Genomic DNA, 144,179 nt, shown 5'->3' with positions numbered 1-144,179 from the left:
TAAAAACTTCTCACTAATTGCAGTTTTATCTCCAGAATTAAAGTCTTCAGCATGTCTCCCCCAGGAATTAGCACATTCAGTTCCTGACTGTATGCATGTCACTGATATATTAGCAACTGTTCTCTTGCCCTTACAAAGAGACAAAAAGATGTCAACAGTAAATACCAGTCTTTCTCAAACTTAACTGCTTCTCATTCAAAAGAACTTGATACAGAGCATCATGACACAGTCCAGAAAAAGGAAAAATTGTGAGTTCATCCAAGAATGCATAAGCAAATAATAACTTTGTGCCCTTCTTCTAGGCAATATCAAAACCCAGAATTTTCCAGCTGACAGAAGAAAGGAGAAAATCTAAGAAAATTGAACTCTCTCTCAACTATGTCTCACAATATGAAGTTGTTATAACAAAATATCATCAAAACATAATTCAAGACTGATTGGATCTAATTTTTTGAATGTACGGCACTGAGCCAGGAAAAATCTGTCATTAAATGGTTGGCAGCCCACAGCATACACAATGAATTATACCAACGCTTCAGTGCATTTGCTAAGAGCTTCCACTGAAAAATCTTTTGGAACAATTTTACTCAAGAATATGAATTACAAGTTTAACCCACAAAATAACATCAAAAAATGGAAGCCAAAATCCTGTGACATTATGCAGACAAACTGGCAGGTCTCCAGGAAATGTGCAGACTGCTGCTGTCCATAAACACCTAGGCCTTCAGCTGTCATTGCAAGCTTTGGTGGTGAAGAAAAAGAGCAAAAGTCCTAATGAGTTACACTATGACTTTCAAGGCACAGATGCTAGACAGATATTTATGCATTATCAACTTGTCCAGTGCCACCTCCGGAAATAAAATACTGCATGAATTCAGAACAGTTTCTCTCGAAGTAGAAGGATGAAAAACTGCCATCTTTGTCATTTAGAAAACCTAATATCTACTCATATTCAGAAATGTTTGATATCTAGGATGTCTGAAGAAAGTCTCAGCTTATTAGTTATTGAACTGCAATCCTTCTAATTTGTTCAGCTAAATTCATTCATCAAATACAAGTTATAATCTGACATTAAAGCTACTGCAATAAACCTGGAAGTAATTTTGGGACTCTTTATCTCTTGAAACACAAGCATAACAGAAACCATTCAATAAATCTGTTGCTGTTATCACAATTTTCCACTGAAGATTGAACTGAATCTTGGACTACATTCAGGAATTCAACAGTGTGAAGACAAGCCCTATGACTCACAGAATGGCCAGGGTTGGAAGAGTCCTCAAGGATCACGAATCTCCACCCCTCTGCTACATGCAGGTCCACCAACCTTCCATTCATTACTAGACCAGGCTGCTCAGGGTCCCATCCAATCTGGCCTTGAGTACCTCTAGGGACAGGACATCCACAACCTCTCTAGGCAGCCTGTTCCAGCACCTCACCACTCTCTCTGTAAAGAACTTCCCCCTGACATCCAATCTAAATCTTCCCTGCCTCAACATAAAACCATTTCCCCTTTTCCTGAAGCAGTTATATTTCTCAATATCTGGAAAGGGAAAAGTAATGCAAGAACTTGCAAATAAATTTTCTTTTAACACCTGATCTCTTAATTTTTAAATGTATCATCATAAAAGGAAAGCCATTTTCCAGATCCTTTTGTGACCAATATCTTAAAGAAATAAATATCACTACAGCTTCGTATCTTATAGAAGTAGCCATTGTACATGGTCATTATTCATCAGAATTATGTTTTTCACCTTCTGAATGAACTGACAAATAATGTCCTACTACAGGAACTTCAACAAAGAGCCATTCACATTCAAAAGGACTACTACATTCCATCATTTTAAGCAAGTGTAGAAATAAGGTCCTTATTTTACCTCTTCTGGAAAGCTGTCTTTTACAGAATCTTTAGCCCATATTACATCTTCCCCTAAAGCAGGATGAACATGATTTTTGTAAACAGCGAAAAGGAGTTACTACTTTCAGAAGGTTAAACAATAACAGTAATACACAACTTTGTCTTTTTTAGCAGGAGGCAAGACACAGTAACCACTGGCAGCGGTTTGGTAATGTTGGAATCACTGAAGTTGGAAGGAACTTCAGCAGGGTTCTAGTCCAAGATGATGATCAAAGCAGGATCAAATTCTGGTCAAGTTGCTCAAAAAGGGAAATTTTGTAATGAAACAGTTTAATCTATTTGTGCACTATAAGTGCTATTATATAATTAGTACGCTTGATGATTATTTCAAAGAATCACTGCAATGTAAAATTCAGGTTAATTTTGAACTGCTCATTCCAGATCAAGACATATTGGAATTGCTCCTAAATTTAGTGTTAGATCTGAATTCCCAGGGCTCTTAATATTTACATCGTAAATGTTACTTATTCTCAAATCATTGTTACCTGATCTTATTCTTTTTATCTAAATCTAATAAATATTACTTATTTGTATGATTAGTATGTATTTATAATCACACACAATCTAGCATGACAGTTATAAATAATAACTAAATAAATAATAAAACTAAAAAAGATTAAGAGGAGCTTCATATTATAGTTGAACTATACGCCAGATTTATTCAGATAAATTGCACTGAAAACTCTGTGACAAATGTTTCCTATTGACTGGTCATCACCAACTGTTTAGAGACAGTCAAGAGGAGCCATTACGTAAAGTAACTTAAGAGGAATTTAGACCACATGACTCAGATTCTTCATGCCTCCTGAACTGTATAATGGTAAGAGCATTAAACAAGATCCATTTAAGTGAACAATATATTTTCTTTTTGTCATGTAAAAGTAACTATACCAGTCTGCTTTCATAGTTAAGCAGCAAGAAATCTGAAGCATACATTTAAAATTACTGAATACTTGGATAAAAGATAAGGGTACAAAGAAATTAGGAAATATCTTGAATTGCCCAAAAGCAAAATTTGCTTATCATCACTTCCATCTTGTCAAATAAGAGGCAAGACCAAATGATATTTTCAGAATGCCATTCTATCATTTGTTTAAATATATATATATATATATATATATATATATATATATATATATGCATTTACAGGCTATTTGTATAAAGATTCACAGTATTTTCAAAAGCACCCATAAAATGAACTCAAGCTAGCATTCAATTTAAATATGGCAGACATACCTTTTTTATTGCTATAATTGTGCTTTTTAACTTATGAATTTGATGAGGACAGTATGGATGTATTAATTATTTTATTTAGCTTTTTTTCTTTCACGGAAGAAATATGACTTACTGTGAATTTCTTGTTGCAGTTATTTAAGGTTGTCTTTCTTTGACATGAGTACTGCGATACTTTGCTTGCAGTAAATGATGACACTTCCGATTCAGGTCTTTTCAGAGTAGGATATTGCTCTGCTTGTTCCTAATACGAAAATAGACAAATAGCTTAAAATGACAAAATAAATACATTAAATGAGCCTGAAATATATAGCTGTTAATGCAGCTAGAGAATAATAATGCTATTACATCTTCCTAGGAAAAACTTCTAGTATCACATATGCTCCACTGATATTAAAAGTTTACGTGTTGACTGCCTGAATTCTTCATTTTCCGTAGTAAGTTCTTGCAGAGAGTTTTCCATGGCACTGCCATTTCTTGCAGTAAAATTTAAAAGCTACAAGAGTTTAAAAGTAGATAAGGTTGAAAGAAAAGGTGTATTTTTCCAGAAAACACTAGATTTGATACAAAATCAGGGAGGTTACTCAGAGAAGAAAAAGAATGTAGACAATTCACTTTTTGATCTGTATCTAAATTAAGTAGTTGCCAAAAAGATATATTGGCCCAACTCAGACATTATTTTCAGGTGTTCATCTGAACAAAGGAAAGGTGCCAGCTCTGAAATCTTCCTTGAGGGGGTTTTTAACCACGAGGCCGACATGTTCATTCTCTTTTCCCCTAATTTTGTTTCGTACAAAATGGACCAGTATCAACAAAAAGTCAACAATCCACCTCAGGAGACTCTGTAGTAAGGTGCAAAAGGAATTCCACTGAAACGCAGAATATTCAGAGTCACATCCCCACTGGCAAAAGAAAGTCCTCACTGTTCAAGAGTCCTGATCTGTTAGCAACTGGAAAAAGAAAACCTGGCAGCAGCTTTTCCAATACTTTACGTGACCAGTATTTTGATTGCTTTGCTATCAGAGGAAGTACTCAAATCTCAAATATTTTGAAAACTCCCAAAGTGTTCTCAGCACTTCTATGGGTTTTTTGTCATTTTGTCTAAAAAGATTTGGCAGATTGTCAGAAATATATTGTGCTTTATTATCCAAAAACCACAGGGAAATTGTTTAATGAAAAAAATTCACATAGATGCACTGAGAAAATTTTTGACCCAGCGACTGAATGATGACCCCTTTCTTCCCATTGTCAAAAGAAATGCAGGCATAAAGATAATATCTATGCTAGGCAAACCTTTAAATACGCGCATACACTCTCCACACACACACACAAATATTTTCATGCTAAATTGCCCTTGCATTTGATTCAGAGCAGTTAAATAATAATATTCACACACACACAAGAGGCACATGCTTGCGCAGTTGAAGGAATGCTGAATTACATGGCAGTTTTCTTAGTATACACTGAAAAGAAGGAAATTATATGTAAGACCAAGATGGGTTTCAGTCAGAATCAACAACTCTACTCATCCACTCCTGTACACCTTCATGAATTACACTTTACAATTGATTATAAGTCATATAAACTATGATTGATTATAGCCAATGTACTGTTTGAAATGACAGCGCCAGATGAAAAGACTGAACAGCATTTTACTGAATAGAATATATAATTAGCTGTTACTCTCATTAAGACCTAGACACACTAGCTAAGAAGAATAGGCCTACATGTAACATTACCTAGGTAATATTAATTGAGGATTGAAAAATGAATACAGTAACTAAGTATTTAAGAGGGTGGTAGACTGGCATGAATATTCTGCACCTGCCCTAGCAAAGATATCCAAGCATTTTTCTTGGATGTCATCCAGCAGTAGCTATGTTTCTAAACAGCAGGACATAGTTATATAGACAATAGAAGAAACTCAGGCTAGAAATCAGCAGAAAAAATGTCTAGCAAACTGTAATTACTATAATGTAATTCGTAAGAAATACTATGATGCCTGTATGATAACCACAGAGATGATCTCCTATCATCAGGAAACAAGAAGTATATTGCTTATTGGTGGGAAGAACAGATGGGAGAATACAATTTGTACAGATTATGGGACAGTCCTAAAATTTAGCCCAGGGGAAACTGTAGTGTAGTACAAGCAATCTTGGAAACTCACATTGCCTCAAAATAATTGGTAGTATCACGTGTATGAGAAAAATATAAGCATTAAAAAAACATTTTATTTTTTTCAAATATCTCCATTATACTAAAGAGAAAATTATGGTAAATTACAAAGGGACAGCTGCTGAAAAACGTCCAAACAGGTAGACAGCCTGCTTGCTAAAGGCAGTTATCATTTACATCCCATGTCCATGCTACTGTAACTGTGGACACAGTCACCCTGGCATACCCGCACAGTGACATTTCCCACATGGCAGAGGAAAGAAAGTCAGAATTAATTTTTACAGCAGAGAGGCTTAGGTGCAAAATGAATCTTATAGAGGATGTCTTGACAAAGAACAAAGCAAATTTAAAAACAAACAAACCACGAAACAATTGAAATATAATAGAAATAACAAAGAGGGAAAATGCAGCAGCAGTGAATAAGTTGTGCAGATATTACAAGCTGCATCAGGCCACATTATTCAAGAGCCAGCAACTTTGTGAAGTCCAGACAGCATTGATCAAATAATAAAGTCTGCTGATATCCCACATTTTATGAAGAGAAGGCAGCTAGTTGGTAAGTTTTTTTTATTTTCTGGGAAACTCAAACTTGTCAGTATGAAGAATTTCTTCTATTAGTTACAGCCTCTTCTCTTTCACAGGGCAATAGAGTGAGACACTCAGGAAAATGTTAAATGTGAGTTGCCTGACACATGATGCAGCAAAGGATGAAAATATGTGGTACCTTCTCCTAATATATGGGGAGATCCTTTGTTTAAGGAAATAAATCTGTTTGCCTTTCAAACAAAATGAAAGAAAAAAAAAAGAAAGAAAAGGAGGAAAAAAAGGATCTGAAGAGAGAAAAACAAACTTCCAGGTTCTTAATGCGGAAAAGGCAGAGACGGTCTAGCACAGAACAGATCCTGAGGTTGGTGTGGGTGCCCATCAGTGGGTTTGATTTTTTTTTGTTTTGTTTGATTTTTTAGCAGTCTGAAAGCTTCCCTCTAACTCTTCCTTTTCCATAACTCAGGAAGCATCAGTACTTTCTAATACTGGGATGTCCTCACAAAGCCTTTGTTTCTCCTCTCAGGTTATTGACCAGAATATCCACCTGCTTGCAATGGATGTTACACTTCAAAAAATGCAGCTCTTTGCTCAGTGGGAGAAAGACATTTCTCAACTGGAGAAATATTTTTATTTCTCTTTGAAGCAGATGGGCAGACACCACATCATGGGGCCTGAAAAATTACGTGGTGGCTATTGACTATAAAAGTCAACTGTTACTGAATGGACCACCAAAGATTCAGACCAGCCTACCTTTGGTCACCCAGCCTTTTATACTATATAAATCATTTTAACACCAGAGCATCACTCCAATCATTCACAATCAGAGAAAGGTGTACTGTAATGACAATTATAATTAATATATTACTTAATGATCTGTAACACTGATTTCATTCCCCCTGTTTTGCATAGAGGACATTTCTTCTCCGCAGTGCGTTAAAACAAGTGTCCTGAAGAAAAAAATACCTTCCAAATAGGCTGCTACAAAATCTGATAGATAAAATCTCATTGCAACTGATATTAACGGAAATTTTTACCTCCAACTTACCTGTAATGAAATTTCATCCCACACATTCATTTACCGCAATCCATTTCTTTTACTTAAAAACGCTCATGATAGTCTGAATTAAAGGTTTGTTAATTTACTTCCATTTCACATTGTACTAGGCTGACACAATGGACCAAATTTGTATTCAGTGAAAATCCAATTAAGTTAAATTATGCACAAGCTTAGCCTGGTACTTAAAAAGAAAATTAAACTTTACTTCAGTCCTTTCATCTTAAAGCAGAAAAACAGTATTGACAATATTTTTAAATTTGCTGAAATTCTAGAATCTTTTCAATTCCTTCCTTGATTGCTTTACAAAGTTATTTATTACTTGACAGCCACTGTATAATTAAGACTGGTTTTAAAGTTCACATTACAGCTGTCATTGGCTTGCTTACTGCACTGTACATTTATCAGCATTAAATCTTAAAGTTTTAATAAAAATAAAAGCTTGCACTCGCAGAGCCAAAATATAACCAATGGTCTGCTCTAGCAGTATTCCAAAAGGACATTTTTATATAAAAGAAAATCTCTCATTTATTTAAATTAAAAAAGAAGCAGTAGCAGCATTAGGATAATTTGAGACATTCTGGAGAAGGACAAAGGGAAAAGGTTGTTTGAAAAGAGAAAAGGATATTTTCTGAGAAACCTGAATCCATTGGTTTTTAAGAAGGCGTTTTAGATTACTTTTAAATCCAACAAAACATCAAAACAAAAACATCCAACAAAATTCACAATATTCTGCTTAGGATTTGTTTCTTGTTTTGAGACATTTTTCACATTCCCAGTATTTGTATTTTTATGAACTGTTTTTCTATGAAATTACATAGGGGTTTTTTTGTGGGTTTTCTCCTGCTTTGTGGTAATTACCTGAGTATATTCTCCCTTCAGCAGATTCACAGGAAATACTGCAAATATACTGCAAGAGTACTTAATTGGAAGTGCTGCAAATATAAACATGTATTCTGTCATGGAATTATGCTGCATCCGAGAGCGACAGCTCCATCTGATGTATTCTTCATTTTTGAAGTGTCATTAAACAGTAACTCTTAAGTGGAAGACCCTGAGGAATAGTTTCTGGCAATTAAAACTGACTGAAGAATTATTTAGAAGACACATTTTTTATTGGCGAAAGGTGATGTTTATAAATCATATTTCATATTTTAAAAATTAGGATGAGGAAGAAAAAAGTGGGATGTTGTTTCTTAATATTCAAGCATCCTATGCCTAACAAGATATACACCGCATGTGCTTCTGTGGTTGTAGCATTCACAAGCATTCCCATTATTATTTTGCAACAGGGTCATCATTCACATAGAGACAAATCGAGGCCCTCTAAAATCAGCAAGAATTCTTCACTTCAGAGAGGGTTAGATCAGACTTGTAACTCTTCTGATGCATAAATTAATTTCTTTGCCAGTCCACATCCATTGGTGTGCAGCTTAAGTTCTTGTTAAGACAGTGGAAGGCACACATTCTGGCATATCACAGGGCCTATTTCATAGCCCAGTGGCACCTGATATTGTCACACTGTGCAGAATTCATGGGCATCCCTGGACACAGTTGTTATTTACAGTCTGCACTAGGGATATTGTATATCACCACTTCATACTATTTTCCAGTTTGGAAAATTAGAGCACAGTCTTGTCAGAAATAGATCAGAGTAAAATGCATTGTCATTCAATGCTTCAAGGTCAAACACTACCAAATAATCAGCCTCAGATTTGCAATAACCTCCAAATTGCAGCTCAAATTGACAGATAACGCAAAATAATGATACCTTAATTTTTTAATCACGGTTTTACTCTATGGATCCAATAGTTTAATATGTATGCCTGCAAACTGCTGCAGCCCTCACAGGTCCCTAAATAATCACAGTTACCTGATAGTTTCAAAAAACAAAGGTTTTCATGTTTTTGTACCATTTTGAATATGCAAAGTGTTCTACCAGGAGGCCATTAAAATACATTCATCTCAGAGGGACATCTACTGTGATGTTAAAGTATTCGTGGAAATATCACAAGCACCACAACAAAGCACAAACTTTATTGAGGGATATTTCCCTTTTAATATCACCCTTATTGCAGGAACAACGGATATCATTTCAGTTCGTAATATGTGAGAGCAAGTAACTCAGCATTACCAGACACTGAGATTTGGTTGTTGAAAATGGTATGGCAGGTCTTCCTCTTAATTTGTTAAAGCAGTGTCATTGAAATAACTGTATGAAAAAATGTATTTAAATTCCAAAATTGCATTGCAATAGAATAGTGGATGTATATATGTTAAATAAATAAATCACAGTCATTCACTTTGAACAACACTGCATTCATATTACATTCACACCCATCTTACCACAAGGCGATACTTCATTTCCAAATCAACTGGTCTTCCCATTTCCATGCAGGCTGTGAGCCAGGAAACATCCAGTATTTCAAATCTGGAGCTGTCACCCACAGCCTGTCCCTTCAGCCAGTCCAGCACCTCTGGGTAAGAGTTATTCTCAGCCACAATATGAGTGACAGAGTCACTGTCAAGAAATACAGAAAAAATAGTTTTCTTCCTGAATCCAGCTACAGAAATGCTATTTCCATATTTACCTACCATGCATTTCCTGAAAATTGCTGTATACATTTTATGTTAGGATGTGGAAAGCAGATGCATTTTTATATCACAATATGTCTATTCCAGTTACTGAGTCTGCTTTGAGGAAAGACTTTATCCTGACAACTCATGTAAGTGCAGCATTTTCTTTCTTTAGGCATTTCTGTAAGATACCATCTTATTACACGTCTTTTTGCAACTCTGAAAATATTTGGCTTGCACAAGCATTATTATAATGAAAAAACTTTACAGTACCTGACAACCTCCCTCTCTAGATTTCCAAACAATGGAGGAAAGCTCTACACAGTATTGAAAAGGCTGTTAACAATTATTCTTTAAAGCTTTGCAGCTGGTAATATTTCTTTGAAAGTTATCTTTTATGTACTTGCATTAAGCTCTTTACACGTAACTGAGATAAATCTTACAAATTATGTGCTCACTCTTCTTTGTTACTAAGATGTCAGTTTTTTACAAATTTGATATCCTAGTTTTGTATGAAATTTTCAGTTTGAATTATTATTCAATAAATTACAAAGCAGTTATGTGAACACTGATTAAAAATACAGTGGCACAAAGGTTTTTACAATAAGTTTATTTTGATGGTTCAGAGTATCTTCAGAAAGAATGCCATCATATTTCATGATGAAGATGACACCTGCAGAACTCCGTATCTGCCTGCAAAGTCCATTCTATGGACAGCTGCATCCACATACAGGAGTATTCAAAGACACCTGGAGCCCAACTCTCATGGACCTGATGGATTGCTTTGCCGTCTTTCCATACCACCTGGAAGTTAAGCCACCAGCCACACCAAGAAGACAGAACACCACTGCAGAGATGGCTGTTGAGTATGGTCTTGCACTGCAGTTACATCACTTGTGCTAACTGCTAGAGACAGGTTGCCTGCAGAACTTTTCCAAACAAAATACATTCTGGAAACCAACAAAATATCCTAGTCTGTCCCAGTGACCCCAGGTCACACCAATAGTCACTAATTTGATTAAATCTCTAGCCACAGCTATAGAGCAAACCACAAAAGTGTTACCATGTAACTCTTCCAGTGTAAAGATAAAGAATTTGTTGACTATGCTATGCTTTAGAAATTAGAAAAGTGTCATGGTATAGCAAAATTACTCTCTTCTGCCCAATGTATTTTAATCTGAAAGACAGCAAATCTAGGTTATGTTACTCTCTATTAAATGATTTTTTTATTATTTAACCCTACTTAGTTCTACGTTACTTAAACTGTGATATCTTTACTTGAGAAAAAAAAAAAAAAAATCAGTTAGAGACATAAAACTTCTGCTTCCTGTGGTTTATTTCATTTTGTATAAAATATTCATATGTAATGTATTTGTACCAAGCTACAGATCTGGGAACTTTGCCATCACTATGCTTGCAGCAGCTGTTTAACTGAGGCACACCAGTTTCCTCTGGTACCTGTACAGCTATGCTTTCTTCTTGGCACAGAATGTAAAAAATTTAGCATTTCCTCTTGCATTTCTGAATACAAAAAATCAACAGTTAAATATTTGTCTTATCTATTAGCAGCTAAGTTGAAATTAAACACAGCACCTGAGTTGCATGCAATTTACAGGAAGTCTTAAACACTAGCAATATATAACTGTGTCAAAGCAGCCCAGATAAACCCTCTACTCAGGCTTCAGATTGTTAATGCGTGATTTAGAATAGACCAGTTCATTTTATTTCCAGAAAATTCAATTAATTTTCTATCAGAACTAATCACCTGTTTCTGATCAATACCAAATAGCAACTTGCTTTACAAATAATATCTTCCTTCCTCAGTCTTTCAAACTTGATGAGACTGAAAAATCTGTGGAAATGATTTTTTATAGGAAAGACCTAGGTGCATACTACATGCAAACAGATGCAGAGATATGATCAATACTTGGTTTTCATTTCAGCTTTTCAGAAAGACTACATAATTATGTAGGTTTAAGAAAACTACATAACAATTAGCTCGCATTCATGAAAAGCAGTATTTGGAGGAAGGCTTCCTTCAAAACGAGTAGGGCTTATTTAAGCCTCACCGTATAAATCTGCCACTGGATTATATCTTCACACTGGAATGCAACAGTGTGGAAACAACCTGCAGAGTTTCATTCCTAGGCCTTTCCTCCCAAACTGTACTAAAGCAACCAGTAACCACAAATCTCATAGGAAGGTTTTACTCAGAAGAAAATCGGATTATAGAATACTAGAGATGCTGTGGGGAAATGCCCCTACAAAACCTGCATTTTTCATCCCACGTATTTATTTTTCATTTCAGGAACTGGACATTGAATTTATAATAAAGATAACCTGACTTCAAGGGGCAAATAAATAGTGGCTTAGGTCAGGTAGAGACATTATTCATTATTTGCTTGAAATTATACAAATGCACAGAAACAAGTCTCATGAGAAACATTCACATGCTCAAACTTTACTTCTTTTTTTTTTTATTTTCCACATGAGAAACAGTAGACTGGTAAGGGCAAACATGTTAGGATTGGCAGCCCTGAGAAAATTCGGAAGCATTAATTTTTGAGGTAAAACCAAGAATTTTTGCTAGTGTTTGTGTCCTGCTAACTCTCTATCCATCAGATAGCAAAAATGAATCATGCTTTACTAACATATATTGAAAATTGAAGCATTATTAGAGTGGGAAGAGCAAAGTACATCTACAAAACATATAGGCAAAAACTTCAACTGCACTCATTTGAATTAATGCATTTACTGCACTGAAATGTTCCAAGCAGCATCACTAATGCTATCTCTAGGAATATAAACATTTTCCTACCTTAGCTCACTCGCTACTCTGAAACCTTTGCTTCTTGCCAGCTCCATCAAAAACGTCCTTCTGGTCATCCCCATCTTCCTCTGCACAATGAAAATGACAAGCTTATTGAATTTTATTTCATAATCACAGGAAAGTTTGGGGGAATACATTCCCCTCTGCCTCTTCCTCTGGGAAGCTATGGTTGGAGGTCTGATCCTCTCCATGGTGCAAGGTAGAAGTGTTTCACTTTGATAAAAGGAAACTAACAAGCTTTCTGCCAGGCAGCAGCTGTATCTAAGGTTGCCACCCATTGAAGTAATTTTACTTTGTTTCCCCTTTGAAATAAAAAACAAATGCTACATAAGCATAAACATTACCAACTACTATCTAAGACAACTTGCACAGAAGTGTTCCAGAGAGGTAGAAAATATAGTTTAATTCCTTCAAACAGACATTTTTTGGATGAAGCTTTCACAGACTAATATCAATCATGGTAAATGATGATTTAAAATAACCAGCAATATCTTCTGCTGGTTTAATTGCACAGTTTCATTAGTTCTTCTTTCAATGTTTTTCCAAGCCTTACTTTTCCAAAGTTCAGGGAACACTGGCTTTCAATATATTAATAAATTCTTCCTATCATTTCTTATGAGCCATGTCTTAGAAAAATACATCCTAATAACAGTATACAAATATGTTTTAGAATGCAAGTCTGTTCAGTTGTCATACCTATGCAATTAAGCCTTTGATTTAAAAAAAAAAAAAAAATAGTCTTCTAGGAGAGTAAACTAAACTTTTGAAGTGAAATAAAATAAATTGTTGCTTTAAAAATAAGATAATTGAAGAGAAAAAGAAAACATCAGAGGTAAGTTTAAATATAGCTTTGGCACACACTGCTGCCAATGCTTTCTACTACTGATCCGGAATGTATTGCTATCTGCATCAGGTACAGTAGAGGAAATTAATTCCTGCTTTTAAGCACCCAGTGACTCCCTAAGTACAGAGGAGATTATGGAGGCTATGTACCATCCTGTTCTGGAGCATACAGTACTGGTCATCAGAAAACTTCACTAAAATTTATTGCAGACATGCTTCATCAAGTTGGATCCATTTAGATACGACCCTGAATTTCCAACAGCACAAAGTGAGTGCGAACAACCAAGTTTACTATATGTGCATCTATTTCAGCACAAATACTGCTTCAGTGGTAAATAGCCCCATTTCTATGTCAAGTTAGATTTTTATTTTTAGTGTAGCAGAGAATTTAGTTTTTGCCAGTCCTTCAGAATTTGTCAGAAATGTTATATCTTGCAATTCTTATTGCTCATGTTCAGGAGAGGAAGCAAGGTGAAAAACCCTGCCTGAGTCAGATCTATCAACTTTATTTTCAGTCATTTTATCATGGATGGATATAAAACCTGAGTTGTGGAAAAATGACTCAAAACCTGTTTCCTGCAATTACGGTCACAAGTTTAAAATTAAAATATAAAAGGTATTACTGACATTTTCTCAGCCCTATAGTTCATACTGTTTCAACTGTATTATCACTGATATAAAGAAACTAACCATCAAAAATTAATACAGAGCTTTCATCTGAGGTCTTCCTGAGGCCATAAAAAAACATATACGTAGTTCTGTACATAGACTAGATTCCATTCATTTCTCTCATTGCCTAAGGATAACCCAGAAGCCAAAACATCTTTCCTCTTTCTGGTTCATAACATTAAGATAGTCAAAATAAATCATTTCAAGGTTATTTTTAAATTATGTGAGAATTCATATATAGGATATATATATATCATATATATATATTCCTATTCATAGGAACTAGAAAATGAACAAGATGACTTTAAGAGGCTTAAGCAAAAGAATAGTGGCAGGGAAATAAATTAGTATTGATGAATTTGGCATTAAGGTTTAGCAATCTGTTGTGATTGTTCCACGTGTGTTTTCTAGACAACTGATCAACCATTGAACACTGGTCATTTCCCATCTACATTAGTTAAATAGTTTATCTTGAGCCCTGCAAGGAATAACGTATTTGAGAACAGATTCTTTACATATGTTAAACAAAGTCTTACTTTATGTTATAATTAATTCAGTGCTCTCAAACATGCAAATCTAATTTTCCCCAGTGTAACATCAAGATGCTCATTGCCAGTAAAACCCTTCTGGCATGAAAAACATAAGTTATTATTCCTTTGTGTTATCCTTATAACTCTTGAGTTGGATTTTCAAGGATATTTAGGTGCAAAAAAGATGCAAATGGAGGCCTACTGAGATTTTCAAAATCAAAGTCAGTTAGGTATCTGGCTCCTTTGGAAATCAATTTCTGTCTTTGAACCTAATGCAAAAAGGTCTTCTTTGTCTAATAAGTACAGCATAATGTCATGGAAATGTCTCTGTCAGTGATGCAATTTTATTAAGCACACCTTCTAAAATTAACAGCATTTCCATATCCCAGCTGAGCAAATAATCTGCTCTTCTACAACCTTGCATTATAATATTTTTTAACACAGAAAGTAGAACAGACTTTTGGGAAAGAGCAAATACAGCAGAGAAAAAAAGTGAGTCTGTTGTTTATTATACAGCATTCTCCTGCCTGAATCAGGGCACCACACAGAACACTTCACATTTGGGATCAACAGCCTAAAGGCACAAGCAACACCTCACCCTCACTACACATGATCAGTGGCCTAAAACCACAGCACCTTTCTCTAGCTCACTGCAGCTCTTCCAAACTCCTGACCTTTAGGGTGGCTCAAGTCCCTGAAGGGAAATCTAGAGCATGTTTCTCCGTTCAGATGTTGTTGCTGCAGATCAGTGTTGTGAACTATCAAAGACACAGATTAAGAAAGAGATATTTCAGTATGAAGCAGCAGTCAGTCAAGCAGCCCACAGACAGTGACTGTTGCAGGGCTGGGCCTGAGCCTTCAGCGCTGATCCAACTCCAAAGGAAGTTCCTTGAGGGAAAAAAGCAGCTTCTGGGAAGCACAGTTCAGCTGCTCTCAGTGTATGTAATCATACAGGCTTTCACTGCACCTTCTGGATTTCTGTCAGATAATCTTTCAGTGCCCTACTTTCATATGAACTGCACTATAAATATTTTATAAAATGTTACCTACCTATTTTATATAGTTTTCCTGTGAAGAGTCAGAAGTGGTGGCAGGTGCTTTTAATGCAGCACTGCAGGACACCAACCTTTGGGAAAGCATCTCTTAAGTACCATCAATAAAAACTAGAGAAGTGATTACATACCTTTCTGGTTTTTGATTTAACGTTAGTTTAATACAGTCTCACACAGATTCTTGTTTCACAGATTCACTTCTCCTTAACTTTCTTTAGAATCATTGTTAATGATTCTAACACAGCAGTCTGACACAATGGTCTGACATGAAAGTGCATATGAAGTAAAGGTGTGTCACTTAATTCCTCTACATGGAAAAAAATTGCACGTGCTGACATATTTTGAAGTATATATGCTTGGGGGATTCACATCAAAAACTGCAAACACTGTAGTACGTCCAGGTGAGCAAGAAGTCTGGGAAACTAATGATAGGATGCTTTGAGTGTGATTACTTGGCTGTATCATAGTATTTGGCATGAAAAATAGAGCAGGCTTAAGGGAGGACATGAAATCTTGAAGTCACTGCCATCAAACATATAAAATTTCTGATACACATGGTCAGAATAGCTACTGATCTCTTCTTTTTCTCCCTGTACTGGGGATGAAAAACTGAATAAAAAGAATGAATTTAGTGAGATATCTCAGAAACTGCCCATGTAGAAATAATACTAAGAACTGACAGCTTTTTTTAACTGATTCTATGCACAGCTGTTTATAGGAAGGGTTTGCCCCTGTAAGCCCTTTCTGAGAAAAACAGGAAAAAGTGACATTAAGTGATAAACAATAAAGCACAGGAATAGGGTACCCCCTTGCAACATGGAAAAAGTAATTGGTGACAAACATTGGCATGAGTTACTTTCTACTCATGCCCCTAATTCCTGGAAGCATTTCCACTTTGCCTTCAGTTTCTCCCTTCAGCAGCAGACAATTGAAATCTTTGATTACTCTACTAATGGTAGCTGCTGCTCCTTGCTGCGATTGTTATTGGACTACCCTCTGATTTTTGTGCTGGTGCATCAGTAGTTTTCTTTATGTTGTGCTCTCATGAGAGCTTTGTGAACCTCTCAGCAATAAAGAGACATATCTGTGTAATCCCACTCACATACATGTTCAGGCAAGCCCTTAAACTGGTACACACCACTGTCAAACACAGTTTACAAGGGTAGAGGTTTTCTGGTTTGGATTGTGAGGTTTTTTGTTTTTGTTTTTTTAGCTCAGTCTTTTCTGAGAATTAACAGACATAAAAACTTTAGGAGATCAGGTGTCACACAAATGGTGTTGCATGGCCTGTACTTGAAATAAAAAGGTTATTTTTCTTTCTTGGTGATGACTAAATAATGCTCCTGGACATTTCATGAACTTTTTACATAAAAAGGTAATACTATAAATGCAAAAACTCTTATCTTATGAGCTCATTTCTTTCTCAGCTCCTTTAGCACCATGCTACTGAGGAGGCCATTTTGGCCATGCATCCTCCTTTAATTCATTGCTACAATAATTTCCAGTTTGTACAAGACATCTTGCAGTAACACGGCAAATAATGGCAGTGCTATTTACACTACAAAATATGTAAACAGCAGTATGAGTGAGATTTATAACTTCTACACTTACAGATAGTAAAGCATGATGTATCTAATAAAGAGAGATGTTCTTCAGCCAAAACAAAACTTATTTCCAGTATTATTTCTATTTCCAGTTTTCTACAATGCTTTTAACTATATACTCAATATTCAGGAGTATATAAAAGCTTATTTGGAATGCAGATCACACATCATTAAACTGAGGTGATAATCAGAACATGTAATACAGTAAGAGTAAATAACAGCAAGTACTGAAGATAATAATTGTTGCAGAGGGGAGACAATTTATGAAAGAAATTATGTGATAGGAAGAAAGACACAAATCACAATTTTATGCAAATCACACCAAGATAAGAAAACTCATCTCAGCTGCTAGCATACTAAACAAATGCAATGAGTAATGGTTAGCACAATGCTAGGTACGAACTGTGGTCTTTCTGCACACTATGCCCAAATATGCTGCAGAAAAATGTCAAACTAGCAACAGCTTGGGTCTGAAAGCTCTATCTTTCAATACAAAGAAAGCAATTTTTTCCTCAACCATGTAAAAATTTCTCAAATCTTTTTTTTTTTTTTTTTTCCCTTTTTTCTTCTTCTTCCTTCTCCTTCCTTCCCCCTCCAGGCTAATTGAAAACTGGCTTCATTTCATCTTGCAGAAAATTCAAGACTAGTAAGTCAAGTTTGTAGTTGCAGATAACCCCTACAAGCCCTGGCCCAGTGCAGGTTGGCATTCTGATTTAGCTGTGACTGTGCTGACCAATCCATATTAGAAAAAAACAACATCCCCTAGTTGTTTTTAAGGTCATAATCTTTAGCATGATCTTTCTGACTTCCTAAATCACAGATGCAACTCTCATGCCGTTATTTTATGATGCATATTTACTTATTATGAAATGTCATCACAAGTTTTGAAGCATTATTCAAAGAAACAGCATATTGCCATTCCTTTGAATTACTTTATCAATATAATTCCATCTTATAAGCTTCTCAGTTTTTCCCTGTTTATCACCACAGAGAATAATCAACTTTAAGAAATGAAGTCTTGTTTTCTGCTACATGAGAAGTCAGACTTAAAGTCATACGATGTACCTGTGAATTAAACTGATGAGTCAATAGTGACAAATCAGAAGATCACACTATACTGAAGAACTTTTCTTCAGCAAGTTTCAATCTTTCTTAGACTAAGAAAGAAAATCGTTTTCTACTCCAATAGTAAATTATCACATATAATGAAGCAGGAAGAATATAAAATTGTACATCTATTTGCAAAAGCTGTTCTTTTACAATTTACTAGTTAAATAAGTTTTACTAATTTTTTCTTACAATTTTTTACTAAAAATACATGCTGTTCACAATTTAAACATTTTGATTTAGTCACTTTGCATATTATTAAAGAAACAATTGGATTTCATAATTTTCTTCGTCTTTCGCCAGATCACTACACATTACAGTACAATGAAAATCAAGATGTTAATATAAGCATAACAGAGATAAGTTTTACCTTAATTTCATTTAACTGTGTTGAGATAACACGGAATTACGATGTTGTAAAGTCAATCACAACCAGTTAGAGGACAGTAAGGCCTAAATCCTGAGACAGTTTACAGGAAGCAGGTAACTGTGGATCCAGAAGCATTATATACACAAAAACAATATTACTATTTACTTTCTAAACACAGCTGGCTCATTCCAAGGTATTTCAGGCTGCTCTTCTACAAGCCTGATTCAAGCTGAACTGCCACCCAGCTTTCATCACCCAAAGCAAATGATTCAATAGGATGACTTAGAGAAATCTGTAGAATTCAGTAGTTAGGCCAGGCTACTGATTCATTTACAGGAGGCATTGAGAAAAATAGCGCTTCTTAAAATGCAGCGCTTCTATAAATACAGAGAGTATAATCTTACCCATCAGATTGCGCAATGCAGCCTTACTGCCTAGAGCCCCTGAATACCCCTACACAACATGCCCATCAATGGCACAGCAAGCTTCAGAGAATGCATGTTCTTATATCCTGGCTTCTTCACAGACTACAGCTTTGACAGCTGAAAGTGAATGCCTATCAAAATTGTGTCACAAAGAATAAGTCTGCGGAGGAAGATAATTCAACAGTATTGAACTACTAACATGAAAATAATGGTGTAGTCCTGCTTTTAGATGCATGGGAATGCAATCCAAGATACCTTCAGGTAATTACTAAGGATAATCTTACTTACATAAGTAAAATGGGACTCAATATAAAAACCAAAAATGCAAATTTGACTAAAAAAAAAGTTATACATTGCACATAAGTGTCATAATCCATACAGTTAACACCAGTAAAATTATAATTTGCTAAAACCTTATGGTTTTTTATCTATAGAAATTTGTCTGCCTCTCCATTATCTTGTGTAAGCATCCAATAAGGTGCACAATCTGCAGAGCACTACACTGTCATATATAATAAATCCAGAAAATTCTCTGTCAGAAGTAATTCTATCTTCCCCTTTGTGCAGACTCATTGGCTTCCTGGTTACTTTTTCCAATGTTATATAGGTTACATGAGGTAAAATATCTTCATCTTCTTCTCCCTGTTGTGCAGGTGTTGAAAAATCAAGTTGGAGGTAGAAAACAGAGAGCTATGGAGTCAGCTCAGAGGACCAGAAGAAAATATAAATACCAGCTATGCAGTAGCCTTTACTGCGCTGGTTGCATCTAACTTTATGAAAGGGAATAGAATCTAAGTATTTATTGATGAATGCTAGTAGAAGAAAGATAAAAGAACTACCCAAATCCTACCATAAAAGCATGTTTTTCTGAGAGGGAATTAAAGGTTCACATTTGAGGGAAGAAATATTAGAGAAAATAACATTCCTCACCAACACAGAGCCGGTGGAAAAAGACGGCTCTATTCAGGGAAAAAAGGGTTCTGACTAGGAAGGGTGACAAGGATACAGGGACAACGCAAGCACAGATGAAACAGGCCATTAACAAATATACTAAATAAATACACTCTAGTAGACACAGCTGAACAAAGTTGTAATGTGTCAAAAATATAATGTACAATTAAATGCAAATGTTATAAAGTTATGTGTATATAGAGAGAGATGTAGTATTTGCTGGGAGAAACACGAATAACCATTTATATGCATCCTCCTTACTACTCACCAGTCAAAACCAAAAGACAACAAAATACAGAACCCACAAGCCTTTGTGGTGAGATACAAGGCTGTGGGGCACTCTCCCTGCTGCTCCACAGCAAACCACCACCACATCACCTCACATTGCCTCCACAGCTGTGCTGCCCACAGATATACTATACAGCACCAACACCAGCATAAACAAAACATGCTACTGTCTAGAAGGGTGAAAGTGAGAACTAGAAATTGAGGATAAGTGGTTGTTTTAAAGGATTAACAAAGGAAGAAAAGTAACTGACAACTTCAGCCGTATTCATATCTATTCAAAGATTAAGTTGTTCTCAAGGTTGTGTTATACTGCTTGGCACAACTACTTAGAAGACTCATTGAGTAACAATGATTAGAAGAAAAGATAGAACATTACAGTCGAAAAATTAAACTACTCTAAATATACAGTGAGTGTATCAGGTGGATTTACAAACACTATGTCACTCTCAACTCAACTGTACAGTGGAAAGTCTGAACTTACAGCTCAGCCTTTGTATAAAATACCTAAGCCAAAAGAAGGCAGCCACCACACCTGACTTTGAACCAAAGTAGAACTTGAAAAACTTGAACATTCTGAGCAAGCAGACATAGGCATGCAGACCTCAAAGGTAATGGAGGTCAGGAGTACCAGATTATCTACCTGCATTGCTAAATGGGTTTAGGGTTAATCAATTTCTGTGCCAATTAAGAGTCTTTTCAGGTACTGTAAGAGTGTCAGATGTGAGGAGGTAACAGCTGTGTCTGAGCTAATAATGTTTGCCAGACTGAAATCAGACCTGACTCCAAAGAAGCCACCTGGTCTAGTCTTGCAGTCACATGAAGAAAAGTTCCCCTCCACAGAACTCTTAGCTGAGCTTTTTCACATCCCCTCTTTAATTTAACACCCTTTCTTTATCTTGTAAAATGACCCCGGTAGGCTGGAATGTAAAGTTCTCAAGCAAACTTCCGCATTCATTTTGGCAAGTAGTTTATACTGAATCCAGAAGAATACACATAGAGATAGAAACACAAGCAGCTAAACAAGATGTTTTCAGTTCATTTGCTGAGCAATTACTGATAGAAGTGTGTTTGTATACTGATTGGAAAAGGCAGAACTAAGTGAAAACAAAAGGCTTTTCTGTAACTGAAAGTGACTGTTCAACCAGAAATGAAACTCCTTTCATCATTTATCTAAAAATAATCACTTTCACTTTAACTTAAAGGATTTAGCACGAAGTAAAGCCAGGCAACCTGAAAATATTTTTGTATGTTTTGTTTCTCCTAATTCCTTGCTTTATAGAAAAATTTAGAGTTACACTCAAGACTATTGTTATTCCTAAATACATTTTTTTAAATAAAAAGCAAAGAATCACAAATCTTAAAACAAAGTTTTAAACATTGTAACACTACAACATGATGGGAAGCACACTGTGCTTAATAATAGCGGGGTAGCAAAGTCTGTTCATTGCAACAAATGAGATTATGCCCAAACACAGCAACCTTGCACAGGAGGAAAAACAAACAAACAAACCAAAGAAAATGCACTCACATTTGGAAGGCCTCAGGTAAGCAGCAATCTCCAGCAAGACACCCTCACCTCCACCGCCAACCCTTAAATGAAGTCTGGAAAGAGGTGAATCCTGGCTCCGCTCCTTCTGCTCACTCAGGGGCATTGCATGCACCTGAGCTCCCCTGGATTGGCCCTGCCTTCCTACCAGGTACTCAATCAGTGCTTCAAGCCATGACTCGGTATTTCCTCTAAAGCACGTTTTCATTTTTCTTCTTCCAGAGCTATTTTTCAGATTTTTCTGTAGTATAACACAGGTTTCAGACCCTCTACAAATGCTGGTGCTGTTAAATAGCTAGAATTCACTAAAAAGAAATGTCTCTATTCTCCAAAGGATCATTAAAAGACATAAGTCAGCAGAGATGCCCCTGCCTTAGCTAGACATCTCAGAGGAAATTCTGCTGAATTTAGCAAAACAGTGACACTGTTGGAGAAAAGTTATTGGGTACAGTGCCTGTAAGGACATGGTATCGCTGCTGTATTTCACCTCATTCTGCTGGTGATATTAACTGCTTTTACTAAGTTTCTGTAAAATCGGAGTCCTAAATGATCGTAAGTAACATGAACCTCAGAACAGGTAGTGAGTCAGAAGAAACACTGATAAGCTGGGAAAGCAACCCAAAACTCCACATGTAATAAATATTGGACCTCTGACTTTCGCTGGATTTTTGTAACAGCACTGAACTCCATGTTTAGAGTGGCAGCTGGGAGAATTGCTGTCTTTTCTTCTCTCTAACATAAGAAAGTTAAGGAAGGTGCAACAATTTCTTTAGATGTGATTTAAATTTTTTACCAATCATATTTAGTATATCAAGATAATTCATAATGGGATTTACTTGTACTCAGACGGATAGGGGATAACACGTACCAGTAATGGTAAACTTAAGCTTTCACAGAAGCACATGGCAGATATGATCCCTTTACCTCCAGCAATTTCTGTGCAGCTGGATTGTGGCACACTTGCTAACACTGGCAAATATTTGTAAAGACCGGATCATTTTATGAACTATATATTCTAGTTCAATCATAGTCATAGGGTATAAATCAGAAATTTATTTACAGAGATCATTTCTGTGATGTAAAAGGTCACGCTCTATAATGTCTGTAAGTTACTTGCAACCTAACATCTGTGAATCTATAAATCTTTATTTCAAGACTTTGGGAAAAAGGCAAATAAGATCAATATTCTGGTTTCCACAGTGAGTTGTTTCCATTTTCATTCCTGATTTAAGGCCAGCTTCTGGATTATTTCTGCTTCAGAAAATTTAACTCAAGAAGGAAAAAAATAACCTTTTGCATTAATGTGGGATTCATTTACATTTTTCGTAAGTCTAAATAAGTGAGAGCTCACCAAAAAAAAAAAAAAAACAAAAAAAAAACACAACCTAGATAACAGTGATGCAGAAAGAATGTGCTTTGTACCTGTGGACTTGTGCATGCACATGTGTATGTACATTTTATTTCTTCTGTGACTGCATGTTTAACAACAATTTGTGAGTTGATCAAATGCTTGAAGTTGCAAACTTTTATGATTTAATTGGCACTGCTTCATTGGAGACAGCAGCCCTATAAGTTCAGTTATTCAGGACAGAAACATTTTCCTGTAGGATTTGGTGGCTGAAGGCATACTAATCTGAGACATATTTTACTTTATATCCAACTATATGTTACCACAATATCTAGGCAAGAGTATTATACCAAGATTTCTATTGTATGGCTACACATGTCCCATGTTTATTTTTTTTTTAAGAAGTGACAGAAATTCCTGTCTGATGACTCATAAGACCCTTATACGCATCACAGAAATGTTGATACTAATCACATCTGTTTAATGTCTCTCTTGGGATTTGTTCTAAGTATAAATTCTTCTGGCACTAATCTCATACATTGTAACTGAACCTTATATGCCCATTCATTTTGTCCATAGAATGGAAATAAATTTAAGCAAAGGATCTGACACTCTTCAGTGTCAGATGTGGCACTATTTTACCCAGCAAATGTTTAAACAATAAACCAAAATAGAAGAGTTGTAAAGTGAATGATTGAATGATTGGGATCATGATTTCAGTGCAAAAATTTCACCTACAATCTAGGGAATATAAGAATTCTATCTAAGTTCAGCAACTATGACTTGCTTGATTAAATTTTGTTAATTTCAAATAAAACACGAAGTGTAAAATTTTTTTTAGAATGTGTGATATTATTCCAGCATGTTCCTCTACTGTTGTCTTCCACATAAAATTTCTTAGGATAAACTGGCAGTCAGCTGTCACATTAAGCCCTCTTGATATGAAGTGTCAGTTAGGAAAAAAAAAAAAAAAGTACTATCTTATATCTTGCTTTTAATCTGCACAGTTTGTTTTTTTTTTTTTTCTCCACAGATCTCAAAACAAATTGATGAACTGCCAACTACACTACAGCTGCAAATGTCTTCTGCATGAATGTGTACTGTGGCCTAGATTCCTATCTCAGTTACAGTGCTAACAAAGCTCTTTTAGAAAACAACATTAATATAAAAGAATCACATCAACTATCTGTGGTTAAGTTACAGACAGACCATATGTTTCATGTCTTGATATGGGAAAGAAAATGAATTTGTAAATTTCTATGTGTAGACATCCCCAAATTCACTCTTAATAAATTGACCATCCAGCCAAATAAAGAAGAAATATTCAGACATCTTTCCAAGCAACCAAAAAACATTCTGTTTATGTAAACACCATTCTGTTTGTGTAACTCTATCTATTCTGGTTCAGTAGGGCATTTACTGGTTGATTTTATATATACACAGAGCGACTTGATTGTTCTACGTCTAAAGATATGAAGTCTTCTCTTAGTAAATATATTGTCATAGCCAATAAGAATTGTAGGGTTTACCTACATTCAGCTCCTGCTTTCAGTCTTTCTATTCCCAATGTGTAACACCTCAACATAGTTGTTATGTACTCCCTTTCAAGGTCTGTTATAGCATGGCATTGAAATGCTTTATATTTCTCTTGATTAATCTCTAACTGTACTTACATCATCAGAGTTTAGTTAGGCTATACCATTACAACTCATTCTAGAAACAGTTACAACAAGTCATGTGATTGCAGATATTTGCACCTGCAAACTGTCTGCAATTGCAGATTATTATGTATTGTTTTGCCTTGAATTTTTTTCTTGAACACCACTGTTAAGCTTCAGAAATAAATATAATAAATAATCTCATTAAATCAGAGTTGGTTTACCAACATTCTCTTCTTGGGATTTATTTTGGACTATAATTACGTATCTGCAATGTTGATAGAACCTTTGCTATTGACATAAAGTATTTCAAATTGCATTTGTTAGTTCTCCGAGAAACAAATGTAGCAGAGTTAAATATCTTTGAAGTGGTATGCAACAAATGTTCCTAAAGTGTGAAGAGCCGTTTAACACATATATGCAGCCACAGCCACCTTTACCCTTTAGCTGAAAGAGTATCTTCACTGATAAGAAAAAAACCAATCTGAGTTCACTACTCTCCCTTCAAATCAATCATTCTATTTTAAAGACCAGTAGTTCCACAGCATATAGATTTTCAACATCACTGTACTACTTTTTTAGAATAAAGCTTTAGTACGATCACAGCTGAACTAGGTTAAAAGCCTTCCAACATAAAATGATTTCGCTATTCAGAAAATCTTCCTATGTTCCTATCTTTCTCACAGCACTGACTTAAAACACAGGGTATTTCACCTGCTGTAACCAACTATATCTTATTCCTTAGTGTAGTTTGTGTTACATCATAGAACAGGGAATGTATTGAAATACACATTCAAAATTAGTCCAGGGAACACACTTTCCATGTTGTACAACATTCCCATCATGTTTCAAGAGGAGGAAAAAGTATATGTGGATATCCTTATCTGAAATGTTATTCAACAAGTGAAATCTGTATTTACCATCAATCCATTTATCCTCCCTGTTTGCTCCAACTCTTAATCTCAATGTGTGCTGAAAAGCATTCATTAACAATGATGTGTACCTTTGTGCTCTTGGCCCAGCAAAACACACTGCTCTCTTGCAATGTCTTCAGAATTCAGCCGGCAACTTCAAAGAAAGGCAATCACTGGCTCCGCCTGTAATGTTAAGCAAAGCACATAAATTTCAGTTCATTTAATTTCTGCTGCCTGATGTTTAACTGGGTAGTTTTGGGGTTATTTTGATAAAACGGTTTGTTAAAGGCATCCTTTCTGATAAGGCTTCTATCTTTGTTTATTCAGTTTATAAGAAGAAGGGGGTTTGTCCATGGGTGGATTTGCAATTTAGATCTCTAAACAAAATAATCAGATTAATAATTGCCTGCAGTATGTTTTATGAGAGAGAATGTAGAATATACAAATATATATATTTAGAACATATATCAGAACACTCCAAGTGTGCAAAAAATCACAGATACTATCCACTGGGGAATTAGGCAAAAAACCTCCTAAGATCCCTTCACAAAATTTAAGCCTCAATAGCAATATTCCCATAGGTCATTTGATAAATAATTTCTAATGCAAATTTTTTTCTAATACATTTTTAATCTCCTTTGGGAGCTTAAGAGAGAATCTAAAAAACTGTTGTCTACACGTGCATTTAAGGATGCAGAAGAATCTAACAGTGCTTCAGAGGGTAAACTCAATTCATGTAGTTGACTTGATTTTGCTTTCCAAGTTTTCAAAGACAGTCCTGCAAAACAAATTATTTTATTAGGTGTATATTTTATGAATAGGTCTTTAAAAATCTGGCAATTTTCTGAAGTAGCGAGGCTTATTCCTGCCAAGTTTTCTCCTGCTAGAATGTTCTGAACATCCATGAAATACACTCTTCACCTTTAAATTCTTCTACTGCTAAGAAACTACCTAATAACGCTGAGAAATTTTATATCAAATGTCAAACTATTTGGTTGTTATCTCTAACATGTTATTGAGCTTTCTTTAAAAATAGAAACAAAAATGTGCCTCTAGAAACTGATGTAAGCCCCTTGCAAATTGTTGAAAGAAATACAAAAGCTCACAGTTTAAGTAACACTGATGGTATCAACTCACTGCTGTGATAAGGAGCACCAGTACTTGCATTCAGTGCTCGCTGTACATGATAAAATTACTCCTATGCCTCTAAATCAAACTAAACTAAGGTCAGGCATCCCTGTCAACAGATAAGAGTAGAGATAAGCTACAGTTAAGAGTGACCATTTTACAAAAACATTAAATTATCTGTCATCACTGATAAATGATGGGCCATTCCATTTCACGTTGCTGGAACAGGTATATAGGGCTGATGTATGTCCCAAGAGCTGTTCTTTCATTTATGCCAGTCACACCTATAAGCACATTAAATGTTTTGGTAATGAACTGAAGCATAGCTAAATAAAAGGTGAGAATTGCCAGAGAATTCAATTGTTTACTGTAGTCTGCCAATAATGGAGAGGTACAGAATCACGGACGGAAATAATAGACGATGCACAGGACAGTGGAAAAGACATGGCAAATGAGGTATGCGTTGTTGTGCAGAATGCACAAACTGTTGAGGATTAAATGCATTAGTTTCATCTGATTTGTAACTTCTGACCTCAGAAGATAATCACATTATTGTCAAATCTCACTGCTCTGAAGGTCAATGTTGAAGTTTTAATCAACCTGACATTTATTGTGGGGGAAAAAAAATTAATGTTTAAGTTCTCATTTCATTTCTTTTTAATAACAAAGGAATGAGCTCATGAAGGTTATGCATAAGCAACTCCCACTGACTTTTCACTGAATCGAAATAGTCAAACATCAATTTATCAGGAATGTAGGTAACATTATCAAAATCCCATTCACATCATGCATCCAATCTACTTTGAAAATAGGCACAGATTTCTGAGGTAGGGCTGCTTTTGAGGTACTTTCAAAAACGTAAAACTATTATATAAAAAATTGCACTAGTGGGCAAAACATATATACATTTCTCCTCTCTTCGTATGTTTTAGATCACAGAGAATTAAGTCACTCACCACTTAAGGAAAACAGAAAGTGTCTATTCCCACTGGTATGCAGTTTAATATCTTGTAAAGCTCAGCAGTGCAGTCCTATATGCAGAGGGAATAAAAAACAAAGGAAATACTAGCTAATAATCAGAATTGAGATACTAGTCTGAATCCACCTGAATATTAGCTCATCTTTTCATTAAGACTGGTGAAACAGTAATATTTTTAAATACACTGATATCACCTAAAATCATTCTTATAATATATACTTTTACATATACATGTAAATTTACATATACATATATATCTTAATTAAATATATATATATCTCCCAATTTATTGAAATTTTATCATATCCTCTCTCTGCCCAAAGTCTCTTGACTGCCCAATAATCTCCACACTTACAACTTCTATCTGTGTAAAGAGGTTAAGGACACAAGATGTGACACTCTATTTATGAATCTAGGAAACTTGAGAAAAATTCTTAACTTGTAACAGCTTGTCTTCCCATCACCTCCAGTCGCATTTTATTAATCATTTGCACAATACCATTTGTTCACACCTTGCCTTTGTCCATTCCCTTCAATTTGTCTGTCCATCTTGTGAAAATCCCTTCACCTTTTGAAGTCCTCTTTTTCTGTATTTACTTAATCTCAAAAGATCATTTTTCCTATTTAATTCTCAGGACTCTGTTGACTGGAAGTAGGGAGGAGTTCTGCCCAGCTTCGGTCCAAACAGCATCTAGGTGCTGGCCAGCTGACACACACACTCCTCTCAATTTCTTTTTCATCACAGTAACATGCTTCCCAGAAAACTCATCTCCACAAAACCACAATTTTCTGTTTCCTTCCTTTCAAACACTCCGTTACAGCAAGCAATAAACATCTTGCCCAAATAACTCTGTATCACAGTTTCTGTTTCAAGATCTTCCCTCTTTCATACAATTGAATTCAGTTTCCTTCAGACATTCTGCTGTCCTGCAGAAAGGTCCTGTAGTGTTCCGTTCCCAAAATCCAGTTATTTTTTCTGCCTAGTTCTGTCTCAATTGTTCCAGGTACAAAGGAGAAATAAAGTCATGACTTGAATGAATTCAGTGAAGCACATACGGTACATTTATTTTTTAATGAAATCTGCATATTGACAGCACAGAAGTACTGTATCGTAATATTACATTGTAGCACAATGCTATACAGTATATTATACAATATATATACTATACACAATGTATATAGTGCTCTATGGTGATACTATTACAGTGCTACATTCTAGAGCTTCAGTATTGCATTAATGCTTCCAACTAAGATCCCCAGCATGGAAGGAATGCAATCCTTCCTCTCTGAAGTTGCACGCTGAATGGAAGATCCCATTCACAACAGAAGCAATTCTATTTTCCATGATGTAACTTAAATTTCTTCTTACTACAGTGTCCCAAAAATAAATGACAGTTGTGACTCCAGAGTCTGCTGTCCATGAAATTTTTCAGTTTTCTGCTTCTAACAGCTCAGTGACCTCAATACTAATTCACTGCAGAAATCACTGTAACTGCTATTTGTTGCCTGGGTGTAAGAAAATACCAAAAGCTGTTCCAAAGACTACCACACATAGAAGGTGTAAAATGCAAGTGTGTGCAAGTGCCTGCACCTGGGAAGCAGATACAGCATAAAATAAAAACACTGACTATTATACTAACTTCATGGCAGATCTTCAGTGCATACAGGATCAACCTTTTGTTGAGATCTTCCACTGTAAAAGACCATGCAATAATGCATTAGTATGCTCACTGAGAGTTTAAATATTAACATTTTTTTCCATCTATGTGCTATTAAATGTCATGTGCATGGTGAAAGATCTTCTATACATATCAAGGTACAAACCTCAAATAAATCAATAGTGTTTAAGAATTCTGTATACTAACAAAATTCATTAAAAAAAAAATTAAGCATCAGCTGCAGATTTTCAAATCTATGCTGCCTAGGAATATTATTTAAATAATAAGACAAGACACTAAAATAATATTTTATTTCTGTTTTGAAAGTTACTCACTAGATTTTAATGTATTCAAATGTTGCCTGATGGAAATATGTTTGTACTTAATTTCCTATATTTTATCTGAATAGTCAGCACACAGAGAACTTTCCAAGTAGGAGATGTTCTACAATGAAATGCTATGAAATGTAAAGGCAAACAGTACAGGCCAGAGTATGATGCTAGAGGAGTAGACATGAATCTGCCAATGTGTTCAAACAAATGCAATTATAAAAAGTGTCTCAGCTGAACAGCTGAGAACACTGCATACTTGGGAAGAGTTTCACAACCAAACACTATGGCATCAATAGCAGCCTTCAGAAAAAATCAAAGGGAATTTCTAGTGAACAATGTCGCTTTTGTAGCAGGTTGTTTTTGTTTTTTTATTGAGCTAGTTAAAAACATGAATTTCCAAAAAGATTAAAAACAAACAAACAAACAAAAAACCTAGGTGTAATATTCTGGTTACAAATAAATAGTTACAGGAATAGGTGCAATCTGTCTAGAATAATGGCTGAATCTATTGCTAAATTCAAAGAGAGGGTCAAACCAACAATCATGGTTTTAGAAGTATAAGCAATAATACAAAGTGCAACTGTCCTTAAGACAATGATTTTATGTTGTATATCCACATGAGCTACAAAGGAAGCAAACAAAAGAAAAATAAGCATTTGGCAATAATTATTATTCAGATGAAATGACAGGGAATACATACTAGGAACAGGTTGAAAAGGAAGTGAAATTTTAAAAATAATAAAATAAATTTAGAAGGCGTTTTTGTAGCAAACAGCATACAGCAGAAGTATTTTAAAGGTAGCAGGTTTCAAATCATTGTACAACCACAGCCTCCTTGATATTGCAGTGGCGTTAATCAGTCTTAGGAAAGTCTGAGGGATATGGTTTTCTTGGATGTCATCAAGCTTCAAGATAGGCTGCACCACTGCATCTGGAAACCTCTTCTAAACATGGTATTTCAAGCAGGATCCCACAGGAATTTGTTCCATCTTTAAACTGTACTTAGCATTTTGTCAATTGCATGGATGTTTTAGTAATGAGGACACTTCTAAACTAAGCTGAGACAGAAGCAGTTACAACATGATTAAGAACAGTATACTGGGAGCAGTAAATCCACCCTAATTTTCAATTGAGATGGAGCCAAACTGAAAAAATGCTGAGAATCAAAAGGCTAAACAAGTTTATAAACTAAAGTACCACTTAAGAAGAAATATTGAAGAAATTGGGTTTGTTTCCTCAAGAAAGAGAGGAGGTCCAAGTTCAGACCCGTCTGATTCTTAGACAGAAAGTATTCCTACTGATGGGCTTTTTTCTTAAAGTTTCTAGTCCAGCACAGAATATAAATACTTCCTCCTTCTCTGCCACCTAAAAATGTGATGAACCTGGTCCTACCTTATGACCTCACGACTAGAAAAAAGGAGATTATCCAACTGATTTCTAAGACTGAGTCAATAAGCCCTAATTATAACACTTGATTCTGCCTCTCAGCTGAAGCCCTGCATGGATCTCCTAAGGTCTTTTCCAGACCCTGTGATTTCTGTTGATTCTGTTATTTTATCAGACAAAACTGATTAGCAACATTTTATCAAGCTTCTAGGCAGATAGCTGTCAGTAAACCTTTATATTCCAGCTGTGAACTTGCTCAGTCTATGATACTTTTTTATTTTACGAATATATTCCTCCCACCCACCACAAATGCCAAGCCTGTCCATCACATTAATAACAACAAAAAACATATGGGAGCATTTAAGGGAGAAGATCAGGCATGAGAAACTGCTTCTTCAACTTATTTAGAATCAACTCCAACATGTGTTCCTGACAGAAGAAAAATACGGAGTGTATTGTAAGTCATATTCTTTTCATTATTCTTGTATTAAATGTGTATAAAATATATCAGTTATAATGCTTTCTATTTTACATGAATTACTATGCCATTGAGCTAAGACTTTTCTCAAGTATATATTTCTGAGAGTAGTTTTCCAGTAAAATAAGTTGCGTGCAGAAGCTACAAGCTGTTTCCAAAGCATATATTCACTTTGAAAGTTCTAAACTAAATCTAATATGTTTAATGTTTATGTTCTTGAAAATACATAACTGTATTTAGCAAGAAGCACTGGTGATACGATCTAAGAAACAGTTTCTATACTGCTTATTAACAATTTCTATAAAATTGCAAATTGAGAACTCATTTTATGAAACTCCAAGGAGCTGTAGCCTATAAAAACATGCCTCTTCTGTGGCTAGCACATTCCATACGAAAGGAAAAAGAAAGCTTTCAGCTTACAAAAAAATGTATACTGTAACATTGTATGAATTCTTCCTTTTTGTAGGAGTTATATATGAGAATGATTTCCTATTGAATGGTCAAATTATGTGGTGTCTAAAATGTGTTCGTTAACTAAGATTCCTCTAAAATGTTATGCTTCCCAAGGGATAGCAAGATAAAGATCTGAATCAGATGTCATTTTCACTGTGGGCTCCAGAAAAAGATAAAATTTCTTAATGTAGAAAAATCAAAGTATTGACAGAAAGTTTTAGTGTCTCCAATTAGATACAAGCAGACTATGCTTCAAAGTCAGACTATCAAAGGAGTACTCAGCATTGAGTAAGTTTGCTCTGCCCATGGTTGGTCTTAGTTCTCAATCAAGTTTCTACAGTTTGCTTGGAAGTTGTGTGTAGGGCTCTGGCAATTTTGAAAGAAACACCATGGCCATCCTTTAGCTGGTGAAATCTGAAAGCTAAGATATCCCCATCACAGCCTTCACAGACAGTATGTGTTCATATGCATATATTTACTTAGATGGCTATGAAAATTGGTTTGCTGCGTAAGGTAACATGAGAGCACTAAAGAAAATGAGTAAAAAGATATAGAGTCCTCCAAATTCTTGAAATAATCCCCTTGGAGCTAACGGAAAGTAAGTGGAAGCAAGTGATAACATTCTCCATCTCCATTGTATACACTTGAGGAAAGAAAACTACTGATCAAACTAACGCTAAGTGTCATCATCAGAGATTAGCTACAGATTCTCAGATGAGCATCTCCTTATCCCTGCTTCTTTTAAGTTTGTATTGTTGACATTGTTTTTAATTCAACTGAAACACAAATGGCAAAATATTTCTGACAAACTGTAGTCTTAGTGTTCCATCCAGTTCTGCTACAGCTCCTATGGGACCCCAAAGCTGTATATGACTCTCCCAAAATAGATGTCCCTCTCACCCAGGGAGAGGAGAACTGCAGAAATACTGGCCTCAGGCGAGTACTATCCCAACAGCCCAGAATATGTAGTCCTGGCAGTATCAATAAAAGCAATGGCAGGAGAATTAGCCAAATGTCACTGTTTCAGGGATCAGAGCAATAAGCAAGAAGCAGGATGGGAGAAGAGCTGGATGTGGCAGGGTGTGCGAGCTGACAGGACAGGGCTTCAGCTCACACTGCAGACTGGGATATAGCATATGAACACAGCATTGGATGATCACAGGAGGTAATTAACATCTACTCACATGCCAAGACTTCTGAAAATGCTACTGGCATACTGGACCATAATAAAGATAAGAGCAGGTACTGTTAGCAGCATGAATTGAATTGCAACATCCTCTTTACTCTCAAAATCCATGTTTAGCCTGTCTCTAATATATTCTCAACTAGAACTGCATACACTTACTCAGTAACCAAACTGTAATGTGGAAATAACAGCATTGCTGCACTTCACTTTATTCATGTTTTGTACCTGATACCATCTTATTTTGTAGTTTCTTCCAAACAATAATTAAACTTTTAATTCACAAGACTCCCCCCCCGCGGGGGCCCCCCCCCCCCCCCTCCACTGAACATGAAGGTCCTTCTACTGACACAGTCACCCCTGCACTGAAATTCAGCAGACAAAATCTCTGAAGGGGAGATTTTCTCTTTCTCCTGGGCCTGCACACAGTGGAAGAAAGCATCACTGTCTCCCATCTGCCAGGGCAATGTCACCACCTTGGAACAACTCACAAGCAAAACACTATAAAATTCAATTTAACTTTTCTTACAGTGTGCACACTTAGGCACTTATATTTTCTATTCTCTGGAAGCAAAGTTTAAGATGCAATGGTGATCTATCTTAATTCTGCATTTCTGAAATTCCAGCTGCTGAGTTTTTGCCAAATTCAATGTTCTGCAAAGAAACAAGACAGAAAAGTGTTTAGAGCATTCAGTGGTAACTAATGACCCACTGAAATCCATTTTAACCTTTGAACACGTGCCCAAAATCCATTTTGCAGAGGGAAATAAAACAGTAATAATAACTGGAAAGAAGAAAATAATATTCCTTGGTCTCCAGTCTTTTACAAAAACTTTGTTATTTCTCCTCTTGAGGTGACTCATATCTGCTGAGAAAAATCATCTGAGTTTGTTTCAGCAGCTGCATCTTTGCAATTGTATTGCCCAACCTATAAAGCAATGTCTCTCAAATTTTCCCATCGTTCCCGTTTTAGATTATGAACCCTGCCCCTCCTCTTTGAGAGCTGCTTGTGCTGCTGCTCTGCAACTGGAAGTGCAGCTGGTGTCAGAGGTAAGGAGGCAGAGGATTGTTGCCAGTTGGGCAGGAATTCAGCTCCTGTAGGTGGCTGGGCTGGGACAGTTTCAGACCACTATTGCATATTGATACAAATTTATGGTGCCCAGGCTTGAGACAAAGAATCAAATTACATAATGTAACAGTATGGATGTAAACTTTGAGTAACTAAGATCTATTTTTTCCCATGTAAACAATGCAGCACAATATGTCAAAATACACAAGTAAGCCAAATGCAATCTGAAGGCACATTCAGGCTATTGTACTAAGGAGTCCAAGGTAGGCAAGGCATAGCTATCATTAATACTTTCTGCAACAGATACAAAAAAATGTTTCCATATTTAGATCTACAAACATGCAGATGACTCAGAAGTATTTTACATGCTGAATCTCAGCAGAATTTGCTTACCCAATTTCAGTAATAACTGATATTTGCATAAGCTGATATTATGCAACAAAGCTTTCTTATACTGAAAAGTCACTCTTTTTTTTTAGGAAGTTGATACTTCCTAAACTGCTCTTTAAAGGCGTTCACTTTAAGTGAGCAAACAGGAAAAAAAAAATACAGAAAGGACTTCCTCTTAGGATTTCTACAGCAGCTCAAAGACCAGTGAAGCAACTCAGTGTTATTCGCACAGATCAAGTCTCCCTCTCTGGATAGCAACATGGCCACAAAACTGCCATCTCAAGAGGAATGTGAGAGCTGGACAGCTTTTCAAGTCGCAGACCTCCTAAGACAGGTACAGAATGTCAATGTAACACTTTAGACAGTTCAGTCTATATTCAGCTAGCAGAAAGTCTTAACAGATACTGTGTACAGACATCTTACCATAAAAGTAAACTTGTCAGCAATTGCCACCCATGAGAACACACTGCAATTTTCTTGGTGTTCTCCTTTTTTTAATAGAAACCAAATTTGTGGCAGAAGTTGCTAATTACAATCTCCTACATGGCCAGTCATAATAATATGCTTGATCACAGCAATATCTCTCAGGGTACAAGAGGTATTTCATGCCCTCGATTATACATATATATTATATATATATTTACATTTATATATTTATATATATATAAATTTGCAATCGTATTGCCCAACCTATAAAGCAATGTCTCCCAAATTTTCCCATCGTTCCCATTTTAGATTATACATATTATATATTATATATATATTGTATATATATATTATATATATATATATGAGAATAAATATCCATTTTAGCGAATATGAGCATAGATCTTAGATTTCAATTTTGCTTTAAAATTTGCAGCCTGTGAGTAAGAATCCAACTCTTTGACTTTTCTTCTCAGTGCATACATACCCACTGTAGCTGCTAGATGTTTCCTTAAGGTAGTTTGGTCTTTTTCTTCAGTCGTTCCTTTGTCTGCTTGGAACTTTTCTACCTATACAGTGTCCGTTCCAATGTATGCAAAACAACCTGAGTTGCACTAAGTATTTCAAGATTGTCTCTTTCTATTTAATACTATGACTCAGCTTTTAGATTTCTACATATAACTGTACGATCAGTCCACTCACTGCATTTTGATAAATATAATCTCTCTCTCTTTTTTTTTTTTTTTTTTTTTTTTTTTTTTTTTAAGAAAATTTCTCTATATAGCTGGAGTTTATCCTACTTCTAACTGCAAAAGTACCAATCTTTGCAATGCTTGCTTCATTCAGTTAGGATGTAACATTACTAGGCTCTCATCTTTCTCAATTGAAGGAGCATGCAACATCTTAACATCTTTTGAGGGGAAAACTGTGTTATCAGGTGTTTCTATACTTGGTTCCACTTGTAACCACAAAAGAAAATTGGCCAAAGTTTAAAACGTTCATGTATTTATTTATCTTTCCATGTTTGCCTTGGGCATAAATACATACTTTTATGCATTTAAAAACTTAAAAAATAAAAAGTTGCCTGATCCTGACAGACCACAAGTGGGTCGCAGTCTGAGAAAGCTGACTTGTTAGGAGGAATTAATTCATACCATATGATAGTGTGACAACTAAACTCTTGAGCTTATTACTGCGAACAGTTAGTTGGAGAATTAGCTCAAAGCTTTGTAGCTTAAAGGAAATCAGACTAATTAATAGATGATACAGTGATTCTAATTACCAAGACAGAAAATTAATAACAATTGTTTTATAGCTCAGAGCCTTACAAGGAAATATCAGCATGCACAGTGTAACTGCTGACTTGCTAGGTGGAAGACTTAAAACCTCTCTCTTCTACCCTTGTAAAAAGCTATTAATGCTTATATTCACATCACAAATTAAGGCAGACAAGTGATCCTATCACTGCAGCATAGCCAACAGCAGGTTCTTGGCTGTTCTGTGTAGCAAGGACCAGTGCTAGGAGCTAGGAGCCTCCAGTACCTGTCCTGAAGAGATGCAGTACCACTGCCCCCACAGCCAGTGCCAGAGGGCTGCCAGAGACTTCCCCAGAGACCAGCTATACGTGCACATGAGCCCTAAAATCTTGCTGCTCAGATTGCAGGACCAAACATTCAGAATCGAAAAATACCATAAATGGGATTACCTCTACAACCTGAGCTTGCTCCATTTTATATATTCTTGATAACTTGCAACTGCTTCTATGTGTGCTATCTTTTCCATTGAGGAAAAAATCTGCTTCTTTCAGTGCAGAAAAACCTGTATGTTTTGTGCACTACCCTGGGCTGTAATTCATATGTAAAGCTTGCAAGGCCAGGGCTTGCTGAAAAAGAGGGAACAAAGTCATGGTGACGTGAAGTTACCTTGAAATATCAGATTCTGCCAGGACTCCAGCACAGTATTTTTACCTGAATCCATGCAAGCCACTTGTGGAGGGAATGAAACACATTTCCTGAGTGTTTGAGTTGAAATTTCAGGCTCTAATTTGCAGCAGTGGTGATAGTGGGAGCTCCGCTCAGAAGCTAAAAATTCCGAGTTATTGAATACATACATATATACCTTACATCCTGCCTAGCTTTAATTAGGTGTCCTAAACCAATGGATTCTATGAGAGCTGCTCCAAAATTAATGCCTCCTATTTCATTTGGTTCACCCATAACAGATGCTAGCAGGTGTTGGTGGTATAGCAGCACATTTTGACCTTTCCTTCCAATATTCTATTACATTTTATTGCTGTAGGACAGATGGTAGCAGAGGGGCTGTCTGACAAAATGGCATCAGACATGGAAGAGTGTATGAAGCAAATTCCTCCATGTAGGAAAAATATCATCCATTGACACTCATTGACCATTATGAACGTTTATGGAGACCAAACAGTGGATGTTAGAACAGTGAGGCTGTGGGCTGTGCATTTCAGCAGTGCATAGCAATAGTGGACCTCCTTTTTTGTGTAAATTTTTATGAATGTGTCACTCAGGTTCATCACTGATGAAAATGCAGTTTATGGTGATGGGTATGGTGATTGTCTTGCATCTACTCTGTAACTGCAACTACACAGATATTTGATGTTATGCACAGACTGTATCTATTTGGTGACCATTTGCTATGTGGCCTAATCGTTCTCTGTACTGACGAATTACTTTAGAAAATCGACATAAGTATTTCTATGAGTATAACCTATTTTCATTAATGTTCTCTGTTAGTGTCTGAGTTGGCCATTACTACCACGAAGTTTAATTATAATATAGAAAACAGTCACCAAGAACTAATACATATGTGACAATTATGACAGTTTTTCCCCATGATTTATAATCCACGATGAACAGATTTCCAGTTTAAATACCATATTTACCCAATTACAACAAACAAGTATTTAAAACATTACAGGCCCAATCCTCCAAAAACCTGGATGCTGTCTTCGAGCTTCTCCAAAAAATTGCAGGGTAGCCAATACCTGTCTTCCTTTTGATCATCATGATCAGATATTTAACAGCTTTCTGGAGCTCAGTTGTTGAAATCAGGTTGGATATTAGAAAAAACACTTTCTCAGAGTGGCTATGCATTGGCACAGGCTGCTCAGAGAGATGGTGGAATCACTGTCTCTGGAGGTGTTCAAGAACTGTGGAGATATGGTACAGAGGGACATGGCTAGTGGGTTTGGTGGTGATGGATTGGTAGTTAAACTGTCTGATCTTAGTGGTTCTTTCCAACCTTAATCTCTCTATTAAAAAAATCAGAACTAATTAAAGAATGTATAGAATTTGTCTTGAAATTCATCAATAATGGAACTAAAATACAGACTGAATTATTTGACTAAGCATTGCAAACACAAACTCATTTCAAGAATGGCACTTCCTTAACAAAAAAAAACAATTTTTACCCACTTTCCACATACACCTGCCATTTCTTTGCAAAACCAACCTAAAACACAATATAGCAACAAGTGAGAATTTTAAGGCATTTCAGTAAAGTATAATCAATCTGTCCAATTTATTTATTTTTCCCAAATTACTATTTAGGTACTGTCATAAAGAAATACTACTATTGACTATCCCTGTTTCATCTGTATTATAAACAACATCAGTTTTCCTTGGGGGGTAGGGGAAGAAAAAATGACCACGTTACAGAAGAAAGATCCTGTTTCTGAGCCTAAATTTTTTCCTGGCAGTGCTCATCTGTCATGGGAACTGCAAGACACATCTTGCCCAGTCTCCTTCTCCTGGTGCATACACAGTTGGTTTACAGGCATGTAACAGGAGAGCTCCCTTTCTTGAACAGCCTCAGTTTCCAGCAGTCAGGGTATAATCATTTCCTGAGATTACAATTACTTTTGGGCTAAATCATAACCAATCTTTTTCACCTGTGTCTAATTTTGGCCTTTTCTCATTCTACAGCAATTAAATCTCTATTGCTTATTTTTGTTGGGCTCTTTGTTCTATTTGTTACATTTTCTGCTTCTTAATTTTGTCTCCTCTTTACATTCATTATTTCATCAGTCCTCATCCCTTCTTTGCAAAGACAGAGAGAATAGAATGGTCAGGTTTGGAAGGGACCTCAAGGATCATGAATTTCCAATCCCTCTGCCACATGCAGGGCCACCAACCTCCACATTTAATACAAGACCAGGCTGTGCAGGGCCCCATCCAACCCGGCCTTGAACACCTTCAGGGACAGGGCATCCACAACCTCTCTGGGCAGCCTGTTCCAGCACTTCACCACTCTCTCTGTAAAGAATTTCCCCCTGACATCCAACCTAAATCTTCCCTCCCTAATAATACAATGCCTTATCTCTTCTTATGTGGAAGTCACTACCTATTCCTAAGCATTGCTATTATTCTTCCCAGTATTCTTAATTATCCATACTAAATATTTCTACAGCCATAAGTATTTGAGCATGGAAATATTAACCAGCTTCTTCATAAATTTCAAGTTCCACACTCAATTCTACTTTTTCTTACACCTCAGTTTGGAATGCCTGAATCTGCTGTGCTCGTAGAAAAACTGGGTATGGATGGATCTCATTTTTTGGTAAGCAAACCTTTTACAAGAGGTACCAGTCAAATGCATTTCATTTGTCTTGTATTCCTTACAGTGTCAGGAATTACTGACATTTTCATTCTACATATGCACTTCTTTGTCTATTGCTCTAGCTTCCCATTTTGGTGTGTTGATTTACTTCCCTGACTGAAGCACTGTAAATCCCAGCCACCCCTTCCTTCCCTTCAGACAGAGCACAGATATGTAGCACATTTTCTCTCTGTATTTACCCATGTTCTACTGTAGCCAGGAATGTCTCTTATGAAATATAACTTCCACGATTGCTGGGTTTTGTTGTTTGGTTATTTCTTGGTATTTTTAAGAAAAATATATTTTAAAGCCATTGCTTATGTACAAGCTTTTCCTAAAACCTGCATGATTACTAGTACACAATTCCACAAATTTTGCATGAAAAGTATAGAGAATTCTGGGAATATCTGAAAAATTCTGACAGCCTCTTCTGTTGTGCTCTGTTATCATGTGGGGTTCTCTCTTTGTTTATTTTTGTATGATTGTGGTTCTATTGATTTCAACTAATACATAGAGAGAGGAATAGAGCAAATCCTTGACCTTGGGCAATTCCTTTGCACTAACTGGATTTGTGTAGCTTTCGAAGTAAAATAACCTTAAGACCTATTTTAAGGAAAAAATAATTGCTACAATAATAAGAGAAATAATTGTTACTTGGCACTTTGTTTCTTAACAAAGCTGTTTGCTGGAAGCACCAGAAGGTTTTAAATTGTTTTTGTTAACAGAGGATCCTGTCCTGTAAATCCTGTCCTTACCACAGATACTCAGGTACATGCAGGTATACTTTAATACTTCATGGCCACAATGTAAAATAGAGTTTTCTAACAATTCATGCTAGGCTGACAAAGCTGTCCAATATAGGCTGAATTCTGTGCCTTTCACATGTTATAAATCAAACTACGAAAGATGCCGTAGTCACAGAAATTCTATTGCTGGAGAAGGACTGAGGTTAAAACTGAATGGATTGTCTCTTCTTACCTGCTCCAAGAAGCAACGTGCAGCAGCAGTGAAAAAGGATGTGAGAAGTATTTTCAAACATTAGTGGTAAACTAATAAAGCACAAGTGAAAAAAGCAAGAGGAACCATAGGTGGTCTGTGGTGATGATGAGTGAAAGAGAACTTTTTAAAAAGCAATATGACTAAAATGAAAGTATTTTCTAGTATGCTTTTCTAACTGTGTATTCTCTAACACATTTTTAAGCACTATTTTGCATTGCAGAAACGGTATCAATGTGTGTGATACAATGAGAACATCCGTTTTCAAAGGCATTGTGCAAAAAATGAGTCAGGACGCAACTGTAGTAACACTCCTACGGCTTTCATGTTCTTTCATTGAATTATTCAGTAGCTATGTCAACATGATAAATCTGTAATAAGTTAAGCTTGAAATAATTAAATACAACAATACTAAAAAAAAGATTCAAGAACTTATGTTTTGGTATCAATTATAGCAATATATGAGTAATTGCAAGGTGTAGTTCACCAATTCACAAGCTAATATGTAAATTAACTGTTAAATAATTTTTAAAATGTCCCACTTTCATTTCAAGCTCCTAGCATAATTTACAAGAAAATTAAAATATTCCAGGAATGAGAAGTTCCTCCTCTATTGTATGGTGTCTGATTTAGAATGTACCCCCTTGGCTAATCGCCTTTGATAATTTCCTCTGTGATGGAAAAAGCTATTAATATTTAAGATTTGAAAGATCTGGTTAAGGAGCTGTTCCTAAGAAAAGGAACATTTCTTTAGACCAAAAGCAACGATCTAATTGTATCCAGCCCCTACTTTTCACAGAATCACACAGAATCACAGAATCACCCGGGTTGGAAGGGACCTCAAGGATCATGTAGTTCCAACCCCCCTGCCTGGCAGGGCCACCAAACATACACATTTAGATCAGGTTGCCCAGGACCCTGTCCAACCTGGCCTTGAACACGTCCAAGGACGGGGCATCCACAACCTCCCTGGGCAGCCCGTTCCAGGGCCTAACCACTCTCCTTGTAAAGAACTTCCCCCTAACATCCAACCTAAATCTTCCCTCCTTCAACTCCTTCCCTCCTTCACTTTTGTGGTAAAATAATCTTGGATGTGCCATTCTAGAGGCGTCACAGCATTAATTGTGGCAATTCACAAGATACTCCAGTCCATCCCTCCAAGGCATGGACACTGGGTCTTACTAACATATAAATGAGCGTCTGGAGTAGAGCTTCCCAAGAATTCACGCTCCGCTTTGTTAACATTAGAATGATGTTCCTAACACTTTCAGAGAAATGAAAGAGGTTTGTTAGTGGGGGCAGATGCTGCCCACAAGTTCTCTCATTATGATCACAGTTCAGTTTCTCTCTGACCTGGCTTAAATTGTGCTTGTGTTATAATCCAAATACACATAATTCCGATATTCTCTGACAAAACATGGAATACCACAACCAGATTGGTATGGTACATACTATAATTACATACATTAAAAATCTGTGTTTCTACTCTGTACCACCTAAAATGTGATTCCTCAACTTTATCTACTGGTTTGTCAACAGAAGGATGGAAATCCAAAATACTGAAGTCCTGCATATGTTATTTTATCCATATTTTCTTTTACCTTTGGCAAGTGCCTTAGGTTATGCATCTCACTTTATCATTCAGTTCCAAGTGCCATATAGTTTACTTCACTCCACTCCACAGAGTCTTAATAGATGTCCAGTATTACCTTTGGACACTGAGCTAAAAGTCAGTGGTGGAAACTAGATAGAAATGTACGCACACAAAAAAGAAGAAAAAACTTCAACAAGCCCGATACCATCTGCAGGAGTTACAGGTTTACCTACACAAACTCATAATTTATAATAAACAAATACAAGCTTGCCACTGTATATGTGCATAGAAACTCTGTGAAGATAGGTGGATCTCTTATAATGCATGTACAACACTGCTGCATCTATATAACTTTAGATGGATGTTTAGATGTAGCCTGGTTTTATTATAAGCTCTATTAGGTATTACTGAAAATTCCTTCTGGACTATCAGATGAAGAAAGAAACTCTGTAGTACTTCCCATGTGAGCTGAGTGAACTTTTCCCCACTTTAGAGAGGGACAATTTTCTGCTTTACCTTTGCATGGTCTGAAAAAGTCCTTCTGCCTCGTGTTCTGCTGCAGAAAGCAAATCAGAGAGCCTTGCACAGGCTGGAGACAGTTTGACAGGAGCCAATCAAATGCCTACCAGCAGCTCTTCACAAGCCTTAGACAAGTCCTTGTTCCCTCACCTGCCCCCCTGCCATGGCACCAATAATTGAAGCCTGTGCAGATGAAGTTTTTGCTCTCATGAGGGATGCTCAAATCAAAGCTGCAATGCTCCCCTCCAGTGAAAGCCCCTTGACAGCCGTTGTTGAAACCACCAGCACATCAGATGTGTCTGTTTCCTGTGTGGTTTCAGCATGGACATCTATCATTTAAAATTTTGTCCAAAGAAAGGATATTATCAAAAGTTTAAGAAATGCTGCAGGAAGTAATTACCATAGAATCAGAATGGTTTATGTTGGAAGGGACCTTCAAGATCATCTCATTCCAAGCCCCCTGCTATATCCAGGAACACTTCCCTCTAGACCGGGTTGCTCAAAGCCCCATCCAGCCCGGCCTTGCACGCTTCTGAGGAGGGACCATTCACAGTCTCACTGGGCAACCTGTTTGTGTCTTGCCACCTTAAGTTTACCATACAACCGTATAACTAACATAAAAACTCTGAGGGGGGAGGGTTCTTGCACAACACATACTTCATGTCAAATACAAATAGCAGTTCATTCAATGGTGAATTAAATGGGTTTATCAACACTAATGTCTTTTTGAAGTTGAAGACATTCAAAGCCAAGACATGCAGGCACTGTAGCCACACAGAATTTAGCAAGTTGGCCACAATACCTTAAATCCATTTTTTCTGGTTTCAGAACGGAAATAACCTACACTCATATGATCAAGGTTGTAGGGAGGGAGTGTTTTGGAGTATTCCTTTGAGTGGTTAAAACAATTGCTCCATAGCAATATTACATTCTGTTTTATAAACATATTGGGTATCAGGAAGATCTTCCACATAAAAAAAACTGCACATGCTTTATAAAAATTTAGAAGTAGTAACTCATCCTTTTCTCATCTGTAAAATCTAAAAATGCGGAACAATAGTATATTAGCTCTGAAGCATACTGTACAGTTTCATTTTCCTTTTTTATCTACAGGACTCTGCTTGTGATGGCTATTCAATATGCAAGTCACATCTGAATGATGCTAATCTTGTCCCAGTGTGCAAATCAGCATTTAGCCACAGCTGCATTGCACAGAGCATATTATATTCTCTCTTGCTTTTTTAATATCTGAATTTGCTACACTGTACTCTGATTTTCTTTTCTAAGAGTAGGTTTGTTTCAAGTTTTTTAATTCAGGTCTGAATTTCCAGTGACAGACTGAGAAGGATATAAAAAACAGTGAATTTTGAGTTGGACTTCAGGACACAAACAGGTCAGTTTTATTACATAGATTGCATACAGAAATCTGCTAGGAATTCTCATAGAATCAATCTGACCATTTTTCTAAGCAATTTTAATGTATTTCTCCTCTATTTTTTTTTCAAAATTCAGATCACATGATTGGAACACAAGTACCTTGGAGAAAACCAGTCCTATTTCCATCACCAATACACTAGCAGTTTTATTGAGTAATGCTTGAAGAAGGAAACTTGCATTTTCCTGTGGGAGATTTCTGCCTCTCTGCCAGTGCAAAACACTGCCAGATCTTGCCAGGTTCAGCTCACTGAGGCTGTACTTTGACATTCATTTATGTCAGATATTACTGAGAAAAGGCAAGAATTGTCTCACTCGGATGCTCTCCCATCCCCACAGTGCAGCAGCAGCAGACAGGAAAGGGCAGGTCTGCAGCTCCTCTGTTGGTGCATGAACCCTGCATGTCCCTTAAGACCTGAACTACTCCAGATACATCTAAGAGGGTGTTTCCCAGTACTGGGAGTGGTATTTCAGCAGCATAAGGTGGGGGCAACTGAAAGCTGAGGTTTGGTTTATTAGCTGTCAGGAAAGGTGCAAGTTGCATCCAGTTTAGTTCAACTGGATCTGACACACAGTCCTGTATACTCAGTTTTAGAAATAAAGTTTGGACCACAAATATCCCGAGGAAAACAGCGTCTTCTCAGGTCCTACTGTAAACAAGAAACTTGCTAATTTATTACTAAGGCTGCTGCAAAAGACCAAGAAACACTTTATGTGTTTTCCCCACATGTCAGTCAAGAATAGAAAGTCTCCTGTGGGTGAGGTCCAGAGAAACATGATGACAGAAGTTGCAGCTACTGGTCAGAAGTGCTCTCATGACAGCTAAATGCTGCAATTCTATTGCCAGCATAACATAATATAATGGTAAACTGCTCATCTCAGAAAGCCAGAAAAAGCTTTCACATAGTCACACAAAACTTCAGTACTGATATTTTGGGGGTCCCAATTTTTGTGCATGCGCACACACACACATAGAAGCAATCTTAGCAATCTTGTCCTGCCTCAGCAAGTGTACAAGCTTCCCCCTGACAAAAGTCAGCAATCGTTCTCAATATGGAAGTGATAGTACAAAAATGAGTATTTCCAGCTGCAAAACATACATAGGCCATACAATTGCATTAAATTCCTTGTCACTGTGCACAATTTCTAGCCTGCTAACGTTTATTTCTCCTATTCACATTCACTTACGTTTGACACTGTTTTCTTCTCCTTCCCCCAACACACTTTGCTAGGGTGAGTTCCTATATCCTCCACTTATCACAGACTTCTTTTGGATGCTTTCTACCCATCCCATGTTTTCCTTCCTGTCAGCTTCAAGTCAGCCTCTTCTTTTCATTTTCTCCACAATTCCTGTTTATGAAAGGACATTGCTCTTGGCTGACGGATTTGCAGTCCTCAAAGATTTCCTCATTGCCATCCCCCTAGCTGTAGAGGTTCCCCATCAGATGCAGTGAGCCAGCTTGAATATGAAAAGTATACTTTCAGAAACAACTTCATTTCAATTATTCCTGCAGGCTCTAGACTCATGGAGACAATGAAGAGCCTAGAAGCTGGTCAGAGCCAGGCACCTTCAGAGCTTGAACTCTTCTGCACTAAGACAAGCAATCTTGGCATCTCTCCCTATATCAAGTGCCTTGTGGATTTGGAAAACACTTAAAGCTGTTTGAAATTAAAGTTTCTCAGGGTAGATGGAAACTGAAAATAGTTTCTCCTCCAGGGAGATGGATGGAAAGCATTAAAACTGAGGGCAAAGAGCGTAACAGAGAGCAGAGGAGCATTGTCTTTGCCCCTCAGCCATTCTTGCAGACAGCTGCAGTGGGGCTACCTATAAGAGCAGGATGCATAGCAGCAGCTTTCTGGGTCACTCTGAGCATCCTCTACTCCAAGCAAGGGGAGAGGTATGGGGTCAGCTTTTAGCTGCTTCTAACCAAATAGGAAACTGTCTAAAAGCAGAGTCACAAGTTCTTACATCATTTCAAGCTGAGGAAAATAATAGGAGCAAAGCACAGACAGGGGCTAAATGTAAAAATAAATAAAATAAATAAGTAAATTAGAGACTAAGAGTGACCTTAAAGAGATCTTAAGATAAGGGCCAAAAAGGGAGATATTTTACAGTCCATCACTTCTGCTGCCTATCAGTCATCCCATTAGGTAATAGTGTACAAGGACAATATTTATTCATATTCCTTCATGTCAAAAAAGACATAAGAACACACAAGTTAATTTAAGTTAATAAGAATATGAGCTATCAATTCTTTAATTTGAGAGTACATTAAGGGAGCGTTAGTAAAGAAAACAAGTGAATAAAACTGTCTAATGCCATGACCTATCAATGCAATCCTGTAGTAAAAATCCTGAGTCAGTGTGAACATATTCAATTCAGGGCAGGCTCCCTACTTTTTCCTTTGACAGAACCATATTTCTATTCATATTCCAAATACTGCTGCCAAAAGTGATTTGAGCATAAATTTGTTTGTTTTATGCAGTGGCTGGAAATGATGAGAAGTGCTTCTCTGCTTTCTAGTTTTTATGCTCTGGCACACAACAACCCAATCAAATTCTAAATGTCAGATTATTCATAATTATATTAAATATGGATTAAAGGAATATATTTTGATACAGAACTCTTTGTTCTTAAGGTTAACTGATAATTTTAAACATTATTAAAAATATCCTTCAAGTCTTGCGGACCTTTCAAATTCAAGGAACATAAAGAATGTGAGAAGTTATGGAAATTTTAAGCTATTGTGTCACAATGTTTCCAATACTGACTTCATAAGCTCTGAACTAGACAACTGAAAAACTCCAAACAGTCTCAGTATTTCCAGTTCTGAACTTCCCATTTCTATTTTATTCAGATATCCCAGTTATAAAAAAAAAAATGCACCTCTTCAGACAATAGAACATCTTAGGAAATTGCCTTTAGAGATCATTCGTGATTTGAAGAACCTTCATTTTGGGTGTTTTTGTGCTGCTTCCTTCCTGCATATCGGGAGGGTTTGTTTTTGTTTGTTTGTTGTTTTTACAATGCTTGCATGTTGGAACTTAATACTAATGCCTGAAATCATTAGTCATTTTTAAAAATCTGTCCAGAAACTATAATCACTCATCTTGTCAAATACCAGCTGCTAATGATTTCAGTACTTCTACTTTCTATTAGCAGTTCCCTGTAGAGGGCTATAAATTCCTAATTCTCTTCTCTCTATTTTATGCTTGAAGAAACAGATGAATGTGGGAAACAGACACTAAAATGACAGGTTCCATTTTTCTTTACTTCTGTTCGAGACTCTGATCTTGCAAAACATGCATCAGTTGGCAGAGGCACATTGTAAGTAACAGAAAGATTATTAAACGAATTAATTATAGGTTTCAGTGAGTAAGTCCCACAAGAGGTCAGCAAAGTCACTTAAGCAGAGAAGACAGCAGATCTCAATACTTTTCTTATTGACAGCATTTAAACCTTTATACAGACTTGTCATTACCTACTGATAGATGAGCCCTTAGCACTGCTCAACTACTGAACAATTTTATATAGTTTCATGTCCGCTTGACTGAATGTCACTCAGGTCACACAGCAGCTGGAAAGTATTGGCTGACTGCAGCTTGCTAGAATGCTAGAGGAAGTAGCATTTTGTTTCTCTAACAAGGAACTAAGGTGAAACAGTTGGTAAGAGTTTCCCAAAGATACAGATTTAGATAAGGCCAAGGTTATAAAATGGTTACTCCACATTTCTTGCCAAGAGTGGAAGAAAAAGCTCAACAACTGAAGTTTTGCAGGAGAACTTGGCATTTAAAAGGTAAAAAGATGGGTTTTACAGAAGTGTGAGAGACCTGAACTAATTGAAGGGAAGAGTATCCATCAACTTGCAGTAGCGTTTCCTTCAGTAAATAGTGCTTCCTATCAACCCCAAATGACAGAAAGATTACAGATTTTCAGAAAATTCTCTTTTGCTCATATCTACAGCAATTTTATCAACACTGCCTGTGCCAGCTCTATGAAAGGGTGTTATATCAAAAACTGTAGGAGCAAGAGCACTGAAGACAAAGCTGAAAATATGGGTCACTGAGGTATCTGCAGAAAGGGAAAGCTTTAGACCAGATGATTTTATTGTTCTTACATCTATATTAAAGATATATGTGAGATTTCATACAGTTAGAGAAACTGCAAGGAACTTGTGTTCATTTCTGGGTCCAATTTCTTTTTCAAAGATTTTTTTATTAGACATCATAATAAATTGGAAAAATTAAACTTTCAACTGGACAGTTTCCCTAGAAAGAACTTTAAGAATAAAAAATGCTGAGTATTTAGTAATCCTGTAATGGAAGAGCCGCAGAGAGAACAGTGGATCTCACAGAGGTGGCTAAACTTGTAACCCTAGTTTCTTGGCATCGTGAAAATGAAAAGAAATTGAGCAGCAATCAAAGTAGAAGCGACATCAACCCAGCTGAACCAGGAGTTCATTAGGTATTACTGGGATTGTGGGTCTGTAGTACTCAGCCTGGAAGATATTTCTGGAGGTTTCTGCAGCTAGGACTAATCCCAACTGAGTTTTTGGTGGGTTTTTTTTTTTTTTTTTTACTCCTTTGAGGAAGCATTAACACGGTTTAAAATAATAATAATAATGTTGTGAAGGAGTTTTTCTAAGACTGAGCCACTCTTATGGCTCTTTTCTGGTTTGAAAAGCCCAATATATATGATTCAACCAAAAACCAAGATATCCTGAGAGAAGCAGAGAGAATGGGAATCCTTGGGGTCAGAGTAGGAAGACTCTGAAGATGTAAATTATTAATTTCCATTGGATTCAGAAAGAGGACTTTTCTGCATGCATCACATATAGCAATCGGTATAGAAGATTTCTATGCTACACTATTTAGTTTACACAGAAGCTTTAACATGAGTTGCTGTTCCAAACAGGGCAGATGCAAAGGCCCCAAACATTGCCATGCAACTTGGGCTGGTAAGTGATACTAGCCCCAAAACAACAAAGTTTTTCCAGGGAGTTACATTGAGCTCATATTCCTACGGAATCAAAGGAGAAAAAAATTGGAGTCTCAGCTGCAGAAATATGTCAATAAAGAAACAATAATAATAAAAGACACAAATTTAATTTCCCAGAAGAGCAAAGAAATGCATTTTTGTTGAAGCACCATCCAAACCTGTCTGGATGCTATCTACTGCTACAAAGTTACGAACTCAACATAAGCACAGTTGTTACCAACAAGATATCCAGAGGATGTGATAGAAGGATAGTTACACCAGCATCTTTCTGCAGGTAGTTTTCACGCAGATATGCTCATAGCCTAGGAGGAGGATGTAACCCACAATAATCTGAACATATTTCACTAATGCCATCTGAAATTTTATGTCTCTTTTAAAAGGGTATAACACAGCTAAAATGAAATCCATGCAGTCTTCAGTGCAAGTTTAGAAACAAGAAAAATAAAGACCAATTTGCAAAGCTTTGTAAAAGTTCTCATTTGTAAAATGGAACTACCCCATTTTCTTGTGCATTATACCCTTTGCTCTGAATAAGAATGATGCTAGGAAAAAGAGAGAAAATACAGTGACTGATAATTTTCAATGTGATGCTGTCATTATTTAAAATCATCAGGAAGAAAAGGCTTACATAGCCTGTCAGTTACTGACATAATATTCCAAGCAACAAAAGCTTGCAACCATTCCTAGGATGGTTCATTGGACACTTAAGATATTTATCTCTCTTCTCATATCTAAGAACTCACAGAATTTTCCCACTTTATAAAAAGCATACAAATACAATTGCAGAGATCTCTTTCACTAGTGACTATTCCCAGTGTCAACTCAGGGTCAAATCACAGACTTCAATAGTAGGGAATCTGGCTCTAAGTTCCGGCTGCACTGCTGAAAAGCCTCATCACACACTGGTGCTCAGGAAGAGCTGTGCTGGAAATAAATTAGAACTCCCTGAGTACCCACAGATCTGGTACTTAGAAGAATTCCAGTTGTTTTTATGCATTTTAGGCATCCAGAATACTGAAGAGTAAAATCTTTGCAAAATTCACATTACTGTGGCAAATGCATAACTTCTGACAAGCTAGGGTATCTTGATTTCCTGTAGGTACTACTGAATTCAGTATTTCAATTTGCCTTCAAAGAAACTTTTAAAATTGGCACAGAAATTCTCACCATTTAGGGAGATACTGTTAGTAACCATGAGGCATACTGTAGAACACTCATTTTGTTTCTGTGCTTTCCTTTTAACTTTCTTCCCAGTTCCTGTGTGACTAGGCTTTTTGGCTTAACATTTTGACCCTTGCTACTTGGATACAATCTACATTTTTTAAAACATGTCATTGCCTGCTTCCCTTGTGACATTGTCATTGAAATGCATAAGATTAATTGCTATTAAAAGTACTAACAGCCTTCATATGCCCTGAGTTTGTCATAGCATGGCTCTGAATAATGCATAAACACTTGATTTTGCATTAAACTTACTTAAAAGTCTTGATGTACTAAAACATCCACTGTGTTTAACCACTTGAATGTGATTGTATTTTTTGAAACTAATAAAAAGCAGACAGTAGTTTACAAGTGTGTATTTGATATTCTTAGCTGACAAACTCTGCTACCCTTTCAGTGCTATGCAAGGAATAGTGCTTGCCCCAAGCCCCTAGTCTCCTATGAAGAAGGAAAAAAACAACACTTCATTTAAGCATTACATTTTCTGGCTAGCATATAAAAAGCAGATTAGAGAACATCTGTATGTACCAGCACTATGTTGCAAGAGAGCGAGGCTCTTCACTGCTCTTAAAAAATAAAAAATAAAATAAATAAAAAACCTAGCTGCTTATTTCAGCCTGGGTGGTACATAGAGTATCTGAAAAATATCTGTGGAAGCATAACACTGAATTCCAAGGAGGCAACAGGAAGAAAAGTAAAGATCTGTTAGCATAAATGTATAACTCAAAAACCATCAGTTATAAATGGTCACAACACATGCATTTCCTAAATGAAAGCCCTCTACCAACAAACTTTTAATCTTTGTTAAACCTGTGCCACGCATTATTTATGGTGTTATCACTCCTTTTTCCCTGTCCAGTTAGGTGTTCTTAAACATTATAGCATGGAGTTACATTTTCTGTTCGGTCTTCAAGTTTATTCATGATTATACACTGAAGATGTTCAGGAATGCAAGGAATTGGAAACCTCAATCAGGTCATTGAAGGCTCTTGTTAATTTTGGCAGCACAGATAAAATGGATATAGACTGGCATTTACAGACAATAGCTGTATTTTCATAAATCAGTACAAAATATAGTTCTGAGGGTAAGAATTTCTCGAACATGGTTTTGTATCAGTTGAGTTTTTTTTATATAACACTTAAATTTTTTTTAGTAGAAAAATAATACTGCTGTTCAGCTTTAGGTGGAAGGGTCACCACTGTTGATTTTAATACTTTATAAGGAGTCATTTGTAAATGGATTTTGATTAAGCCTACCTGCCTGAAGTTTAAAACAAGTTTGTTCCCCATCAACAATACTGAGAAAAAAAAGCGAACGTAAAATACAGATATAACAACAGTCATTCTGTGATCGGTTTATTTTCTTATTAGAAAAAAAACCAGCTTTTCAACAGCATCATCGCTAGTCTTTATAGATACCAAATTTAATGTGAAAAGTCATGCTGATCGTTGGTGTTTGTAATATTTATTGAAGCATGAAGAAAACTCATGTAATCAAGATCAACCATTTTTATCCAATTAGGTGGTATTTTGTTTTTTCTTTTTTTTTTTTCCTTGTGTACCTTGGATTCACATTGCTACAAGACTTAATAGCAAGTCTTTTAATACTACACTGTATTATTTTCTAACATCTAATAACTAATACATAATACATAATCACTGTCCATTAGTGCCTCTGGAGATCATTCAGTACACAGCATGATTTTTTTGTGCTAGAGCCCAATGTTCATACAATTTCTAGTTTGCTTTTGCATGTTCACAATACCATATGACAGTTACTCTGCACTATAAGTTGTCCTAAAATCCCAATTAAAATTTTTAAGTGGCGCACAAGTAAAAATTCTAAGTTAAATTTCAATATTAGTCAGCAGTAGAGGGGTGAGAAAGGGATAGCAGTGTCAACCAGTGACAACTTTTTCCTACAAAGCAGTCTCTCATATATAGAATACCCCTGGGAGACTAATTTAAGATGTGCTTATAACCAGTCTATTTTGTCCCAGCATAAAAACCACCACTTGTTTTCAAATACTGTCATAATGACAGAATTATAGAATGGGTTACAAATATGTGCATCTTATTCCTGGAATGAGTTTATTTTTGAAGCCGTGTGAATCTTAGAAACTGCTCAGATGTGAAAATGCAGTCGCATGCACAGCTTTGACCTCTACTCTTGTTCGTTGTCCATTAATGCGTCTCAGCTGGTTTGTCTTTTAACATTCCAAAACTTGCAGTAGTTTTCAACACTCAACTTTTCACAAAGAAAACATGCTACTTTTCCTTTCTACTCCCACATCCAATTCTGCACAAAATTGATTTAAACGTATACTGCTTCAAAAGGTCAGATGGTAATCTGACTAAAATTTAAATGTTGGGTCACTGCCCTGTAAAGAATATATTTTTATATATTTTACATAATTATCCCATTTCTTTCCCTGCAAAAACCACAGTTCCTAACCACTGTAACTTGGCCAGTTAGTCAATAGAATAATTGTTTTAAATGGGTAGAAATAAGTTGTTGGATTACTTTTGTCTCTAAAGGACATTCATTAGAACAGTAGTTTCAGTATTTGGCATCATTTTTATAACTTGTTAAATCATTCTGTCCACAAATAGGTCACTTCAAGAAAGAAACAAAAGTATGTTTTCTATTCATTCCCAAACAGCATCTAATGTCATGTAATCAGTGCGGAACAGAGTAGAATCACATATTTCAAATACTTATTAACTTTGAAAACTACAGGCGTAGATATGACCCTCATTGTCTGACATGAAGTGTCAAAGAGAAAAGATTGGTATTCACATCTTTGAAGATTCACAGTGTTGTGAGGGAGAAGGAAGAGGCATATTCTGGGCAGCCCAGGATTTCAATAAGTAAATAAAGTTTGTGTATTAAGATCAAGCAGCAGTGTGGAAGTAGAGAAGACACAGATAGTATGTTTATTCTGTTAAGAAAAATCTATACACAAACATATATGGAACTTTGTTTATCCTAACATGTTCTGAACCCAAAACCAGATCTCATTTTTTTTTTCTTCTGAAATGCAATAGTTTAACGCATACCAAATAGGTATACTTATCCATTTGCCTGTGATGTAGGATGTTAAATTTCCGCATAACAACAGAAGAAATGAGAAACTTTCAAAAGTAGTTTCTCCCTTGCTTCTAACTGGCATTATCTGTCCAGTTCATAATATTAAAAAAAAAAAAAAAGATATCAAACTCTCAAATTCAGTTACTCTTCACCTTTGTAGCTGCCCCCACAACAATTTATCATCCAGAAGCATCATTAGCATCAGACATGGTACACTGACATAAGACACTGTTTATTGCATTGGACCAGAAAAGATTTTAATTAAACCACTGAAGTACACTAACACATCTAATGACATTACAGAAAGTCAGCAGGGATGCAACATGTAGGGGAGTGTTATATTTACAAGCTGTCTTTCAAACTTCCACACTAGGAAAAAAATAAAGGTGACACTTGCATCAAAGTCCTTAACCCCTTTGTAGCCAAGTACTTCAAGAAAGTTTCCATAGCTCAGTGGTAAGCATGGGTTAATACTGCATTATTCATCTTTAGCTTTGCCCTTTCAAGAGATGGCCATAGCAGGCTCCAACAGATGACAGCCATAACTCACTAAAAAGCACTCAGCACATCATCACAGATCAGGAAAGGGGTTGCTGCTCCACAATAGACATGTCTTCCAACAAGCACACTCCCCTTAGAAGTCCATATCTACATTTCCCATGCTGTCATCCAATACAGAGAAGATTCACACTTTGACTGAAGACACCTATACACATCTTTTTCCAGTGGCGGAAATAGCTTTTTCAGTTTGAACCAGTACCACACAAAGCAAGAAGTATTGCCAGCTGGTCTGTTCAAAATTGTCACGAAGGCTGAGTAATTTTAGCAGCCTAGGCCTGGTATGTAAATCTTACATACCATCAGTGGATCCTCATTATGAAAACTACAGTGTAATACTGCTGTTCACCTACATTACCACAATTGTATATGGTGTTCCTTCTCAAACTTGCAATGAGGTTCCACAACCTTAAAGTCTATCTTTTTACAAAGTTTTTCTACCTACTGCTGATACACAGCAATCATGATCTTGCTAATGGACACAGTAATTATGCACTATTTGTAAAGCTCCTTACAGTGACTAAGGCAACAAGACTGGAGAAAGTGAGCTGTTATTTTTCAAGATACCTATACATATACAACATTTTTATGAGTGTATGAGTTGAAGACTATACCACATATCTATGATCACTGTGATTATTAAAATGAAGCTAAACAGTGGAACTGAAACACTACATTCAGAATGTAAGATACCATCAAAGGAGATACAGCAAATCTATCCTACTACCTAGGGATGCATGCTCAAAGCTAAAAAGCTCGCTAGATTTGCAAGTGAACACATGAAATTGTTAGCTCAATTCAAAGAAGAGGGCACCAGCCAAGGGAGTATTTTCAGCTGCCAGATACATACAAAGTCACTGTTCAGTTTCCAATTGAGAAAGAGCATTTATTTTTAACGTTAAGATTAGCTACTTCTGGTTCTCTTAATCAAACTTACTGTGCTTACAACTATGCATATGGTCTTTCTTGATCTTTCAAGGCTATTCTCATGCAAATGTTTTGCTTTCATGCTTGCTGTTGCAGTTTTAAGATTGCTGACTGCCTCTACTGCATTTACTCTGAGTGGTGAGATGAGTCCCACGTTTTCTGTAGAGTCTTTTCAGGCTCAGCTATTTCCCAGCACTTCTTGCTATAATTATTACTCGTGTCCAGATGTAGGAAAGCAGAAGGAAGCTGCTCTTGCTGACAGTGTCAGCTGGGAGCACTTCTGCTCAGTTCCCAGGCCCTTGGCCAGGAGGGGCAAACTGAAAGATCAAAGCTCCCTCCACTTTCTGGATTCTCCAGGATTGATCCTATTGCCTCTAACTGGCCAAGAGAGCTGTGCAGTCTCCACAATCAGTTATTTGTCCCGTACAGCAGCCTTTAAGTAGGATTATGACTTAACTTTCCCTAGTAACTAGGGTCCTTGCCAATCTCACTTATCAGTGACCTGAGAATTGATTTCGGCTGTGCTATTTCCTGTTGTCATTTTCAGTCTCCCTCATGAAAGCATGATGGAAGCTCTTAATCCCAGAGAGAGATCTCGTTTCATAGTGCAGTGCACAGAGCACTTTCCACTGAGCTTCTGCAATCTTTTCAGAATAGCACATTTCCTTTTTTTAAGATCAATATTGAGATACTGAAAAGTGTCACCACCACACCCAGTTCAGCTCATCTTCCTTCATTTCCTCAGTAAGAAAATTAGATTAATTGAAGCAACAGCTTTGCAATTGGTTACAGAGCAATGCTTCCTGTTCCACCTTTCCTATGTTTCCCCACACCCAAGAGGACAACTTTTCCTGTAGGATTAGTTTTCAGCCACATTACTTCCCCAATTCAGTTTATCACACAACTGCTGGTGACAGCATGGGGGAAATAGAGGAAGCAGCGTCCAGAACTTCTCCAAGAGGTTCATAGTGACTGAGAACACAGCTTCAGTGCCTGATTTCAAAGAAACCAAGATAGCTGAAGGTACTGTGCCAGTAGTCACAGTATTGGTCTTCCCAATGACAGTTTCTTATTTCCCTTCTCACCTCTTTCCAGCCAGATGCTTTCAGGCCAATTCCTTTGTTTAACTTGCAGCTGACTAAAGACCCAAAATGGCCAGAAAAACACCAGAGCCAGCACAGGGTGGAAGATGTACTACTGAACAAGAAGTTGAGACAGAATGAAAGAAGCAGGACTGGGCCTTCTGGTAGCCACAATCAATGGGATGTACTGCTGTCTCTTGTGGCTTCCCCTCACAGCAGCAGCTTGTTGATGTCAGGAATGAAGCATCAAAAGGACTGCATATCAGATGTGTTTTGGGATATGAAACAATTAAGAGACTTGTGCAGGTCATTTAGGGGAGAGCGACTGCTGGAGATGAGGAGTCTCCTGGAAAAACTGCCATCGTCTCATCTGCAGACTGGCAGACCAGTAATGGGAGAAGCGCTTGCTAACTTCGGAAAATACCAGGTAGAAAAGCAGATCATTTAAACAGGAAAAGATGGGCTAAAAAGAAATAACACAATGCAGGCCAGATTTCACAACAGTGCAAAAGGGCAACATGTAACACAAGTCATATTTATATGCAGATATTGGAAAGGAGCTCAGCAGCCACAGGCAGCAACTGGCCTCTTATGTTGCCTGATCTTGATGAAGGGAAGATTATTAAGAGAAGTTAACAGCTCCCTACAAGATGCCATTTTTTTCCTACATTTTTAATCATTGATGAAATTGAGTCCTGCAAAACAGTTTATTTTAATTGATATAGTATCTTCAGAGTTAAATGACTTTGCTAGAAGTCTGGCTCATCTGAATTCTCTGAATATACGTATATAAAAATCAGATTTCCTAATCTTACAGTCCACATTAGCACCAGACTCTGCAGGCTTTTTCTGAGCCTGAAATTCTTGAAGTGATAGCAGTATTCTCCATTTGTGGGATTTCGTTTCTCTTTTCAAACACTAAAACCTCACTTAATTTTCTTAAGCATTTTGCAGTGCATGACTGTAAAAATATGAGAACCGGTTTTACTTTCTGTGTTCCAGTAAGTATCCTTTCAATGAAGGCTTACAAATAAAGAACTCAGCCTACAGAGCATCACTGTTAGGCAGTATAATTTTTTAATTTTTGTTGAAGAACTTCAGAAACTCATCTCTCCATCAAGTCAGCCTAAGACTAATCAGAACTTCTATGTTTTTGGAAAAATAACATGAACTTTCCTATGTCACACACTAAAAAGATTTACATTGCAGATGAGGTGTTACTGTCACAGTCCATGGCAGTTCTCTGCAGGCAGCTCTCAGGGAGGACACTATTCATTCAGCATGCAAGATTTGATATGACAGGTTTAAAAAGTTTTGGATAGCCAAATGTGAGTTGCAGGTTCTGAGTGTAGAATGGGCTGAAAATGCTAGGTCATAGCTAAATAAAAATCACAGAAACAGCCACCCGCAGCATGTAAAAGAATAAAGGATCCACTAGTTTTATCTTCACTGAGGATCCTTCAGCACAAAAACAAACCAAATACGTACGCTTCAGGTACTCTTGCAGAGCATATTTCCCTCAAAATAATATAAACCATAAGGATTCACTGAGGTACTACCGCAGGAAACTCTCTCTTGAAGGAAAAACATATTTATGATATCTCAGCAGTCAAATAAATGGGGCAAGGTAGGCAGTGAAGCCTTGGAGTTCTGGCAAAACAATACATATTATACATATATGTATTACTTATTAAATGCATAAGTTTAACATGCACTGAATATTAATCAGACCATCCATGGGGGGAAGCAGGAGAGGGAACTTGATTTTCACCTAAAAAAAGTTAAAATAGCATTGCTACAAAAGAGATCCCCAATGGTGCTAAAGTAATACTGTTAGTTTATCCTAAAAACATCAAGTACTCTCCTGTTCCTTCCAGCACGATAGAAAACCAGACCTCAATCTCTCACAATGCTTTTAGCACGACCCTTAAAGAGTGGTAGAACAATAGTGGCAGCAGTTCCTAATGGCTGACAAATCCACAGAGCCTATCCCCATCAGTCCTATTTACACCAAGGTTTTCCTGAGCATATACCCTACCAGTACAACTTTATTTGTACTCTGAGAGGTTTTCTTCAAGCCAAATGCAGAGGCAGCTATGTGAAATCATAGAAGCAGCACGTGTATCAACTCTGGTATCGTTTGCGTGACTTATGATTTTAATGCTGGAGAACCACCAGCACACAAGCAGCAAGGAAACCTCTACATTCCCAGTGAGTGCAGACTAAGCCTCCACACATTGCAGGCAGCCTCACGTTATTGCAACCTCTTCCACCTGCAGACTTGAAAGGTCAGAAGCACATCAGCACTGTTAACCGCCTGTACAGGATTAGCTGTTGGGATAGATAAGCACATCACCCAGCTCTGGCTGGCATGACTTAACTAACCTTGTCCTTACTGAGCAGCTCTCTTACTAACAGGACTGCTAATCATCAAAGCATATCTAGAAACATGGGAAAGACAAGTCGCGTTGCCTGGCATCTCACAGCTACAAGTCCTTTTTTATGAAAGTGGGACAAAGCCAAAAGCATTACCAGGGTGGCATTGCACAGTCTACAAAGAGGGACAAAAGAATAATAATGGAATAACTTACATTACAAGGGACCTCCTCACACCTCCAGAGCACAACTGGTGCTCTATCCCCTAGGCACTTTGGTGGTGCTCCACAAGGCTCATTCCATTATATCAACATCTGTTTTGTACTAGGGACCCTGCAGTTGCACGAGTGGTTTCGCAGCAGAGGCTTTGAGATTTGGGGCTTATGAGGGCAGCCTGGTCTAGTATTAAATGTGGAGGTTGGTGGCCCTGCATGTGGCCACTCCAGGGTCCCTTCCAACCCTGGCTATTCTGTGATCATCTCTGCTTTATGTTCAAGCAGTAGGCTCACCTCTCCTAAATCACAGCAGCTGTTTCTTACACCACATCTGTGACTTCAGTTTCATTGCAGAATATCAACATTAGTTGTCAACAAACATGATTCATTTTGTTTTGAAAGTGAAAGAGGCGAAATGATGTAGGCAGCTTGTCATGATTCACTTGAAACTGCACAGATCTGTTTCATTGGAATTATGCTGTTATATATATACACACACACACACACACACACCCCACCTCTACACCCCCACCCACCCCTCAGGTATTTACGAAAATTATGGATTGAAAATAACATAAAATACAGATTTACAGCAAAAAAAAAAAAACTGAGCAGTTCTTGCCATAAGCTGTCAACCCTGGAAAAATAAATTATTATTTTTCACTTATTTCTGCCCTCTTCTAAATATGCTTCCACTGAAAAATGTTTCCTTCCCTTCAGATTTGTGCTTGACTTCACTGAGCATACTCCTGATATCTTGTTTTAGACAGACTTGAATAGCAAATGCTCAATTTAAATTGCATCCCCTAGTCCTAGAGATGGCATCTGAAGCACAGATTTGAAGTATTTAATATTTCATTTTTGCATCATTTTGTTCTTTTTTTTTTTTTTTTAAATGTTTATTAGTCCTTTATCTATTGTACATACAATAGCAAAGGAGGCAAAAATAAATTAAAGCTCCATTGGGATGGGAACCATACAGAGTTTTAGCAAGAAATGTACAAAATACAAATGCTGTTTGAGTAATATGTATGACAAATAAGGTTATCAGCTATGGTTCAGAAAAAAAAAAAATCACTTAAGCACATACTTCAGCATATGAACATTTTTATCTTCAGTGGGAATGACAGGAGCAAGTGCCCACGTGCTCTCTTGATTCAGACCCCTTACATCTTGCCTGAACTCATGTGAGACTTGACACTTCACCATGACATCCTGATTCTCCTCCCAGAAAAGCCTATGCCTCTAACACCACAGCTCTGAGGACTGACTTCTGTTCATAAGTAGTCTAAAATTGGGAACTGCCAAACAGCGTCCATCAGTGACCCTGCTAAGGTTCTTTAACTCTCCTCCTCAGCTTTTTGGATGGGAATATTAATCCTAACATCCCTTCCAACCTTCTTCTCTTAATGAAACCATTTACCAGGATGACAACACTTCTCTTTCAGTAATATTTCACTTAAAACAACAAGACAACAGGTATCACCTATAAGTAGGCCAAAGAAGTGCCTACTGAAATTGCAGTTCCTTACAAAAGTCTCAACTTGTTAGGATGCTACACAAACTGGTGTGTTTATAAAGTCACTTTGCACACAAAGTGCTTCTGCTACCACTAGATGTCAGCTTTACATACTTTGAAATGGACAAATACATTTGGAATAGTAATTCTACAATTGTCTACTATTGTCACAGTAGAAACATTTCATTACACAGCATTCTCTCTGGATGGAGCTATAATTTTCAGGATTCCACCTCTTATGTGCTACCCTCCCTTCTGCTCTTTTCCCTGTGTTTCACGGTTTAATTTAAGGAGTATATATATATATATATATTTACATTATACATTTGTCCCATGATTTACTCAGTTTGAGGAACCCTGACAGATTCTGCCAGAACTCTCTGGTAGAATTCTATAGCTTTAGATTGTGTTTCTAGAGGACAGGACTGAGATCTTATGCTATAAAACGTCTCTACTAAGAAAAGTTGCATCTCCTCTGGTCACTTACAGATCATCTTTTATGCCAGTTAATAGGGGATATCATTAGCATTCCTTATTGCAGTTCTATGTCTGTTCAGATTTTTACTTTCATTGACTGCCTGAATGTGGATCACTTACATTTATACTCCAAATTTGAGCAGCTACAATTTCTCACTTCTGAGAGACAATGACCAAATCCCTCCTAATCCTGACCTTCTGTCAAGTCTTCATTATACCAAATGGTAGTGTAAACAAGCTTTGACATAAAGAAGTTCTTCATATTGAACATAGAGCCTTTATAAAATACTGTGCTTTTATTTTTACTGTAACAGCATGAAATTGAATTACAGCAAATAAATCTGGGCCTGTATTCTTCCCACCCCAAAAATGAAGAAAATTAGAAGGAATTCACATTTATTATAGTATATCATATTCAAATATGATATACACACAGTGAAGCCACCTCATTTTATGCCAAGGTTCTCTGGAAGGATCAATGCCCAGAACTAGCAATGTTACAGAATGTAACTCAGCCCTTTTGGAATTTAATGACAAGTCTGGCACCTTCCATACAGCTTTATTGCACAGATATTGGCAGCTCATTTGTCCACATGGATGGGGATTTTTTTGCTCATTTCACAAAGCCAATAGAATCCCCTTCATCCTAATTCATATGAGAAATGACCTTTTCGAAGTCCTACTAACCTATAGGGTTTTCCTGGATTGTTTAAGGCATTATTTGCAAATGCATCCATATTCATCTTACATGGGCACATATCTACAAGGAGGGGCTGAGAAGTAAGGAAGGGAAAAGAAATGCATGTCAGTGAAGTTCAAAAATATAGTGGAAACGACTGTATCACACAGACAACTCCATCAACCTTCTAAAAGCCTTTTTGAAGCAATGCCTCTATTTAAAATACCCCTTGCACGATCTCATTTAAGAACTGTGAAAGCACGGAAAAAAAAAAAAAAAAAAAAATTACCAAGGAAATAGTCAAGTCTACATCAAGTTCTACGACCCAACAGCCACTTTCATGCTTTACAGAAGCCTTCCTCAGAGAACAGAAGGTTTTTCTACTTCCAACAACTAGAGGGAGCACGCGCTCCTCAGGTTGTGCGCTGCTTGGGTAGGCAAGGCTCCCAAATGATGTTCGGTTTTATTATGCACAAGTCTACTTAAAATTTTCCAAAAAAAAAAAAAAAAAAAAAAGCATTGAACCTTCTTACAGCTCCGTAGCTCTGGATTGTGTGGAAGTTTTCATTCTCTTCTTTGACTCAAAGCTTCTGCTTGCTGCGCACCCACACTTGCAAATAGTTGCAGCAGCACAGGCTTACATCCAAGACATGCCTCCGCAAGTAGAGGAGAGGCACACCTGAAACATCCGCATCACGGCAGCATTTCTCCTCTTCCACGATATTATCTAGTGAACAAAGCTGGTTGGCTTGATTTGCAAGCTAAGAGTTTTGGTTACTCCTATCTACTGAGATAACTAAGTGACCTGCTATGCAAGTTGATGTCAGATGAAAGAGAGCCAATAGAAAATGGGAAATCAGTACTTCATTTGAAAAGAACTACTTTTATATGCTTTCTAAATTGCTCTCTAACATGAATTTAAAAAGAAAAGACAATGAGGAACTAAGGGAGTTATGTACCTGGAGTTATGTACCACAAATCAAGTCCCTCCAGGAAAGAAACTACTTCAACTCCTTCTGTATCATATATATCCATTTGCAGCATATTTCATCCATATTAATATTAATCACTGGCAACGCGTATTATAAGCAACTACAACAGGAGCAGTGAACAGTTAAAACCTGGAAGTATTAGTCATCTCCTACAGGCTATCATGTAGTTTCCATGAATATTGATTACACAAGATATTTTTGTACTAAGGTCAGAATTTTGTTGGGAAAAAAAGTAAATTTTCTGAAATAAATAAATAGATGATCCTACTAAATAAGAAAAGACAGCTTTCAGTTAGGCCCAGAGATGCCAATTTCCTCAGACTTGAGAGGAATTAGTAGTTTAATCCTCTTACCATAGCATGTCTTTAGTGGGGAGAAGAGGAAAGAACCAAGCTAAAACCTTCTGTAGAAAATACCACTGTAAGAAAGTTCAGGTCTACAGCTTCATCAGCTAACATGGTCAACTGATATTTAAATATTCTTCATCTGGCCACGAAGATAACCTGTGCCTATGCAGGAAGCAATACCTACAGCAGAACACCACCTAAAAATTCTCTGGATTTTAAAGAGTAACAGCCTGGAAGAATAGCAAGCAATAGTGCTGAAATCGCCAAGCACTAATGGTTTTTATATATATATATAAAATAAATTAATTTATTTTAATTAATATCAAATAAAAAAAATAAAAAGAAATATATATATATATATTTTTTTTTTTTCCTCAAAGAAAAGAACAAAAATTCAGTCTCTACCATAAAAAGGATAGTTTCCTCCTCTTATTTACAAGACGAAATAATAGGTGTGGAAATGGCCTTACAATTGCTGGTCATTGATCTGCGGAGGCAATTTTGTGACTCATTATCAGCTGATGAAGTCTGAATGAGCCCAGATGGGCCTGTATGACAATCAGTCCGCTTGATATAGCTTGACATTTCCTCAGGAATTCGGTGATTTCTAGACCTGCTAGATCATCTGCTAATTATCATATATTCTTCATGTAGATATGCAGCTGCTTTTTGTTATGTTATAATTACAGGCTAAGTATTAAAAGCAAGAGGTTCTCTAGAGTCTGAAATGCTGTATTTTTCAGAACAAATATATTAAAGAACTTTTTTTCCCCATTCAAGAGTTTCTTGAATTCAAGTAAAGGCTGAGAAGATGCATTTTTATTAAAATCCTGCATGTTTCCCACTTCATATGCCCAGTGCAAACTCATCTATCATGCTGAGAAGATGGGAGAACAGGAATAAGAGTTCAGAATGGAACTGATAATTCAGGATTATTCAGAAAAAAAGAGAGAGCTGGATTAACATCAAAGTACCATGAATTCAGGATCACTGAAGTTGATCAGTTTTCAGGGCCTCCCACTCTCTCTAGCTGTGCCTAGGAAGTTCCAGGAAACAAAATAAAATATAATCTCTATTTCCTCTTTCTGTCACAAAAAGAGAAGGAGGTTTACAATTCCACATACTAAATGGTCATATTTTCCGTTGAAACCTATGTTGAAAAAGAGAGTATGTGAGTGTTAGCACAAGATTTCTAGACTGAAATCACACAATAGCATGTTTGGTCTAAGCGCAATCCTGAAAATTTACTACAAACTTCACAGCAAATGAAAACCCACAGAGTATCAGCAGCATAAAATAGCTTTAATTAGTCTAGCTTTGAGGTATAACAAAAGAATTTCAGCAGCAAGGTCTGCACTAGCCAGAAGTACTTCCTCTGCCTTAAAGATGTGAAGACGGGGGTGTTTGGAGCTGCAGACTACTGAAATGCTTTAGCTGATCTGCTTCCAGCAACAGAGTTTATTTGCTCAGCACTAGAACGGCTGTTGACTCAGCACTTTGTTTGGCAAGGTGACACACTAAAACTGCTCTCATTTTTCATCCCTATTTATTGTTGGTTTTTTTGTTTGGTTGGTTGTTTTTTTTTTTTGTTTGTTTGTTTGTTTTTTGTTCTGTTTTTGGGTGGGGCTTTTTCTGTTTCGTTGTTGTTGTTGTTGTTGAGGAGTCATGCAGAAATCCAGCACAAGAACAGAGCAAATGGAGGCTGCATAGTTTCCAAGCTCTGCTGAAGCCACTTTCCACTCAACCACTGCTACACTGATCTGCTGATTTCATTAACAGCCTCCAAAGAAACTCTGTAGTGGAGTTGGAAGGAGTCCACAGTGGCCTGCTTATCACTTTCTGCATGATTCATTAACCAGAATTATTTGGCCTGCCACATACACAGTTAAATTCCAGTTTAACTATATACTGTGTGCTACCTCTTTCCAGAAATGTTAGAGCAGGTAAGTAATAAATCGTTAAGCATTAACCAAGATGAGACAAACATGTAGCTACAGAACAGAAAACTTTTTTTTTTTTTTAAATGTCTTTGCTTATTTCTCTTTTTAAAACATTATGCAGTTCACTTAATGGAATAGTCTCAAATGAATTTAACTTTAAAATACAAAAACTTTTCTCTTTTTTCAGAATTTATCAGACTATGAGCTGAGCCGATTCAAAATCATGCATCAGCCGTAAGTTCCCCATTCTTTTCTGCTTCCCCCATTAAGTGACTAATGCTCTGTTGCCCTTTGATAGTTTCTCTTCTAATAAATAGGGGAAAATTAGAATAGAAACTTAGTCTTCATGTGAAGGCCTTTAATTGATTGAAGTGGAATTTGCTTGGTACAAAGTTCCTGGAAAGTTTACAAGAACTGTCGTTCAGATCAGCTGACAAAGTGTCTTCTGCACCAGCTGCAGGGTGATAGCCATCCCCAAAACAGTCAGAAATAACATTAAGATTAGGAAAGAAGTACAAGTTCAACCTTTCCTTGAATACATAAGCTCTTCTCTTGCACAGTGCATGGAGTAAATATTTCATCTGCTGCTTAGATACCAATTGAAGTGATCAGATTGTCAATTCAGAGTACTGAAGACTGAAGCTTTCTAAAGGTAAAAATCTGCCCAGCAAAATGAATGACGTATAACAGGAGGGCATTGTGTATTGCCACATATTACAAAACAGAAGCAAAGCAATAGCCGCTTACCCAACTACCTTTTGTGCACCAGGGTTAAAGTTCAGAAAAATCAGGGTCTGATTCCAAAACACTGAAGTCTCTGCTGTTCATTCAGGATAGCTTTTCTAATATTAGCTGGCCCAAAAACCGCTGTAACGTTCTAGAAGTTTGAGTAACTCAATAATACTGGATGCAGATGTCAATAACAACAAGCCATTGCTACTCATTGATTACATCAATTGAGTAAAAAGATCTTTATATACACGGATGATGCATTCCATCTACTGGCAGTTTCATGCCTGTAATTTTACAGTGAACACAGATATAACAGATAGAAAAATCATTCCAATAGCATGTGGCAAATCAGGTTAATTCCAAAGGATATCTTTAAGGTTCAAGTGTGTTACTTCTCTTGTATTACTGCATAGAAAAATAATAGGGTGTTTTCTGAACTCAGGAAGAGTTCAGTCTCATATGGAATGAACTGCTCTCTCTCACCTAGTGGCTGTTATTACTCCACATAGCAACCTTTTCCTTGCTGGGAAAACACTAAATCTACTTACAAAAAAAGATATTATTTTCAAGTCCCACTCTCTTAGTAAGAAGCAAGAGGAACTTGGAGGCTTTTTTACTCATTAAAATCATATTCCTATTGATAAGAATTTGATGAGAGTATAAGTTAATATTCTTCTGGGTTTGTTTTAATAATTAAATAGATGAATAAAGAAAATGTCAGAGGAGCTTCTGGTGAGGTAATTAAGTCTAATGGGACATCATTTTGACAGGAAATGTAGAGAATATGAATATAAAGTTAACTAAGAATGTGACCTCTGTTTCTGTGAGACACATGACTACTACAATATTGGAGCCCACAGAAATCTACTGAACTGAAACCAAGAGCTGTGCTTGTACTAATTTTTGCATTCAAGCTTTGAATTACAAAACCGTAAACAGGAATCACAAAGATGTTTTGTAATAGGAATTCTGCTATCAAACATAAGACAAAAGGCTAGCACAGATCAGTCCAGCATAACAATACATGTCATGTGGGCCCCCAGCACCAACTGTTTCCCACTAAGATCAGTTGCTATTACATCTTATAAACTGCTAATGCAAAATTTGCTAGTTTTCAGCAAGCAAAGAGTATGCATGTTTTAGCTTAAGGTCCACATCGATCCATCTGAGTCAGATCAACAGATCTGTTCACATAGCAGGTTCTCCACAACCAAACAAAACAGTATGGAAGATAAACAGGAAAACTGCAGTTGCTAGATAAGGTAAGACCAAAATCCTGTATTTTCTTCTGTCGGTGACCAGGTCTCCACCTGTTATGAAAGTTTATTTACAGGGTTTCAATAGAGAGAAGCTGGTTTTTCTGAAGTGCTCCCATTCCCCAGTCTAGTTCTTACTAATGCAACATTTGATGTTTCTCTTCAGGTGCTCTTGATGTTCTTAAGATCTTCATGTTATTCATAAAAATGATTTTGAGTTTACAAGGCTATACTTTGTGAACCAAGACTTTCAGGATTGCTACATTCTGTCAAGAGAACCCACAGCTGAAGCAATCTGCATCCATACACAAACATAATTCCCTGAATACTTCACTACATATAGTTACCATCTCCATAATACCTCTTTTTCATTTAGTCAGTATAAAACCGATTTTCCAAAGGGAGGAAACAGTGGAGAAAATAAAGACAAAATATTTACTCTGGGAAGAGTGTATTCATAGTAATTCAGTTTTGATACTCTGAAGTAAACCATTGCACATCAGACTTTTTATAAAGCATTTAATTACATCCTATTATTTCTATTAACCTCAGCTTCGACAGCCTAACAAGAGCATAACAAACTGATTCTCTTCAGTACTGAAAGCCACAGCTTCTCAACAGCTGCTCAGTACAGCAGTAAGATTGCCAATCTCCGCTAGTGTCCTATCAGTGAAAGGCAACAGTGGAAGATTTCCTTTCACGCTTCACAAGGTTCTGCTTTGGAATGAGACAGCAGAGCAATGAGAGACTGGTCCAAGTATGCTCTGGATCTGACTGCTAAAATCGCATAAGAAACTGCTCTCACATGTTCACATGTTTTCGTCAGCCCTGAATTCATGTTGAGTCTTGCTCAAAGTCCTTCCTCCCACTTCTAGCCCTCTTCTAGTTTTCACTCTATCTAAATCAGCTTCATACCACTGATACCTTAGAACACTGGAACTTCAGTACTTTCCAGACATGCTGTCTTGCCATCTTTACTTAGCATTTTAATAAGCAGTGCAAATAAGGCCAGGGCTTATAACCATATACAGGAAAATTGATACAGAAGATGTAACTTAATGAAATGCATCCATAAATTGCAAGTATGTCTTGAGAAAGCAACATAATTACAGCTCAGTCACCTCAATGTAGATAGTCCAAGTGCATCAGATAATTCTGCAGAAGTTATTTTGCAACACCCTCAGATCACTGAAGCTTCACCTTCCCAGGAAAATAAAAGGCCTCCTTTATAGCTGTGATGAGAATTACAATCCAAACCAAGCTCAAAATCAATTTTACTCAGACTATGAGCTCTAGGAACAGTTTTCTAAAGTCAGGATGAATTCTTTCATCACAAGATCAGCTCTATCACACATGCAAATTCAGAAGCTTATACTGGTTGCATCAGATTGTGAGGTAGGAAGAAATATTCGCCAAACCTGATGCATGATATCAAGACTTGAGTTTATCATTTGTATATATCAACATGCAGTTGTGGAAGATCTTGGGTTAATTGTGATAAGGAGCACATAATGATAAGCTTTACTTAATTATTGTGTGGGAAGTATTTGAGTTCTTTTTCTTCAAATAAATATCTACCAATTTTCATTGCTGACAAAAAAAATTATTTATTTTATCAGGAATTTATAGTATATGCAGAAAAAATTGTTATTCATGAATCCAGTAGATGTCATGTAGTTAAGACTGATTTCTAGATTACTTTCTAACATCTATTTTTCATGTGTTTTTAATTTTTTAAAATTAGATAGCTCCACACTGAAATTTTTCATACTTGCCTTCCAAGCCAAGGAAATCATTTTCTGACACACGAATAAATTCTGAAGTGCAAGAGATGTTATGAATCAAAAATGTGCTTTCATAATACTGAGATATTCCACTTGAACTGGATGCACTTGCATAATTCAAACTGCAAGAGCTAGAAACATTCTACATAAACTTCACCTTCTCTCCTCCACCTGCATTCTTCTATTTCTTTATAAGGCAAGCAAATAACCTGATGCTGAAAACTCACTTTTCAGTTTTTTTTTTTTTAAAAAAAAAAAAAAAAAAAAAAAAAAACAGCCATCAACATTTAAGCTCCAGGACCAAGTTACTCTACCCATGCTCCAGGTCAATGCATTAGATAAAAAAGCCTGGATCCACTTTGGAGCTAACTCAGGAGAGTTTGTATGGCAAAATCTCCAGCAGCAAGGGAGTCTGATAATAATGACTAAACCTGAATTTAAAAAAAAAAAAAAAAAAAAATGGATTTGAGAGCTTGCTTTGTCACAGGCTTCCTAAACAAAGCCAGGTGAACTGTTCAGCATTCCTCACTTTCTTTCCCACCTGCAGAGTGGAAGTTACAGTATTTCCCTATCTTACTGATGTGTTATAGAAGAGAAATAGCTATTGTTGAGATGACCATACTTAAAATAGTAGGGAGAACTATATAGCTACACTGCAGGCAAAAGCCATAAATTGCTTTCTATAGGCCCTATTTCCAAGCAGTGCTGCCACAGAGCCACAAGAGATGCACGCATTGAAAACATCAGTGTGTGCTGTGCATATGGCAAGATGACAGTGGCCAGTATTCCCACAGCTGCAACTACCAACAGATCTCCATACTACCAGGACCACCGCAGGCTGGCAGCCCAGAGAGGTATAAGCAGTCCAAAAAGGCTCCACTAGCAGCACTGGTTCAAGTTTGCATGTAACAGAGCTTCCCATCTCTTTGTTCTACTACTTAGTCAGATGCCTGTGTGCATTTTTTAATTTGGCCATGCTTTCCTAGAATCATTGCTTCAAATGCTTGCATGCACAATGCATTTTCTTCTGTTACATTTTTACTTCTCTACAAAAACACAAGAAAATGGAAGTCATAAATGTTAAGGCAATAGTTAAGTTTAAGAACAAAACAAAAGTCAGAATATGAAATAGGCTTCAGACAGAGTGCAAGGTGAAGTTAGAATGACATATAAAGAATTTTCTAATGGGAAGGAGATAAACCTATGTATTTAGATGTAAAACATTCAGCCTGAGTCAGCACTGGTAAACAGAGGTTTATCTCCTTTCCTAATGGCATTACTGTTAAAGGCATTCTTTGTTAATAAATGTAGGGTGTGCAATATTTCAATTTAAAATATTTTTATTTCTTGTTTTACCTCTATGAATTAGTTCGAGTAACTAAAGAATTTCATATTGAGGGACTATTACCAACAAAACCAATGAGATTTCTGTGAGAACTGGGCTGTTTCCTTAGCAAATAATGAAGACAAAGAGCTGTTACCCTCTCTTTAAGTGAGATGCTGCAGTATAAAAATCTCCTAATTTTGTACATTCAGATTTCACCCACCCCAGAGAGAGCTTCAAGCTGAAAAACCATTGGTGGTAGATGACTTCTGTTCCAATACTGAATAAGAAGAAGAGGTTCACCCCTCTCTGTGGGATACACTGTAAAGGATTTTTAATTGTTCTGTTGCCCTTAAATACCAGTGCTGACTCAGGCTGAATGTTTTAGATCTAAATACGTAGGTTTATCTCCTTGCTTTCAGTAGTTCTTGGTGTAGATTTAATGCCACTTCAAAAATCTCCAATTATTCTCAAACGGGAAGAGCCCTGGGCTGCAAAGCCAGAAAACATGTACTCAAAGTGATCTCTCCACAAAAATGGTATCTAAGAGAGAGACCAAAAGAGGCTCCTAGTATCTAACCGTTCTAGTGTTACATTCATTGTAGCCATATATACTCCAGAGCAGGGGAAAAAATACTATATACTTATATATACTACACACGTTGACTTTAAACCACATTTTTGTCTATTATTTACAGAAAAGCTATACACTGAATGCATGACAAAGGTCTATTCAGGCATTATATATTTAGAGACAAAGTATAACACTCCTCTTGTAGCAGGAAGGGGGCAACAGACACTTGCATTATAGCAATTCCTCCTCCATTCTGCCATGAGGCTTCTGTATAACACAGTTGTCTGAGAAGGAAGATGCCTGTTATCATCTGGTAAAAGGATCACTTTCACTCTTCTAGCAAGACTGTTTAACATGCCATCTTGAATCCAAAGCCAGACAAAACTCTTAAATCATTTTTGAAGTGTTTTGCCAGAATTTAACAGTGGAAGAATTGAAAGATTAAGATCATGGTATTAAGAACCTTGTGGCACCGTCACAGGCAGCATGGTTTTGAACCTGAGATTACAGCCTTACCCATCTCAGGTGCCCAGTTCACATCAGTAATCAGAACACAGTGATCAGAACAGCAGGAAAACAGATACATTTCAGTTCTGTGAATCTATAACTGGGTGTTTTCCTTCATTTCAAGGAAATCCAACCCAGCCAAACTTTACTGTATTTCTGAGAATTGACAGAAGTTCATGTTAGTTTCCCTTGACAAAATACACTGCCCAACATTTAAGTACAAGAGCATTAGATATTTTTAGATGAATAGCGAGTTCATATTTTGTGCAACTGTTTTATATTGAAGACAATGTATCAATAAAATTATACATGGGAGAAAATAATTCTGTATATAACATCCTCCTAATTCTGCAACCACACAAAACTTTTATACAAGTTTTCTTTCTAATAAAGACAGAAAGGTGGAAGTATATAAAAGGTGTTCTAGGCAGGAAAAAAAAACCAAACCCAGTAAAGAAGCCATTTTGGCTAGTAATGAGTCCAACTGGAGAGCAATATGTATCACTTTGCATTCAGTCCTGTGTTGTATGGCTTTTAGATATTGACCAACTTCCTTCCTGCCAGTCCAGTATTGCTTGTAGTTTACAATCAGAACAGACTCAAAGCAGCAGTATTTAGGCAGCAGTTCACCTGTCCTGCAGCATCCCTTTAAGTTTTAAATGAAGAATATTTTAAGCAAATATGGTGTCTAAAAGCCCTTACTACAGTGGCCTTTCTCACAACACAATTTCACCTGCTCTGGTTGCGTTAGGGATACTAAAAGCTCATGGGAAGTAACTATCATTACAGACGAGTCTTTGTTACCAAAAATAAAGAGGTAGCTTGAATCTACATTAGACAGAACTTATAGAGGAAAAAAAAGCAACAGCTGTATACAAGAACCTCTGATTCAGAGCCTGCAAATGAAATAGCAATTCAATATATATTTCAAAAACAGGTACACGTAGTAGCAATTGCTTCGCTCACAAGTTGAAAATATAAAAGATCATATTGCTTGCGTTCCATATATCTGTATCCATATATCTGCTGGAGTCTCAGTTTTCCAAATAGCAATAAAAGTAATTGCCATGCAGCAGTGTCACAGCTTTGGTTAGAGTAGAAATAACCTGTGAATGTTTTTTCTGGTTTTGTGAATCATATTCCTGCCCCTAGACGCTATGGAAAGAAAATACAATGAAGGGCTTTCCTTATGTATAGTCTGCCATTAGACAGAAATATTCATGTTGCAATGATGAGTATCTCAGGGTTACAGATCTGTTGTACCACAGAGAAGACACATTAATTTAAAATATGCGTCAAGTTCCTCCTCTGTAATGAAAGATGCATCCAAAAAGCTCAGTGAAATAAAATAATTGAGAAAGGATGGGAAATCAACAATGAAAAAAAAAAAATCACATTTCCAATCAAATAATAAATGTAGTCTAATTGATATCAGTTGATTTCATCTGGAGTTCAGAGATCTACCTAATGGGATAAGAATGTCACAGGAAACTCAATTTTTTTTTTTTTTTTCCTCCTGACACCTGCTATAGAAATCAGTCTGAAGCTGTATGATTATCTTCTATGGCACATTTTTTCCTCCCAGTGCCAGTTAGGAAAATCTAGAGAGGTGCACAGGATGCAGACTCAGTTGGCACCATACAAATAATACATAAACCAGCACAAGCCTAGAATAGTCTCCAGATTCTCCTCCTGTTCTTTACCCCATGATTGTCCACTACTTTCTTTTCAAGAGCCTGTCCAGGACAACTTCTGAATTAAAATTAGTAAGCCTTGGACAGTACCCTTCTACAGTGACCTGCTATGATGTCCAGCCATCTATGGGATGCTGTATCTGATGGAGTTACAGCAACACAACAGCAGTGTTTCTTTGGTATTGGAAATACTAAATTTTTAGGTAATTTTGGTAATTTTTAGCAAAGTTAAGCAAATCAAGTCATAGGTTTTTTGATAAATGTGTGGCATGCTGGTGCTAAATAAAACTATATGTCTGTTAACTCACTTTCAAGAGCAAGAGCTGATGAGCCTATCAGGAACAAACCAGAAAGTGGTCCAGTTGAAGGGAGAGCCTAGCTCAGTATCAGTGAGCTCATTCTCATCAGGCTAATGGCAAAAGTAGAGACATTTATCTTTTCATACTCTCAACCAGAAAAAAGTATCAGTTACAGAGCAACTGAAGTTGGATATCAGAAAATACAAGAAAGCAAAACACAATCAAAAACAAGAAACCAATGAGAGGTCACCTTCTGAATGCAGAGAGCTTCCCACATTTGTTCACAAAGGCAGAAACAGAACCAGCAGTGGAAGCTGTTGCCTGACTCACAAACGAGCTCTTCATTGTCACTGTGTGCCTGGACAGGATCTTCTGCCTCCACCCTGGCTGTTAATTTGTTTTGCTCTTCTCTATTACAAGGCTGTACTCAGACCACACAGAACAGGTTGTTGTAGTTTCAATTCACTGCTCTTTCTTCCCTTTTAGAAAATCATATTTGGTAGTCAGAAGGCACTGCACCTGGGACTCAGAACTCAGAATAACTCCTGGCTCATTCAAGCAATGAAGTGTGAAGAACTGCTTATATATAATCTCATTTTAGTAGAATTCCTTATCTTCCCAAGCTCAAATGCTGCACAGAAATCAGAGTAGATGTCTTGTCTCACTTTTCTCCATGTCTCCAAACAGGAGTCTTCATTTTTTTTGAAAAAAGAAATATATATACAGGTTTTAATCTATAGTGCTATTAATATATACCTATGCTGACTATAGGAGAGACGTTCTGTTCTACTTACTTCAGACTAGCCTCTATGAAAACAAGGGAAAGCGTTTTCTTGCTTCTATGCAAGCATGCAGAGCTTCATTCCCAGTTTTCCTGCTTGTGCTGTGATGGCAGGAGTCTGTGCAGTGCTTTCAAGGTGAAGGCATGTATTAAACCCAGTCACTGGGATTTCGATGAACTTAGAAATGAGAAGAAGATGGCTGAGGAGTTGATATAAGATACTAGGCCATGAAAACTGCACTATAGCAAAATGGTGGGGGCTAGACAAGCAGTGTATAGAAGTAAAAAGATAAGCAGCGAGAAGTTACAGACAGGAGGACCTATTGCAGCTGCAAGCTAGACAGTTGGTGCCTGCAGCAACCAGTCACTTGGAACAGTCTCAGTAAGGTCAGTGCAACACAGCTGGGCTGGCAAAAGATGAAGTGCAAGTGGTAGGAATCACACCACAGTCCTTTATGCAATATAAATACAAGACCTGAAACTCAACAGGCAGCACAGCAACTGGTGGAGACTCAATAGAATTACTAAATTCACCAAAAACATATTTCAATTTACTCCAGGCAAACTTACAGACCATGTAAACAAACACCTCTCTACTAGCACCTTCCTTATAAAAATCTTTCCATGATCGAAGCAGATGTGAAGAACAAAGAAACACCATAGAAACAATGTGGACACTGACACGAGGGTACTGATGCACATAAAGGATGGCATTAACTGTCCTTCAACACTTGATTCAGAGCAACAGGGATCTCTGGAGATAGATCCCATGCAGCCACCTATATAGACAGTACCACACTGCACATACGGAGGAAATTTGGATTGATTCCCAGACCACCTCCATGCTAGCTTTCTCTAACTTCCAGTGCTTCAGAGAAGCTGCACACTCACTGCATAGGTGCTGAAGATCCAGCACAAAGCCAAGAAGCTGCTCAGCTGCCAAAGCAGGAAAGCAGCATTGCTAGACACAGCACATGACCTGAAGTGCCTTGGCTACTCTTGTTCCAGAGAATGCTCAGTTGCCACCAGCTCTGGCACCATCCTCCAGCACACAGCATAAACACACTTTGATGTTATGCTATTGGTGTTTGTTTATAATTCTTAGCAGTAAAATTTAGTTATGCTGTGATTTCTTGAAGAGATGAAGTGCTTTAAGGCCAGAGTACAGCTAGTCACTGCGCAATGGCACAACCTTCTTTGTAAAGTGCTGCAGCTTAGGACTATTCAGACCAACTCTCTCAAGTTATTTCACTTATCTTTTGGAGGGCAAATGGAAAGGACATTCCCCTGAGCTGAGATGGACTCCAGCCTCCTGTCCAAAGCTGCGTTGGTCTGGACTAAGACTGATATTAAAAATAATGATGGAACAGTACTATTCTCCTGCACCTGATATCACTGCACGTTTTAAATGACCTCCCTTGATGAGGCATTAAGTCTTGGTTTCTTCTTCATGATTCTGGTATTTAGCTTCTCCAGGCACCTGCTACTACAGCTCTGTCATTTCTCCTATTTAGTTCCTTACTGAGCAGTTTCACAGCTTTTATTATTTTACGAAGCTCACAGAGTACTGACAGTAACCTAAAAATACTTCCCCATTTCAGTTAATTTGCCTTACCAGGCATTCCATGAAAGTCATCAGATCCTCTTATAAATCCCTGATCTAACTGATATAATTTAGCAGTAAATACCTTATCACATTCCTTTGGCTTCAAGCAATAATATTCTGAAGAAACATGAGAAAATACAAGGCACACTCTTGTTTTTGCAAGAATTTATTAATAGATAGGATCACAGAAGTAACAGGATTGTTTGTATTGCTTGAAATACTACTATATTCCTTTTGCATTACAGGTACAAATAACATTTAAGAAATAATTCATTATTAGATGCTTATCTAGCAAATCTCTCTTTTCTTAACCAACATATAGCCCACAGGTAGGTAGGCTTAAATATAATCTGGAAAAAAATAGCAAAGAAATAACTACCTATATGTATAACTGCAATACACTTCACAGAGTCCACGGACCAGAACACTGGTGTTTGGGAAAGCAGCACTTTACATACAGACTTGGAGCTGTTCATTCACAACAAATATACCAAAGCCATCTTGAAGTAAATACCCATGGCATAGCTCCAATAGATACCTGGGCAATCTTAGAATCTTTTCTACACTATCAAAATTCTAATCCTCCTGTGCAGTACCCCTTTTCATTCTATTATTCTTGTGTATTGGCTACTTCCATTGAAAGCAAAGCAACCTTCAATCAGATTGAAGGTCTAACTCTCACGACTTCAGTAGTATTAGACAACACCATTTGCCTAAGGAAGAAGAAAACATAGAGCAAACGAGTGAAGGGGGGCTTAATCTGCAAACATATATGACTGGTACATCAATAGCAGGATTGCTGTAACAACCCAATGGATAATACTGAAACAAATAGAAAAACACTTCAATCTTTAATTCAGGGAAGTGCTGATAAAAATCAGTTTTACCAGGAAAAAATGATAATTACATACATATATCCTGCAGTTCCTTTAGAAGTTCATGATACTTTGAGGAGGTTCTTTTCATCAAAGAGGAAATTCTCAGATGAGTAACTAAGGCTTCAACTTAACAGGAATCAAAATCCTTAATGAAGTTATACCTTAAAAATGTATATTTACCCCCAGAATACACTATCCACTATCATAATGCTATTGCATTCTTATCTCATAACTAACAGAAAAATTTTTCAGCATAAATGATATAAATAACACATACCTTGTTGATAGCTTATCATTAGAATGCAAACAGTGCATTGGAAATCTAGTTTTCACTCACCAGCCTACTTATTAACAATAATTTGTTGATAAATACGTTGCTCTCTCAAAATTACTGCAGCAATAGCAAACAGGACAATTTCAGCGGTGTAACACCCCTATACCCTGGTGCAGTGCCATAACATAATGGAAATTACAGAGGTAATGACAGGTTAACAAAGGTCTGGGCTACAGCAAACAAGAAGAAGCCCAAATGCAACAACCGTATACACAGAAACAAAGAAATAAAATCTACTTACCTTTAGAAGGTCTCAAGTAAACAGAAATCTCCAGCAATATACCCTCACCTCCACTGCCAATCTTTAAATGAAGTCTGGGAAGGGGTGGATCCTGGCTCCACTCCTTCCGGTCACTCATATACATTGCATGCACCTGAGGCCCCCTGGGTTGGCCCTACTTTCCCACTAGGTGCTCAATCACTGCTTCAAGCCACGATTCAGTATTTCTGCTACACCTGGGACAGAGCTCTACTATGTAGAGAAGGTTGAGGTACCCAAGTCCATACTGCAGGCATTGTAAAATCCACTAGTGTTCAGAAATGAAAAACTTCATAAAATTGTCACCTGTATGTATTATTTCTAAAATACCCAGCTAGAAACTATCTTTAATCCTCCCAAAATGTTTATACTGTAATTTCCTCAGTGTAGTAACCTTCTTGTTCATTATTAGAACAAGATGGGTTGATAGTTGGATTGAATGACCTTAGAGGTTCTTTTCCAGCCTTAATGATTCCATGATACTATTCTATGAACATCAAATAATGAAAAATGATAAATGTTTATAAATAAGACTATTATGTGCAGTATAATTAATAATCAAATTTATATATATGTCTTTTTAGATGTAGATTTCTATTTCATTTTTATTCTTCTCTAACTTCTTCTTCCGTTCTGTCTCCAGATTTCAAATCCAAACAGATGACCAACAAAAGTAGTTTGTGAGATTTTTTTCTGTTTCTGAGATTTTTCTGAGTAATTTAGAGATACACCAACTATTTTCCCTGGCTGTATGCACTACAGACCAGTGCAGGAGAGAAGCTGTTTAAAAACTATTGTTCCTTCAGCACCTTCCAGGTACCAAAGACATTATGATACGTATGAGCAGTATCAGCACTATTCAAAGGTAGCCTCATTTTCAGGCACTCCTTTAGGGCAAGCTTTTGCCTGTGCAATTATATAGAGTGATTTTTTGTCAGCAGAGAGGCAAGCATATTTAGGCCATTAACAGTGTATACGTGAACTCCGACTGGTGCTTAAGGAGACCAGAAGGAAGGACTGCTGGGCTGCTAAGGAGCCCATGCCACTGTGGCTTCAGTTCCACAGTGACACTTAGAGCCAAGGGAAAGCTGTCCAGCTGTGAACGTCTCCATTGCAGTCACTTGTTAGTTGAGGTTGGAGAAGGTTAAGATTTGCAGACCAAGCGGCAGCACTGCTCTTCAGAGGCACTTTTCTTCCCCAAGCTTTCAGATGGCTTGAGCACGGGTCACTACCTTCAAGGCAATCAGGCTTCCAGCACTTTCAGTTTAACATGAAATAATTTGTCTGAAGGAGCAAGTTTTGTTTCTGTGCATATGGAACAGATGATGGTAAAACGGAAAAGCAGAAGTGCAGCTTTTCACATAGTGAGTTTGTCCCCAGGGAAATAATACACATGTTCTCCACAGGTGCTAAAATAAGTTTGCTCAGAAGCCTTTTCATGAGAAAATCCTACTGAATTTACTGATTTCATAATTTTGCCTACCCCATAGTACATGTCTGTTTCCTCCATTGAGCTTAAAGACAAATCCAAATCCAATCAATTAAACCTGTAGTTTCGTTTTCAAATGCATACTCTGCTATTGTAATTATTTGATCAACTTCAGTATTTACTAGCTAAAGCAATAACAAACTTAAGCTTTAATTCTGGGGCTGTTGCTAAGAATCTTTCAAAATAAACACTATGGCATTGAGCTATTTGACCCACAGCAATGAAATTACAACTTATTAAAATGAATATTACTTAAAAATTATTGGAGCAGAAGTGTGCTTTCCTCTAATCTGCTAAGACAGAACTGTCTGTTAGTATTTTTCCTGCATAAGAAGTAGCATTCTCTAATTTAAAACATTTATCTGCGGTCTGAAAGTAGAACAAGAAATCATTCAAATTGTGTAGATAGCAAGAGCCTGAGAGCAGTGCTTGGAAAAAAAGAGAGATGTATTATTTTAAGCATGAAGCAGCAGTGTGCTCAACTGATTATAGCAATCAGAACATAATAAATACATAGAAAGTCATGAGAAATCATGTTCCATAAACTCATGGTTTCCAAACACCAGCCATAGGACGCTAAGCAGTAAGTTAAGTAGGCAGTGCATCAACTGAAATAGAAATCAAGGGGAAACAAAACTATGTCTAAAGTGGCACCGTTTTAGACAAAAGGGTTTGAGTAGTTTTGGCACAGAATCAAGTACCACAAATTTGCATTCAGACCCAGATGATCAAGCACAAAACCCACCCAGGCAGCACGTGACAGTCAAGTGCCAAAGGCATTATTTCCCCTTCTCTCTCCATCCCCACTGCTTGCTGCTGGCAAAACTTGCTAAGGATATTCTGAAAGCAGAAGAGACCAAATATGTAAAGAATTCTTTAAAATAGCAAGCCCAAAGCACTGCTACAGATTTCAGCTCAGGATCAGGTTTTGTGAACTTGGATTATTTTCCAATTCAGACAGAAGTGGGAGCAACCTGGGCTATTTTCACTAACTTCCACAGCCTTTAAAAAAAGACCTGTAGTAGTTATTTTCCGACTTTCACATGAGCACAAACTGATTGAGATGACTGAGCCAAATTCCTTCCTCTGACTGTCCACGTTTACATTCACATTACACTGTTTCAGTGATTGGCTCTTTAACGCTGCATATTTAATCCATCTGAAGAATTCTTTCCTACAAAGAGCAGTTACCATCTTGACTTCCGTGTATCTTTGAGAATACTGTTTGGCACAATCTTCTTTATTAATGTTGGAGACAAGATTTTACTAATTGAGAAGGGGTTAAGAGATGGGTTTTCAAACAAGACTGAGAGAAAAAGTGAGTCTCAAATGGCCATGTTACAAATAAAATTGAAACTCAGTTATCAAACTGGTTTCTTACTTCAAATTGGGTTTCTCAGCTATTTAATATACACTGAAAGCACTAGACTGTATCTGCGAGCATTAATATAATTTGTAAAAAATATTGTCCTCTTGAAATAGTCATGCATATCTTTTTGAGATTCTCTGATGCATCACTGTCTTCTTAAAGCATTAAAAACAAACAAGAAGATTTTCTTCAAATTTATATCTAAAATCAATCTATTTGCAGTTATTTTTATTCACATTCCAATTGCTATTTTTTATGCTACATGCAACAGTTTACAGTACTCAGCTTGTTCTTTTAACAATGTGAAATCATAGATGTACAGAAATGGCAGCTTACAGCTAAAGGCTTTTATCTATATACTGGCTTGGATTTCTTGTGCTATCTCTGCAGCCTGATTGCCCACCTGTCCTGCGTGCCACAGCTCCTGCAGGGGACACATTCCTAGGGTTTCTCATCACACAGACAAAGCTATGGGTAGATGCTGTTGCATCACTGAGCTTCATCCCATTATGTGCAGGCAGGATGTGGCTTCAGTGGTGGACCAATGTCAGGAACTCAAACAGGCTCCTGGGTTCCCTTGGATAAACATAGTCATAATCTGTAATCTGCACAAAGACAATGATTAGAATGGTCTCCCTAAAAAGATGTTATCATCAAAATTTGAAAGTTTAAAAGGAAGAAATGTACAGCTAATATTTTATATACTGTTTATTAATATATCAGCAGCTTCAGCAGGAATCCCTGAGAAAACCAAAGTCATCATAAAAATCATATACTGGAGGGAATTGAACTAGACAGCATTAACTTCAGTGGAAATCAGAAAAAGCAGCCATCAAAGGAATCAGTCAGAAACCTCCAGCCAAGAAAACTATCAGCATTGTCAGTGATAACAATCACACTCTGGCTTTTGCCTAATGGTTTCCCCGTAATTATTAGCTATGGATGAATGTATTTGTTCTGATCTAAGAACACCACTTCCCAAAGACTTGAATGCTTCAGACAAGTCTTTCGATCTCTTGTCTCTGCTATAGGAGTCTTCTGTCTACTCAGGGAAGCAAATTCAAGCCATAGATAATTTTAACAATCACAGAATCATAGACTACCCCAGGTAAGAAAGGGCCCAAAAGAATCAAACTGGTTTCAGCTCCTAGCTCCACACAGGACCACCCAAAATTCAAACCTTGCATCTAAGAGCATTGTCCAAGTGAATCTTGAGCTCCAGCAGCTCAGGACTATGTCCATTTCCCTGGGGAGGCTATTCCAGTGGCCGACTGCTCACTTGGTGAAAAACATCCTAATTTCCAGCCTGGCCCTTGCCTGACACAGCTCCATGCCATTCCCTTCCTCTCACTTGGCAGAGAGCAGAGCTCAGTGCTGCCCCTCCACTCTCCGTGAGGAGCTGTAGGTCACTGTGGGACCTCCCCTCAGCCTCTCCTGCTCCGGGCTGAACAAACCAAGGGGACTCAGCTGCTCCTCATACACCTTGCCCTCCAGACCCTTCACCATCTTTGTAGCCCTCCTTTGGATGCTATCTAACAGTGCTATGTCTGTTTTATTGTGGTGCCTAAAACTGTACACACCACTGGAGGTACTCAAATACAATAGGGCACATAAAGCTGGAGCCCAATGTAAACAGGAAATATCAGACCATTTACAAATTTTGACCAAATGAAGATATAGTACTCATAGTTCCAAAGTCCATTGCACCAACTCTGCATTTGACTATATTTCATTATCTCATGGGTCTTAAAAAGAAAGCAGAGCATTCCACCAGTGAGGCAGCATGTACAAGGAATGAGCAGGGGGAAACAAACAGCAGAAAATAGCACAAAAACTGTAAAAGATAAAGAAGTTGGTCTTTGAAATCTTCTCATTTTAGAGCATAAGAGGAGAAGTACACAGTCATATTGTGAGAGGATGAAAGAGACAAACCCAGACTAAGCCACAACATTTGCAGTGATGAGGAAATGATGTTGCAACAGGCAGTAGCATTTAGATAATCTGCCCCAGCATTAGGAAGGTTTTCCCCAAAGTTTCAATGGCATTTTGAGCATCAAAAATAAAAAATTATGCATGTTCTCTGAGCCATCTCACCGTGGGAATATACTAGCAAATCTTACATTACCTGTGTTGAGAAATGGAGCTAAGAATTCACCCTATACATTTGCAGTCACAGACAGGAAAATGAAGATACTTCTAACTACCTAACCACAAAAAAATGGCAGATCCATGTGAATGCAGGTTCTTAAAATATTAAAACACCATTGAGCTGAAGAGCCTGAGGTGGCTGTGCCACCCTACTGTCCCCATTGGCCCCATATATGCCAAGAAGCATGGAAGTGGCACAGGCATCCCCCAAAACAAATTGCCCTCTGCCACAACCAGCAATCATGGCTGGTGAGGAGAGTTTCATGTTAACCACCATTATGGCCAAGATGCCACTCACGCGGTAAAAGAAATTCCAGTTCCTCTTTGGCATTCTCCAAATGAGCATTTTGGCTCAGAGAGGTACAGTTGCTGGGGTTACAATTACAAAAATAGCATGACTTCAGGCCTTGCAGGTTCCTGGAGCCAAGGTGAGACTGATCCTTCCTGCCTGTTTCAAGGTGACAAGCAACCTTGAAGGAGGGAAGAGCTGTCCTGTCCCCGTGGTCTGCAGAGAAGATTGGTTCTGTAAGGACTATATAGAAACCTTCACAACCAAAAAAAAAAAGCACAGTCAGTCCCAGTATGAGCCAGAAGTCTGGACTTTGAAACCGTCAGCTGAGCAAAAAAAAGAAGCCTATGGCTGTTTGGAGGAGCTTGGGTGTGTTCTTTATTTAGGATTTTTCTCCAGTGGTTGTCATATCTTGTTCCACCCTGTGAATCCTTCCAGCACTGGGGAAGATGGCCAGGTAGGCTGATCAGGAGGCAGACCAGAAATTTTCTAGTTTCCTAGTGAGGTTACAGAGTTTAAATCCAAAGGTTTTTGACACATACATATATATAAATTGGGGAAGATGAGGAATTTCACTGTAGCTAGAAAGGCTTCCTTTGACATTTAGGGGTGGGCGACTTCCTTCTCTTAGTTTCAGGACTTAACTTGCACGTAGCTCTTGCTTAGTTTCCCAGGAAAAGCATATTCCAAGATTGCCAGGAGAAACTGCTTTCTCTCAGTTGCCATGGGTTTGAAATAACTATGTGGTAACATATGTGCTTTCTCAGGAGAAAGAGGGTAATTTATTCTTTGTCTATGTTCTGCATGAGCAAAGAGGCAGCCTGGACCACATGGCCTGGTACTACAGGCTTCTGCTAAATGTAGGGCAGGAACCTTCTACCCAAGAATGCGTCAGTACATCTTGGTGGGAGTGGATATAAAAGGAAATAAGATGTGCCCTGAGTGAGTTATTCAGAGGGACATGCCCTAGGAGACTAGTAGGAAATAATAACTAGTTATCTGTTTTGTTTTTTATTGCTGTTAGGCTTTGCTGTGAGCTCTTTGCAGATATCAAAGTGAAGCAGGGCTGTGTGTTGGGCCAGGTGGGCATGAAATACACAAGCCAGCTGAGGTACTGACCCTTGGACAGGCCTCATGACAGATGCCACAAAATCTCATGAATAAAAATTGTGCAACAGGGACTTCCTCGGGAGTAACTTCTTGGCAGCAGTACCATTTTGAACAGCCACACACCCTCCTTCCCCTGCCCTGTGCTGCATCGTGGCAAATATCTGTGCACTGAACCATATCAAAGCACAGAATGCAGCTAAAACCACTCTTTTTGTTACATTTTGCTAGATGATTTGCAGAGGACATCTTCCCTGCTCCATTTCACTGTGCAACTACACAGACGCTTGTGCCAGCAGAAGATAGGGATGAGAGATAAGGGATGAGGGTTGCCCTGGGAGTAATGCTGGCAAGACAGAAAGGAAATCACTGAGCACTGTAGAGCATTAAAACTAAACCCATGAACTGATGAGTCATAGAAGACTCATAGAAAACGTAGTCAGGAAGAGATGAGGTGAAACCAGTGAACTGAGTGACTGAATGGCAGCGATCCATCAGAAGAAGGACTCCAGTTTGGGATCTCTGTGATAGTCAATTGCTTCATAGGGCCTGCTGAGCAAGCTCATATTTCCATACATGTTTAGATATAGCAGGAAGATTACATAAGCAAAAAGTAATGTGACACTGCAACTGATTTACATCTATTTTTTCACATTGCCAGAGCGCAACCTTGATTTCCAAAACAACATTTAGAGAGTAAAAAGATATCCAGTAAAAGCATCCAGTTTGTAACCAGACATAATGTGGGGTGGAATTCCACAGACGTGTAATAAACAATGTTCAATACTATTATATTACTACTGAAAGCCTATTGAATTTATAAGATACCCCAAAGAGTAATTTGTTCATTAAGGGCCTAGAGAAGTACCATATGCAAATTTCCAGAGAAACTGTGTTGAGGGCTCGAAGAACAAAGACATCAGCTATGCCAAGATCTAAACAGTACTGCTAGAAAAGACTTACAGCTCACGGCAACAGTCATAGTCACCTGCGCCAACCAGGAAAGCACATTTTGTCACTATATCATTCACAAGAAAAAAAAATCAGTTCAATCTAGAGAGGAGAGGAAACACATCCAAGTGAACATCTGGCTCAAGTGTAAGGAGAATCTCCCCAAGAAATACCTCCCAGTGTCACCAAAACATACTGTAGTAACCAGAATATATTAAGGTATTTCAGTGTACATTTAAGAAATACCAAGAATCATAGATAAACGGATAAATAAATAAGTAGGTTTCCTAAGCCTAGACCAGCCTGAGCTTTTAAACAGCCATAGAGAGGCCAAAGATATGGAAAGAAATGACTGGCAACAGTACATAAAGTACAGAATTCAAGAAGTCCATTCATCACAACTTCAGAACAAAGCCTGAACATGACTGCCTGCTTACAATGACTCTCAAAAATAAATCAGCTGCCTATAACATCACCTTTAAAGAGGAAAAATTCTCTGAACCAAATCCAGACTAAATCCAGGCTGAGGTATACCAGAGCCTTTAACCACAGATGACCTGCTTACATTTCGGGTGGGAATGGCTTCACTCTGTGCTGCTGGAAGGATCAGGTTTTAATTTAGAATGAGAGAGAAGAAAAATCTCTATTTTCCTGCCAGCGATATCCAAAAGGATGGGAGCCACACAGTGATCTCTAGTTTCGTTGCAACACCTTACGGAAGGGACAGGTCCCCACAGCAGCAAGCAGGGTGCATCTCCACTGGGAAGGGCAGTGAGGAGCAGAGGGAAACCAGGTCCCCGCAGCCCCAGTCCCCGCGCCGGCTGGCCCATCTCCGGAGGAATTCCCACCTGTGCGAGCCGCAAGCCGGGCGGGGGCGGGCCGGGAGGGGCCGGGCCAGGCGCCCCAGCACCGGGTCCGTCCTCTGTGTGCGCCTGCGGCTGGGGCAGGGAGAGGCTTCAATGCCCGAAAGCGGCCGCAGTTCGGCCCTGCGTAGGCTCTGCGGGTAGGGAAGTTCTCGCTGTGCTTATTGCGGGACACCGGGAGGAGCGTGGCCAGTGCCCTGAGGGAGCAGTACGGAGCATGGACAAGCTGAACAAGCTCGCTGTGCCGGCCGGGGAAAAATTCAGGTAGGGGTCGGTCTCGGCTCGCTCCCCTCCGAGTGCGGAGGGGCGGTGCGGGGGATCGTGCGGGCACGGGGCGCGGGTTGCCGCGGCCGTCGGGGCTCTGGCGGAGGTCCCGAAGCGGCCCGGGGCGCTGACGACTGCCAGGTGGTATGGGGAAGTGTGGGGGGTAAATACGGCTCCGCGGCGGTTGGTCGGCCGCAGGTTTCAGAGCAACGACGCGTGGTGTCTGCTCCGTCTGTAAGGAGCAAGGAAACGTTTTAAAAGTTTCTGTTTTCAGCGCTTTAAAAAAAATAGTTTGTGACTCATTAAGGTGTAGGAACCCGATGGGAATTAGGAAAGTTGGATTCATTGCTTAATGGTTTAGTAAGTGTTGTGTGAATTTGACTCTGACAGCTGAGTTCTGTGATGTTTCCTGGTCTTCGAAAGATCTGATAGAATAGGAGGAACTGAAAAACAGGGAAACATCCCAAATGAAGAAGGATGACTTTAAATACAGGATTTGAGAGGGGAAAAAATGCAGAAGCCAATCGTTACTGGAGTATTTTTAGTGTGTTTGCTTTGATGTGTTGGTGGAGCTGGTACATCAAGGCTCTTTCATCGTGACTGTTTTCCCGTGTAGTTAAAGAAGTCCTGTTTCAGATTAAGGTCACAGGATTTTTTTTCTTTTTTTCCAAAGGAAGAAATACTAAAAAATCTGTTTGTTTGTTTTCTGAAAACAATTCCTATTTAAACACTGAATATTATTTCATAAACCATTTGCAAGTGTCTCTCCTGGAATACTTCATGCAAGCTCAAATATTCCCTTGTAAAGCTACACTTGATGCATTTCTTGCTATGTACCCTCTCCATACTATTGAAATATTGGGCACCGTACTTGTAGAGCCAGGCATACTGAGGAAACAAGAGAGTTACCTTTCTCAATGTTCACAATTTATCACTGATCTAAAATGGTCTAAATGGTGCCAGGGCCCAATACTGGTCTCGTTTAGGTATCTCAAAATAATGAGCCATGTGATGGAAAACCTGATGCCATCAAGACAGTTACTGGTATCTAAAGAAATTGAACACCCACTTTCCTCTGTGATAAAACCTTAGGCAGGCTGTATCTTCTGCAACTTTTGCACAAACTTAAAATAAGATTAACAATAGAGTTGCTCCCAAGTACATGGGGGAGGTCCTACATATGAAGGTTACAACAATTCAATTTCCTGGTATGCTAATTTGAAAGCCTTAAACCAGAAGGGTACCACTGTGTCCCTTTGGTATCATCTCCCAGGCCAATGTTTTTGTCCTGACTAAAATTTAAAGCTGTAAAATAAGCAAGACAAGGAGGTAGCTCTGCTTTCCTGTATTTTAAGTATTTAAGGCTATTTTTCTATGCTCCTTATGGACAATCAACTGTACTTGTCCAAGGAGCACCAAGTTTCTCCAGCCTGTCAATGTTCTCACTGCACACAGCAGAACTGCATGTGTGCTTTAGTTTGAGCATGTTTAAGAGTGTGTCTCTCATTAGGGAAAGACCTGGATATATGGTTACATGACCTTACTACAACATGATGATTTTAATAACTAATGGCAGAAATTTCCTTGAGTACTTATTTGTAGTACAAGTGTAGATGTGTGAATAGAGAAAGAGAGTGGCGTAACACGCCATTGCTTCCTACTGCAAAGCAGCCAAATGCCCCTGCACTACGTGACTTGCAGTTAGCTTCCTATTACAGCCTCCTACCTGCACAGAAGAGGCATAGTGGCTCAGAGTTTGCACTAGATATTACACAAATGAAAGAGTTATGCTAAAAGTCAGCCTTCCCCCACATGCCAAGAAGCAATCATGGAGAACCATTCCTACAAAGCATAGTTTCAATTGATGTAATTATAGTCCACATCTTTTTCTAAGGACAGCTTTCTTAAAATTTCTACTTTGTAGAAGCAAAAACTGAAGCACTGCTGCTGATGAGTCAGTGCCTGAGCTTTTGATGTTTTTTAAGTGTAGACCTGAAAAGCTAGATGTTCTGCTGCTTTGATAATCTCATCTGCTCTCCATGGGTATATCTGATCCTAACAGACAAGGCCTTTTGTTGAATTAGCAAGTATTGTATCAGATCTGAATTCTTAACATACTCAACTCGTGTATCGCAACACCAAAAGTTCTTATGCATCTCTAACTATCGTGTTGTGGTATGAGTGTTGTTTGCATTTGCAGTTAAGTCACTCAATTAACTTAAATATCAGTTGGACAGGAATGCTGGAACTTGATGGAATTCCAATATTATTTTAATATAGTGTTTGTTGTAAGAGACACACGGTACTGTACAAGTATTCCCTCATAGTACACTGTATTCTAATGTTTCCAAATAGTCAGACTTGAAGTCTTAGGGCTTGGTTGTTTATCATGAGACAAATTTATGTGGTGCATACAAAGACTTTGTGACTTTGAATGGCTTTCTACTGTGTGGAGTGAAATACACAAGCAATAGCTGTGCTGACGTGGCAGGCTTTAGTGTGCCTTGATTTCAGAAAATAATTTTATGTTTCAGACAAAGCTATACATAAGATACAACTGAGGATGGTAGCTGGCAAAAGTAACATGAAGTTAGCAGTTCAAAGAGTATAGCACTGAACTTGTACTCCTTTGTGGTTCAGGTTCCTTAGACAAGGTACCTCTAATTCCTCCTCTTTAAATGATTCCTAGCTGCTACATGCCACTGCTATAACATCTCTTCAGAACTGCTGCATTTTTTTATTATGACCACAAACCTTAATAATGCCCCTTTGCTCTCAACTGCCTTCATTTTCAAAGTTATTTTCAAAGGCATCATTACCATTCCCACTGCAGTGACAGACAAACCATGGCATGAACTGGAAGTGTACCACATGCTTTCACTTGCCCAAGGTTGTACAGCCAACATGGTCTCAATTGCAAACAGAAGATTACTTTTCCAAGAGTACAGTTTCATTTCAGATTCAGACTTCAGATGACTTCATGAACTTGCAGTGGATTTCTCCCTCTACAAAGCCCCCCAAAATCACTATTTGAAACCGTAACTGACAAATGATTCCCCAAACCCCATTCCCCTGTCAGGCTGGACATACATCAATTTATCTGTAGTTCAAACGCAATCCTTTTGTTTCAACAGCTCCTACTAAATAGAGAGTTTAAATCCTAATTCTATCAAAATCAAGAGGGGTTTCCTTAAGGCCCAAATGCTTACTTCAAATTTGAAGGGGTTTATGGTCTTCACTAATTTTCTGCTGATATGGGTAGCTTCACTCTAACTTTTTGGTCTTTCCTTTTCTAGGACATTTATTGGTGCAGTTTGCTCTTGAAAGCATATAGTCAGAAAATAAACTCATTTGGGGGTGAAATGATATGAAATCTTAAACTGATACTTTCTATGTATAGCATACTTTATTATGGGGAGTATCTCCTTTTTGAGAAAATAAATTGGAGGTATCAGAATATTAGTTATGCACTGTTAGAAAATATTTTTATTACATTGGTTCTACTAATTAATCCTTGTTCATAGTGAAAAGGAGGAATTAGAAAGTTCATCTTTTTTCTTGAAGTCAAATTTTACAGTTTATTTCAGAATAAAAGCTCATCAAGCAAATAAACTGCAGTTTCAAGGCAAGTTATGGGATTCTCCCATGATAGAACTGGGCACCTGAGTCCATACCCAGCTCTAATATCTTTTACCCCTTTTAGTTATATAGCCTCCAGAGGAAAGCCTATGCAATCGTACTCTGCATAGCACTCCAAGGACCACATCAGAAGAACTGTCCTGTGCTAAGAGGTTTCCAGACTGACCCCTCCTACTCATAGCTGTTTCTTCTCAAGTCACAATCCCTCACTTCTCTCCTACATGTTCTGTCTTTTTTAGTACAAGCCCCAGCTGCCTTTAGCCTCAGGCACTCAGCCAGAAATGACCTTGAAACCTCCAGCTGCACTTGTTACCTCCAGCAGCCCTTTGTCTCAGCTCCCATTTTCTCCTAATAGTTTTCTACTGTGGGTTAACTGTCACACACAGCAGCAGTTCTTGTGGTGCACGTATGTTTTGGCTTAACTGAATGTGAAGTCACAGTGATGGCTGTAGCAGCCCCTGAAGTTGAAATTTCCCAGAATGGAGAAAAAGGAGGACACATTTACTCTGCTGATGAGTGCCAATAAGAGTTCTTTCTATGGGTTTACTAGACCCAGTTTGCCATTGAAAACACAGAGTTGTAATTAAACAAGGAAGCTATGTAATCTCTATTTCCTGTCGCTTTCAGTTAAACAGTTCATGAATCTGTCTCACCTCTGGACTTTGGAATGGAACTAGATATGAAATGCGCACTTCCCCAGATGCCTCTGTAAAATTCCTTTCTTTCAGCTCCAGTGTGACCTCCCCAGCCAAATGCTCTTGCTGTTTCTTTCTCTCTGCCTTTGCTTCAGCCCTCACTCCATATTTATTGTCCTTACTTCTTAATTTCTTTCTGTACAAGCATTTCATAAGAAAAATTTCTTGAAAGCTTTGGCCTTTTTTTCTTCATCACTGTCAGTCTTTCTGACTGTCGTTTTGCATGGACCAGTCTTTGTCAGTCTGCCAAACTACTGGCTTTGAAACCCAAACCAACAGGTAGTGCATTATTTTTATCCAGAACATCCTGCCTATGAAGCTATTCATAGAAGACTGAGTGTGATTGTGGTCTACATATGTTTTAAAAGATAATATAGAATTACAGTAAAAAGTAATACTGAAACCATACAGAAGACTCCTTGTTTAATGCAGGCAGTAATGCAGCAGTAGAATCTAGGTTTGCACTAAGCCTGTTTATGAGATTGGCTGTGCTGATTACCTTTAGTACCATTCTACTATGCTGGCAAAATCGCTGGCCTAGCTTATCCTAGAACTGCCTCACATGTATACAGGTCCAAATAAAATTAGTTCTTCTAGGGACATTTTAGTTCTATCAAAACAACTGTCAACAGTAGCAGAATTTGCTAAAACAACAGTAAGACTCAGATCACATCATCTGTGGCCTCTGACTAAGAGTTATTTGGTAAAAGGTAGTCATGAAGATTGGATCTAAATATTTGCTGTTCCTTATTTCAGAAAATGCATGGCCAATTGCCAGCAGAGTAATAAAAAAATTAATTTTCTAAGTCATGGAAAAAAACTAAAATTTTTAAGTAAATTTTACATAATCTTTTTCATCATTAGTTTAAAACTATACCCCATGTAGCTGTGTAGAGGTGTGGATATTAAATCACAATGTGACATTGCATGTACCCAGTTGATATGTTGATATGATGATGTTTTGTGTTATAGAACCTTTCTAAACTTACATACTGCTCACTACATTAGAATGTGATAGTTGCTTATCTTTTGGAAGAATAATATCACAATCAAAAACTCACCCCCCCCAAAAAAATCCACACTGTTAAGGCTTGAATCAGCATATGGAAAACAGCATCATCAAAATGGGGGAAAAGCATCCCCACGTTGTTCGAAATTACTGGAAGTACTTCTTTATTTGAAAATAAGTATTGTTTTTAGTGGCTCTCCTTTTTTTTTCTCCTTGGACGATTCCTCTTTGATCTATTCTGCTATCAGTGTTATCAAATAGTTTTTGGAAGTAAAGCTTTTGTAAGTAAGTAGCTGAAAAGTTAATCAAGAGTAATGGAGTCAAGTTTTAGCTCTGCTTGGTGAACTTAATTTTGGAAGAAAACATTTAACCTGATCAAAAGTTCCAATTAACTATATTCAAGATTATAATGGACCATAAAAGGTATAACTGAAACATTTTTAAACATTGTAAGAATTCCAGTGCTTTTGTGCTTTGCTTAAAGGATGAGTATATTCTGGAGTTCCACTATTGCAGGCAGTACCAACCTTTGCACTAAACTTAAAGGGGGGAAAACATAAGGTTTCAATTACTCGTGGAACTGTAACTGAAAAAAAGATGACGCTTGGAGTTCAGATCATCTTACGTCAGCACGATGTAATATTAACTGCAGTGATATTTTTGACACCTAAAAAATTTGAATGTTTCCTATCAGTGTGTTGTATCAGTGTGATTCAGGATTATAGTGTAGCAGGTTACTCTGTGTGGAAAGTTTGTGACCCACTCTATTACATGTATTTCATAGAAATGCTTCAAAACTACTTATTTCATAGGTAAGAATTTGACTACAAGAATCAAAAGTCACTTCTAGCTATCTTCTGCAGATGATTTATAGGTCCCTGATAGTTAGAAAAGTATGTATGTTCTTGCTACATCATTTTTTTCTTACACACATCTTACACATTTCTTAAAATGATCATTGCATTAGTGGACTGGTTTTGGTGTTGTATAACAACTTTTGCAGTCTAAATACAAGAAAGTACATTACAGTATGATAGATAAACAAACCTCTTCATCATCTCCTTTCTAAAGCAAACATCAGCAGATAAGAATTGGAGAACTGATGGAAAACAATGGCTGAAATTCATAGTAGTTTCTTATTTAGCTCTAGGAACCATCTTAAAATTTTGGTAGAATGCAAAAGGATCATGCACACAATGTAAATTTGCTTTGTAGTAGCCATATTAAACAACTGAAGGGCAAACGAAGGCCAGAAATTGTGATAGTATCTTTATTCCTAATCTGTTAGTACATATATTTTTTTGACAAGTTCATTTTCCAATTATAAGTGAAGATGTGCTATGCTAGTTTATGATCTCAACAGAAACTATATGCTCCGCAGTAAATACTTGAGGAAGAATTAAAATAATGCCTTCTAGATCAATAATAGAAAAGCGTGAATGTGCCTTCATGACATTTAATGCAGGGGAACTGGGCAAAGTGCCCATGAATACAAGTAGGCAGACTAGATGGCTACATGATTCCTTTGTCCCAAAATACAGACACTAGCAAATGTGCAAGAAGTGCAGATGCAGCTAAGTGCCATTGAAAGTGCAGTTATGCAGCCAATCGAATGTAGTCAGACTAACAGGTCCTTTTCTTCCACCTTCTTAATCCCTTGCTTACCCTGGGACTCATCACTCTCATACTGGCACTGGGATACCCAAAGCCATATGATGAGCTGAATCTGATCCTGCTGATACCTAGCTTGGCAAAAGCAAAAAACAATTTAGTGTCTGAGGCCAAAATGAGAGGAGAAGGTCTCTTTCAAATGGTAAGATAGTAAGATAGCGGGTATAACTATAGAGACCAGAATGCCTCTCAGAAATTCTAATAAAATGTGGTCACTTGCATAAAAATAAAATAGATAGATCCATGTGTAACTAATGCACCTGGTGCAGTCATAACTTCCGTTAGTTCCATACCTGTGCCACCCATATCTGTGGATATAATTCTGTTGCTGGAGGAGGAACACTCATCCCGGGTACAGAAGGGTTGATGTTCAGCAGATGTGTCCAAATGTATCTATTTCCCCACACCTTTCTTCTGATCCTAAACAGCTGGCTAAATCACTTTGGCTAAAGTGAATTCCAATATTAAAGGCATTCAGTTTAAAAATTTATGATCATCTAACATTGCAGGCACAAAAAAAGTCTGATTTATCCTATAAAAAAAATTACATGACTTGACCAAAAGTACACAGAGGAAATCGGTTGCCACACTTCAGTTGCTAAGAAGTAAGTGAAAGACTGGAAGTCCAAAAAATGTTATGCTTTAGAGAAGAACAATGGAATTCCAGTCTCTTTCCAGCTCAAGCAGTTCTGGAGAGGAAACTGCTTGAGAGGGGACAAATCTTAGAGAACAGTAAAAAGTACAAGGCCACAATGAACAATTCAGAAACCATGCTGAAAGTCCAGCTACAGGCTTTTTCTTCATGCTGAGCAAGCATGAATACAATCAGTCTCAGTATAAGCAAGCATGAATGCAATCAGTCTCAGTATACATCTACCCAGCCTAACTAGCACTTATTTACTTAAAAGCTACTCTTGGAACAAGACTTGGTGATTTACAAATGCAGGGGAGCACTAAGATATCTGGGCATATTTTGACATTAGTATAGGTTAACAGGACACAGTTTAATCCCATATGTAGAAAATCTGCTCTGTTTTGTTTGGTTGTCAGAGCACTATTTGGTAGAGCAAATGCAGTCCTTTATGCTTATAAATGCACTCTACTTTAAGAAGAGTTAAGAGGCTGTTTAGAAAAGCTTCCCTTTCCTCAAGTGCACACCAAGTGCCTTGCCTTCAAACTATTGAGACCATAAAGTTTCCAGTCCATAGGAAAGGCATGTTTTATTCTTTTGCAATCTCTGTACTTTCCAGATTAAAATCAGTAAATTAGAAAATGTATTTCGTTATGATGCTGATGAAGACTGCACTCAGGTTATGAAGTCAATTTATTCACGTCAGTGCTTATGTGCCCATGTTAGCAAGACGTCTAAAAAAAATTTAAGTACATAACTAATATTATGAAAGTGGAATTAATGTACAGTCCATGCATACTCAGAACAACATTCAGCCTTGATCTGGAAGGAGGAAGCAGCTCTTCCAAAGTCAGTGCCATTGAAAGGGCTTCCATTGTTTTTGCCCTGTAGATAAATCTGCATATGCCTATAGAGAATCAGGGCTCCTTGTCCATGTCCCAGCAAGGTCTTTTCATTTTGAAGAATTCTCTGTCACCTCAAATTAGTTATGCTGTTTAATTTCATGTTAGCACTAATTGTGTCAAATGTATTATCACAGAATCACCAAGGTTGGAAAAGACCTTCAGAATCATCCTGTCCAGCCATCCACCTTCCACCAGTATCTCCTCATTAAACTATGTCTCTTAGTACAATATGTAAACATTTCTAGTATGCCTCCAGGGACAGTGACCCCATCACCTCTCTAGGCAGCTTGTTCCAATGTCTGACCACTCTCTGACTGGAGAAGAAATTTTTCCTAATATTCAGCCTGAACCTCCCTGGTGCAACTTGAGGCTATTCCTTCTAGTCCTATTGTTGGTTACACAGGAGGAGAGACTGACCTCCGCTTCACCACAACCTCCCTTCAGGTAGTTGTAGAGAGTAATAACGTCTCCCCTGAGACTCCTCTTCTCCAGACTGTACAATCCCAGTTTCCTCAGCTGCTCCTCAGAAGACTTGTGCTCCAGACCCCCTTAATATGCCTTTACATGCTTTGAATTTTTATTTATCCTGTGTTGGTAGTTACTACTGAAAGAGAGATAGACAGCTTCTTTGTGAAGATTACCTAGAGGGCATGTGAAGATGAAAAGTGTAATCAATATTTAGCCTTCCTGTACCTCTGTGTGTACTGTGTAAACACACACCTGCTCTAATTACTGTTTTTGCCTTTAGTCAAAATAGTGGATAACTGAAAAGTGAGCAGAATAGGATGTTCAGATGTTTTGTCAAGTGGCTTTTTTAAAAAACTGAAGTATTTTTTGTCATTTCCTCATGTGCAATTTATGAACACAGTAGCAGACAATTGTAGTTTGTGCTTCCTCTCAGATAGATGTCTGTAATTGACCTCTTGCTATAAGCAAGTCTCTCTCAAATTGTCCTTGTAGCTTTGAGATAGCATTAGAGATAAAGATCAAAGTGCCTTCTCTTGATAGCTTGCTGTTGCAGGTTGCCTCCTCTGCCATCATGAAAGGCATTGCAGGGGGTGGGCAATGACAGATGCAGATATGAGGCAATAACACACTGTCCCAGACCAGCAGCAACTGGAGCAGCCTTGTGGTGCCTCATACAGCTATGGCTGTATGCACTGTACACACATCACAGCCATAGAAAACACCAGCTGCTGCCTATCCAGCTGCTGCCAATCTGCATTTCTTTGCAAGGAAATTGAACTCTCACTGGTCTAGGTGGCATGTGACATTGTGGTGTGTGCATGAGAAACCTGGAGGAGGCCTAAAGAACAGAATTAGATGATTTCTGTAGTTGGGAATTTTCTTTTGCTTTCTACTGAATAACTAAAAGGAAAGTGAAAGGGAAGAACCACTTTGTGTAATTAATTGAGTTGGTTTAGATGCATAAAATTTGAAAGTAATAAAAAAACTGCATCTTATGAAGCTCTTCACCAAGCTCACTGAAGTCTGTGTTCTTCCACAAAGAGCAGTAGTAATGTGTTGATGGAAGCTTCTGTATTTAGTTTGGGAAGACAGTCCAAGAGAAGAGCTTCAAGCTTACCAAGATCTCAAGAGATGTTTCTACAAATTTCCCACTATGTAAGCAAGTTTTCCCCCAAGTAAACAGGATTCTTTCCCTTTATCCAGCAACACTGTCTTTCTTAATTTTATCAGCTGCATACCTATTTATAAAAACTAAAAGGTAATAGAAAAATAAAATAAAGATCAGATGAGGAGACCACAGTGGAATAAATGAGCTTCAGGGAGCAGCAAAGGTGGGGGCTGGGCATTCTGTTTTTTATCTAGCTTCTCACTTTTTTTTTTTTTTTTTTTTTTTAAGTAACAAGAGTAACTGTAGTTGTTTCCAATTTTTTATTCTTTCACTTTTTGCTTTTCTTCTTGTAATAACTTAGCTTTTATTCTCCAAATTCCATTATACTTTTCCATGTTTTGTTGTTGCTTTTTTTTTTTTTTTTAATGGATCTTTGCTTTAAAGCTTTGTAGCTTAAGCAGGTAGGATTCTTTTGGGAGTGTTATCTTGTTGTGGTGTTTTTTGTTTTTTTTTTTTAATTTAGGTCTAAGACTGCACTTACTAAATCCTGTTCATTTAAGTTCCCAATGCTAAGTATTTGAGTTTGCTGGGGAAAGAAATAACTACTTTGTTTTACTTGATCTGTTAAGCTGCATTTCTCAAGGCAGATGAGATGAACACCCAAAGTGAACTTTTCTTACCTGAAATGACTGGAGGTAGTAACTATCTTCAGAAAATTAGACTTTCTAGACACAGAACAACAGAGTGGCCTGCCAGTGAGAAATAGCTCAATCCAAAATATCAAAATCCAAAGGGTAATAAGAACTTAACCCAGCCACTTAACTGTCTGATTTACAGTGCGACTTCTCAATCAATTAATATTCTGAAACCAGTTCAACTTTATCAGTTAAAAATCTAACTGAAGTTAGGAGAAGAAGAGAGAATATGCAGGTCAATTAACATTTGAATGTATTGATATTGCTTAAAGCTTTCTTTATATAGCCTCTATCCGAACACATCCATTCACAGTGCTGCCCTTTCTTTAACTAAAGTAATTTCTCCCGGAGTGCAGATAAGGATTTTTCAAGAGGCACAACAGATAAGTCAGACAATCCTGTAAGTGCTAGAAGTCTAAAAAGGGGTAATTCTCACCCTCCAGGTAACAAAAGTGTGCATGGTTGTTATATTGAAGACTTCCTGTGAGCCATTTAAAACTTGTTTTTGTTTTTCTTCTGCTCTCTACTGATGCTGCAATCAGCCCTGTTTGCAAAAACATCAACCATACCACACCCAATAGCAAGTTCACACATTTGTGCTTGCAGGCAGATGTTTGCCTGCTCACTGCCCCCATCCAGGGCTCCACATAGTGTATTCTTGCAGTACAGCAATGTCATTTGCCACTGGCCTTCCCTTGCCATGTGACAGAGCCAGCAGCACAGATAAAATGCTGACACTCAGAGTCTGTGCTGGAGATCCAGTGTAATGGATTCACAGCCTACAAAGAGGGGGAGCTTACTGCTCCTCACACATCAGGGCCCTCTCTGCTCCTAGCAGCACGTGGTGGCCATGGTCACCCCCAGGGCCACACTCTTTCCTCAGGCTTTTGAAATCTTCGTGGCTTTAATTTTTCCTGACAGCACATCATGGCAAGGTTTCCCCTTGTGAGCTCCTTGAAGCCCAACTTGTACCTCCAAGGTACAAGGGTGACACAAATCTTGCTTAGAATTACTAAAACCTGGTGCACAAACAAGGGGTTTCCTAGGCTGGATATTAGGAAAGGCTTATCTGAAAGAGTGGTTGGGTACTGGAACCAGGCTGCCCATGGAGATGGTGGAGTGACTGGAGGTATTCAAGAAACATGTAGATATGGTATGTAGGGAAATGGTTTAGTGGGCAATGTTGGTATTTGGATGGTGGTTGGATGGTCTTAGAAGTTTTTTCCAACCTTGGTGATTCTATGATTCTAAAGATAAGTTCCCAGAAGGTGTAGATTATTCCTAGTCTTTCTAAATATGTATATTTGCAGATGCATGAAGACACTTAAAATGCGAATACAATTTCTCAAAAATTACTCATTAGAGAGGACTGTCTGAAAATAAGATACTCCTAAGGTCTGTGGGCTCTGTAGCTTGTTGCATATCTGAGTCAAAAGTTCATTGCATGTTTTATTCTTCAGATCATTTATATCTTCTTTCATATTATTTTAAATTTAGAAAGCTTTTATGGTATGGCTAACACAAAAGAACATCAAAAGCTTCCATCTGATTTCCAAGTAGGTGGATGTGTCACAGGCTGGGCCTATCCACTACCTTTCACTTCATTCCTCATATTCTGAGCTGTGACCAGATCAAAGAGAGGGTGGTTTTGTTCCATTTTGCTTTTATCTCAAGGCAGCTCTGCCAGTCGTTAAGTGCAGCTAGGTACTTTGTGACAAGGCAAGTCCTCTTTTCAGGTTACATTGTATTGGCAATGATAAACCATTTTGGCTTCCTTTATATGTGTGTCACAGGTAGTAACCTTTTTTCAGTACATTAGATAATCCTTAATTGCAAATAAAAATAAAAATAAATAAAATAAAAAGCAACACAGGGCTGTAAAAGCATCCCCTTTGGAAAGGTTTACTCCTAAACTTAAAAAGGGAATGCCCTTCTTTCTCCTCTCAGACATACTTTCTAGTAAACTATAATCTTATCTCCAAGATGGATTAATGTACAGTAAAATAATCTTTTTTTCTCAGTACTTTAGTTGCTTTAGGTAGATAAAATAAAGCCTTGTAGCAGTAGCCTTGTAGTAGTTTGATATGTTTTAATATGTAGGGAGTTCAGAAATAAGAAACCTGGGCTCAATCTCCCATGGGCTTTCATTTAAATCTTATACTAATCAGTGACTATACTAATCCTTACTAGGATATGGAAATTTCTCTATGTCAAAAGTGTAGAGCAAGAATAAAGTAATATGTTGGTGAAATTCTCTGAAGCCAGAAAGCCAAAGGAGAGCATGAAGACATTGTGAACAGACCCAGACTAGAGTAACTTCTCTTCAGCAAGTAATACTTCAGTTATATTCACAGAGTCCCAAACAAAATTCCCTTTCCAGAACAAATAGCTAACCATTTATTGGGAAATGTTGTCTGCTAACTACCTGATAAATACATGTTGTTTCACTTTACACTTTGCTATCAATTACAAGCACTTCTTGTTAGGCTCCAACAAAGAGGATGAAAGATCTCTACCTTCAGCATCCTAACAGTCAAAGTCATTCCAGAACTATTTAGAGTCTCTCAGATTTTAGTTTCTTTATCTAGTAACTAGAATAGTTGGAATTCTAGTTGTCAGGGAGTTATTACCTGGAACAGGCCCAACCTGTGGGCTTGACTGCCCACTGTTATGAAACTGTAAAATACAAATGTCAGTGAAGAAAAAACAGCTTACAGCTGAAAGATTTATTGAATAGTCTTATTTGTTGTTCCCTCCAATATTCCTAATACATTTTCCAGAAACAAAGTTTTTAGATGCACTTAGAGCCAAGACTCTTTAACTTCTCATTTGCATGCCAACAATAACCAGCAGAAGTTTGAAAACCTGTTTTATGTGAGACTGAGTTCCTGATCAAAGGGTTCCATCTAACCCTAATTGAATTGAATCTCAGAATATCTATTGCTGAAAAGTATTCTCAGAGTTTAACAGACACAGAATACAGCTTTATCTGCAAGCCTAATTTTGCATAAGAAGGTATCAGCCAAAGTTGATTGAAGAGTTGGTGACTGTAGTTAAGAAATAATTCTTAAGCTTTGACCTCTTAAATATCTTAACTGCTGTGCAAGATAAAACTAGCATTGTTTATCTTAATTTTTAATATTAGCTGACTGAGGTTCTTAAATGTTTCTAGTACCTGTTAATCCAGGAGAACAACTGGAGAATAAGCAGTAGTTGTTAACAAGGTCCTGACTCAGAAGTACTGTGAATTATGTTATAGCTCTGTATTTGAAGCAAACAAAGGCTTGTCTACATTAGGCCATGGTGGACTGCATGTCCTAGATACTCCGAAGGCTGTCCTGTCCAATTCCTCCTTCAAGGAACCTCTTGAGCTATTTTTCCTAGGTAAAGTATTTGAGAGACAGACAAAAAGTGTAAGAGCCAATCAGAAGTATAGATCCATGCAAAATACTCAGTGTATAGATGACTTTCCATACTTTGTTTTCTTCATTGTTCTGGAATGACTTTCAGGCCCCTAAGATCAGGAGATTCCAACTTTGCGACCTGATTGTCATCTTTTCTACTGTCCTTCTAAAATCACCAGTCAAGACAGATTGTTGGAAAACTTACAATCTGTAAGTTCATATCAGCTTCCATATCAAGAAAACTCAGCTTTTGTTCATTAACTGAACTGGTTTTTGCAATTTGTTCAACTTAATGATTCAAATGGTGTCCCACTTGAACTGAAGATAATCCATATGTGATGACTTACTACACTCATCACTGTAACAGTACATTGGTTACCTGCTTGTGTTCACAGGCTCAGTTTGAATCAAGCTGTCCAGAGCAACAAACTAAGTGTTGCAGCAACTCATTTGAGAGCTATGCAACTTTAAGAAATGAGGAAATAACAAGTATGTATTAGATATCCCCTAATTTATCACAATTTTTACTTACAAAATTAAACGGCTTCAGGAATTTGAATAAGCAAATCTAGATAAGCTTTTGTTTCAGTTCAGCTACATGGGAAAACACCTTTTCTCCTTTTTTTGTTCTTTTCAGAATAATGCCATAACTTTATTTTCATAAAGTTATGAATGTCAGAGATTAACAATAAGCAACATTCAGATTTAAATCTACAGAATGGGCCAAACCAAAAATCTATCTCTATCAAGCCATACATACCAGAAGAAAAACAACAGATTCTTGCATGCATTTCTCCTGAAGGACTGCCAAGACTGTTCAAAAAGGACACAAACACCTGCAAGCAACTATTCTTCCCAAACTAGAACTAAACCATTTAAATATCCTCTCATTCTTTTCATTCCTCATTACTTTTCATTTATAGGCGCTGCCAGGTGCCAGCTGGGGCACAAAACAGAAACAGTCAACTGTAGAAGATGGTTATTTGTGATATTTCAAGCATGACCAGAAACTGAATTTATTAGGGAGGAAAGGGAAAAACAAATGACAGAAAAAAGCAGAGGACCTGAGATCTTCAGTCAACATTTGCAGATTTAATGATTTCATTATATCACCCAGGTTTCCTCATAGATGTAGTGCCTTATTGCATTAAATTGCTTTAAGTATTTTTGCTGGGCACTGTTTTTCAACATCTATAAACAATTTAATATTATTTTTAATATCAGTACTTAGTATTATATCTTTTTGCTGTAAATTAATAGTGTGAGCTTTGAAGTAAAATTACACATGTTAGTAAATTACTTTTCAGTTCTCATTTTTTTTTATTAGTTGAGAATCTAAAAGAAGTAGGTTGAATTGCTCTTCAAGGAAAGTCATGCAAATATTTAGGTTCTAGGAATACCCTTTGTGTATCAGAGCCATGACATTATCTTTTAAATCCAATTTTCTTTGAAAAAGTTATTTTAATATTTAAGAGCTCCAATTGCCAAAGACAGAGATGGAATGTAGCTTTTCTTCTTTTTATTTTTAACCAAAGCTTGACTTGTTACTCAACCTTCTGCATATTATGGTTTCAAGTTTAAAGAAAGCTTTAAATAATGGCAAGAAAACTTTGTTTTTATTTGTCTTTGTAAGCAAAGACTCCAACATTTGTCTGGTAGTCTAACTTTCTATCAAAGATGAGATAGGCAAGACGATGAGATTGGCATAGACAATTCATGATGAAAAGAGTAGAAAGCAAAATTTTTAAAAGTCCTTTTTGCTTCTTTATTGGCTGAGATGAAACTTTCATCTTGGCTGCAATGCAGGATACCTTAATTTAGGTAACAAGACGAACATAAACTGTATGAAGAAACTGAAAAAAAAAACAATCAATAGGAGCTTTTTAAAGATGCTCAGCCTTCTATTAGGTTTGACTATAAAAATCAGGCTTTGCGATAAATTGTATCAGTGCTCCTTGAAATTGCCTTCATTTCAGTAACGTTTTTCCCTAAATGAAAAGGGTAAGAGGCATTAGAAACTGATACCTGCTGAATAAAAAACAAAAATGGGATATTAACTTTAAATTGACCTGATTACAAATTTTCAATGAGGTCAGTGCAGCTGATGAGTAAAAACTACATTTGATTCCAGATATCAGTTCATGTAAGTACTGGAGTACTGAGGTCACGAGCTTTCACAGCTGAGAGTTGGAGCTACTCCAATGGCTTTTCAGATTCTGAGGCTGAATTTGAATTCTGAATTTGTTGTGTTCCCTTCCTCCCCCCATTACATATTCAGCATTGTATTAGGTAAATTAGGTAAATGTCCATTGATAAAAATGACTCTTTTAAATGGGAAAATGTTCCCCGTATTGCTGTGGAATATTGTAAAGTCAGCTCTGAACAGTGAGCTAATATTGAAATGTTCTAACCTATCAGTTTAGCCAATTGTGTCCTTTCTTGATGCATTTGCTTAGACTGATGATTTAAACCACGCTGAACTGTATAAAGGAGAAGGATAACACATCATGACAAAAAGCTCAGTTAAAAAGGAAGGAAACCTTCATACACAAACAATTTTAGCAACTGAACTACTTACTGTGTATACATAAAGCATTTTTGATGCATGAAAAATTATTGCTTACATTTCCTGTATTTTTCTTGATTTGTATTATTCAACTACATGGTAATCTTAATGCTGGTTTTTAACATTTTACAGGAAGCTTCAAAAGATGGTACACGATATCAAGAAAAATGAAAGTGGGATAATAAACAAATTCAAAAAGTAAGTTTGAAATGTTACTCCTAGTTTTCTCTGTTTGCAAAAGTCAGATTAATGTGCTATAACATTGTACTAGTGGTGATGGGACCATATTATGCTAGAAGGATGTATTTCAGTGTATGTAAAGAAATTCATTCCATACTGTGACATGCAGTATGTCATCATTATTAAAAGCTTCCCACAGTAACTGTAGAACTGGCCTCCAAAGGAAGGTTGTGTTGTAGCACTGAAAAACAGTATTTAGATAAAACGCATTTTTGTTGTCTGTGTTTTGAGAATTATTGTAGCTTTTCCTTAGGCCACTGTTTAAGTTACCTGCTGCAGTTAAGCTTTAATTGGAGTTCTGCCTTGAACCAACTGATCAGGCATCATAGAATTCCCATAAAAATATTATGTTCTCCTGTATATCAGTCACCTGGAACAACAATCACCTAAATTACCTAACATCCTTATCTCAGTAGGAAGTGCTAAACGGCATAAATACTGATGTCATGTAAACAGAAGTATCATAAAATATACTTGTCTTATATGTAGAAATTCCAGTAATTCTGCATCCTTGTCAGATGAATACCCCATTCACTGTTTCCAGTCAAACATCTATTTAAGCTGTTTAGCACACTTAATGCAAAACTCATTTGCACTGAACTTCCACTTTAATGTGATTTCCTCATTCAGATGTCTTTATTCACATGAGCCATTGAGTACTAAGGACTTCTAAAAGTTTATTAGTACATAGTATCTACAGTGCTCCAGGATGATCACATTAAATTCTAGACATGCAGTTCTCATACATAAAAGACAGGTATAAATATTTCTTAAAGCTGTTCTTAGAGTGATCATGATAGTTCAGTTTGAGGAGGAGAACAAACATGATTTTAACAATTTTAGATATATATGAGGCAGTTGGGATTAGCCCAGTTTGGCTGTGCAAGAGCTCTGGAAAGCTGTTGGTGTCTATGGGGCATCTGCTCTCCTAAGCAGAGGAGGTGGGATGTGCTTCCAAGAGCAGCACGCAGTCCCCCAACAGAAACCTTAGGTTGCAAGCCTCCTTAAGGCCTCTAACTCAGCTCTGCCTCTGTCCACAGGCATGCTCTGATTGTTACTCTAGATATATCAGTAAGATTCTTGAGACATCTTTCCCTCTCATTACTTATCCTCTTTTGTTCATTTCAATCACTGTCATGCGGTGTGAATTCTTGATTGTCTTTAGCTGCCTGGACACAAATTCTGCTGTTCATCAGTACTTCTGACTATACGTCCTTCTCCTTTTACTCTCAGGGAAGGACAAGGGAAAAATAACAAGAACAAATGTAGCTGAAGCTGGGAAGGTCAGAGGTGCCATTGTTAAATGCCAGATACAAGGTAGCTGGCATAATGCTACAATTCTTTGATTCTCTCAAGATTAAAAAAAAAAAAAATCCATGAAAGGAGCAGACTTAAAAACTCTTAATGTATGACTGCAGCACAAAGCTCAGATTCCACATCTTCCAGCTGTGAGAATACAAATTAAGACTTATACATATATATATATATATATAAAATAATCTTCTTGAATCCTCTACACTGCATCTGAGTCCTATTAATCCCATCTGCAATTATGAAATTCAAAACTTACTATAAAAAAGAATCTCACATTTGCACATGACTTAAGAACTCAAATCTTTAACCCAGTGCATAATGAGACTTAGAATAAAGCCATGATTTGATAACACTGATAAGGGTATGTATAAAGAGACACCAAGCTTTGCAGAACAAAAATTGGCTGTGTTCCTCCTCTGTGCCCTTTGGGGGATTTCTTAGTTTTAATAGATGATTTTTCTATTAAAAATAAATAAATAAAAGCTGTGGCCATCCAGTTTATCACTTCCTCTATGTCAATTATATGATTTTTTTCATTACATGTCAAAGACACAAATGTGACTGAAGCGGGAAAAATAGTATTAAAAACTGCTTTAAAAATGCAGATTTGGACTTTGTCTATGAACTGGAAAAACATAAATTGCTTTGGCTCAAGTTCAAACCTTAGTAGTGGAGAAAACTTGGAAGAAGTCAAGCACTGTACTTAGTTATTGCAAACTCAAAGCTGCCATTGGCAACACATACACTGTAAGTCTTTGCTTTTGAATTGGGAAGAACAAGTAGTCTTGAAAGCTGACTAATTTATTAACGACATTTGTTGAGACACTTCTGAAATCTCAGTTGACTCTTGGTGGAGAGAGGTAATAGAAGTTCCTGCGTCAAAATTCTCATGCTGCAATCTAGTTTGGCTCTAAAATGCAGGGGAACAGGAGTCCACCTGTCTACCATGGATGTCTACCATCCACGCTGCTTAAAGTTTTGTGGGAAGCTGCCTGAACAGATGTGGTAACAAGGAAAAAAAAACTGCAGATAATTCCTTCATTGCTTAGAAGGTCCTGTTGTTTATTCCCCAGTCAAACTTGAAGTGTTCTGACAGCAGCAATACAAATATTGCTCACAGGCCGCCATTCACTTGCTTGCCCTGTTTACGATACTGGAGCCCCAGCTGCTGAGTAGATCATGATGTCAAAGAGGATTACTATGTTCAAGCTGAAGAAGAAGCAATAGGTTTTAGCCAAAGTTGAATAAAGAATGGGGCACGTGGCAATACAATTTTTGTAAGTTCTAGCTGGAATAAAACCCTATGAAGCGGGTAGGCTCTGTGCTAACAGCAGGAGAAGTAAAGGGCTCTTGTAAATGAGCAGTCTGTAGTCACTTCTTATTAGCAGGGGGAGTGAGCAAATACACCAGTGAGTAATTAAGTCTAAAGGAGAATTTAGTCCTTTACATAAAGCGCTACTGCTATGTATATTTTGTTGCTTTTCTGATTGTAGTTTGTAAGAAAGTGTTGTTGGAGCAAAAAAACCCCAAACTTTTACTACAGACAACTTTTAAATTCTTCATGTAATACAGGGAAACACAAAATGTGTGATTAACTTGAAGCATGTTTAAATATTACTTGCCATTCCCAGAGGATTCCTTACATGAGTAAAATTAAGCATGTGCCTATATGCTTTGCTGGATCGATCTTGGCATGCTGCAAAGGGCAAATCTCAGAATACATTTTGCTCTCAAAATAATTTATTTGCTAAAAATCAGTGTGCAGTGCAATCTGCTTTTGTGTGAGTAGCATTCAGACCCAATTAAATGAAATGCCTCAAATGCTATCCAGTTATTTGTTGAAGTTAATGTAGTAATATAGTAAGATGTTACATTGGTTTTAAAACATCCATTAACATACTGTCAAAAATGCAATTGGATTTTAAGGAGATCTTTGGAAATGAAATTTTTCATATGTATTTCAAATTCTGTAGATGATAATTTATTTCCCTAAAATTCAATAGAAAATACGGGCCCTATTATGCTCTATGGAAACTTGAATTAATTGTTTTCTATTAAAGCCTGCACAGAGATGGTCTACCATCTGTAACTGAAGTGCAGACCTGGGTACCACCAGAATATTTCATTTGGAAATTGCGTTTACTATAACTTGTTATTACTGTTACAAGATACGTTAGGAAATCGTCCTCTTTTTTAAAAATGTATTTTCACGTGGATGGCTTTTGGTTCTCTCAGTCCTTTGTTAAATTCAGAGGAACAGGACAGAGTGAGTCAATTGCTGCTCTGCAAGCATTTGTGTATAAATGCATCAGTATCTGAAATAGGAAGGTGTCAGCTCCTTGGCGTAGGGATTCTCTTCTCAGCTTGCACTGTGGTTTGCTCAGTGGGTGAAATGATGGCTCACATGAAGCAAAGCTCCAGTTGGCTTCAAAGGAAATCTAGGTTTCAGTTCTGGCACTTAATAATCCGTTCTGGTTTGATGGGAATAATCTAAATGGATATGAGTTTGAAATGATTCTAACACGTACAGATGTGGCTGTGAACTACCTCAGCGTTGTGACAGAAACATGATTTCTTCTCTTCTATTGACATTCAGGTTCCAAAATGAACAAGTGGCCTTAATTTGCAAAACTGGGAAAGATACTTGGGATCGGTATGCTAATTCAGATCTGCACAATGGCATGTTAGGTTGCTGAGACACAGCTCTGTTCTGTGCTTTGTATGCTTTTGTTGTAACATATTTACATTTTCTGTCAGGGTCATTGCCAGGATTTGCAGGGCCTGGGACACAATGCTGAAGTTTTTGCTTAGCAGTTTGAAAATATATGATGTGGCTTAGGCCACATGCTTCACGCTGTGGCCCAGAGAGCCTCTTACTTGCTTTAGTTCCATTATTTTTCAAGCATCCACTGTCTCTGAACAACTCAGGATAGACACATCACTAGTATTTGACTAGATTTTGATCTGCCCTCTTGAAGACTCAAGATCTGCCCTGGCAGTGGCCCTGGATTTTTCATTCTAACACGCCTGTGCTAACCTGGACAAACACAGCAGCTGTGCTGTTGAGAATGCTTTCTCCTAGACTGTTTGTACACTAAGTTTATTTGTGCTATGGGAAGCTAAAGACTAGAAGGAAGAAGAGGTCTTTAAATAGTTTAGTAATGAGCAAAAATGGATAAATACTCTGAAATAATGTGCTGGGATCCTATATATATATTATTGTTATTATATATATATTATATTTTTATATATATTATATATATTATATATATTATATTATTATTAATATTATATTATATATATAATATGTAGACTATCTATACACATATATATCCATTATAAATATAAATATAATGGATATATATGTGTATATATATATACATTTTAATTATATTTTTATTATACACATATATATACACTATATATAATAAATATAATATATAAATATATTATATATATTATATAATATATGAATATTATATATATAATATGAATATATATGAATATATATATATATGACTATAACATATTTATTAATTTTTTTTTAGCTTTAGTAGTGACTATACCATTCACTCATTGATTCATACATGAGCATTTTTTGTGACCATCTGAGCATCCAAGTCTCACAAATTCAACACAACAGCCAAAACTCTTCTGATAAAAGATAGTAAGAGTTTTGTACGCGGATGCATTAGTGCTGGTGTGCCACCACCCCAAGTTAATGTGGTCATCTGGTCATTGACACCTAGGCACCATGCTTGAGACTTAAATATTGACTGTTAAATCTCTCAGTAAAGTAAAATTTATAGACATTGCATTGCTCAGAGGTCAGAAGAAAACATTAAGTTCTTTACGGAGGTTGGTGATTTGTAAATTTGTCTGGTTTTGCATATGTGTAACATCAAAGAAATTCCTTGTTGGGGTGTGATTAAAGAACAATTAAAGCCACTGAGGAAGATGTAGTAATATGGTGAGGTCTCATCAGGGAAGCTGTCTGTGTTCAGAAATCTCTGTGAAGAGTTATTTTAATGTAAATTGTATTGTTTTACTCTGCTACAAAAAGCAGAGTTGTTTTTGCTTTAGATAAATCAGTCTGACCTCTAACGTCATACCTGCATCATCTATTTTGATTGTGAACAAGAATTCTTTTTTTATTTATTTATTTTAGGGTAATGCTAGAACACTAATGAAATAATTGGTATACAGACTATGTAATCTGGTTTCTTCTCTGGGCGGCTGCAATTGAGCAAACACAAATAGACATCTATACATATGTATAGCCACAAAAATCCTTTCAGCACTTCTACAAACTATATTTTGAGTCCCTTGATACTGCAAATACCATTGTAATAGTATTTACCTAAACAGGAGCATAACACCATAATGTAATAGCAAGTGGAAACAGAATCGGATTCTGGCCCTGAGAGATCTGGTATATGTTTTAAAACCAGTCAGAAAATAAAGTTCATGCACAGTGGTATTTATAGAACATAGCTGAAGAGTAATCACCACTTTCTTATGCCTTAGTCTTAGGAAACTGTGAGCTTAAACAGATTTTGATCTCAAGATAGGTGTCGAATGCATGCACATCTTTGTTATCAGTTTCTGCCTGGAAATGGAGAGGATTGTGAGTGGTCAAGGAAGCTGTTCTTTTAAAACATGTTCTTAGGAAAAGAATCTCAGATTAGATTCTAATTTCTTATCTGTTTCTAGCTTCTCAAAGCATTCTCCTGTAGCTGTTTGCTAAGCATCTCTGACAATAATCTGTATTTCTGCAGGTATCTTTTGTTACTGGCTTTCTTTGTGTGCCTGGCTAATATTTCTTTCTAGTGAATATTGCTTATTAGATCTTAACTTCAATTATTATCATTTACAGGCTAAAAAAAAAACCTCCTCCAAGACTACCACAAAGGGATTATGCTTCAGGTAAGTCTGGATTACTGGGAATTTAAACTGCATGTCTGTGTATACTTGGTACCTATATACCTAACAGCATCTCAGTTATACATTTCCAGCATACTGTTACCAATAGCCCTGAAAGTAGCTCACACATAAAATGAGAGACAAGAAAGGCATGAGAAGTTTTCCCAATATGAGTTAAAAGTAACAAGCTCTTTGAAAATTGGCATTTATCAGGTTTCTACATGTAGGCTGCTCTATAGAGAGAAGAGAATTCAGAACCAGTTTGTCTCTAACAGAAACAGTAATGTAAAAGTAAATGGGGGGAAAACTAACTAACAGCAGAATTTCTTGGTACTATTAATGTGATACATGAACCATTTAAGAAAATGTCACTTCTTTTTTTAATTGAATATGTAGGTTTTGGGTTGGTTTTTTTTTTTTTTTTTCTATCTATGCTTAAGATAAACATTTATGTTCACTATTCCACCTCCTTAAGTAACTCTATGCTTGGTTTAGAACATGCAGACAATGAAGAGGAACAATGGTCAGATGACTTTGTAAGTACATCTCTTGGGGTAGTGTAGGAGGTTACTGTAGCTACAAGTTCAGCACAAGCAATAATAAATATTTAGTTTTGAGTCATCTGATTCTGGTTTAACTTACACAAGATAACCTTTCAGTAGTGTTATTACATCTGCATTATTTATTCTCTTGGCTACCTTAGTTTTTTTCATGTTCAACTTAGTTACATGTGAGAAATGCTGTCAGGGATAGCTATGAACTAATGAACGAATATTGTTAATGCGACTGACTTCTCAAACTGAACAATTTTGAAACCAGGATCTTGTACTCTAAAGAGGACTTTTCTTTCTAAAAATGAGATTTTTATGATAAAATTTTAGAGTGTGTTAGAATGCAGCAAGTCATGGTCCTGTGCCACATAAAGTAATTGCCATACCATACAAGTGTCACCCTGAGGTGACCTATCTCCTTCCTGAGAGGGGGAACAGGCTGAAATGCCTACTTGTTTAGAGAGGATAACTTGACCTTTCAGGGATGTGTTCTCATAATTTAGTTAATTGCACTCCTGCAAGGATATTTGTGTCATATTCCGCTATGAAGTGGTAAGTGTGTTACGAAGTGAGAAATAGGAAGTTCTGTCTTTCTAGGACAGTGATTATGAAAATCCAGATGGTCACTCTGACTCTGAGATGTATGTGGTCCCCAGTGAGGAGAATCCTGATGACAGCTATGAACCACCTCCAAGTGAACAGGAAAAAAAGATTCCCTCCTCATTCCCTATTTCTAGAGGTGAATATGCAGGTAGGTATGGAAAAGTTGGCTACATCAGCTTGATAATTGCTTATTTACTAGTACAAAGAGAGAAGTAGCTTCAAGTGGGCCACCCTATACTTTCAGTAGAAGTTTGCTTTTAATTCTGACAATCAGATCTTGAGCTTTCAGATGATATGATTTCTTATTACAGCATGAAACAGGTTAGTACTGCTGCTAGAAATGCTTAGAGTTGTAATATAACATCCTAGAGAATTCGGTAAGCATCTAATAACCACAGAACTCAAGCAAAAGTATGAGAAATGTCACCAAGTTAACTCCTTGCTCCTTTGCATTTTTAGTGTGAGAGTTCATTTTGAAGATTAAAAACATAAGACTTAACCTGAGACCATACTTAATCCTTATCGCAGTCATTCCAAAATCAGTTTAAGAAAAAAAAAAGCAGCCCAAATATTCATTCTGTATTTTCCTTCAAGATTATTACTGAGGATAAATATCTTGAAAAAACAGGATGAAGCAAAGTTTAACTTAAACCAATCTATCATAAAAGCTTTCGTTCTTTGTACTTGGATTTTTTTTCATAAGCAGGTGGCACAGACATGAATGAAAGTGACCTTTTTTTAGGCAGATTTGGACCATTAGGAAAAGAAGCATCAGCATGATGGCTGCTGTTCAGACTGCTATTGGATACAGAAAAATGACCAAAGTTCTGTAATGCCACATATGGACTTCCAGAAGCTCATAAACAATCCACCTTCATATTCTTTGTGTAGGAGAGATTTCTAAAATGACACTGTAGATGACCTGGCATAATTTGTTTCAGTCCTACCCTTTGCTCTCTTATTTCCTGTATGTCAGATAAGTTCTTTTGCACTTTTTTTCACTAGCTGGCACAGGATATGCTAACTAATAAACCATAACGCCTGGCCACCACTTTTTCCCCAAGAGTTAAGCAGTTGTTTGTACAACAGTCAATGTCTAGGAAGACTGCAACCTGCTCTGGAGCACTGGATCGCTACCCAGAGGAATAAATGGGACCACTTGGCACATGGATCTCACTGTCAGGACCTGCAGACACTCAGGTCTGCCTTTTTCCCTAGTTGCAACCACAGTACAGACTTATTTGCATAGGTAGCAAAATACTGTCTAGAGGCTAATGAGCAATTTTGACTAAAATTATTTTTCTTCCATATTTAAAAGACAATCGCAACAGCCACCATCAGCTTCCTCCCATCAACAAACCTCTTCCAAGCACACCCAGTTCAGCCTTGCCCAGACCAAAGAAACCATCCAAGCCATCCCTGCCATCTCCTGCTGCAAAACCAAAATTACCACCGAAGCCAAGGGAGTGCAGTGATGATGAGGTAACATTTATGTGTACGTGTGCACAAACATATTCTGACAGTTTAAATGACCGACCCTAGTAGACTACATTGCAATGCCAAAAGCTGGTGTCCTTATTAGCCTCTGTGGTACAAAATATTTCATACATCACAAACAGTGATCTGTAAGTGCCATGCAGGTTATTAGTGGATAACTGTCCACAAGTTGCAGGCAATGAGGGGAGAGGATAACCTCAAACCACTACTCTGGGACCAAAGGGAAGCGAGGGCTTTATCAACCAGTCCAGAACTGGGATTGTTTGCTAAAGGGTTTTCAGTCTTGGGAATCCTATCCGTAAATAATGATAGCAGCAGTCACTGTGTAATAGCAGATGCTGTGAGCAACAGTTCACTGATGTAATGGAGGTTTAACTGGTAGACTTTTTTTGTCCTGTGTTTCTTATAGGATAATTACATTGTGCCAGTCGACAATGATGATAACTATATTGAACCCACAGAAAGCAGCACACCGCTACCTGTAAAACGTGAGTTTTAGACGTTTAAGCTAATTGTTTATTACTTTGTTAGAAACAACGGTGGGGGGGGAAAAAATGAATCACATTTATGGTTGTTTCTAGCATTCAGGGAGTGGAGGTGCAGCTGTTAAAGAACTTGCAAAGAGGCAGTTGGTTCCTTTGGCCTGTGATAAGGCGCAGAACTTGTGTATAGTTCTTGCTCTCTCACTCAGTGAGTTCAAAGTCCATCCCTGGTACAATCAGGAAGCTTTTCATGGTGTGTGATCTCTCTCCTTAACCAAGGGAGCCACAGCATTAAAATTCTGTCAGCTGAAGTGCCAAGGGAAACGAGAACAAGCCTTTTTAGATCTGCAGTAAATAAAGACACTTCGATTAATTTTCTACTTCTGTATTTTAAGTATATTTAGCTGGAGAGTTAAATTATCACAGTCCAAAGGTGAAAGTAAACAGAAGAGTGCTTAATTCTGCTCTCTGACATAAATGGTAGTATCAAACCTATTTATCAAGGCATGAATACTGAGCGATGTTTCCCTTTTAAAATGAGAACTGTATCCTGCCTCAGTTAATTTGTTCAGGGCCATCATTCGCACCTGCTTAGTGTTTGTTCTTATTGTAATAGTAACTTATTTCTAAATTACGTATGTATATGTGTATCTTTACACATACACATGGGTATCTTTATATATGTGTATATATATATATATATATGACACACAAGTATGTGTATATATAATGTAAATTATATTTTCAGCTCCTGTGAACAGATTTATGAAGCCACCCACAAAATCAGCTCTCCCTACTCCTACAAAGCTCTCTCTTGCTTCTGACATGCAAGGTATGTGGAGTTTGTATTGGTGTTGAAACAAAATAACCAAAGGCTGAGAAATATTAAGTTATGATTGATGTATTTCCAACAGAAACCATATAACACACATCAAAAATTAAAAAAAAAATAAAAATAAAAATTCCCTTTCTATTTTTCAGTGCTCCACCATTTGTTTTGCCTGGGTTAGATGGTAAATCTGCTTTAAGCACGAATAAAACTAGAACAAGTCATTTGCCCCAACCTAAATTATTCTTAGACTTCTGGTCTAAAGGAACACAAATTGATCAATACGGCAAAAACAGTTATAGGATTTGGAATGCTATTAATCTCATTTCACCAGAGGAAACAAGATTCAATATTTTAAAATCACATCAAGATTCAATATGAGAAAAATTCTGTGTAGGCTGATGTGTTGTGTGCCCTGTGATTACAATGTTCCTGTCTAAGTTCTGTAAAGAGCAATTTACTTGGAAAAAGGGGAAAAAAGAAGCAAATTTAAGAATCATGTTTGCTTTTGTAAGTGTGTGCATGCTTGCTTAGCTATGCTCACTGAAGTTGTTTTGTATCCTTGAATATGTCAGTAATTGCTTGGCATCGAACAGAATGCATTCAAGTCGTAAACTATAAAAGTTTCTTACAAATGACCTGAGGATTTGTGGCATGCTTCTTAGACATTTTAAATGCTATTTTCTATGTTAGACTTTCTATAAATCAGTGTTAAGCAACAGCCAACTGCAGACAGATGTTTCTAAAAAAAAAATAAAACATCTCCCCCTGGTGGGAACATGGATACTTTTCAGAGCAATAAAAGCAATGAGGATTGACATAAAACTGAATTTCCATTGAATAATGGGGCATAAGTAAGGACAATGATGATTTTCTTTTAGTACCTGTGAATTACAATACTTCTGTAGGATGGAGCTCAAGGATGGACATGCAACAGAAATGAATGTCTGGATTTCATGATTTACCTGATCTCTTCCTCCCTGAGTCAGGGAAAGGCTAAACTCTATCACAGGTGTGATAACACACCTTTCCAAACTATCTCAGGCTTGCAAGAAATGGGATTTGTCTTGCTTTTTGAGAGGCTGGGGTGGGGGGGATTTAGTAAGGGTGGAGAAAAGGCTCTTTTATACAGTGACTGTTTATCCCACTTTCTGGGACTCTTCCTGTAGTTCTCTGTTATTTCAGGAGCAGCAGGGCTGTGGCTGCCTGAGGGTTTAGGAGACAGAACCAGGAGGCAGGGACAAATTCCCCAAGTTACTTTTCCAGACACATCATCAAATAGAGTGATAAAAATTGTTCAGTTTTTCTGGTAACGTGTAGTGTACTTTTGCTAACCAAACGACTTGATTTTTCTTCCCTGTCCTATAGAAGTGTACGAGGTTCCTGAAGAAGAGGTAAGATTTTCCTGTAGTTTGATTCTTGTACCCTGTGGGCAACATGTGGTTGTAGAGCATATGTGCATATAAAATCAGTCTTTGAAAGGGGGAAAATGAGCAAATCTGTTTTCACTTCACACTTTGACGCTTCCTTCACAGAAGTTTGCAAACCAATTCAAAATGTCTGCCAAACAGAATAATTGGGAAGGGGTTGAAATTTCTAGTCCTGTGTGATAGCAATTGGATCTGGGAAGCAGCAGCTTAAGAGAACGCTCTCTACAGAAGCACAGTTGCAGGCGAAGGAGTAATGACAGTTCTGACACAGTAATTTTCTCCCTGCTTGCTGGTTCTGATATGACACATGGCCACACCAGCGTGTTCAGGGCTTGCCAGACTATTGGTGGTGGCTTCCTACTATCCTCAAGCACATCACCAGGCAGAGTTCTACCAGAAGCAACACTACAACATAAAAATAAGATATTGCTATGATAATATAAATATGATCATATAAATGCTTTTGATGAAATCAAAATACAACCAAACAATTGTGTTTTTTCTCTTAAAGGAAGAACTTTCACCACCACCTGTAACCAGGTAATCTCTTACTATGAGTGTCTGTATACTATTTAAAGTTTGTCAGAAAATATATTTTCTCGTCTAGATATGATATGCTTAATAATTCTTTTTAAAATATCTATGCAAAGATTATCATCCATTTCTATGTTAATTTCAATTACCCTAACATAATAAGTAGTATTTCTTTTTATACGTAAGGGTAATTTATAGAATTTTTAAGGGACAGAGCAGGAGAAGGGTGGTCACCTTTTCTATTCACTATTGTTATATGTGATTTTCTTTCCTCAATTCACATTTTACTATTAGGTTCACTAAACCACTTCCTGCTACACGTGTTCAGAATGCAGAGAACTCGCACATGCACAGCATGACCAGAGAGTCACCTAAGCTGGACGCTTCCAGGTAAGTTGACAGCAGTTTATATTAATAACAAATAAGAGTGGAGATAAAATTTTCTAATCTCTACCTATTGTGTAGCATTTGGACAATAAGCAGTAACCAGGATTTGCAAATAGCTACGGATGTTGGGGCAAACTGAGAACAAAAGTTCCTCATCAACTTCTGTACTGAAGCCAGTTTGCCAAATAGGCACTATTTTCTTGAATATTCCCTTAGGAGTCAATGCAGGGGTAAAACATCTCTGCAAATCACTTTCAAGTCCTATTACCAGCTTCTGTGCCCTTGCAAACAAGATGTTTTTGTAGTGGATGTGGTGCAAGATTGCTTGTATAAAGTTGGTAAATCTGTGATTTATATTCCAAGTTTCTAGAGGAAAATTAGTAAGAAAAAAAAAAGTTAAGCATGCAGTCTTTCATTCCTCTGTACCCAGAAATATAGGAAGCTGCTTGGAAAACAAGACATTGTCTCACTCCTAGGCCATCACTCTACCAAGTAGGCCATACGCCCAAGGAAGAGTAGATGTTATGCACAACACTGTTACAATGTTTGGGTCCCCTGAGCATAGCTGCAGGGGAACCAAATTCCAGGACTAGAAGCTCTTCTAGAAGGGTTCCTCTATAGGGCAGAGCATCACAGCTACCATGGTGGTGTATACTTGCAACTATTTTCTTCAAGGCTCCTCTCTAGATCTTGAAATGTATATCTAAGTCAAACAATCAAACAAAACAAATAAAAATCCTACTTAACTTACTGTGTGTATTTTTCCAGGAATATTTTGCCTCTCCCCAGAAATCGCCTTCATACAAAAACAGTGAGTAATGTGCCCATTTAAAGAGTGTGCTAAACTTAATTTTTTTTTCTGTTCTTTCAGTCTTATTATCTGAATTAAATAACAGAAACAAATAACTTTGGATGTTAGATTGATCTAATATTGTAATTGTGGCTATTCTTCTTCTGGATAGAAGAGGTACATTGGACATCTGTGTTGGTCTAAGAAAAAAACTAAAATAGCTTAAAGTCCAAAAAAATAACTTCCTGTACTTTAAAAAAAAAAAAAAAAAAAGGCTAAACTCCAAGAACTTTCAGTAGCAATGGGTTATTTTGCCCAATCTGAAGCAAATTCATTAGTAATAAATGGTATCACTTGAAAATGCCGTCCCCAACGGAATTGCATTCAGGAGGACTGGGAGGACCACACTTCTCCAACCAGAGAATGGATATGTCTGTAACCAACATTAGTGAAAAGCCATTAATCTGGTGGATGAAAATGGAAAAATGAACAACTCGTGCCTCTTTGAATTGTACTTTTCATAGTATGCCTTTAAGGAGTCTCCCCTAAAGGACCGTACCTGGGTGCCAACAGAAAGCATCTACAAAAGAAACTACAAAACGAGTTGGATTGCTTGAGTTCTAGGATGGTGAAAAGTGAGCCTGCTCACTACTGTCAGTTCAGTGCAAAATGTCTGCTGCAAAATTTTAGCCTTCAATTTCAGAAATGAAACATGAACCAAAAGATCTCACTGCAAAATTTGGGGCCAATTTTATCCATACTCTATGAAAGCCTAAGTTTATAACATTCAAAATTAATTGACTTGCTAATTTTTTCAAATACCCTAGAAGAAGCTATGAAAAATATCCTGGCTGCTATATGCTCTCTATACAAATATGTAATTAAAAATTACTACAGATTGCAACCACAGAATTTATGCACTTCCCACTTTATTTAATTGCTTCTTGTCATATCTAACATACTTTTCCATTACAGGACCATGAAGCAAACAATAATGATGAAAGTAAGTATTCTGTACTGTAAACATAGTGATAGGAGCAGGATTTGTTGTCAATATGTCACTGGTGACCTTAGCATACCATGCAATGAAGTGTGTCACTGTAAATGTTATCTGTATCAGCCAGCAACAAGTAAGAAATACTCCTGAACTGTTTTCTAGTACAATCAGAGCGAAAACATGTCAAGAAAATTAAACCATTGGCTATTTTTTTTTCACTTCTAATATGTTAACACTGAAATGTAGTGAGGAAAACCTGCTACTCAGACAGAGCTAATATTGCATACTAAATATTTTGTATCTTTTTCTAGATCATAGCTTCAATAATATACAAGAATCTAAGTTTCATACTGGAACAGCTCCATCTCCATTACCAAGGGCTCTGTGAGTAAAAATAGTGAGAAAACTACTTCTTTAAGGGTAGGGCTAATTAATATTGGCTGTATTGGGAGTCAACTCCTAACCTGGTCTGTGGCAATCATAATTCAGGAACAACTTTTTATTTCAGTTCATGAAGAATACCCTGACTTTAGGGGAAGGGAAGCTATTCTTTCATTATTTCTGGAGGAATGCTGTTTGTATCCCAGTGCCATTGCCTTTCACTGCCTGCTGCTGATGGCGAATGCTGGTTGGCTTGCTTCATTTACCGAAGTACAGAAGCAATAGCATGCACGTGCTTAGTTGCTAAATGAATTCCATGTATCAGCTAAATAACAATGTTTTTTTTTCTCCCTCCAATTTACAGAAAGAAAACTTCTAATGCAGTAAATCCAGCAGTAAGTTGATTTATAATTGCATAATTAAGTGATAACCTTACATGTGATCAAACTTGATTTGATCATGAATTATGATACAACATAAAGGCACAGGAAAAAGTAGAAGGGCACTATGAAAATAAACACATGGGTGCAGTTACATGAACTAAATAGTAGTGAGAAAGCTAAAGCAAAAAAATGTTTAGATTAAATTAATGTTTGGATTTGATACCCTACAATCATAGAATCATTGAGTTTGGAAAAATCAATAAGATCATCCAGCCCAACCACCAGTCAATGCCTGTGAGCAGTCTACATCACATCAGTCAGAGCAATACCTATACTTTTCTTGAACACCTCCAGAGGCGGTGATTCAACACTTCCCTGGACAGCCTGTATCAATGCACTACCATTCTCTTTCCAAGAAGAAACATTTCCTAATATCCAGCCTGAATCTCCACTAGCACAGCTTAAGTCCGTTACCTCTCATCCTATTACTATTATCTGGGAGAAGAGGCTGACCCCACTATGCTACAGCATCCTTTCAGGAAGCTGTAGGAAGTGATAAGTCTCCCCTGAATGTAACAGTACACACATACTGCAAGGACTGAATTAAAATGAGAAATAAGAAGGAATGTGGGCCATTAAGAAACATCTCTGAAATATATAGGCCTACATACAAACCACACGGATTTATTTTAAGAATAAGATAGCTCAAGAAAGACATAGGATATTATCAGAATTAGTCAGTTTTTTTCAAGAAGTATTTCATCTTTATAGAAACATCCCAAAACCTACAGTGGGAGAAAATGAGAGAAACTGTTGAAATTTCCAATTAAATTAAATTGGAAACATGTTTTGAAATTAAGAGTTTGTTATCCTTGATTTAAAATAGGAAGGAGGGAAAAAAATGAATGAGAATGCTGAGAGGGATTTTACTGATGGCTGAACCGGCAGTCTGAGCTTTAGTAAAGAAAGAGGGGTTCAGACATCTGTATGTACAGATTAACAAAGATGAAAATATTCAAATTTTGATTCAAAAGTATTTGGGATGAACTCTTCATTTCTGGACTTGAGATTAGAAGGAACTATAAATTATTCATGGGGATAATAATTTAAAAAGAAGCCTTAAAGCACTCATCTCTGAATTTTTATTCTGTCCATCTATTCATCCCCACAAACTGGGATTCTTTCTAAATCTACTTCACAAAACTCCAAGCTGCATTGCCATACAGCCTGAGGCTCTTCTCAGAATGGCCATGCCCCTCTATCTTGATCCCCACAGGACAACATCAGTTCTAAATGTAAACTAGTTAACAACAACTATAAAAAGATATTTGCTGTATAAGTGATGCAGTGACATGCCACGTAATATTGGAATTCTTTGTGTTTTGTTGCAGAAACCATGCTTGCCTTGCAGAGACACCTTCACTGTAAATGAAGGTAAATTTTCTCTACTACTTTAGAAAAGTTGACGGTATCAAAATTATTTATTTTGCTTTTTAGAAACAAACAACATCACATCCAATTTATCCTCGTTATTTTAGGAGAGGTTGGTTTTAGCAGTTTAGAACTGGATCTGGCCAGCCTTAGTTGAACTGAGTATCATTGTTCTCTAAAAGAAGCCACAATAAAACTTCTGAGGTTACTGGCAGCATAAGGCACAACATAATGCAGCAGCAATGTGCCATATAGTCCTCAAAGTGGAGATGTGGGAAGGGAGGGGAAGCATGAGCACATCATTCTGAGCTCAGCAAGGAGCACCTCATGCAGAGATGGCTTCTGGCAAGAGCCAGTCCCTCACACAGGCAGAAAATATCTGTGCCAGGCAGCAGCACCTCGAGGCGAAAGCTCAGCTGGGCCCGCTGCCTAACACAGGGTAACTGCAGCCCCACTGCTGCACCTCATCTACTGAGACTGCCTTACTTTGGACAATATTTCTAAAGAAATGCTGACTCTGATTTGTCTTTTTCAAACTACAGAGAAACCTACAGCAGCAGAACGACGACGAGGTTCCGGCCTTGAGTTCCCACTTCCACCTCTTCCGAGTGGTACCTCAAAGTAAAAGCCTTTTCCATCATCTTCTGAATATTTCAGTGCACCAACTCCTTTTCGTCAGTCTGAACACAGATGGGGAAAATTCAAAGGAGAGCCTTCTTTTTCTTTAAAACCTTCTTGTTTTTTAAAACTCAAATTTCTTGAAAACTCCCAGCAGCAAAAAAAAAAAAATCAAATGTGGCAAATGCATCAAAACACTGTAACTGCCACCAAAAATGAGGGAAAGCTATAACCTCTGATTAAGCAATAGAGGTTTAAATCAGATGTTAAATTACTGATAGTCAATACTAGTGGGAGACGAGTTCTAAAATACCTGTATTTGGGTCTTATCTCTCAATGGACAAAGGTGAGCTGGAACACATTCTACCATTGCTAGCTTCATATAGGCAATTTTAATACTTTCAGAAAACTGTTTCCCTCAGGCCTTTTGTAATTTCTCTGTTTATTTCAGGTCTTCGCTCCAAAAGCCCTTAGTTCTGCCAAGTAAGTATTGTTCAGATTGTGAATTAATATGTGATTGATATATAACTTCCAGTTAATCTTTGAATTATTTCAAGATGCTATGTATATTCATTGGTTCAGAATTAACATTTGTCTCTGTAATGCGTACAAAGTAGAGATCAGGTATATTTCAGCTAGTAAAATTGAGGGACTCTTTCAGTTGTTATGCAAATTACTGGAGATTGGGTGCCTTGCTCCCGTTTGTTAGCACTGAAAATTTCTACTAAGGGCAGATGGGTCGGTTCCCACCATAAGATTCTATCCATCTTTCTTGCCATAATGGTTCATGTTTGTGCAATAGTCTGATGCCCTTGAGAATTGTCTGTTTCTGTCACACGACTGATATGCTTGAACATGTAGCATAAATTCTTAAAGAGTAACTATTTTTTTTTAAAGTCATTTGGTACTAAATGATGCTCTAATTAGCAACATGTCTTTAACATGCTCTTGGTGCTTATTTGGATCCTAACAACTTTATCACAGACAACTGGGCCCAACAGCCAATGCCCCTTCAGCATTCCCTGCCATATCTTCCTCATCATCATACCAGCCTTGTGCTAACTTTTATTCTCTTCATCAAAAGTACTGATTCCCCATATGGCACATCATCAAATGTTCTTCGTACGTCCAGAGTGAATAGAGTGAGATATTTTCCTTTTTGTAGAAGTCCATTATTTTATGAAAGAGCTTTAACACTTATTTTCTAGAGTAAATTTCAGATTTTCTCCTGCTAATTGGACCCTTACCTCCACATCTTAAAATACTCTTTGCTTCAAGTTCTCTTCCAGGGCTCTGTGCTCTTTTCAGTTAAGAAAAAAAGGCTTATAGTTGCTCGGGCCACTTCCTCCACTTGAAGTACAGCAATTATGTTTGGTATTTGAATCTTAAAGTACCACTCTGACTTGAAATTGATTTAAAGTTATTGTTACTAGCCCTGTAATTTCATGTGCCAGTTCTTCAGAGTTCAGGGATAAAGACTGTTATTCCCACCAGTTCAATTGTACTAATCTGTATGAGTTTTGCTTCCAATTTGGTTGTGGATTCCTCCATTTCTATAAACTCCTATTGATTTAGGACCTACAGTATCTTTTAAAATCAGTAAAATTCTTACTGAAGGCAGCCTCATTTTCTTTCTTTCTTTCTTTTTTAAACAGCTAAGGAATTTCTAATTTTTTCTTGTAAAGTCTAATCAGCCTGACTCCTGACCACTCTTAATAATATTCATACAATGAATTTTTCAGTTACAGCTTTTGTAGTTGGTCAGTCAAAATTTAACAAAAAAAAAAAAATTCTTCTTCTTGAGGAGCTTTTTTCAAGTGATTATTCATTCACTGAGAGCTACTGCTGTTCCTCTCCACTTAGAGTGCAACTTCCAGATGGTTGCACCTTTACTATTAAAAAAAAAAAATTCAAAAGCTATGTCATACACCTTTCAGCTTTCCAAACCAACTTTTTTTTGAGTCACAGCACGACCATTACAATGAGGTCTGCCATAACGCTGCTTTCTGAAACCAAAATCTAGATTAGAATTCTATAAGTGAAGATTAGATTAAGCAGTCTGCAAAATATTACGGCCAGGAGCAGGAAAGTGCTTACAACCTTAGTCACATTTTTTCCCCAGTGAAATGAACAGGATACAAACCTCTCATTATGGCAGAATATTTTCTACAATTATCTTCTCTAGCACAATAATCTGTATCTGTATGTATCTAACTGTGATCAGAAGCACCAAGTTGGACTCCGATCCTTATGAGTCCCTTCTGACTCAGGATATTCTATGAGAACCATTACTGTCTTTGGCCAAGATTTATTTAATCAGAACAATTATCTATACTTACTTTCCATTTCTCTATCGAGTCATTAATATGCAACAGTACTCAACCAGTTTCCTTGCAATTTCTGGATTTCTTTAATTCTTCAATGCCTGTATTTCAGCCATAACAACTATTTTCTACTCTGCTTTTCCACTGCAATTTTAATTGAGCTTCATAATCTTTCCTACCAGTTCTGCTTCTCTGTTTTGCTGTTTAGGTTTCTTGTGCACATGTACAAACATGTAACTTGGATTAAATCAGTGAAAAAATATCTGAGCTACATTAGTTTTGCTGATTCCCTCACCATGTGACTGCCTCTTACCTTGTACTGAGTGCTTTTTGTACTTTCTGCCTTTTCTTTGTCTTTTGCTATAGAATCATAGGGTAAAAACTATACTCCATACTTGTTTACTTATTTTCTTTTGTTTTTTTTTTTGTTTTGTTTTGTTTTTTTTTAGGCATTTTTCTTGCATGTTAAATCTAACTCTGGTTATTAACCAAGTCATTTCCAAACTATTTTTCTCTCTGGAAGGGAAGGAAGGGCTCCTCTTGTAAGCAGGCAGGTGTCCCAGGCACCAGCACTGAGCCCATGTATTTACAGTATGTAGTTTTCCTGAATAATACCAAAGGTCAAACTTTTCCAGATCTCTGATAGGCCTTGTGATATACCAATTTCTTACAGGAAAATGAAACATACTTTGAAAAATTACCTATGTTGTTCTCTCTTTTGCAGAGGTGCCAGAAGTCCCAAGCCGTGCTCTGGGTACTTCCCCTCACAGCAGCATTTCATCCATTTCAATTACTGCAGACCAGGTATAACATCAGCTAAGTTCATGGTACAGAAATCTTATTGTTCACTTTAAAATAGCATTTCCACCCCTCTCTAAAAATCATGCTCCTCTGCTGGTAATATTCATGTTATTGTTTGCAATGAAGATTTTTATGTGGCACAAATCATCTAAATGTTTGCTTAAGGTCAAAAATGCTTAGAACATATAGCAAAGGAGAGCTTCAACAAACCATGAAAAAATGTATAAATGGCATTATACCAAACCTTGGTTTTGTACCACTCATTTTAAACAAATCCTGAAAAGCTAACAAGCTTTTCAGGTCATCCAGACTTTGCAGTCCATAATAATCTGACGCCATTTGAAACAAGAAAATCTTTGACTAATGTCCTTAGATCTAGATGGCTATGATGAGCTTCTATTTTCCTATTTTCTAATGTATAGCTGTACATACTGAGTTCTGAAATAATTATGCAACCAAGACATCTGCAGCTATTAGCTGCTTTTTGTTGCAACATTAAGCTTTGAGTGATCTAAGCAAACGCAAAGTTAGTTCCATGTCAGTGCTATTCCCTTCACTCACATTTTGGAGGAATGGAAATACAAAATGCATGAAGCCATTCTCATTAGTCCAGTAGTCACAAGCAAGGTAAAAATAGTTCTGCTGATTGCAAAACAAAGGCTCTATTGTGCAGAGCCAATAACATTAAGTGTTCTAAAGTCTGACATGACAATGATAATACAACAGCGAGGAACACAAAGAACTTGAACTTCTGGAACAATTTTAACAATGTCATACTAGAAATTTATTACAAAAATCACTTTCAAAAAAACAATCCAACAGACACTAAAACAGCTTGTAGCAATTATGCTTTCATATAACAGCCTTGGGCAAAACCACAGTTTAATAAAACGTTCATTTTATTTTGTTTTTAAATTAACTGTTGAAGTTAGTGGTGTTTTCCCACCAATTATGTATAATGGAGCTGTAGCATACCTTACAATATAGGTGCTTATGGACTTGACTTTTGCCCTAAAGGTTCATTATTTATTTGGTTCCCATCCAAACTTTGGTGGCGGGGCTCTGTGGACAGATTATAGCCCATAGAGAGGGCTAGGAAGGAAGGTTTTGGAGCAGCTGACTTTCTTGTTCTGCTGAACAAAGATTGGTTTGCTGCAGCCATTCCTTAAGTGGCTGAGTACTTTACATACTTGCAATTCTTTTCTTTGTCTTTTTACAATTAATAGTATGACTGGAAAAATACATGGAAGAATCTTGGAGATAGAGTTACATGTTATGGCTCAAGCCAACCTACAAATTTAGTGCAGTGCCCACAACCGGGAGTCTCTGCTCTCTCCTCCATCTCCCCTCCCAGCCATGTGCTTCTCTGGTGTTCTGAACCTGCATGAAGCTGAGCCAAGTTAAACTCACAGAAAAACAAAACACACACACACACACACACAAAAGCAAAACACAAAAAGGTGGGTTTTTTTTCCCCCTATGATATTACCAAAGCAAACTGTCTCCCTGAGAGATCAGAGAAGCAAAAAAATGAGCACAAGAGAGAGGCCAAGACATTCCATTATCAGCAGCAAGGAAACAGCCATAACATGCAAATTCATCTTTTTTTTTTTTTTTTTTTTTTCTACTGATGTGATGGATTGCTTTCATAAAGCTTCCATGAAAATGAATTTTATTATTAACCTTGTTACTGTAAAGTTGGAGCAAAAGCATTCAAATGACTCTGAAGGTTAATACTCGGAAGTATTGATTATGAAATACTCTCAGCATTATTTCTATAACCTTCCACACGCTTAAGTCAGTTTTGGCATCAAAATTCTTAGCACAAGCTCACTTTTTGTGATTGCTGGTTTGATAACCTGTTACTTCATCTTCTAGCCATTGGAACCTGATAATGCATAGGTCCTGTGCTGCTTCTAATTCCTTATTCCCGTCCTTCCCCAGGTCTTTCTACACCTCTCCAAAATCTCCATACCTTTTCTTAAACAGCACTTCTGTTCACAAACTTACATGCAATCCTGCATCTTTGAATTATCCCTGCTTCTCTTATTCAAATCATAATCTTGTTTCACACTCCCAACTGCCCTCCCCTTCTCACATTTCTTCATCTGTACATTTCCTTTGCAACGAAAGCTTTTATCTTCTAAACCAGAATCCACCTACCTATAGGGTGCCAATAATCCTACCTTGTATCTTAACGTCTGCACCCATGTTCCCATCCATGAAGTCCTTTGGCCTGTGTCCTTCCCTAGAAGAAAAGGTTCTGGTTAGGTTCTATTGCTGTACAGAGCACTGCCAAGCATTGAACAGACTGGAGAGGAGAGTGATGTTGGTGAGGTGTTCACAGGAAACACTACATATAAATAGGGTTCCCAATAATTTAGTTAAAATACAAGCCACTCTTTATTCTGTCACGGATGTAATCCTTCCCTATGGGAAACAGATGGTGTTTTACACCTTTTATTCAAGAGCTCTGTTTTAAATGCAAAGATATGTTCAGACTCAGTGAACAGGGAACCTGAACTGAGCCCACATCTCATGTCTCAGGTGCTGTATAAGTAGAGGAGATACATTAATTTTATTTTTTTGTAGTACAGCGTACATTTTTGTGCTCATTTAATAACATTAGAAAGCCAGAGATGCACTTCTCCTACCTCCGTGTTATCCAGATGCAGGCAATGCTGACCATGTTCACAGACAGCCTTACGTATACGGGAAGTTCATTCCCAAAGTTAGACACCTACCTACTCTGGATATCATATGGGCTAGGCCACAGCCAAGCAACATCTAAATTGTTCAGGGACAAGCTATTCAACCACAAGCACTGAATGCCATTGTAAATTCTACTAGAATATCTTAATGCTTTAAAAATGCCAAACTGCGCTCCAGCCAAACCTGAAGAATCTTCTCAGGGTTTATTCTGGTGCACGAGACTTCTATTAGATGTTACCACTGTTTAACACACTAATTTTCCTTTGTTCTTCCTCTGGTCAATAAAAATGGTCAGTTCCTGGTAAAGAATGTTCTGAATTCTGTGTTTCTTAAACAGTTTTGCATCTGAATTCTTCTCCGACATTACTACTGAACAGTAACACTCCCACAGGCCAAATTCTTTATTATTATTGTTATTATTTTGCAGGTGAGACTCACTCTCTCATTCTTTCTAGGATGCTGGTGTTCATAGTAAAGCATGGTATGCTGCAACCTGTGATCGGAAAACAGCAGAAGATGCACTGTATCGATCTAACAAGGTAGGTCCCTTTCAAGGAATGTCTGTTTTAGGAATAACTTCAGGTGTTTTAAAATAAAAAATCAAGACAAGCAGAAGTATTCTAAGAACTTCAGTTGTATGACAAACAGATCAGAATACTCTGCCATGCAAATAATGTCAAGCAGAACATTCGTGTGGTGAAATTTTCACTTGTTATAGAAGCATAACTGAAGGTGCCTCAGTTTAGTTCAAAGCCTGCTGCACTGCAAAGAATGCTGTTACAAATTAAGAGATTTTCCTTGGTTCATGCGCATGCACTAAAACAAGGTAAAGCCCAGTTACTTCTAAATCATCTCTGTGACTATCCAATGGATCGTGTAAAAAGGTTAGTACTTGGAAAGACAGATGCTGCGATGTATTTTGATGTGATAGCACTAAGCATTTTAGTTATTTGGAGAATGAGTCCTGCTCTCAACTAGTCTGTCTACAAGGAATTAGTAACATGTAGAGGTGCATCCCTAGCATCACTTGAGTTTTCTTCTCCCTCACTTCACAAAGCAGGATAGAGTACTGGGCTTGTCACCAGCATAGGTTGCTGCCAACTAGTGAGCACTGGGCTACACTGCCAGTAGCAATAACTCTGGAGAAACACTTCTGCTGTTCCCTTTTCTACCTACTGCCACTGACAGTAACTTCATTTCCTCATAATGCATGAAATCCAACAGACTGCTGTCACTGCATATTTTTCTTCTCCCTTTCTCTTAACAGGAAGAGAAAGGAGGCAAAGAGCACTCTTAAACCTTTCAAAGCTATTGTTAGACACCAGGAATATATGCTATTTCCTGCTGTATCATTTTTTTTCTAATGACAGAAAAGGATTTAATGCTATTACAATTATTTAAAAAAAAAAATTAAAAAACAAACAAAAAAACCCAACCTATTAAGCTTAAACAAAAAAAAACAACATTTTTTTTAAAACTTATATATTCTCTTTCTTTAGGATGGATCTTTCCTAATAAGAAAGAGTTCTGGACAGGATTCAAGGCAACCATACACACTGGTTGTGTTTTATAACAGAAGAGTATACAACATTCCTATACGTTTTATTGAATCAACAAGACAGTATGCATTAGGAAGAGAAAAATGTGGTGAAGAGGTGAGATTTTCTTTTTTTTTCTTAACACTGTTCAGTTATCTATCTTTAATAAGCAAGGATTGAAGTATGTTGCTGTATGACTTGACAGGATTCTTCATGCACTGTGACTGAAGTATACGAAACTAGAGAAAACATCGTTTACATCAGCTCCTGCATGTTAAAATTAATTAAAACCACAGATAAAGTTGAAAGCATACTCATAACTACTCTGAAAAGTTATCAGGATCAGAACTGCAGTTACTAGATAAATCCTCCAGCTATATCTAATCACCTTCTACCTAAGACTCTAGTTCTAAAGTTTCTTGGAAAATTATAAAGGGCCACTAACAAAAAGAAAAATAACTGTATTTTTAATTCTATTTTCAAATAAAGAATATTCAGATGCAAAAATCACAGAAAATTATTCTAACAGCAGCATAGAGAATTGGAGCTCAAATACCAATAAATCTGTGTGTCATCACCACACAGGAGGGGCTTCTCAGGCATGTGAGAGCACGCTTGCCTCAGCCTAATTATCTGCCTCACAGGCAACAGTTCTTAGGTTACAGAATAACTCAGAAGCCTGGAGTTTATCTGGCCTTTCACAAAGAGTCAAAAATGACCTGAAGGTAAAAAGAAAGATAGTCCCGTTTGGATGGAAACCAAAAGGAATATCAACAGGCCTAGCAGATTCAGGGTGTTAATTCATCGTGGTTGACATTGAAATGGCATAACTGAAACAGCGCTCATCGACAGCCATCTGCACCGTATTACTTCCAGAGAGTCCACTGCTCTTACTGAGGCAGCCAAATAAAGCAAATCCCAAACTGCTACACAGTGTGTAGCTTGACAGATTAAGGTTAGCTGTAAGCGGTGTCTGTTTAATATGCTATGTAATAAACTCTATGGTTCAGCTTGTGCAGGCAGCAATCTCCATTCAGTAGGAGCATGAGGTGATGTCAGCCCTGGCTCTATCTTACATTGTCCAAATTTAATCTGTCCACTATTGGAACTGGGACTGAGAGCAGGACTGGTGCTCTTACCAAAAGGCAAAACATCTCACTCAGTAACAGTCATAGTTCCACTCTCCTCCATGCTGCGAGAAGAGGGACAAAAAATGATTCTATAATTACTGTCAATGTTACAACATTAAAGGATACCACTAATTATTTCTTGTTTTCTCTATCCAGCGTTTTGACAGTGTTGCTGAAATAGTAGAGAATCACCAGCATACCTCCTTGGTTCTAATTGACAGCCAAAACAACACAAAAGACTCAACAAAACTGAAATATATTGTAAGAGTTTCTTAACTGAACTGAAACTGAGATGCTGAGATGAAGACTTTTTAATCATTTGCTTCAACACCCCAAACCGTGTGGATCAGGAGTTTAAAAGAAGAACATCCACAGTGATGGAAAATACTCTTTAACATCTACTGAACAGTAAGATATGCAGTTCAAGTCCAACTCTGTCTCTTTACAAAAAAAAAGCCTACTTAATACAAGAAACAAAGTGGATACATGGTCATCTGTGACTTCCACCTGTGACAACATGGGTATTGAAAGTCAGGTGAACAGTTGCGTACCACAACCTTGTCTTCTGACTGCTATTTAAAGATGTATTTCCCCTAGGACATTCTCACTTGAAAAGTGAGAATATCCACAGTGGTCTACTTGTTCCATTTGTTAAGATTACCACACATCACTGCTCTCAGTAATTTCTTTGTAAAGTGCACATCCCCAGAAATAAGAGCAGCTGAACTTAATGTACTGCCATGTACAAGCTGGAAATGGGACTGTACTTTACATGAATAAAGCTTTAAGCAATAAAGCTGTCAATGGTTTAGATTAATGGACATGTTGTCCTTCCTTCAGCTTTACTCTCTCATTAATATTTTTGTTTGTTTTTTCAAATGTGCAAATAAAGTTAAATATTGTAAAGTCAACTGTGTACAGAAGCACTGCTAAATGAGTTCTTAGCATCCTTCTAGTGAAAAAGCATCAACTCACTGTCGTGGATGTCTCTTATATAAATTTTTTTGAGCTCCTTCACAAGCCTCCTGTTGTTACAACAACTGTTTTTACAGCTTTAACACAGATATCTGACTTAATAGCTCTCAATCTTTTGTCTTTAAATAAGCTATTGTTGGAGGCCCAAACACATTGCCAAACTAAATACCAACTCAATTCTTGCAGAATTAATTTAGAGATAACAAAAAAGCCTGATCTATCAGAGTGTTTTACTTCTTGCATTATTGACAGCAGTGTCATTTTCACAAAAGATCAAGTAGTTAAAATGAAATTTATCAATACATAATCGCTCTAGTAAAAAAATTCCTAGCAGTAATGGTTAATTAGTTCCAAAGGTGTTTGATTTCCTTTGACCTGCAAGTTCATCTATCTTACAGATATTTTCCAAAATTGAAACATTGTTGTTGGTTTGTTCGTTTGTTTTCCAAATTAGGCAGTGTTCTTTAAGTTCACCCACAAGGCATTTGAGGCAAACTTCAGCATGGACTTGCAAGGTCTCAAAAAGTCACTTACACAGAGAGTATTATGCAGCTGGTTCTCTGAAGCTTTGAGCAACACCTTCACGTAATGCACCAATCATCTAGAAATAACTGCTTCCTAATATGGTGATGTTCAGCACCTGGCTGTTTATGCTCTTTTGCAACACAGATAATACTTATTCCATCTGTGATGCAAATGAGAGCCCAGCAGGTAAGAAACTATGCATACAGACTTTTCACAGGTCTGCTTGCTATAGGACACTTACTTTACAGTCTTACATACACATTGTGTTCAGTATATTGCTCAGGTGACAGTAATTAAACCAGTATAACTAGTATAATGTTTAAAACATTTAAGACTGTGAAGTCTAGATCTCAGAATTAACAAAAGACAAACATTGGTCTCTGCAAGCTTAATTTACTCCTTGTAGGTGTTTACTCTGGGAGCATTTAATGACAATGGAAAATACTCTGTGGAAAAGCACTCTTTCAGTATTTAGCTTTGTGTTCAGGGGGAGTCCTTGCCTTACTCATTCATCTACTGCACATTATTTACACTGTTCTTAACACACCAGTTTGTTTCTTGTTCCATCTATATAACGCTCCTCCAAAAGGAGGCTCCAAAAGTGCTTACATTCTTCCTACACTTCTGATTATAAGGTGTAACATCACCATCATTCTAGAAAGGAGGAAAAAAAGGATATTAAAAAAATGGAACGATAGGCTTCCTTTTGAGAGAGCAAATGCCAGATTTTTCAGGGTAATTGGTGATACTGAGTCCCTCCTATACTCAAAGCAATGCTCCTACTGCCAGTGAGCTCCAAGCACTACTTCATAATTTTGTGGATGATTAATAATAATAAATGTGCTATGGATAAACATTCAACTCTACATTCATCTGCAAACCCTTATTTATTCCTAGCCATTTTCTACACTGTTATGGGGGTAACTTACACTTTCAGCAACAAGATGAGGCAGGGAGTAAGAAGGCAACATCGTCTTCCACAGAGTAACTGATGATGAAGTTTGCTATGTTAAAAATTCTAGTGACATGGACTCAGCAGTCACTGCTGAATCTTGAAAGTGGCAGCTCAAGTGAAATCCTGCCCCAGAAAACTTCCCCTACAGCTGGTGAAGTACCCACAGCTGCCAATAGTTAGTGTTGGCAGGTGTTTCATCAGGTAGCAGGTGTTAGCCTGACTTCTGACAGACGCAGCAACAAACTTCTCTCCATCTTTGATATGACTACATAATTTTTCTTCCAAACAATTGACGTTATGTGACTAGCAAAGAAACAAAGGAAAAGTTAAAAGTGTTGTATGCCTACCTGATACAGAGAGCATACAGAATACTGCAAATTATTCCTATCAGTGTTGTTCCACGAAAGGAGCACTTGCATCCTCCAAATTCCAAATGTTCAGACATGCAACTTACAAAACTATATTCTTCCTTCAATTTAAAACACCAGCAGCAGGCACAGATTCTTAGGAAGTGTCGTTAAAATAATAAAAATAAGACATCTCACATGACAACAGCCCCAGAACAATACCGAACTTAAGTTTTTTGTTAAAACATTGAAATTTCTGAAGGAGAGTAGCCATGATCTGCTAATGAGCACACATCTTGCAAAGAATACACAAGCGACTAGACTTCAGGCCAAATATATATTTACAAAGCATTTCCTCAGAGGGAAAAACACTGACCTTGCACTTGGATTCATTTATATGTTTCAAAATTCTGTACCCAAGTTAAGGCTTTTTTATTTTGATACATGTTGCAATCAAAACATTTTAAGATAGCTTGTAAAGTCAAGCAGCAAAAAGCAGCACTCTTCAAAACAGTTTACTTGCAACCTTAATTGTGTAAAACAGACATACACAGTAAATATGCAATTGTTTACTACTTTACCATATGGATTTATGTATTTTATTTGGTTCCTGTATGGTACTTCAGGATAAATCACAGTTGTATAAGGAAGTAATGTTGCTTGTAGGACATTTGTATGATACCTTTCCCATTTAATGAAGATAATGTGGAAACAAATACCACAGGAGTCAGCCAGCTGAAAGGTAGCTTCGTATTATTAAGGCAGTTAAACATGTTTTTGGAGAATCTACTGCTGCATCATCCAGTGCAATACTCAAATTGCTTAAGCCAACTTTCTGCTGATGATCTTTGTGACCATAATTTCATGGAAGCCTAACTTGAGATTCCTTGAAATCAGATCTGCAAAAGTACCAAACTTTTAGGACCTCAAATGAAGAATTATAGAAAAAGTCATAAGAGAGAAAGGGCTCTATATTCAGAACACTTGGGCAACATGCATTAAATTATGCAAAGACTTAACTAAGAGTAGGGAAACAAAATATTAATCACAATTCTCTGCAACAAATGAGATGGATGGCCATGGATAAAGTGACACATGACAATGAATTAAGATTGCAAAAAGCAACCTTATTTCAGCATTTTTAACATCACAGTATTCTTTTTCATGATATTGTTTAAGGTTCTGCGGAAAAACAAAATCCAATCACATTTGTCACTCTCGTGATTAATCAATATAAACAACCCTCTAATTGTAGAACAGAATTTCTATCTTGGTGTTATGCAACTATTAACAAAAACTGCTTACCCTTGGTGAAATTGCAGTGAATGCATTTTAGAAACAAACTTCATTGATATTTCTCCCAGAAAGGCAATGGCAAAGCTTAGAATTCAGGGGTTCAGTGTGAAGGCTCTCCTACAGGAGAACAAACTGAAGCAGCTAGAAGGTCCTTCTTACCTTCTTTTTTGTGTTTTCCTACTGGTGTTTATTTCTAACACACTTTAACAACAGTAAAATAGATTTCTAAAAGCTCCTTCCCAAATTCACATCAGAACTCAAGCCCACCACTGTAAAACAAGCCCACTTTGATACAGGAAACACACCAACTGCACCCAACCCACGCTGTCTCATGTACTTCAGCTGACTCCCATATAAATCTCACTAGTTACAAAGCTAGAGTGGATCTTCCTGCCAACACACAGCAAGAATCTATCTACTGAAGTAATTCTTTCAAAAAATCTAACTCTGCTGCCAGTGACATCCCTAAGAGACTTGCCATTGTTTCAGCGGTAGCACAATCAGTCTTGACTTTTACCTTAACAGCCACTGAAAACTGCAATTGCACTTGCATACAACCTAAAGCCTCCGTGATCCAGGCCTCTCCAAGACCAGTAACTGTCAATGTTGACAGTTTTTTCCATCAATACTTTGGGAAGCTGACTTACACATACAACATGTAACCTTGCAGCCCTTGGGCAGAATTTTGTGACTACGCTATCACTGCTGTTCTGCACAGCACTCAGTTACGCAGCCAGAACAACCACTGCCAATTCCATTTGCCTGCTGACAGCCATAAAGCTGGCTTTAATTAAACACTGCCTGTATTCTTCAAAAAGGGAAAATCTGGACCACATTGGATAAATAAAAGTACCTTCCGTAGCATGTTTAGTTCAACGTCAACGTTCAGTTCATCACTCTAAACAGCCTCAAAATCATCCATCTGACCTTGCAGATGTTACCTGTAAGAGTTATTCTAGCTTTTCCTTGGTCATGTCCTACGGGCTTCATGATGAGGCACACCATCACATACAAGGGAAGCTGGGAATTGTAAACTGCTCCATCTCTGAACTAAACTGCTTGAAAAGGCTAACAAAAATACCAGGTGCCATATGCTAAGGACACTCCCACATAAGTCTGAATTTCACCTCCAAATATAGTAAACACCATGAGTAATAAGAACCCTCATTTGTATACTCTCCATCACCATGGCCCAGAAGCATATTCTCCTTCCTTTATTTCTAAAACAATAAAGATGAAGCAATTGGGTTCCTGGGAACACTATTGCTCTACTGACCATTAAAATAAGGACAGAATAACTGAAGCCTTGGTTTTGCCAAATCTCTGGCAACACAAAAGGCAGCTCATCTGAACAAGCAACAGCAGAAAAATACCACATAATCATTACGGGGAAAAATTATATATAAAATTACAATGGCTACAGGCCTGAAATAGTGCTTTGCACTATTAGCCTTCCTATAGGATCTGTGACAGACACAGAATAAAATAAAAGTATTTTCTATAAATGTTCACAGTCATACTTGTAAACACAAATTATAGCAAATTTAATAGTGACAGAGTCAATACAGATTAGGAATGTTCACCATTCTGAAACACCATATACATTAAGAATATATATATATATACTGTATATTTTCAACTGATTTCATTCTCACGCTCACTGTATTAACACAATTGTAACATTTTATTAATTTATATGAAAAATACTTCACTAAGAAAGTAGACAAACTGCAGAGAAATAGTACAAGTGTCATGTGCATAGCAATATAGCTTAAAGCATTCACATATGGCTTCGTTTAAATGAAATTATTGGGGAAATGGCCCTGTTTGGACCTATGGTTACACAGTTGACATAATGTTAACTGCTTCACATCTTCTAGGCACTTGCTAAAAATAGTGTTCAATCCCTGAAAAACAAAATCAGGAGTTAACAAGTGAAAATAACAACAAAAAATCCCTGGAGAACAGTTGTGTGTAGCTGAACTTTTTTTTTTTTTTCCAAATTGTTTTTAGTAGTGCATGCACAGATCTGAAAAAAAAAAAAGAAAAAAAGAAAAAAAAAGGTGGTGGGGAAGGAATAATTTCTGTGCAAGAATTATACCAAATAGCTGAAAAGTATAAAAATATTTACAAGTTTAGATCTTTTAAAATATGTACAGAACAAAAGCCCTGAAAACTCATTTCATAGAATAAAAATATAGGACAGGATAGTAGTAACAAAAAATAATATATATTTGTATGGAATTGTATTTGCAGTTAGTTACAAGTTACCTAAACCACAAAGTTCCTCAATCTTTCTAAAAGCTTGATGGCAACAGAGAATCTGCTTTTCCTTTTAAAACACAAGCACTTTGCTTTACTTTTTAAACTTGTTACAATACTGAAATACAAAACAATCTGTGTATCATAATTCAATTTGAATCTCTTTCTAAAAAGGCCCAATGCATGATATTTTATTGGTATGGGTCATCATTACACTAACAAATTCCAGTCTCGAGTAGCCTCCATCAGATGCCTCTGTCCATGTCCTACCCAATTATCCTGATTGTCAAATATTCTACCACAAAACCAGCAGCTAAACTTAGCTTTCAAGGTATTATCAGAGGTAGTTTTCACAATCTGATAATTGTTTTTGCTAGTCTTTTTCAGTGTCAATTTTAACACAAACCTTTCTTTTACAGGGCTAATAGGTTTTATTGTCCTGTGCCTCTTTTGAAAAAGATTATCAGTAGTTACGTCCAAATGATTGCAGAAAGCTGGCTCCAAAGCTTCAATAGTTCTTTTTGACAATGAGACCTTAAGAACATGTCCCTTAAATTTAGCAACCGTTTTCATTACATTTACAACTTCTGGAACATCAGCGTCAGGATGGTTAAGAACAACAACTGGCTGATTTCTCCGAGGGCATTTTACAAGCTGTTTAGAATTAAAAGGAAGTAGTTTCAAAGTCCTCACAGTATCTTTTGATGCTCTTTGTCTGTAATGGCCACCTGATTCACTGACGACTTCACCTCGATTCTTTTCCTTACACTTTCTGTGCAACACTACTTTCTTTCTTGGAGGTTCTTTGCAGTTATCCTTATTTTTCCGTTTGAAATTCTTGCTTCTTTGCAAAACTACAGTTTCTGAATTCTTAGGCCCACTCTGTTTTAAACGAGGTTTTCCTTTAGCAATTCTGTTTTGGGTGCTCCATGAGGACTTCTGACTACAAAAGTTATTCCTGTTAGCAGTTATTATTTGTGTACTCTCAACAAAATCTTTTTGCAACCATGACCCTGCAGTTCTGGTAGAATACACAGGTTCTACAGAAGGAATACAACACACTGGATTAGAACTTGCCGAAGAGGCATTTGCTGGCATTAACCTACCCGGTAAGATTAAGGCATCATTAGAAGTAAGATCAGTCTGTTTCTGTGCTAGTGCAGGAGTAAGGGACTGTAAGCTGCCCAACTGTACTGAGGGCACTGAGTTGTTTACTGACCGGTTTGTTTCAGCCAGCATATCTGAAGTCTTAATTTTCAGCAAAAGCTTTTGTTGCATGACTCCAGTTTTCTTTGGTTGACAATTTTGATAACGAGCATTATCCCGAAAAACACTACGTTTATGTACTACAGGCTTGTTTGGTGTCATGCATTTCAGAAAAACTGCCTGCTGTCCATCAGGCAAAAATGCATAAACATGCTGTTTCTGTTTCATCTCCTGTTGTTCTGTTGACTCTTCTGAACCAAAGACAACATCCTGATGCTCTGATAATGCTTTCACAGAAGAAGTTCTTTTTACAGATGACTCCGATAAGTTTGTAATTACAAGTGGTCCTTTGGATGACATGCTATTTAATGAGTCATTTGCTGTACTATATGTTCTCCTATTACAGCAACTTCTTACACTTCCAAAACTGTCATGCTTCCCATCCGCTTTTGAAGCTGGTATGGTTATTTTACCATATTCTCTGGATGCAACTCTGCCTAAAACCTGAGAACTATCACTAGCGACATTTGCAACCGCTCCAATTGACCCACTAAAAGTCAGAATCATTCCAGGTCCTTTATTTAAAGCAAAAGACGTAGGTTTCGTTGCATGATCATCTGATGAACTGGTTGACAAAAGAGATTTTCCTGAAACAACCTGTAGTCCAGGCTGGTTAGCAAGGTGCAAAGGAACAAAAAATCTTGATGGAGGTGGCTGAACTAAAACAGTTTTCTTCTGTTCCCGAAGGATTGGTGAAAAGCTGGTAGGATCTGAAGTTGTAGACTGCATTTTATCTTTTACCAGTCGCTCTGTTACAAATGCATCTGTATCATCTTTAAGCAAAGCACCATCTGCAGTTCTGCATAACACATCCATTCCCTGGGAATCAAGGTATGTTCTGGGTATCTTTCTCTCTTCTCCACAATGCATACCTCCATGTGTGCTACATCTTGTATTCAATTCCCTCTTACATAAATGAAAGTCAGCGTTAGTAGAAGGCCTCGGAAAACTACATGTGGTTGCTGAGTTTTTTAAATGTGTAAAGGCTCTATTCCCTTTTTCTTGACTGGAAAGCAGCTTGTCAGAATGAAGTTCTACACAGTTATTCAACTTGCTGTGGGATTCTTGCTGAGGTGTTGCTTTCACTTTTAACACATCTTGTAGTAATTGGTTTATTTCAGGTGATAAATAATTAGCTGCCTGTTCACTCTGCAGTGAGAAAACAGACATGATTTTGGGCATTAGAACTGAATTAACACAATCAGATCCACTTTCTGGGAATTCCCCAGCTTTGCTTGTGAAGTCTTGATGCAAATTAGTATCCAAATATTGTTGACCATTATGCTGGTCTTCCACAAAATATTCCCTGTCACTAACAAATTTAGATTGTCTGTTAGGAGACATACCATTATTCTTAGTGTTTATGTGTCCATAAGTTTTAATATTTGATTGGGCTGATACAGTGTTCTCCAGTTTTAAGTCTTTGACCGAGTCTGAATATGAACTTGCAGAGTCATTACTCTTCTGAAAATAAACTGTTTGGCTGGATATAAATTCTTTAGATTTGTCGTCTGTTGACATCCAAACGCTACACTGATTATCCAAAGTGTCCATTTTAGAATAATTATGAAAAGACAGCAATCCTTCATTAGAAGAATCAACGGAAGGTGAATAATACAGATTGTTAGTTCTGTGATTATTGTTCAGGCCACCATTTTGTATTTTCAGTTCAGGAAAGAAGGGTATTTTCCAAGGGTCATAGCATAGTGTATTCGTAACAGGAGGTGATAATACCTGAGGATGAGTTGAAGGACCATAATTTCTCCATGAGATATTACTTTGAGTTCCAATTTTTGTCACCTCATCACATGGAGATACAGGAGAGTCCAACTTCATTGGCAAATTACATGAATTTTTTCCTACAGCTACATGAGAAGGTGCTACAGTTTGAGAAACACTCCTACCATACAATAAGGAGTTATTTTGTTTTTCCACTTTTGCTTTTCCTGAATGAGGAGCAGAAGAAAACACAGAAGTTAATGGGTGAATGGAATTGTTCTTAAAGGTTGACTGATCAGTTACACGGGGTATAGCACCTGAAGACAAACTACAAGGATCAGCAGTCTGTGGCAAAGGAGGTGTAGAGCAATCTTTAATAGGATCGGCTTTCTGACCCAACAAATGCAAGTTTTGCTTATTTGTAGGTAATAATTTTATAACAATATGTTGTTTCCCATCTACAATTTTAAATCCCATAAATTTAGCACTGTAATTTGCTGGAACAGATATTTTATTGTTTTTGACCATCAATACTGCAGGCCCATGAACAGTATTTTTCAATGATCCAAGGCTGAAACGTGTTCCATCCTCTGCTTTATTACACTGTGCAGTAGTAGCAGCATGCATTGCACCTGTGAAATTCTTTTCAGTATATGTAATTTGATCCTTTTCTTCATTTGCTTCCACAACTTTCATATACTGGTTGAACTCATCCAATTTTGGTTGAATTTTGTTCACAATTCTTAGCACTTGTGAATTTTTTTCTCCAGTTTTGTCACTTCCACCAATTATTTTTTTTCGCCTCCAAAGAGGCTTTTTCGATGTTCCCGTTTTATACCTTCTTAACACAAGCTTTAGTGCTGCTGGAGTCTTCAGTGTTCTTTTTTCACATTTATCCCTTTCCAGTTTTTCTTTTGTACATAAATGGTCTCTATGCACAGCTATAAGGTGTCTTAAAATATAATCTTTCCGTGGTGTGCTGTAATTGCAAAACTGACATCTAAAAGGAATCAGACCGCTATGGAGAAGATGATGTCTCTGGAATTCCTCTTCTGTATAGCTTATATGATGACATTTTCCACATTCATATGTAATTCCATTATGTCTGTGAATGTGCTGAACAAATGTGCCCACATCTTGAGTGGAAAACCCACACTTTTCACATTGGAAGTGACCATTTACACAGTGCTTTGATGTAAAATGCTTTGTCAAATCCAACAAAGTGTACATCTGCTCATCAAGACAGAGCTCACACTTTACTAAAGTGCTGCGATGGGTGAGTCTATGCTGATTAAAAGCCTGAAAGTCATTAGCTGAGAAGTTACACATTTCACAAGGATACACAGGCAACTCTCCAGAGTGTAACAGCTGAAAATGTTTTTGTAGATCATTTGGGCTGTATCTAACATTGTCCTCACACTTTGTACAAGTGAAATGCAGTATCTTAGCCACAGTTTTCAGCCCTTTTCCAAATTGCACTTCTGTTTTATTGTGTACGTGGCTTCCCCCTGAACAGTCAAGATTGCTTACGTTTACTTTCTCCAGAGTTAAGGACTTCCTTGCAGTTTGCTGTTTACACTGAAATAGTTTTCTGAATTTATCAATTTCATGTTTCATTAATACTTCATTTGGAATGTTCACCTTGGGTAAATCAATTTTTACATTTTTCAGTTTACAGGAGAAACTGACATCCAAAACTGCTGGTCGAGTAGTCATATTTAAAGGGTTATTCACTAGTGCATTTTCCAAACTAGTATCCATACAAAGATTATTTGCAGCATCATGTTTTAACAAATTAATTTGCTTTTTATCATGAGAAAACTGGTCCTGTTCAGATGGCATGATTTCATATGTATTATTCTTCTTCAAGTGAGTTCTTCAGATTAGGCTTATTTCCTGTAGTAAACAAGTTTATTGTGCTGAGTTATCTTCAGTGTTCTACAACTTTCCCATTTTATTCTCCTGAAATTAGAAAACAAACACAGTGAATTACAGTTACTTTTAAAACCAGTGTGCTAATGGAGATATGACATCTACATTCACACAAATAAATAAATCACAGTCATCCACAATTAATATTTCACATGTCTACGTATAGCATCACAAAGTCTGAAGCAATCAATGGATAAAGTCAGCTTTTGTTTCTCACTGTTTGTGGATATAAATTAATCATTTTGAAACAGGAGTATGACTGACAACAGTACCTCCCCATGGATTAAGAGGCTCAAACCAGTATGGTAAGCATCACTCTCTCTTTAGAGGCTATACTCACAGTTAATAAATGCACAAGTTTCTACTCAAACAACACTCCCACATGGCAACATAAAATCAGAAGAAACAGACTAGCACCAAAAAAATCAACTGGACTTTGTAAAGGAACAAGAACTGTTTCTTCCCTACTGATACAGTATTTTCTTACTAAATAGTTTTCCATAATAAAGAACTAATAGTGACACTTTTCTTTACTAGCAGAAGTTAGTAAAGTGTTGGCTGAAATCTTATCAGCAGCCTTCTCTCTGCTATTCCCTTGCCCACCCATAAGCAACACAGACTTGGAACTCATTAGGTCACCCTGTTTATTCATTCAAACTGCAAGAATGATCACATCATCTCCCTTATTCACATTCAAACTGCAAGAATGATCACATCATCTCCCTCATTGTGATGGAGTGCAAGAGCTGCCTCAGAGTTCCAGGCCATTATAAACATCACCGCTGAGGTCTTCCAAATATTTTCCCATATCCCTGTGAGAAGGAAGGATCTAACATTCAGCATGTAAGTACCCAACTGAAACAAAGTGAACACTGAAAAATTTTCCAGGTCATGCTCACATATCACAGCAGCAATAAAAGTAAAACAAGTGTTTGGCTTTGCTTTTTTTTAAAGCATATGCTTTATTACATGCCTTCAAAAAATATATCGGCATTTCTAAGTAATTCTTGAAAATGATAGCCAAAACATATCTACACTTTATGCAGAATTCAATATTAGTTAAAATTAAACTGTGTTCTTCAGTTACAAGATATGCAAGATTCTAACTACATTTTACATTTAAAAAACAAAAAACTGCAACCCACAGACATACACATACTAGCCATGAATATCTGCAAACTAAAATTAAAACCTAAAGATACAGGATATATTTATATATGCATTATATATAAAAAACATATTTATTTGTGTGTGTGTATATATGTATATAAATAAATGACATTTCCAGTCTTCCACACAGGAGATTAAAACCTGGGATATGCTTGAACCATAAGAACAGAACAACTCATCCACATTATACTCAATTTTCATGGAAAAAGTACTGTATAATAATGCCTTCCTCTTGCCAGCAGTAAATCTGTTATGCAAACAGGAGCAAGTTAAACTCTCACATAAATAACAAGTGACCAAAACACAACCTGGACTTCTTGGCTAAAGAACTTCTCAAATACAGATATGCAACACATGAAAATTACAGGCTGCATCAAACAATGTATCATCCTGATAGCAGCTACCTATCATTCTGTTGTACTGTCAAATATTGAAATATGAAATATTTATACAATTAACACTATAAGAAAATCACAAGTGAATGCAGTAGCTGCAGGAATACACTGCAGGCTTTTAACATGGAGCCGATGAGGTCTCTCCTAAGTGGGTAAAACATTTATGTTCAACAAAGAGGCTCAAGAGAACACATTCAAACCTGACTCAAAAATCATCTTTAGCCAAGCAACCACACAAATTAGAATCTTTGTTGTTATTGGGAAGGACGCAGTTACTGACAAATACCTGCAATACAGCATATAAATTAATTCGCCAGGGACACCTAATTAATAAATATCCATCAGTCATTCACAGGGATCTTTAAATTTACATTATGGAAGCAGAAGTCAGACTTACTCAATTAGAAAAATGACTTCAATTCCTCAACAGCCTTTTAGACATTTTTCCACACAAATAGTAGAGGTGAGACTCAGAAAAGGCCACAGTCAGGAGGAATACTGAAAAGTGGTCTGGAAACAAAAGGACAGATATTTTACACATCCTTCCCAATGGCACAGTGAGTGCATTTTTTAAAACACTGAAGAAAACTGTAAATATGTACACTACATATATTCCCAGGAGAGAACACCATCGAATACAGAACAAATTCTAAAGCTGTAGCTAGAAATTCATGGCTAGCAAACTTCTAATCAGGTGTATTATAACATTGGCTTTAAAAATACTTCTCAAGTGTTCCTAACTGTTCTAACTATAAATGTACAGTCACTTAAAAAAAGCAAAAGGCAGCAACTATTTCATTACTTCAAACTCAGAAAAAAATTGATTTTTTGTTAAGCCAAAAGTATTGTAAAAAACGTAGGGCATTCCTACAGAACTTACTACAATTCTCTAAATAGTTTTGCAAAAGACATAAAGAAAAAACAAACATTACCTGCATAATATATGGAACATGTAGATAATAAAGCACATGTACTAAATTCATTTGTAAGCATGAACCAAAGGTAACTGATATGGAAAGAAACCACTAGGCAGGAGCACAAGTAACCACGTGAGACCCAAGCCTCAACTTTCCTCCCCCAAAACTGCTCCAGTACATCAGTATTAGTCTGTTTTAAAAGGATAAGGAGGCAAGGCTTTAGCGGTACACTTCAACCTAGCAACAGATGAGAGTGAGAGCTCTCCCTGGTCGAGTTTTTTTTACATCTACTTTTACTATAAAACCCCAGAAGTTCCAAACACACCCCAGCAGCCAGCACCGCTCGGAGCTCTGTAGGTGCGCAGCGTGAGCGTCACGGCGAGGCGTTACGCCTCCCAGCACTGAGCACAGACACCGCTCCTCACGCCCGTCCGGCCCCACCCGTGCCCGCCGCGCATCCACCTGCGGGGAGCGGGACCGCACTCGGACACGGCCCGCTACGGCTCTGCCCCGACGCCCCCGAGCCGCTCCCAAAGCCCCAGCACCGCGCACCCACCCGCGGGCAGCCGCCGCCGGCTCCACCAGACCGCGTTCCCCTTTACGGGGAGCACCGGGCAACCCCGGGGCAGCCCCGCCCCCGTCCGCCGCGGGGGCGCACACGACCTCGGGGGCACGGCGCCGCCGCTCGGCGGAGGGACACGGCGCCGCCGGCGGCGCTGCCACGCGTTATTCCGGTGCGCGAGCTACGCGCAGCCCCGCCGCCGGCCAGAGCCGCGCTGCACTGCCAACTTCCCACGGCTGCGGGGAGCGCGGGACTATTTAACAAGTCAGCCCCAGCGCAGCTTCCTGCTCTACGAGAGCTCCCGTCGCCCGCTCCTCTCCGCCTTTCGGCCGGCCCTCCTCCGCCCCACGCACCCCGCGGAGTTACCTCGCCCTTCTCCATGGCCCGGCGGGTCGCCGTTGGCGGCCATAACATTTTCCATCCGGGGACTGCGGAGCTGCGAGCCTGGCGCTGGGGGCGGCCGCCGCGGAGGGATACGCGTTCACCTGGTGCGGGAGGACGGCGGCCGACGAGGCCCACGGGAGGGAGAGCTGGGGGAGGAGGCGCCGCCCGTGGGCGGGAGCCCTGCCGGCCTCTCCTCCTCTTGGGCTGAGGAAGCTGGGCTTCCTGTATCGCCGCGTTAGGTCGCATCGGCCTGGTGCCGGCGCGAAGGCTGCAGGCCAGGTGGCACCAACGAGCAGCCCGGCGCCAAGGGCATCTCTTGACAGGGATGCGCGGGATGCGAGTTCCCCCAGCGCCCACAGCCTCACTCGCAGGTCTCTGCCTAGCAGGTCTCCGCCTGGCATCCAGCGTGGGCAAAGGCTTGCTGACCTGTACCTGGAAATGGACAGCAATGAGAGTGTTCTGAGCATTATACATGGTTTGCATTCATTGATCTGTTGTCACATGCTCAAAATTATGCAAAAAAAAAGAAAAAAAAAAAAACCAACAACAAAAAAAGAGCTGAAAGTCACGACAAAAGGAATGCTTACTTTATTAGACCCAATGGCACTGATATTCAGAAGAGCTGTTGTTCATAGCAGAGCACTCTGACCACTTGGGCTAAGGCTTAAAAGCCTGTAGAAAGGTAATAACCACCACCAAAGTGCTAAGATATATATGAAATAGGGAATTCAGATGTACCATGTCATGTACCATGTTGGCCTGAAAAACAGGCCAACAGCTCTGGCAGAAAGGAACTGTAAAGGCAAATTGCGAGTTAAAAGCATTTGTGCACGTGCATATAATAAGGATCCACTTAAAAATGAACATATTTTTAATACTACATTCAATGTGACATCACTTCTTTCCCTTGTGTCCTTTGACTAAAATAAAATGAATACAATCCATTTTGGGGTGGGGTTTTTTTGGCCCTAAAGAATATCTTCAGGAACAGAATTATATCACTGATGATTCTATTACACCCAAATGAAACAGTCTGTGCCAAATGCACAAAATGTACTCATTATTTTTATGCAAATCTTCAAATTGTTCTTCTGGATTTTAATTAATTACGGTTTTTGGGTTTTTTCTAAATAGAAGTGATTAGTCAAAATACAAATATGTGCTCATACTGCTTTGGAGGAACTGAAAACTAACTGCAGCTGAAGAATGAGAAAAAGTAAAGAAAATAAAAAGAGAAACAGACTAATTCTGTCTACAGCCATAAAGTTGCAAAATATAACAAGGAAGAATCACCATGATAATTGACAAGCAGCTACAGTTGAATTTGTGTTAAAATGTTAATTTTCCTTATTTGAGAGTGAAAATAAGCATTGTAGTGTCAGTTATATGACCCAACAAAATGTATGGAGACATACATAAATATTTAATCTGTGCTGTATCACTTTGTAATATAAATTCAGACCACATATGGATGTCAACCACAGGAGAGAAAAAAGACACCACCCATAAGATGACACAAACAAGTGAAAGGAAGCCTACTGCCTACAATAGGGGTAAAGGAGGAGTCA

At 37.5% G+C, this 144,179-nt stretch overlaps 3 protein-coding genes and 1 long non-coding RNA gene across 6 annotated transcripts in view; 2 read left to right on the top strand and 2 right to left on the bottom strand.

Moving 5' to 3' along the window:
• Nucleotides 1-12,524, bottom strand: part of DNTT (DNA nucleotidylexotransferase) — an 83,391-nt gene extending 70,867 nt beyond the window's left edge. Inside the window, exons 1-3 of the mRNA XM_042863322.1 lie at nucleotides 12,322-12,524; nucleotides 9,273-9,447; nucleotides 3,264-3,392 (exon numbers count right to left, since the gene is read on the bottom strand). Coding sequence (XP_042719256.1) covers nucleotides 3,264-3,392; nucleotides 9,273-9,447; nucleotides 12,322-12,524 — 507 coding nt within the window. The remainder of the gene's footprint in view (nucleotides 1-3,263; nucleotides 3,393-9,272; nucleotides 9,448-12,321) is intronic.
• Nucleotides 12,525-34,888: 22,364 nt separating this feature from the next.
• Nucleotides 34,889-44,470, top strand: LOC122175404. Its single transcript, XR_006177401.1, has 4 exons — nucleotides 34,889-35,028; nucleotides 39,645-39,707; nucleotides 44,187-44,248; nucleotides 44,368-44,470. It is a non-coding gene; the product is annotated as an uncharacterized LOC122175404 (long non-coding RNA).
• A 40,528-nt stretch (nucleotides 44,471-84,998) lies between these two features.
• BLNK (B cell linker) lies at nucleotides 84,999-128,817 on the top strand. 2 transcript variants are annotated; one of them, XM_042863066.1, is made up of 23 exons: nucleotides 84,999-85,220; nucleotides 102,144-102,209; nucleotides 106,162-106,218; nucleotides 108,442-108,491; nucleotides 108,984-109,024; nucleotides 109,637-109,790; nucleotides 110,961-111,124; nucleotides 111,549-111,627; nucleotides 112,370-112,453; nucleotides 113,819-113,844; nucleotides 114,392-114,420; nucleotides 114,709-114,804; nucleotides 115,570-115,612; nucleotides 116,567-116,594; nucleotides 116,900-116,972; nucleotides 117,334-117,364; nucleotides 118,744-118,786; nucleotides 119,326-119,404; nucleotides 119,853-119,884; nucleotides 122,450-122,529; nucleotides 125,694-125,777; nucleotides 126,738-126,893; nucleotides 128,063-128,817. In XM_042863066.1, exons 1-23 carry the CDS (start codon nucleotides 85,174-85,176, stop codon nucleotides 128,180-128,182), a joined length of 1,662 nt encoding a protein of 553 aa, XP_042719000.1. In that variant the 5' UTR covers nucleotides 84,999-85,173; the 3' UTR covers nucleotides 128,183-128,817. The 2 variants fall into 2 exon arrangements, with proteins under 2 accessions (XP_042719000.1, XP_042719001.1); XM_042863067.1 differs by lacking the exon at nucleotides 106,162-106,218.
• Nucleotides 128,818-131,139: 2,322 nt separating this feature from the next.
• On the bottom strand, nucleotides 131,140-142,701 carry ZNF518A (zinc finger protein 518A). 2 transcript variants are annotated; one of them, XM_042863284.1, is made up of 3 exons: nucleotides 142,594-142,701; nucleotides 141,146-141,258; nucleotides 131,140-139,213 (listed from the first exon to the last, which is right to left on the bottom strand). In XM_042863284.1, the coding sequence occupies exon 3, from the start codon at nucleotides 139,091-139,093 to the stop codon at nucleotides 134,477-134,479; it is 4,617 nt and encodes a 1,538-aa protein (XP_042719218.1). In that variant the 5' UTR covers nucleotides 139,094-139,213; nucleotides 141,146-141,258; nucleotides 142,594-142,701; the 3' UTR covers nucleotides 131,140-134,476. The 2 variants fall into 2 exon arrangements, with proteins under 2 accessions (XP_042719218.1, XP_042719219.1); XM_042863285.1 differs by lacking the exon at nucleotides 142,594-142,701 and adding an exon at nucleotides 142,222-142,309.
• Nucleotides 142,702-144,179: the final 1,478 nt, after the last annotated feature.

Source organism: Lagopus leucura, unplaced genomic scaffold, assembly GCF_019238085.1.
Source record: "Lagopus leucura isolate 7727_CA_CO unplaced genomic scaffold, USGS_WTPT01 Super-Scaffold_739, whole genome shotgun sequence".
NCBI lineage: Eukaryota > Metazoa > Chordata > Aves > Galliformes > Phasianidae > Lagopus > Lagopus leucura.
Note: the sequence above shows the minus strand (reverse complement) of the source record. Positions and strands in the feature narration are given on the sequence as shown.

What these genes read in the sequence shown, in the direction of transcription:
- BLNK (XM_042863066.1), top strand. Translation starts at nt 85,174, where the DNA reads ATGGACAAGCTGAACAAGCTCGCTGTGCCGGCCGGGGAAAAATTCAG. An exon ending in ATCGCCTTCATACAAAAACA is followed by an intron (nt 115,613 to 116,566) that starts GTGAGTAATGTG and finishes TTTCCATTACAG; the next exon opens with GACCATGAAGCAAACAATAA. An exon ending in TTTCAATTACTGCAGACCAG is followed by an intron (nt 122,530 to 125,693) that starts GTATAACATCAG and finishes CATTCTTTCTAG; the next exon opens with GATGCTGGTGTTCATAGTAA.
- ZNF518A (XM_042863284.1), bottom strand. Translation starts at nt 139,093, where the DNA reads ATGCCATCTGAACAGGACCAGTTTTCTCATGATAAAAAGCAAATTAAT.